This window comes from Crinia signifera, chromosome 6 (genome assembly GCF_055691185.1).
Source record: "Crinia signifera chromosome 6, ASM5569118v1, whole genome shotgun sequence".
NCBI classification, from domain to species: Eukaryota; Metazoa; Chordata; class Amphibia; order Anura; family Myobatrachidae; genus Crinia; species Crinia signifera.
This window is the reverse complement of record NC_139222.1, coordinates 99,620,312-99,764,490: the sequence shown is the minus strand read 5'-3', so window position 1 is coordinate 99,764,490 and position 144,179 is coordinate 99,620,312. Positions and strand designations below refer to the sequence as shown.

Below are 144,179 nucleotides of genomic sequence, written 5' to 3'. Positions count from 1 at the left end.
ACACATTCGGGTACTTATGTAGTATCTGGGCGTCCGATTTAGAAATCGGATCGCATCGCATCGCATGCGACCAAATCGTATGCGATGCGATGGTCAAGATTTTTCCATAGGATTCAATGTTAAAATGGTCTGAGTCCATTTTAACATATAATTCAATGGGAAAAAGGGGTCCTTTTCCTTTCCCCACTATCCAAGTGGGCATGGAGTTGGATATAAACCTGTGGCGAGCGTAGTGAGCCACGCTTCGGGCTCGGTGGCTCGCTGCGCTCGCCACGCTATATAAAATCAACTCTATGCCCACTTGGATAGTGGGGAAATGAACAGGACCTTCTTAACATTGAATCCTATGCAAAATCGCATCGAATCACATCGCATCGCATCTGATTGTATGCCTTAAGGTAAGGCATACAATCACAAAATCGGACGCCCAGATACTACATAAGTACCCACATTCGCCGTAGAACATGTCGAATCAGCCTCATTGAATACTGCCCAAAATATTAACTCTCAATATCACAATCAAATATCAACCTAAAAATGAGGTAATATCAATACCCTTGTTTAGACCCTCTGGATACATTGTGTTTAAATTATATATCCAATAGGATTCCCTTTTTAGGAGTAATTCATCACGGTTCCCTCCTCTAATAGCTAATTTAACCTGTTCAATCCCCATAAATCTCATCCTGGTGGGATCATTATTTTGACAGATAGAAAAATGGTGTGGAACACTGTGATTACCCATCTTTTTTTTTATATTTCTATAGTGTTCTAGAATGCGAATTTTCAACAACCTCTTAGTTTGTCCAACATACATTTTTTCACATGGACAAACTAACAAATATACTACATAATTTGTTGTACAAATAATTAACTCTTTTATTTCACATTCCTTTCCATTTCTATCTGTCACTGTTTTCTTGCCTCATAATCCATGGGCACATATCTTAATTTATTACAACAGAAAAACCCTTTTAGAGGTAGCCTGTTGGGAAATAAACTCAAAGGTATCTGCTCTGATGTTTCTATCAATAGTAAGCTTGGTGCCAGTCTATTCTTTAGCGTACTGGCTCTCTTGAATATAACTTCTGGACGTTTTCCAATAGATCACTGCAGAACTGGATCCATTTTCAAAATGGTCCAGTGCTTAGTTAATATTCTTTTAATACTCTGACTATGGGTATTAAACTGTGTCACAAACGGGCAGAAAATAGGTTTTTTCGTAATGGTATCCTGTTTTTTATATTGTATCAGTTGTTTCCTATCAAGTCTTTTACATTTTTCTTTTGCAGACAGTATCAGGTTCAAAGGATATCCTTTTTCAAGAAAACGTGAAATGTACGTATCTGCTTGTTCTTCAAATATCTCTAACGTACTACAATTACGTCGCAGTCGTACTAACTGAGAGGAAATTGAATCTACCATACTCTCAGTTAGTACAACTGCGACGTAATTGTAGTCCGATATCTGCACTATGAAGCGCCCATTTTTTCTACTTACATAGATCTTTACCTGTTGGATTCGGGTGCCGAACGAGGGGCTTAGAACGGAGCAGCCGGGTTTCATCACACCTGATTGCAATACACGGAGCCGTGAAAACAGCTGATTGGTATTTTTAGGACTTGTAGTTCCACGGATATTTATATACCTACAATTATCCTCACATTGACTTTCTATTAAGACGCACAATGTTTATATATATATATATATATATATATATATATATATATATATATATATATAGAGATCCTTGTTTTGTTCGGCACTCCGGACGAAAGGTATTCCAAGTAATTGATGAAAACAGATGGGTACCCCTTGCCAACACTATGGACACCATCTGATGGTGTCCATTTGATTATGTCTACATAAACTACTTTTGCTTTCACCTAAATCCGTGGAGTGCCGCCTTATTCCCCTCCAGCCATAGTGTTGGCAAGGGGTACCCGTCTGTATATACTGTATATATATATATATATATATATATATATATATATATATATGTGTGTGTATATATATATATGCATATATATATATATATATATATAAAAATATATATATACATACATATCATGAGTTGGTGCTGTACATCTATGTTACGTATCCACGGGATTCCTTCTGTTCATTGCTTGTACTGTAAACCCAGAAAGAAAGGCCTAATTTTGTTGTTTATCACAAGTCTCCAATTTTGCTGGATTTCAATTAAATCTTTTTTCAATTACACTGACGTCAAAGAGTTTAGATGTGTATTCTTCCCCCATCTTGGGACAATTAAAGGCTGTTTTCTATTAAAATGGAAATGTATGCAATATGGATAATTATTACAAGGCAAGATGCTTACAGTTTGCGCCGCTCTGTGGGTAAATTTCACACCTCATTAGTAAAGAGATGCGGCACAAGACTCTAAGCCGGACAGCTCCACCGTCTCAGTAGTGCTTTTCAATTATAGAGGTAAACTGTTATACGCTTACATATATATTATTGGACAATTTCAATTATAACACCACATCTTCATTTCTATTAACAATTTCACTGCTGTTACCAAAATTGGGACAGGTCTGAATCACTGTATTTGGAATTTAAGGCTATTGTAATCTTTTACAGACTACTTTGTTTCTTGATTGAACTTTACATTTATGGTGCATTGTTTGTGTAGCTGGTGACTACTGTTATGGCGTGTAGCTGGAAACTTCAGTTATGACCTGGGCATTTAATGCCCAATTAATAATATAGTATATATATAAGAAAGTTATCAGGGTACAGAATTGTACATAAGAGGTGCTTAGGATACTCATCGACGATTTCTGTTCAAATCTCCATTAGGCTAAAAAAGAAATCCGCGATTAGTGCAACCTGCTGGCTAACCGTGGGCCGCTGTGGGCTCTAAATGAATACCCCAAAGAGAGCATTTAGCCAGGCGCTAATAAACTGCAGCTGATTGATTCATAGTTGCCAACTTAATGTCTGTTCTCTTCGGAGAGCAGCCAAGATGGCTCAGCCAGGGTCAGTGGTGGAGACAAGGGTTTGGGTGCGGGAGGTGATACAGCTGGAGGTGTGGCTATGATGACATAATTCAACAATAATCATATCATTGTCCACAAACTAGCCATTTCCAGAGATGCAGAGAAACCAAGAGACTTACCTACCATTCCAGGGGGACCAGGAGGGTCACCCGATTTTAGGTATTTTATGAAACAAAATCATTCTTTGAAATGTAACTTTTGATCAGAATGTTGTTGTAAGTAAAGAAAGAGTAAAGATAAAAAGAACATAAAATTAATAAGTTTTCATAATTTTTTTTTTTTACTTTTGACTCTCATGGTGCCGCCAACAGTTGGGATTCCGACAGATACAAATAAACAATAAAAGGCACAAGACATAGGATATCATAGGATAAAGGTCTTGCACAGTGGTGTCAGCTCTGATTGGTGGTGATACAATATGTCATTCAATCAGTTGCACCACAACAGACCAGAGCTATTTAATATAAAAGAGGCGAAGGACAGTAGATAACAATAGCCAATACCATACACCCATAAATATTATTCTTCATAAACTTACATAAAATTCTGAGATAGGCAGCATGCTGAGCAGTCGAATACCCAATACTACAGAAAAAATGCATTGAAAAGTACATAAACCATGGTCTTATACAGTAAATCCAAGGCAGTGCAAATATATGATTAAGACCAGTAGCTACAAGATGGGGGTGCAGGTACTATTTACCTGGTATTGCTGGATGGCCCAGTGTGGACCTGGGTCTGCTGCCATGAACCCCTTAGATAAAATCTTGTTCTGGTTATTGGAGCCCTGCTCCATGGGTGGCACCATCTTCCCAGTGACACCTTCATTAAGGTGGGGTTGTACATTGAAAGTCTTTGCTCTCTAGCGCACTTGCATCACCTTATCAAATCACTGGGAAGTTGGCATAGGTCAAGGAGGAGGGATCCACTTACCAGCTCACGCATGGTAGGATGCAGTGATCCACCATACCTCCTACAAATTTGATCCACGCTCCACTAGACATTTTTTGTGAAGGACATGGACACAAACCCTAGGACACAAGGGTTTGCGGAGGCAACACCATTCACAAAATGAAGGATTGTCTATGAGGAAGATATCATTGTTGTACTTAGTGCAGGCGATGGCTGTGAAACTTCTTAAGGTGCCCATACACACACCGATTTTACGGCAGTTTTGTGCTAAATCGCATCACATCTCATTGCATGTGTTGTGCATGCAATTTGTGTGCGATGCGATCAAAAGACAGTACAATACTTTTGTGCAGCACATACTGTGCAGCACATACTTTTTGTACTGTGCGATGAGATGCCGCAGGAGCACACATCTCATCACATAGCATCGCACCGGTAAAATCAGTGCGTGTATGGGCACCTTTAGATTTCACCTCCATACATTTATGTAAGGTGCTGGAAAGTGGGTATTGGTGGCAATGTGGGGTGGGGGGAGCGATATGTTTGTACAGTGCTCTGTAACAGTGGTAATATTGGGTAACGTTGCAGGTCTCAGGAGCTAAGAGGAGAACGGCCGTACTCCTTCATGTTGCTCATACACATTGGCATGCTGTTCATGTTCAGATACATTATTGGTGGCCATCTTGATAAGGGACTGAAACATTTGCTGGGAATTGTGCTGTTGTGCCCTCTACTTCTAACAACTATCAGTGGGGATGTATCCAATCTTATAAAGAGTATAAGAGAAGAAGGTGGCAATTGTAACCAAATTGGTTGACTTACGTCTCAGCAATTACTCTATCCACTCTAGCTATTTACCTGTGATTGCATAGAATGCAACTGAAGCCAGCTTGGCTATTTGTAACAATATGCAACCATTGCAGCTGATCTGTCCCCTAACGTTTTCAGTAGAGATGAGGGGTTTGGTTCCTAGAGAACCGACCCCCCCCCCCCCCTCCCCAAACTTACCTGATCCGAGGCAGACTCGCGATCGGCTTACTCCTTCATACCATTTTCCAGAATGAGGCAGAACCCCATCATCCTGCTCGTGAGACCTGGACCCTGTATAAGTCCCAGCGATCGGCGCAATTTTCATTCTAGCTGTGATTAGACAACACGGACTTAATGATATAATGATAACCATGCAGTTCTGCTGTTCGGTGGCACCAGTCACTAGGTGAAACAATACTTAACAGGGGGAAGTGTCCTTTAACAATGTCAGATTACACCAGAAGCAATGGAAAATGCAGCATTGGATATATTTAAAGGAAGCTTTCAGAACTTCAATTCTTCACTTCTTTTTAAGCTTAGAATTACAACAGATATAAAGCCAACAGCTTCCATTGTAATTGATGAGATGTACAGTACTTGTGAGACATTCGCCATTTTCTCCTGTAGGTGCTGTAGTAGGTACAACTGTAGTGATGCCCATGTACAAAGTGTGTAGGAGCCATCTCTTGACTGACACACAGCACTGTTTGCACACAGATATCCAGGGGCTGTTTGTATAGTGGAGTTTTTCATATAAATTGTACCATTGTTGATGCACGTGTGAAATCCTGCTTGTGGGTGTCTATTGGAACAGCAATGGGTGCTGCCAAGACAAATTACATGGTCACTTAACCCTTTCTATGCCTGAGTTTTGACAAAAATTATATATACATATAGTGGCAGATGCTCAATTAGTTTAGTAATAATATTCAGGTGCATGAAAGGGAGGGGTAATACTGGTTTAGTAAGAAAATACCTGGGGCCAAATGTAATAGGGTGAGAGTTTCAGAAAGTGAGAGATTTTGGGAGAATTTTCCCATGTTTTTTAAAGCAGCAATCAATTACACTGCAAAACCAGGTTGATTTTGCCATGTAATTGATTGCTGCTTTAAAAAACATGGGAAAACTCTCCCAAAATCTCTCACTTTCTGAAACTCTCACCCTATTACATTTGGCCCCTGGTTTCCCCCAGCTCACTGAATGGTATTAGTAACCAGTCTTGAACACTACATGATAATAGAATTCAGAGATATTGGTTACATATATTTGCACAAATGTATGATTTAAGCCTGCAAGCCGCCACCAAGGCTTCTCTATATAGTGGGGGTCCCTAGCACTATATCTAGGTGCAGGATGTGGCATCCTAAAAAACAGTATAAGCTTAAAAAGGCCAGAGCAGCAGATCAGTGAAAATACTATAGTGTTATTAAAAAAATTGTATTTTCACTGGTGTGCTGCTCTTGCCTTTCTAGCTTATACTATACTACTTTTTTAGGGTGCCGCACCCTGCACCTAGATACAGCGATAGGGACCAATAATATACAGAGAAGCCCTGACGACAGCTTGGAGGTTTAAATCATACATGTAACCAATGTCTTTTAATTCTAATATCATGTAGTGTTCAAGACCAATACCATTCAGTGAGCTGAGGGAAACCAGGTATTTTTTACTTACCCAATATTATAGACACCAATGGTACTTAGAATTATTTTTTGAACTTGCTGTTACTTCAATTAGATGTTGTAATGATGAATAGGCCCCAAAGACCTAAGTTAAAACTGGCTGAGCATCAAATAGCTTATGGGGGGGAGGGGGGTATTTTAGAATGCACACCCTATATACATAAGGTGCCAGTCACCCCAGGGCAGCACACAAGTGAAAAACTAAGCTAAAAGTATATTAATAAGAAAGTAGCAGAAGCTAGAGGTTAAAAAGTGAAGTGCTAGAAAGTATAATATATTAGTGGAAAATAAATAGTGCTAAATAAATGTTAGGGTGTGCCACCCTGAAAGCAACTCAGCCACACCAACCCAAGGGGAGCCGTGCCCCAAATCCATCCCCAAGACTAGCATTTCATGTCAATTTTAGGTTTTACCTACATTGTGCCTACATTTTGCAGTCTGTGGCTTACAGGGACCAATCTGGTCAAATAATATTCAAATCAGGTGGGTGGGGTGCTACTCTAAGTTGAAGGAGTCCCAACCTTCAGGTGTACAGGTGTACACAATATTAGCTTATGGGGGGGGGAAGGGTTCTTACAATGCACACCCTATATACATGAGGTGCTATCATGCTGGGACTTGTAGTTCTACAAAGAAAAATACATGGTGCAGATGCACACTACATATTATTAATCAATAATAGAGGTTCTTGGTATATTAATTGGCCAATAAATATTTGCCCACCAACCAGCTTCACGGTGACCTAATTTCTGGTGGGTCTCTAATACTAAGTTTGAATCTGGGGCGCGGAACCCCAAAAAGGTTGGCATAGGGCAGTCACCCCAGGGCAGCACACAAGTGAAAAACTAAGCTAATGGTGTATTAATAAGAAAGAAGCAGAAGCTAGAGGTTAAAAAGTGAAGTGCTAGAAAGTATAATATATTAGTGGAAAATAAATATTGCTAAATAATTGTTAGGTTGTGCCACCCTAAGCCACACCAACCCAAGGGGAGCCGCGCCCCAAATCCATCCCCAAGACTAGAAATGAATGTCAATTTTAGGTCTTACCTGCATTGTTCCTCCAGTTTGCAGTCTGCGGCTACCAGGGACCAAGCTGGGCAAATATTTCTTGGCCAATTAATATACCAAGAACCTCTATTATTGATTAATATTATGGAGTGTGCATCTGCACCATGTATTTTTCTGAGCATCAAATAGACATAAAGCCATATAAGAGCCCTATGCTTTTGTGGCACTTGGTATAAGCAGTGGAAAATACTAGTGTAGTGTATTAGTCATAGGGGTTTGGTCTTCTTTGATCTTGTGCTAAGTTTATCCTATATTAACCTAGGTCAGGTGATCCCCTTTTCTTGCCATCTTTGGAAGCCCTCCTGCCGCCCTTCAAATACTTTTCATTGGTTTGATTTTTCAATTTATTGTTGGCTATTTAAAGCCAGATGGGTGGAAAGTCGCTATCAGCCAGCAGTCAAAGCAGTATATAAGCGGTCATTGTGGGGCACCCCCTTTTGGAAGGACGGCGGATGTGTCCTTCCCTTGTGGGTGATCAAAGGGTGTTCCCATGCGGGAGCATCCATTGTTTGCCAGAGTAAAGGGTGGAGGGTACCGCACAGTGCAGGTTATGTGGTAGGAGGCAGTGGTGAGCCCCTCCTCAATTTTTGGGCTAATATCTAGAGGACTGGACTGGCGTTTGGTAGAGCCTTTTTCTTGCCATCCTCCCACTCTTAGTTAAACAGGTCACCAAATTAATAAATACTTGTTGACCTTTTAAATCTAGCAGTTAGTGTCCGTGTGGTTTTAAATTGTCTGTGTGATTATTTGGTGTACGAGTCTTTATTTCTTAGTGTTAAGCTAGTATTTGATAAGAAGCATGTCACAATAAGATAAGGGACACCTTATAACTAATAAAGGTAGCACATTCTAATGAAAAGTTGAACATAATCTATATGGTTTATAGTGGATAGCAGAGACGGATTAAGCCTTTGGGGGGCCCATGGTAATTTAGAAAGGGGGCCCCCTCCTACTTGTCATTACTGGCTGCAAACTGCACGGGAGAATAATACACTGTCAAAACACAGAGTAATGGCAGTATAAACTTGGTCAATGGTCAACTACGGGGGTGGGGGGGGTATTTAATAAAACATATATAAAATACCACATGAAAAGCCTGTGTTTGTTCCTCTGTACCTTACTCTGTAGGAGCTCTGACAGGCTCAGCGCTGCCTCTGATTAAAAACCCTCCCATGGTAAGGCAGCTGCTGCTACTATCCTTCATGGGCCTGAAAAACATATGATGATCTCCACCAAGCAGAGCTCAGCACATGCCTCTCAGCCTCTGACCTCTTGTGCAAAGTCTTATGGGACTTAGTCAACTCAAAGTAATGAATTGCACACTTGTGCAGTCAGTGTGCCTTGACTCCTGATGCCCAGCACCATTAATTATTGTCACATTGGCAGATAGGTGAAGCCGCAGCACTACCCCACTCCCATGCACAAAACCATTAGTTAAAAAAATATATATATTTTTTTAAATACATGCCAACTACAGAGGGCCCATAGATAGAGGGGGGCCCAGGGGTACTGAACCCTTGTGCCCCCATTATAATCCGGCCCTGGTGGATAGACATTGTAATACAGAACAGCAGGGCCACTACGAGTAACCCCCGTCCCTCACGCACCGGCACCCCGCCTCCTTCCCAATTACTATTACTTACCAGAGATGGCGGCGGCGCAGACTCAGGGTTCGGAGCACTCACTGCACAGTGCAGCCTGCAGAGCGCCGAGCCCCTCTGTATCCTAGGATCGGCACTCCTCAGACTGCACTGTGTATTGTGCGCGCCTGCCCGCCGGCGCTGGGTGGGGGGATTTGTGCAGTTGCAGGGGGGGTGGGGGTGGTGGTGCCATGCCACTGTGGGCAGCTGCCCTGGCCCCTCCAGTTAGTTTATTATTAGACTTTTTACACACACATGAATACTACTCCTCTTAGGGGTGCATTCAATGGTCAATGATGAACCCCCACATTGCAGAAATAACAGTATATTGAATAACCCACTTCATTTAGAAGTATCTGGGAGTGACATATCTATATCTACAGTATATCATATACTGGCAGTGTATGCACTTTGCTATTCACACTGTGTTGCAAACAGGAAAAGATTGCATAAGTATTGTTCCTAAGGGCATGTCTACACAAGAACGTCGCATTCCAAACAGCCATGGCAATAGCATTATATGAAGACACATTTAGGGCTATTGTATGCCAACTATGATGTTCACAGTGACAGCAATGATGATAATATATGACTCAGAAGAGACTGAGAGATATCATCTCTGAGTCATTTATTGTGTTGTGGACCAGAATGACATAGGTGACATGGAATAATGGATATCTATGACTTTCTGTTTTCCTAGCTGAGGTGAGTTCCATTTTGCAACACACTTTAAAATGGCACTTGTGTGGGCAAGACCCCAGCCAAATTACACTGTCCAGACTACACTGAGCACCACTCTGGCTGCATGGGGCTGCATTCACCCCAGACTCATGCACAGGAACTGGTTACAGACAAAAGAACAAGCAAAACAAACATGTTTTTATAGAATCTATTGACCAAGCACCATTTTGTGTGTTGTAGGATTTATCAACAGTTATCAGGTTGAAATGAATATCAAAATTTTCGACATCCACCCTGCCCAACAGGGATCCTGTGGACAGGATGGATTGGGAACTAAAAGTGGCCCTTTAAAAATTTAAAGATACATCACGTAGGTGGCACCAAATACAATGTGGGCAAAACCAACAACAAAATAGGCAGAATTAATGCATAACTGTGTGGAAGGCATATGTTTTAATATGCTTGGCAGTCTAGTAACCTCCAGGTTGTTAAGCTGCTGTGACAAACCACAAACCTCCACATTTCACATAATACTCCGCCTCCCCCCACTGAGACTGAGCATGGACCACAAGACCTCCATCAAACAGACATACAATTCATTATCACAATCCCCCCCGAATATCACAAATATTCCCACCCCTCCCCGAGTGGAGCACAAAAACACCCCAAAAAAGTTACACCCCTAGATAGCACGCACTCATGTCTGTTTAACTGATGTCACATTGGATAGAGATGGGCCGCCGCCTCATATGACTATTTGCCGTTTCAGGTACTCTGTGAACCAGATTGTTTGTGTGGAAGATAAAGGGGGGATGCTCTAACATCCACTCCCCCTTACCACCGCACATCGCCGGCTACCGCAGACCTAATTATCGCATATGCTCCAACATATGCGATAATTATGGCAAAGGACAGCTCTTGCGTTAAGAGCTGTCCTTTGTGATCTTGCCGGCGATGTGCTGTGGGTCCCGGCGGCTCCCCCTCCCTCACTTACCCGGGCTGCTACTGCTGCATGCGTGTGGGCTCTCCTCCTCCTCCCTTCACAGTTGGGGGAGGGGGTGTCATCGCGAGGCGTCGGGGGTCCGTTCGGGTCGGCGTGGGTGCGTTAAGATGCCCATAGGCTTCTATGGGGTATTGCCAGCTTTTTCTGGCGATACCCCCCACAGCGAAAACCCGCTGTGTGGTTCTTGCTGCATATTAAAATGCGGTAAAAACCCTGTTATTCCTGCTTTAGAGAATCTCCCCCAAGAGGTGGACGGTGCTACTACTCTGGGCAGAGTCACTGTCTGCAGGTGGACTCATAGGTTTGTAAGGGATACTCCCTGTAAGATCTATGGCCAATCCGCCCCGTTATGTCAACATTCTTCATGTCTTCGCAAATGATATGTCGACATGATGTACTGCCAACACACTGCCCCTGATGGTCTGGTGGACACTTACCTTTTTTCTAGCAGCTGCAGTGTCTTCTTCTGGGTCCCGGTGCTTCTGTGTTCTAAGTAAATCCTCTAAGTTTCAAGTTCTGTTGTTGTGAACATGTCAACATTCAGAATACGTTCACAGTCTGCCTGTCAACAGTCTTGATCCATGTTGATATTCTAATGTCAACATTATGGTATTTACATTATGGATGTCTATATGGTTACTGCCGACCATGTGGCCAGATAACGATGATGTAATATGTTTTCTGCCTCAAAACATGACTTATGTAACTGACCCCTTATACTGCAATGTACAAAACAGTAAACCAAACAGTTTTCTAGCAAGAATAAAACGCTACAAAATAGGGTCATTTAAACGTTGAAAGTCCAAATATTGGGGCCCGATTCAGACGCACCCCTGCAGATGCAGGCGTGTCCATGCCTGCTTGGGGTGGGCGGCTGACATCACATGATGTCAACGCCCACCCGAGCCGAATTCGGCCATCTCCGGCCAGGATAAAAGTCAGTTTAGATTTCTTTTTTCTGCTAAGGGGAAATATTAATTTGATGATGAGTGACCATCAAATTATTTTTCGCCCGTGTGGCCGCATGCGAATTCACACAGCCTAGCAAAAATGCCTGAATAAGGCCCATTATGTCTAATGTATCAAATCATTTGATATTTAAACATCAGTTGACATTAAGGGGGTATTCAATTCGGCGTCACAACAGTCGGACTAGCTCGACAGCCGTGACCTGGTCCCATTCTTGGCTGGCTCAACGTCACTTCAATGACTTCGTTGACGCTTCAATGTCCCTCCTGACGAGCGCCAAAAAAGGGGCATGGCCGCGTGATGCGGGCGTAAATCGTCTAGCTGCGGCCGGGAGCTTGACAATTCCTGGCCGTTCTCGGCGCAACGTGCCCGACTGCTTGTAAAGTCCGGTCCGTACTGCCGAGATCCCTGTTCAATGCTGTCGGGAAAGACAGCATTGAATAGGCCTCCGCTGATATTTCCCCCGGAATAGCGGCTAGAGATGGAACACTCCCCTATGTCTCATTTTTGCTATATTAACCCTTTGAGTACCAAGCAAACATTTTTATTTATTATAATGACCTGTAATGTTTATGATATACAGGAAATATCTTTTTTTACACAACATTTTTTTTTTATTTGGAGTTATTTAACAAATATGAGGGATGCTGGCATTTTTAGCATGTATTTTGAATATCTCTCATAGAGATGTTGGCACTCAAAGGGTTAATGCCCCCATGTTCCGTGGTGGGGTGTTACTAATTCTCAACAGTGACCTTACAAGTGTCAAACATATTGTATATTTTAGCACAATTGCCACGAAACAGTTCCTTTGGATTACTATAGAAGCTCCAGGACATACACTTTATAATGTCAAGTCACACCAATCCCAAATAACATGCAGTCATTTTATCCACTTTACTGTAATTGGAAATCCCTTGGGAACATGGTTTAGATTACACACAATTAATATCAAAAGCTCTCTGTACACTCTATGCTGCAGTACACACAGTAATTATTTGCAGATCGTCTATGTGTGGTTGTGCTCATTATAACATTTGCTCCAGCATATTGTATATCCAGCTGCAGAGATCACTTCAGAGTGCTTATACCAGGGCTTGACAAATGTTTTAAAAATCTAGGAGCCAGGATGAAAATGTAGGAGCCAAACAAGCTTAGGGTGCCCATACACTGTGCGATTGGCACTGGGTGGATGAGAGAACAGGAGAGCGAAAAAGGGACGGGAAGAGAACGAAACAGAGGAAAGATGGGGTGGGGAGAGGGGTGAGGTGACAGCGCACGGGGGGGGGGTGATACAGGGTGAGGTGCAGGGGCTGGCTGGCAACTTTTAGCCTGGGGGGCAAGTCCAGAGCACCGGCCCATAAGTAAAGGTGCGTACACACGGGGACAATTATTGCAAATATCGCAGGAAATATGGTTGCTGAGCGACCATATTGCCAGCGATGGGAGTGTGCACTGGCTATAAATCGTCGGGTGCGCACTCCCGTTTTCTGCCCGCAGCTGATTTCCACTGCCGGGCTCTTTTTTGTCTGCGACCAGAGATGGTCGCAGATGAAAACGGGACACTGAGCAATATATTGCTAGCAATATATTGACAGCGATCATATTGCCCCGTGTGTACGCCCTCAACAGTGCATCGTTAAATTGAGGTTTTTCATTTTAAAAATATTTATTAACAAAAAAAAATCAATAATAGGACCCCACAGGCTGCTCCCCCTGTATAATATCAGGACACCACAGGCTGCTCCCCCTGTATAATATCAGGACACCACAGGCTACTCCCCCGTCTTATAATTATAACAAGACATCACAGGCTGCTCCCCTGTATAATAATAGGACCCCACAGGCTGCTCCCCCTGTATAATATCAGGACACCACAGGCTGCTCCCCCTGTATAATATCAGGACACCACAGGCTGCTCCCCCTGTCTTATAATTATAACAAGACACCACAGGCTGCTCCCCTGTATAATAATAGGACCCCACAGGCTGCTTCCCCTGTATAATATCAGGACACCACAGGCTACTCCCCCTGTCTTATAATTATAACAAGACACCACAGGCTGCTCCCCTGTATAATAATAGGACCCCACAGGCTGCTTCCCCTGTATAATATCAGGACACCACAGGCTACTCCCCCTGTCTTATAATTATAACAAGACACCACAGGCTGCTCCCCTGTATAATAATAGGACCCCCACAGGCTTCTTCCCCTGTATAATATCAGGACACCACAGGCTACTCCTCCTGTCTTATAATTATAACAAGACACCACAGGCTGCTCCCCTGTATAATAATAGGACCCCCACAGGCTGCTCCCCCTGTATAATATCAGGACACCACAGGCTACTCCCCCTGTCTTATAATAATAACAGGACCCCACAGGCTGCTCCACCTGTAATAATAACAGGACACAACAAGCTGCACCCCCTGTATAATAATTACCGGACCCCCACAGGTGGCACCCCTGTATAATAATAATGGGACCCCTACAGGCTGCTCCCCCTGTACAATAATAATGGGACCCCCACAGGCTGCTCCCCCTGTGAAATAATTACCGGACCCCCACAGGTTGCTCCCCCTGTATAATAATTAAGGGACCCCCACATGTTGCTCCCCCTGTATAAAAATGAAGGGACCCCCACAGGTTGCTCCCCCTGTATAATAATTAAGGGACCCCAAAGGCTGCTTCCCCTTATAATAATAACAGGACCCCCACAGGCTGCTCTCCCCTGTATAATAACTGGACCTCACAGGCTGCTCTGCCTGTACAGTCCCTCTTACCTGATCTTAAAGCTGGACCTAAGCGGGCTGCAGGCAGCACGGGGAAAGTACAGTAGATGTGGAAGAACGCACAGGCAGGCCGGAAGTAAATTAAAACACACGGAGTCTCTGTCTCCGACTGGTCTCCAGAAACATGGCCGCCGGCCTCCTGCACTAGACATGTCCTCAGTGCAGGAGGCCGGCGGCCATGTTTCTGGAGACCAGTCAGAGACTGGTCACAGCCCCGTGGCTGCAGTAGCAGCCAAAGAAATATGGCAGCCCGCACACAAATTGTTTGAGCGGCCCGGGGGGCACATTACCACAAGCAGCTAAATAGATAATGGGAGTCATTACCATTTCTATAAACCTAGTTCTCACCTGTGTCTGTCCCTTATCTCTGTGCTGAATAACTGAATTACAGAGAAAAGCAACACCAAGGCCAAAATAAAACAAGCCCAATACAAGCTACTAAAAAAATTCTAAGCCCAAAAACAAGCAACAAGCAACCATCAAAAAAAAATAAGCAACTCACGAAAAAAACAAGCCCAAATCCGCTTGTTTTGAGCTGACTTGGCAACTATGAGCTCAGCCTCTGAGCTCCTCCGGCTCCACACCGCACCTTCCCCTTCCTGTTGTTGTCAGACTCGCTCCCACAAGCAGGCTGCAGCATCCGGTCCCAGCTGCTGCAGTCTGCAGATCTAGGCAGGAGACCTGCGAGATGATGACATCATCTCGCGAGAGTCTCTCTGCACGGAAGCTCCGCAGCGGTGGAATGCCGCTGCCTGCACAACACACTACACACAGTGCAGTGTGTGATAGTAAGAAGCCCCCCGCTCACCACGGCCTCTCCTTTGATGTACCGCCGCCCACGCTCCAAGTCCCGCCTCCCGCTACAAGGAACCCGCGCAACGCACCACTTGGAGATAAAAAAACAAACAAACTGTTTTTTATGTGTTCTCGGGCCCCGGGCCCTCTGATAGGCCCGGGCCCAGGTAAAATGTACCCCCCCCCCCTCTCGGCGGCCATGAGTACAGTATGTAAGAAAGGATTTATAAATCTAAAAATTCACTATGGTTAGTGACTATAAGAGTGTAATTCCTTGGAAATGACAGTGACTCCCTATTACATACTTCCCAAAATGTACAAATCCGGCGGCGTTACTCTCATGCGCAGCAGAGTCATGCACTCCTGAAAAGGGGACACTGTCTCACAAAAACGGGTCATGGCTTTGTGGGGATGCCGCAATCAAGAGCTACACCCCATTTCATCACTATGGGGGTATGGTTAGCACTCTGAGAGCAGCCAGCCATTCCCCCCTCTGTCCATACGCACAGTGTCTATTCACCGCTGCTGTGCTAAGCACCGCTGCTCTGCTACGCAATAGCGAGTGACAGGGGGTCTCCCGACTGCTTCACCTCAACGGGACACTGCTACCCGCAGGTGGGTTGAAGGATAGTCTCAAAAAATTGTGACTAGCCTGTAAAAATCAGGACAGTTTGGAGGTATGCTATTACAATATGAGAGGACAAAGTAAATATTAATAGTTCTTAACATGAAACCCCTGGCTAATTGAATTCCCCCTATAGAATGCAAAGCTATATATGTGTTTTTTTATACCCCTTTCACACCAGCCAAAGTTTCACGGTTTGGCCCCGGGAACAACCCGCGAATAGCGCTGGTGTGAAAGGTTCACGGGCCAAATTTGTGGGAACATTTGGCCAGGTTACTGGCTGGTGTGAAAGCTACTCACCCGGGCAGCAGGGTCCAAGCAGCTGGTCGTGGGTAGCGGGTGGCGGGCCGTGGGGTCCAGCTAGCGGCGGCCCCTCTCCCCCCCTCACACCAGAAAATGCAGGGACTAGGCTGGGGTGAAAGGGGCCAAGCCAGGAATATCCCTGCTTGTTACCTGGACTGTATTCCCGGGTAAGTCCATGCATTTTCTGGTGTGAGAGCGGTATTAATTTGCTAATCTTTGTAGGGCAGGTTTAGACAGCTCACCACTCAGCCTGCTGAGGAAATAAAAATACCAGTATAAGAATTTTGGGTGAGATTTAATAGGATGAGAGATTCAGAAAGTGAGAGATTTGGGAAGAAATCTCCAGTTTTTTTTGAAGCGGCAATCATTTACCCTGCAAATGCCAGTGACGTGCGGTGAGGTTTGTGGTTGGTGAGGCACTGGCTTGGCGGAGCCAGTGCCGCCAGGCTCTGTGGGGAGCATTATGTTCAGGATGTTTCTGCACTGGCAGGCAGGTGCAGTAGCTGCCCCCTGCATAAGCAGCAGAGACCTGCCAGAGCAGCTGCTGCCTGTCAGCGCAGAAACAACCTGGACCCAGCGCTCGCCACAGACCCATCATCACTGGCTCCACCAAGCCACCATGGGGTCTGCTCACATACCTTTTCACTTTAAAAAACAAAACAAAAAAAAACATGCAGCCAAATGTACTAACTAGCCTCTTAGGGGACAGACTTGTGTGTTTGTGTTGTGACAGAGGTGTGTATGTGTGTAAAGTGACAGGTATGTACGGTTTCTGTGTGTTTGTGTAAAATAAGTATATTTTTAAATGAAGTATACAGTATTGGCCCAATGTACTGGCCTCTGAGTTCACTGGCTGTGTGGGGTGCTGGCTGAACTGAGTTTTTTTTTAAAAGGGCAATCATTTACAATGCATGGTTTTGCCTTGTAAATGTCTGCCTCTTTAAAAGAACATCTGAGTTCAGCCAGCACCCCACACAGCCAGTGAACTCAGAGGCCAGTACATTGGGCCAATATACTTAATTTAAAAAAACACACAGAAACAGTACACACCTGTCACATTACACAAACACACACCTGTCACTTTACACAAATACAGATACACACCTCTGTCACAACAACACAAACACACGTCTGTCTGTCCCTTAACACAAATAAACACCTCCTGTATGCCACTTTATGCCACTTTATAAAAAACACAGCCCCCACCCGCCAAATTACCGTTTAGCCAGGCACCGCGGATACCCAGGCAGCAGTGACTGCAGCGTCCCGGGACAGGCATGCAGACCTAGAACAATAGCGCCGGGTGGGAGGGAGAAGAGACCCCGGACAGTAAGGGGAGCAGACTGTGCCGGTTCCTGGTGGCCAGATAAGCGGGAGCTGACGGCTGAGCGGCTCGGCACAGCTCCGCCCCCCACCCCCGGCAACAGGGCCGGACTGGGACCAAAAATAGGACCTGGCATTTTGAGCACTCAGGCCCACCTGATTGTGCTTCATGACGCCATATGCAAATTAAGGTGCTGTCCGCTCAGCACAGTGATGCTCAGGAAGCCGTGCTCACTGCTGCTGAGCAGGAGCGTAACTAGAAAATTGTGGGCCCCATAGCTTCTAGAGACCCAGCCCAGTCTCTGTATTCTGTGACTTCCCTGTCACTCTGTCTCTCTTTGCTGGGAATCCTCTGGATCTCTCCCCTCTGTCATCTCTCTCTCTCTCTCTCTCTCTCTCTCTCTCTCTCTCTCTCTCCCAGCAGCAGTTTATCTCTCTCTCCCAGCAGCAGTCTCTCTCTCCCTCCCAGCAGCAGTCTCTCTCTCTCCCAGCAGCAGTCTCTCTCCCTCCCAGCAGCAGTCTCTCTCTCTCTCCCTCCCAGCAGCAGTCTCTCTCTCTCCCTCCCAGCAGCAGTTTATCTCTCTCTCCCAGCAGCAGTCTCTCTCTCCCTCCCAGCAGCAGTCTCTCTCTCTCCCAGCAGCAGTATCTCTCCCTCCCTGCAGCAGTCTCTCTCTCTCCCTCCAAGCAGCAGTATCTCTCTCCCTCCCAGCAGCAGTCTCTCTCCCTCCCAGCAGCAGTCTCTCTCTCTCTCCCTCCCAGCAGCAGTCTCTCTCTCTCTCCCTCCCAGCAGCAGTCTCTCTCTCCCAGCAGCAGTCTCTCTCCCTCCCAGCAACAGTCTTTCTCTCTCTCTCTCTCCCTCCCAGCAGCAGTCTCTCTCTCCCTCCCAGCAGCAGTCTCTCTCAATCTCTCCCAGCAGCAGGCTCTCTCTCCCTCTCTCAGCAGCAGTCTAACTCTCTGTGTCCAGACTCCCCTATCACTCTCTGACTGTCTCTCCGTTCCTGCACTCCCCCAGCTCTCTGTTAGCATCTCTTTCCTATCCCCTCCAACTATCTCTGACTGTCTCTATAGTGTGGCAGGCTGCACTGTCTTTCCTGTGTGTCTCCATGCTCCTATATCTCTCTCACCTCCATTCCCTTTGCCAGCACACGCACGCAGATGACACTTCCTGAATCATACTATGCTCCTGCATGCTGCTGTCTCCGTCCAGCCTCTGTTAAGCCACTGGGCAGATGGCTTACCTTGTGATAGTAGTAAGTCGATGCAGTGCAGCGATTAGCACATCAAGGAAATCGGCAATTCAAGTCAGCAGACGAGCTGTGCAGGGGGTGCACGGCTCGTCCACCTTAAAAACTAAACTGTGCTACAGTATAAGCGGCACCTCACCTATAGAAGTGCCATTGTTCAGGGACGCGCTTTCTGCCTTTATGAAAGCTTCCCCTGTCACTGAGACACCACTGTGTCCAATCACTTCTGCCAGTGACAGGGGTGTGCTTTCATATAGGCAGAAAAGCACGTCCCTGTCACCGAGGCACCGCTATAGGTGCCGCCTATACACATTTTTTAAATGAGCTTTTACAGCTCAGTTCTCAGCCCTGCCCACTGCCCGCCCCTGTGTCTGTAACTTTAATATAGACAGCGGGAGGCATCGCTCTTGATGCCTCCTTAGCTAATTAAAAAAAAAAAAAAAAGTAAAAATGATTCTAATAATACAAAGCATATACTTATGACACATAATATGTGTCATAAGTATTTTCTTTGTATTGTATTATTATATTAAACATAAATGACAGGGGAGGCTCCGCCTCCCCTGCCTCCCCTGACTGCACGTCCCTGGCAAATGCATACTGGTTTTGCAGTGTAAATGATTGCCGCTTTAAAAAAACTGGAGATTTCTTACCAAATCTCTCACTTTCTGAATCTCTCATCCTATTAAATCTCACCCTCTATGTCTATTTAATGAATACATAGTATACAGTAATAAATAGTATTTACAGAATAGCTGGAGGTTGGTTACCTAAATTTGTTCCCTGTAAAGAATTGCAAGACATTGCCCCATCTTACAAGCAATTGGCCGATACATATATTTTGCAGCATTAAACTTACCATCGACAATCTTTATGCCCCAACACTTTAATAAATTTATCTAATCTTATCTAATCTTAACACTAAAATAACGAGACAGACACAAGTGCTGGCGTTTCAATATGAATGTCAAATTTATTGATTGACAACTATTTATATTGATTCTATAAAAGAGGGTGGCGGCCCTAAAGAACGGTCATAGAGAAAAGAGGGGTAAGCTGACATAACACAATTCACACATCGTTGGTGTTCAACTCTCCCACGCAACCCACCCGTGCGGATGGTGTAGCCCATCCCCTGTCCAAGGGGCATGGGCTAGTAGCGTATCAATGACGGGAGAGCGCACCCCACTATCCTCATATCACTTCCATTTGAACAAGGACCGTTCTTTACTGCCGCCAAGAAAAGATAGAAAAATAGGGAGGGAGGGTGGGGAAAACCGGGCCAGAGAGGCAGATCACCTGACTTCCTGGCTATTCCTAACTACAGGAACTCCTCCCCTGCTCCCTAATTGGCTAATGCTTTATCATCATAGCCCCTAGCAAACCACAACCTAAAGTGCAGGCATCTCAGAATCCTTCGGTAGTTTATGTCACCTCCAGCTTAATCAGCCCTCGGTTTTCTTTCATACACCGACTCAAAACCACTTAAGTTCCTGCACATAAATTCAAGAGCATCAAACTGTTTCCCTGTAATTGTTCCAGTGATTGGGTCCGGGAAGAAGCCTGTTTTTTTATTTTGAATATATATCTGGTATGAGAGATAAGAGCCCAGATTGCACATGGGAGATGATTGCATGGTCTACTGTTTCTATGTATCAACAAACATCTAGCATCTACAAATTACAAATGAGATACACAGATTTCTATATAGAATATTCAGCACGACTTAGTCACATGCAGAGCACCCACTTATCACAGACGAAGCTGAGCTTCCTGGCACAGATACGTCTGTGGTGCCTGTAATACTGCTTATGTTTGCTCCAATTAGCACTGAATAACAAAAGCACGCCAGCAACAGCGACACCTTTACAGTGACGTCTCTGCCGAGCTGTCAGAGGCTGAGCTGTGCGAACGAAGCATTAGCTGCTGTGTCATGTCTCATCTGCAACAAACACAGAAACTCAACTCTGAGGCTTAATTATTAATAAGGGCAAAACGCAAGATCTAGCTCACCTTCAACAATGCCACTGAATCCCAAAACGACTGGAGTCATTATCTAAATAGTGAAAGATTTATATATATGGCGTGAACATTTTGTTGTGGTTTGAATGAAAAATAAAATGTTTGAGAGTTTTTCCTTCATACCGCCTACTCAACGTAAGGCAAACATAACTGAAGCAGCTATTTTCTGACCAAACTGACCAATGGATGTGTTCATGCAGAAAAGAAAATCAGGTTGGCCAATGATCTTGAATGCTGCAATTAAGCTGACCCTGGATTGGCTGACATAAATCTTGCTGGACAGTACTGCAATATTGCATCTTGTGTATTATGACCAGTGCCGCAACAAAGCTGTTTTGTGCCCTGAGGTAGCCCTGTTACAAATAACTTAATGTTATGATGTCACACCTAGAGGTCTTGATTGCCACACCATAAGGTAAATCAACTCAATAAAAATACCTTAATCATACAATTATTTATCTTTATTTACTAACAGTTTATTATATAGGGCACACATTTTCCGCAGCACTTTGCAGAGAATATTTGAACATTCACATCAGTCCCTGCCCCAGTGGAGCTTACAATATATATTCCCTGCCACATGAACACGCACACACAGACATTCTAGGGTTAATTTTTGTTGAAAGCCAATTAACCAACCAGTATATTTTTGGATTGTGGGAGGAAACCGGAGTACCCGCAGGAAACCCACGCAAGTACGGGAGAATATACAAACTCCGCACAGTTAGGGCAATGGTGGGGATCTAAACCATGACCTCACAAATCTACAGTAATTGAGCACAAAATATAAATATAATTATCTATCTGACCATAAATACTGTAACAATAAGTGCATCAATGTTAATAATAATAATAATAATTTTTATTTATATAGTGCTTTTCTCCCATAGGACTCAACACTTAAAATACATCAAAAACATAAACAATTTTTGCCGCTCTTAGGTAGTAAGACAATACGATAAAATAATTTAAAAGAGAACAAATATGATCTACATGAATATAATAAATTTAATACACATAGTTATATTAGAATAGAATAAAAGCTTCTACATATGTAATAGGTACCAGTATAGATCTAATACAGTTAGATGCAACAAATTCATCCAATATGTTAGAAAGTTTCAATTGTAGTATATAAATATAAGGCGTTACGCTCAACCTTCTTTTGGCATAAAGGGGAATGTCTCACCTCAGAGGATATTCGCCAAATAATTTGTATTTGTATATTCACTCACATATCCGACATGTCAATGGTCAGTCCTTATTTATAATACAAACCAACATAGTCTCAACCAGATAATTTCTGGATCAGCAGCCTCTCACGGGGCCAGATCATGTATCCAGTCTTGAACAGTGATAAAATGGAGAGTGAAAAACCAACAGCCAATCGGCTCATAACTGTCATTTTCCAAACCTAGCTTGTAACATGGCAGTTAGTAGTTGATTGGTTGGTGGTTTATCATTTTCCATTTTGGCCCACACTATCCAGTGGGCAGCAGCAGGGACATACACTGACTAAATTTTTTGTGGCAGTGGATAGATCTTTAGTTCCAGGTGGTAATTATAGTTTCAGTGCAGTGCAATGAATATACACCCAGACCTGGCACTTAGCGGCATGTCACAGTGGTTCGTTCACAGGGAAGCCAGTTCTGCCACTATTGCGTGGCAGCCAGCAATCACCTTAGCCAGGCAACAACCCATTGGATACGTTGAGTCTAATGGCGCTGAACCAAAGCAGAATGATATACCCCACCGGGTAAATGATCTCTGTTGATCATTTAGCAGGCCAGCATTTGGCCTAAGTTGGTGAACAATATTGTGAGCTGTGAGGTGGTCAAAACTGACTCTAAATCAATGGTATTAAGGTTTAAATACTGTAGGAACAATAAAGGCACAAATTATGTGATTTTAGCTTTTTGTAAATCAATTAAAAAAAAAAATTCAAATCCAAAATCAAAACATGGGGGGCGGTTTTGTCAAATCCGGATCCAAAACCAAAACCTGATGATGAATTAGTACTAAAAAAAGCAAAAATAGACCGGAACACATCTCATCGTTGACCTCCACAAACATCTCTGAGTAGGGTGGACCATCGATCGGTGAAAACTTTGACGGTTCCACTATCAATAGGTTTACACCAATGGCCAGGAGAAGGTAAAGTGGGGCCATCCAGACCTCCTTCAAAGCTTATTAGAAGTGTTTGTTATGGGGGGGGACTATGGACTCCCATTGATATGCAATACTACATAAAGCTGGATAGTCTTCTGGCTTGAGTTGATTAAATAAAAATATATAGAACTTATCAAACTGGCCAAAAGCCTATTCATACAGTCTTCCCTTAAATGCTTTTAATTAATCCTATATAATAAAATAAGGATGTTATTTGTGGGTTGAGTTAAAAATAAACAGAGTGGTGCATTGTTAGAAAGAAAAGGGGGGGGGGGGGACTGGGAGAACGTAAAAAAAACCTAGAATTAATGTTGACAATAGTTTCAGTGTAATGTGTAGGACTTTACTGTCCACAGGCAACTACAATATGTCACAATCTGGTAATATGTTTCGGTGCGGCTTTCTTGCATCTGTATGCACTTATAAATAACTAGGTGACATCACGACAAAGACTCACTATCCAATCTGTCCCCACGATTAAAAACACTTTAATGGACCAGCTTTTGTATCAAATCAGCGTGGCAGTGCCCTTTGAAGTTAAAACCAGTTGTAAATTCCTTGAAGTGAGTCTGACTTCCTCTTGTTTTAGCATGTTAACAAGAGTTGGAAGACTGACAGACCTTACAAGAAGACACAGCTGGGTGCTCCCCGAATATGTCCTTTTAATGAAAAGCAGGACATGAAACTCTCCTGGGCTTTCTGCTGTTTACAAACCCAACAGGAAGAACCCACTGCTCAGTGATGCTGGGATTTCTGCAGAAGGCAGTTGGTATTAATTAAGAAAGGAAATGCCACAATTATTTAAATGTCTTATGTAGTCATAACCCATACCCCTTAAACAGAGGGTATAAGTAGTATAAGGAGAGCACTGTGCTAATGGACATATGGTTTATAGAAACATTAAGGAGTAATGTGCAGTGCTTAAATCTCGCACAAGTGCACCTGTTTGGTCTTCATTTGCATACATGTGCGCTACACGGTTGCAATTTTTAGAAGTGTTTCAGTGCGGTCACCATTTGTGATAGGATTCTGCATGCTACAAGATGTAGAAAAAAACCTCTTCGGAGTCCTGTCTGCAGTCCTTTGTGAGCCACACTCTCAATTACAACTTTTACATCTCTTTAATATTATGTGATGGAACCCTATTGAAATAAATAATAAGGGGCCAATGCAGAAATGCACTCATATTGTATATAATAATTACCCTTGAACTGATTTCACAGAACCAATGTCGGACTGAAGCATGAAGGTACCACCAGAGAATCCACAGAGGGTAAGGCCAAACACCATACAGGGATTTGACCAGCCAGGCAATGAACAATGCCTCTTTACAAAAGGAAGAAACGGGTGTATTGTGACAACCCATTTTTATTTGCAGTAGGGAAAACTTTTGTGTAGTATCCATCTATGAAACAAACCAAACACCCAAGTTCATTCATGATACTGCACCAACGAGTTACTGACCCTCAAAGTAAGGGGTTGGGGCCAGTTGGGGATTTCTGGACACAATTGTGGGCCAGCCCATCCCTGCGCATAACTAAATTCACCTGTATGCTAAATTGTCCACGTCTATGCAAGCGCGCCACACTAAGCTTTCCTTGTCTGTCTAGGAAAAGCAAAAGCACCACGGAGACTAAGCAAGTCTCCAAGGGCGCACGCAGTGAACACCTGAACATGCGCATAAGTGATTATGCGCATGCGCAGATCTTGAACATTCGCAACGTGGCGGGTGAACTAGAATCACCCCCCATGTGCACTGCAGGTTGGACAAATGTAATATGTGCAGTGCACATGGTTTTGCTGAAGTCTGAATTAGGCCCAATGCACTTACTGTACAAATGAAACTTTGCTACTAAAGTGATTTGTTCATTATTACTAAATGTAAAATCTAGACAGATGGGAATCTACTGAGAGGAAACTCCCAAGCTCACAACCTTACTCAGAACTGAGTCACAGCCATGGTGCATTTATCATATACAGATTAGTAGCTTCAGAACTAACAACAATGCATACCTCTTAACAGTCCCGATTACCGCGGGAATGTTCCGGTTTTCGGCGACGAGGGGGGGGGGGGGGGCGGCTGTTGGGAGTCCCCCTGTCAGCTGCCGAGCAGCGGGGAGTAAACGCTGTGCGCATGCGTCTATTCCCGCAGCTAGGGGGCTGGGGGCATGGCTAGAGGCTCAAAGAGCCTCTGGGTCATGCCCCCATAGTGTCAAAACAGGGGCGTGGCCTCGCGGGAGAGCCATGAGTATAGGCCACGCCCCTTTAATTAGGCCATCTGTCCTTCTCCGGCTCTTTGTGAAGCCCTGTACACACACATCGATTTTCTTTTGATTCTATGTTAGATTCAATTTTCTATTAGATCTTTCCATTAGATCTTTCCATTCGATTTGGCATTAGTTCTGTACTTTTGCATTAGATATCGAATTTGATATACATTCATGGTCCATTGTACACATTCGATTTACTACATCAAATTCCATATTTCCTTGCTGCACAGTAGATTTTTTTGTTCGATTTTGTGAAAACGGGAGCTCGCATGAAATCGAATGTAGATTGAAAGTGACACAAAAACCATTCAATTTAGTTTAGGATTCGATTTTGCTTCTATAAGCAAAATCTAATCGAAAATCGGGAAAATCGATGCGTGTGTACAGGGCTTAAGTTGGGAGGTATGACAATGTTTTTTTCCACTAACAATAACTAATTTTTCCTTACTGACAGGAGCAAGTTTGTCCCTTTAAACACTTATTTGCCAGTTATGGTAGTTAGAAATTGACAGGCTATCAGAAAGCATAGTGACTATTGTGATTTTGACCTTGATGTCTAAGTATGCAGGGCATTAACCAGGCTAATTTATGGAAAGGGTTATGTATATAGCACCACAAAATGCCTGCTGCACCTAACATTGGGGAACGTTTAGCATGCCGGTGATTGGGATACTGGTGGTCGAAATCCCAGTTCTGGAATTCCGACCTCACTGGAGGTGGCATATAGTCAGTGGTATACACACCTAAGGTCGACATGCATTGAGTCGACCACTGAAGGTCTTAAGTCGACACATGAAAAGGTCGACATGACTGTAGTTAAACCGGTTCATTATGTTGACACAATCATTAGGTTGACATAGAGGAGGTCAACAGTCAAAAGGTTGACACAGGATTTTCACAGGTTTTCTGACATTTACCACTAGGGCATGGAGGGAGAATAGAATAGTGTGCAGAGCGCAGCGAGCCATACGAGGGGACGCAGTGCACTGAGACGGTGTCCATGACGACTGTGTAGACATTCGGGACAAAAAACCATGATAAACCCATGTTGACCCTTTTGACCGTCAACCTGCCTCATGTTGACCTAACGCTTGTGTCGACCTAACATCCCTGTTGACCTACAGCCATGCCAACATTTTCTTGTGTCGACCAAAGGCCATGTCGACCTTCAGTGGTCAGCCCAATGCATTTTGACCTTCCTGCGGTTGACCCAATGACCCATACCCCTGGAGATGTTGACACCAGAATCATGACAGCTGTCATCTTCATTTTGAGTTACCATATATACTTGAGTATAAGCCTACTTTTTCAGAAACATTTTTATGCTGAAAAAGGTGGTCCCACTTGAGTCAATACATTTTCCCAGTTTTTTTGTTGTAAAATTAGGTGCCTCGGCTTATATTCGGGTCGACTTATACTCAAGTATATACGGTATACTCTGAAATAGAACATCCACAGCAAAGATGCATCAATCATCTTCATTAACTCCCAATGTTGCTCCCAGCTTATGTAGATAACAAAACTAATGCTGGGTACACACCAAAACGATTTGGGCACAATCCCATCAATCTGGATCCATTTCATACCAATTGGATGCAGATTGGATGCAGATTGGGTCAAAATAATTTGGTTAGATCCAAATTGGATCCGATTCCGATCCTACCTGCTGCAGGTAGGATCTGTATAAGATCCATTCATCTGAATACAGATGAGATCAGATTGGGATCGGATCGTAAGCAAATCGTATGCAAATCGTATTGCACAATTTGCAAACAATTTGCATCCAATCCAAATCGTTTTGGTGTGTACCCAGCATTACATCTGAATATGGATCCGCACAGCCCCATTCATCCACATGAACTGGTTTCCACCCACCACAAGGTTATGTGCAGCTCGTAAATCTGGACACAATTTGTTTTTATGGTGTGCAAATGCATTTACGTACATCTAGAAATGTGGACCAATGTGTACTCATTCTTTATTAAATCACCATTATCTTTCTAAGTGTATTATCTTGCTCATCTCATTTAAGGATGTGGCTGCTGGGAACAGAATACCATGAAAAACTATCTGAACAAGAGACGTCAGAGGATTAAATGATTTCAATTGAATCAGTTTACAAGCAGTGATGTGGGATCGGGTTAGTGGTTAGTATTGAGAAGTAACTGGAGGACTCTTAATCGAATGTTATGGTGCAGGGAATAGGAGGCGCTGTATGTTCTGAAGACAAGTCCAGTGCTTAGCAGCAGATTGTATTTTCTTAGTCTATGGATGTGACACATTGACAGATTATATGATAATTGCAAATCACAACTTCAAATAAGCACTGTATAAAGATATAAAGCTATATTTGTGAGCCAAACAGGAATTAGACAGCTCAGTTTATAGAATAATAGGGCTAATGCAGCAGCGCAGGCAGAAAGGTGAAAAAGCACAATCACACATTTTTCTCACTTCTGAACGGGATACGGTCATTTGGTCTACAGCATGTTGATCGTCAAGCATTGGGTCGACACTATTAGATCGACATGGTTCTAGGTCGACATGGGTTTAGGTCGACATTGGTTTAGGTCGACATGGGTTTAGGTTGACAGGTCATTAGGTCAACACAAGCATTTGGTCGACAGTCAAAAGGTCAACATGGGGTTTTTCACTGGGTTTTTTTTAGCCTACAGGCGGTATTTCATTCCCTACCATCCACTAGGGCGTGGTGGGAGAATAAAATAGTGTGCCGAGTGCAGCGAGGGGATGCAGTGCACGTCAAACTGTGTCCATGTCGACTCAGTCGACATTCGGGTGAAAAAACTGTGAAAAACCCCATGTTGACTTTTAGACTGTCAACCTAGACACTGTTGACCTAATGCTTGTGTCGACCTAATGACCTGTCGACCTAAACCCATGTCAACCTTGCCACATGTCGACCTAGAACCATGTCGACCTCTTCCCATGTTGACCTAGTGGTGTTGACCAACATGCTTGTCAACCAACATGCTGTAGACCAAATGATCCCAACCCCATCTGCACATGCACAGTACCTGAAGTGTGCATGCGCGATGCTCAATGTACAGTGTGATGGGGGAGCAACGCAGTGTTTGGTATGGGCATTCCAGACAATGCAGTCGTGTCCAGACTGTTTTCTGGGTGGCTGCGTGACATGAATTGCGATCACATTGCCCTGTGCTGGGCGGCCCCCAGTATGCGAACGACTGCAGTTGCAATTTTGCTATCTTAGCTACTGCTACTGAATCAGTCCCAATATTATGCAGATATTTTGCTTTTCACATGATCTGCTCTAGTGCGCAGATATTGCTTGCAGAGCAGTAGCTTTTGGATGCAAGGTCCATTTTGACAAACTTTTTTTAAAACGACCAAAGGGTCTGATATAAAGCTCAATAATTGGTGCCCAATTATCTAAGCAAACATCAGGGCAAGCTGCAACTTGCAGGCAAAATGGTTGTGTAATAAAGTGGTTTCCAAATATTATATAAAGTACATTCATTAGCAATCTGGAAATGAAAAAGAAATCCAATTAATGGAAACTGCAACCTAAAGAAAAAAAACACTTATCCGGTCACAATCTGTGCCACCATATCAGAGGAATATGGAAATAGACACAATAACTTGTATAACCCTTTTCCATTACCGCTAAAACCTGGGTTATTGCAGTGATGACCAGGGTCGCGGCTCAGTGGAAAAGTATTAGGGCCAGATGTATCAAGCTTCAAAAAGTGATAAAGTGGAGAGTGATAAACAACCAGACAATCAGCTCCTACCTGCCATTTTTGAAACCCAGCCTGTAACATGGCAGGTAGGAGCTGATTGGCTGGCTGTTTATCACTCTCCATTTATCACTTTTGAAGCTTGATACATCTGGCCCTAATACTTTTCCACTGAGCCGCGACCCTGGTCATCACTGCAATAACCCAGGTTTTAGCGGTAATGGAAAAGGGTTATACAAGTTATACAATCCGGTTTCAGTGCACCGGGAATCCATCTCAGCCCGTTTGCAGGGTTGGATCCTGAGAACGACCCAGATTAAGGGGTGGTGTAAAAGAGTAAACCCTGTCTGACACGGCTCCCGTTTACAGCATGGGGAGATCCTCAGTGGGGGCTGCAGTGCCACTCTTACATGAGCCACGTGTTTGTGCCGCACACTTGTGTGGCTTAGCATAGTTATCCAGGTACCTCGGTGCAACCTTTTGCCCTAAAAACAATATTGTGAGGTGTTCAGAATAGACTGGAAATGAGTGGAAATTAATGTTATTGAGGTTAATATAGCGTAGGAGCAAAAAAAAAAAAAATTATGTGATTTTAGCCGTTTTTATGCTTTTTTAAAAAAAAAAATCAGAACCCATAACCAAAAAAATCCAAATACAAAACGTTTAGGGGGTGTTTTGGAAAAAACCCATTAGAACCCAAAACCTCAAGGTAATCAGAAACCAAAACACAAAACATGAAAAGACAAAAAGTGGCCATTGCACATCCCTACTTTAGATATACATAAATTTACAAAAAATTTTGAACACAGGCACAAACCACTGGGGCAGGGACTGATGTGAGTGTTCAAATATTCTCTGTAAAGCACTGCAGAATATGTGTGCGCTATATAAGAAACGGTTAATAAATAAAGTAAATGAAACCAGAAATAGTTTACATAAAAACATACATTTTATGGATTATAAATTTATACCCAACTCACTGTTATAAAAAGTACATCTAATAGGTCACTCCACTCCAGTGTGTAATTTAATAATGTTGATAATTGTTAATCAGTGCTTGATTTGTGATAGTAATTAATAGGGTGATTAGGTGCTCAAATCTTAAGAACTGAATAACAATTATAAGCGTTATTAAATATAATGCTGGAGTGTGTGTAGTGACCAATCATATTAACTTTTTATAATGGCGGTTTTGGCATAACTTCATTATGAATGAAATTTATGTTTTTATTGTAAACCATTTCTGTTAGTGTGGTTTGGACAATAGATTGTTTTCACTTCTGAATACTATAATTCTATGCTTAAAAGGAAGAATTTTGATAGATTATTAAATCCCATTTAAAAAATATATTTTGTTAATTTTATTCATTCACTATTCTATATATATTCATCATAATATTTGGTACTTGTGTAGTTTCACGGCGTCCGATATATTAGATGCGATATCGGCCGATATATCGGTGCGATCCGAAGCAATTTTTGACCTGTTCATAACCCGACTATCCACTACGTATGGAGTTGATTGTATATAGTGTGGCGAGCACAGTAATCCACATCCCCTCTCTGCACTCACCACACTATATAAAATCAACTCCATGCTTAGTGGATAGTGGGGTTATGAAAAGGTTAAAAAAATTGCTTCTGATCGCATTGATATATCAGCCGATATGGCATTCGATATATCGGCCGATATGGCATCCGATATATCGGCCGATATCACATCCGATATATCGGGCGCTGTGAAACTACACAAGTACCCAATATTTTCTTTATCTCACACATTTTCTTTGTGTCTATTTGCTTTTTGTAGTTAAGGCTGTTTTATGGCTAGTGTCAAATTTTTGTAGCCTAAAACAGAGGTTCCCAAACTTTTTTGACTCACGGCACCCTAGAGCAGTGGTTCCCAACCCTGGTCCTCAAGTACCCCCAACAGTACATGTTTTGCAGGTCTCCACACAGAATCACAAGTGCTATAATTAGCTCCACCTGTGGATCTTTTCAAATGTGCCTGAATAATAAGTGCACCTGCCGGGTGACCTGGAAAACGTGCACTGTTGGGGGTACTTGAGGACCAGGGTTGGAAACCACTGCCCTAGAGAATCAGAATATTTTCCAGGGCACCCCTAGGCCAAAGTTTGTTACCAAGAATAAAAAAATTTTTTAAATGAAATAAGTTGTGCTTAAATGTCATCCTTAGGTCCAGTTATGTGGTGAGGACGATTCACTTCTGTTTCCCCACATATTTTATAATTGGAAGCTCCAAGCACTGATTTTGCTTGTTTCGTTGGCCTTAAATAACTTGAATTGGTTCTGGACCATCAACCTGAGGCACCCCTGCAAGTGCTCCAAGGCACCCCAGGGAGCCTAGGCGCGCAGTTTGAGAACCACTGGCCTAAAACCTTTCCTTGCATTTTCAGTTCAAATTAAAAGGTTAATGGCGGGATGCTCTAAAATAAAAATGCGGTAAAATCCCTGTTATCTGGGTTTTTACCGCATTTATGTATGCTCTAATGCCCCTCAGTCGGGGCAGCGATGCGGAGGGTATCGGCAGCTTTTGTTGGTGATACCCTATAGAAGCCTATGGGCTTCTATCCACTGCGCTGAGTGAGGGTTCCGTCATGGGTTCCTTCCAGCATGCCCTGCAGCTGGGCTGTCACTCTGCGCTCCCAGATCTCAGACCCAGAAGGCCAGAGCCGCAGCACAAGGGACAGCTCTTATCGGAAGAGCTGTCCTTTTCATTAATAATCTCATATGTTAGAGCATATGCGATTATTAAGAATGTGGTACCCGGCGGAGAGGGGCGATGTAGGTCGGCAGATGTTAGAACATCCCGCCCTAAATGGGATTTTTCAGTTGCTCAGTGAAGTTTGCTGAAGCCGTTGCAAGCAGAAGATCAGCACCAGAACCCGCACCTCCAAACAAATGAACACCAACATCGCAGATGATGGAGCTACATGTATGCATCGAAGTCTGTGATATTAGACTACTGTATTAAGCGTTAATGTGCTCATCCGCACACCACCATTAATTATTTATTTATTTATTACGTTTTTAATACAGCAAGTTCCATTTTGCTTTACAATTGGCAATAGGGTTGAACAAACTAAATGGATTGTAATGTGCATGTGGGAGGCCAAACAGCGACAAAAATAAGCTATTCGGTTTTTGCAATCCCCTCGCAACTTGACTGACAGGAATCTGGTGTTTAGGGGCGATAACCTGCCGTTTTCTTTGAAAGTCAGAAAAAATGCAGGCATGCCCAGCCATTTTCAGGGAAGGTGAGTGATGTAATCTTCGGCCTCGATCAGTCTGTCTCTGTCACAGACTCGTGGAAGGGTCAGACTTACACACACTTGCACAAATACACAGACAGGTAAAATCATTAGATGGATGCGAATGGATTTTCAGACCAGCGATCCTTTCACAAGCCATTCAATGGGGTGAGATTTCACTCTGTCTTGGCGGCTGCTAACTAATCACAGTCCTCTGCAAACCCTCACAGCAGTGGTCAGGTCCGACATAGGCCTATTGTCACCAAGGAGCTACTTACAATCATCAAGGGAGGATGGCAACATCAAATTTCATGCTGTATTTTAGAAAGAGGTCTGCATGACTTCTGTATATAAATCTTCCATTTGTGTGTATTATCACGGCGCACAGCATTGTCAGTGTAGCCTAGCTTAATAAGCGTAGTGTCCCCCATAGTCAGCGTAGTGTCCCTGTCAGGCAGCGTAGTCACCATACTGTCCCCGCGAGCTGCAGCTCTGTCCCCGGCGTCCCTGGCAAGCCTAGTGAGCGCCTCACACCGGGCCAGTAACCACCAGATCCCCTGCGCTGGCGGACGCCGGCGGAGAGGCGATCAGGCGGGTGCTGGCAGAGAAGCGCTCCATCTGCCTGAGACACACGAGCGTCTCATACGCTTATGCGTCTCAGTCATATTTGCGGCAGGGTACGGCAACCCTGCCCGTGTCCGCTTCAGGGAGATGAACAGGGTTAGGGGTTCGGTAGCCCAAGTGCGTCTCCTGCACAAAGGGGTGGTGCATTTCAAAGTCCACTATCTATGCCAGCCCAAAGCGTGGCGAGCGCAGCAAGCCCTGCGAGGGGAGGTGGTACGCATCCTCCCGACCTGTTCATACCCCCACTATCCACGTTGACGTGGAGTTAATTTTATAAAGTGTGGTGAGCACAGCAAGCCACGAGCCCTGCTTCAGGCTCGGTGGCTCGCTGCACTTGCCACACTTTATAACATCAACTCCACGCTGACATGGATAGTGGGGGTATGAATAGGATGGGAGGACGCGTACCGCTGCGCTGACGTGGATAGTGGGGGTGTTTCAGGAACACATTTACACCTGTCATGTCAGGCAGGTTAAAATGGTCAATGGTTCCCACACAATGTAATAAGCGTTGACTGACTACGCTAACTATGTAAGCTCCGGCTAGCTGCGAACATACTGACTACGGGAACACGACGCTGATACTAACAGGGACGCTGACTACGCTAACTACGCTGGCCGCGGGAACACAACGCTAACTACGTAACAGGCGCTGTGATAATACACAAGTACCAAATCGTCTTCATTTATGATAAAGTAAAATCAGGTGATAAAATATCTCATCATGGCTAGTAATGTGGGTCTCTGTGCAACATGGGGATGTTTGTTGCACTATAGATACTTTCCTTAGGATCCTTGCTTGTAAAAATTTGGGGCCAGAGATTCCCTCTTCTCCATATAATACTGCAAAACAAGTACATATTTACCATGCTGACATTCAGAATGTTGACACAGTAATGTTGAATATTTTGGAATGTCCTTTTCAGCATGCTGACATGTCCATAGTGTTGCCTTTTGACATTAAGACCATGCTGACATTCTGGTGCCAACATTCTGAACACTGACACCCTCCTGTAATACCAGCTACTATAATACCTTTAACTTGAAACCTAGTGAAAGGGAAATAAAGGCTGTAAACAGCCTGACAGATGACTTGGTAAACAATAACTACAATTGGTTCATATAAGTGGGACATGAATAATAGAACAAGGAGTACTAACACCTGTCTACACTGCTCTGCAAAGATTAAAATTAAAGAGTCAATATAAATGGTAGTAATGTCAGCAGGTAGAGAATTTCGAGAACTGTGACATTAATTATGTACAAACTCAAAGCCAAAATTACTGTTTTTCCTAGGGGCATTAGCAATTACTTTATTAATATCTTATCAGAAAAAAAGTACAGAGATATTTGCTGGCTTTGTGAGACTAAGTTCCACGCCAAGCTGGGGATGCTGGAGGAGTATATGAAGTTTTGGCCAAGAAATATATTATATAACATTTACAAATAAATAGTACACAGTGTCAGCATGTTCTGGAGATAAACCATATCCTATATTGTAGATTTGTAGTGGGCGATTAAACGTTACAAGCAGTCTTAGTAGGTAGGTAGTTTGTACCTGCTGTGCTGCATTTTGACTCATTCTCTTGCTGCCTTACATGACTTTTTAAGCACTATTATAACCCAGTATAATGTACAGATTGTGACTTTACTTATGTTTAGTAAGGTTTACTCACCATGGGCCAGATGCACTAAGCTTGAAAATTGATAAAATGGAGAGGGTACTTGTGTATTATCCCGGCGCCCACTAAGTTATTTGCTTAGTGGGGTATTCTGCATAGGAAAATCGCATCGCACGGGCCATTTTAATTGGAGCTGAATTAGCCGAATTAGTAATGCCGAATTCAGTCCCTCAGTTCAGAGTAAAAACTCCGGACGCTCACCCAACAACAGAGCGTAGCTAATCCCCGAGTAGGTTGGACATAGGGTAGGGGACATAAATGACCGCATTCAACCAACAGGAATCATACCAGCACAGAACCATCAGGGCAGGAGTTGAGGGTGAATGTATTTCCTGTAGCTTGCTGAGCACCATCACCGTAGGGTCTTAATCTCGGGCCACCCAGACGCGCCAGCGGACGTAGCAGAGACTATGCGGAACGACTGGGTGCCAAACTCACGAAGCGAGAGCCCCAGACCGGACAGGCACCGCCACAACATCCAACCAAACTGATATCTGGTAAGCGGAGAGCCATCGTAGTGAAGGAGCCAGGAGACATCCGAAGATGGCCTGACCACGCATAGCTACTAAACTACATAAACTAGTAATACAGTAGATGACTTGAAAAAATGTGTAAAAAAAAAAAAAAAAAAATAGAAAACATAACATATCAAGGGCAGAGAAACAAGCACTGGAGAGTAAAGAAAAATGAGTCCATAACGATCAAGCCCTCTGATAAGGGGGGGGGGGGGATGGTCATTATCCAGATTATAACAATAAAATAAAAATATTGCTTACAGATAAATTAACGTATAACAATCTAAAGAAAAATCCCACAGAAGATATAAAAAGAAAATTATATGCCTTTATTTAAAAACATCATAAAAATGGAGCATTAACTGATAAAGAAAAAGACTATTTAAAAATAGAGGGCACTATATTACCGGTCTATATGGATTACCAAAAATCCACAAAAACTAAAAAGACCCACCTCTAAGGCCAATAGTAGCAGGAGTGGGGTCTCTGACCTCAAATCTATCAGAAATGATAGACAAATATTTACAGCCAATAGTGTGTAAAGGTAGAGGACACTATGTATATTATTAATAAATTAATACTGTAAAATGGCAAAGGGTAACATTTTAGTGTCGGCAGATGTGTCCTCACTATACATGATAATACAGCATAAAGACGGTTTGGCAGCAATAGAAAGAGTCCTAATCAGAGAGAATTTTGAAGAAAATCTGAAAACCTTCATATTAGAAGGCATACAATTTATATTAGAAATAATTATTTTCAGAGATACATCGATGATGTCATTATGATATGGAGGGGGGGAGGGAAGTCTTACAAACAGTTCTAAATAACAACAATATGGGAATAGTTTTAACATTTGAATGTATACAGTACATTTTCTGGATTTAACAGTATATATATATATATATATATATATATATATATATATAGAGGATGACAATATTTTAACAAGAACGTATTATAAACCTACGGACAGTAATTCTTATATTAATAAAGAGAGTAATCACCACCCACAGTGGTTGAAAAATGTACCCGGGAGTCAATTCCGTAGGATAAAACGGAATTGTACACAAGAAATTATATATAGAGAACAGGCCAAAAAAATGAAAAATTAATTTTTGGTGAAAGGATATGCTGAAACTGACCTACTTTGGTAGAGGTGAATAAAATAAGAGATACACTGTTAGTAAATAAGAGGAGAAAAGAAAAGAAAGATGGAAGTCTGGCTTTCATTACAACATATAATAGTGATTATAAGCAAATAAAAAAAGTGTTAAATAAACATCGGAGTCTACTAAAATCTGACCCAATTCTGAAAGAATCTATCCAAGATAAAGCAGACATAATTTATAAAAGAGCATCCAACATTAAGAACTGGGTGCCGTAGTACCAAAAACAGCCATGCAAACAAGAGTTAAAACCAAAGGCTTTTTCCAATGTGGAATGTGTGCTGGCTGTAAACAATGTAAAAGTACAGATGGCAACAAAAAAGAAACATTTGTGTCGACCGTTACTGGGAAAGAATACAAAATTGATCATTTTGTTACATGTAACAGCTATGATGTTATTTACTTAATTCAGTGTACATGCGACAAACAGTATGTTGGGAGAACTTGCTGACAATTTAAAATCAGGTTAAGGGAACATCTCAACAATATAAAAAAGGGGTTGAAACCCACTGTATGTCAGCACATTTTAAAACTGATCATAAGTGCTCTACGAACAGTATAGTGAGTTTTAAAATGATTGATCTGATTAAAGGCAATTGGAGAAAAGATGATAAAAAAAAAGTGATCTGGCTCACGCAGAAATGCGATGGATTTATGAGCTAGACACACTACATCCGAAATGGTTAAATGGCAAATTTGAAGTCAAGTGGTTTTTGTGAACGTACCTCCCATTTTTCCTGTTTTTTTCTTTTGTTTTATTATTTTTCATTTTTCCTTCTCTATATTACATTGCCATTTTTCTATAAAAGTTTGTATTGTGAACATACTGTTTGGTTGCAAGAGAAATAAATCATAGGTTTTTAGCAGCAAACTTTCCCATAAACAGACTTAGAGGGTGATTTTTCATGTTTTTGAGATGTAGATACCACTTTAAGAAAACCCAGGGAGATGTATAAGGTATAGGCCACCAGGGAACAGGTGAATCGGACTTCCTGGAGAGGTATAAATAATTGAGGGCTACGATCTCCAGCTGCACCTTGAGAAAGACCTATCCTAGGTAGAAACGCATTGGTGAGCGGTTGGAGACCGGAGCCTGTAAGAGGAAGCCACCGCACACAAGGGGAACAGTGCCGGAGCCGACGAGCGTGAGTGTATGACATCCACGGCACCGGGCGGCTTTTAAAATCTTAAAGCCTCACTAAAGTCTTCTGGAGCGCCACGGCTGTTATATAACATCTTGGCCGTGACCCCACCGTACTGCAGGCGCTAGCAGGAAATCGGATGGGAGGGTGATACGTGCATTGAACATCTGAAACGCTGTACACCTAGTTCGGAGACACCAGTGCTTTCTTCCCCCTCAGTCCCAACATACGGGGAAAATCTGAAGGATAGCTGCAGTGGCAGTGCGGCGTCCAGAAGAGGAGTACTAATGTGAAAGTGGATTATATAACATCTGAGGAATGGAAGGATAATATCACGTCCCCAGGAGGTCCGGTGAGTTAAAAGAGATTTTTTCTTGTTGAAAGGAACTGGTTTTTTTAAATTTATGTGTATTTTTTATATTTATTGAATTTTTTTTACCTTTTTTCTGATCTGTCGGTTGGTGGAGAAATAAACTTTTATTTTTAAGAATATTGTGGAGACTGTATATCCGGAGAAAAAAAATCCATATTGGGAACAGTTTATATTTTTTTTCCTGCATACACTACTAGAAGTCTATTACATACAGTATAACACCAAGCTCTGCAGTTAACCCTTAGATATACTATTTATGCTGTCTATGATATAAGCAGTAATTGACAAAATGCTTGAAATACACTACAAGCGTGTGTGTGAGTGAAAAAGACTGAAAATCAAGAAGGGGACACAGCCATTCACCCAAACTTTTCAGGAAAAAAGAAGAAGATTCCTCCTTTTCCTGCTTTGATATCCCAGCTAACTCTGCCATCCTCTGCTTCCTTATAGGATATCTGAGTCACATACTTCCCAAGGTACACACAGCCTTGGATGTTTAACCCTCTCATGCCTATTGCAGCCATTACGTTATTCTTTGTAAGGCTTAGTACATCTTACCCTGTTTCTTAAAGGCAGCTGTGCATATATTTATTTTCTAATTGCATTTACCATTTTGTTTTCTTCTAACTCCTGACCAATGCTAATAAAGTTCTGTGATAAATGTACATCTTTGTTATATCACGCTGCTATGTTTCCATACCTCCCTACTGTTCTAATTGCAGCGGGATACATTTGTAGACTGTCCTGCTGTCCCTCCCGCAGGTTGCTATGTCCCACAGGCGGGTGGGGGGGGGATGACAGTTGGGGGAGACGATGATCACTGAATAGATGCCGTGCACGTTCTCTATTCAGCGTACACCCCCAAATTGATGAAAGCAGATGTGGAATTGCTTGGATCCACTCCCTCCACAAATGACTCCACCCCCTGCATCTGTGGTCCAGCTCATCTTAAATTTGGAAGGTACTGTACGTATTTCTGTGAAAGTCTATCCAATGTCTCAACAACTCAGATCAAGGAACTGTTGTTACCAATATTCTTATAAAGTCAATAATATTTAATTTACAGATTATTTTATTTTATACATTGCTAACAGGGAATATGTAATAAGCCTTGGAGAGCAACGTTTACCTGTCTGCTATGCTGCAAACATACGCAGCCTAGGGAACAGGTCTGAATCGGGCCCAAAGTACCAACCAATCAGCTCCTATCTGTCACGTTACACGTATATGTTTGAAAAATTGCAGTGGTTACCTTCTATCACTCGCCACTTTATCTCTCTTCAAAGCTCATTACATCTACCCCTTTTATTTTCTATATCAAAAAGTGTTCTGAAAGTAATGGGGAAAGTAATTTAATTATGATACACAGCAGTGGTTCTTAAATTCGGTCCTCAGGACCCCCCAACAGTTCACATTTTCTAGGTGCACTCATCATTCAATGACAAATTTTAAAAGATCCACAGGTGGCGCTAATTACTGCACTTGTGATTCTGTGGGGAGACCTAGAAAACGTGAACTGTTGGGGGGGCTCCTGAGGACCGAGGTTGAGAACCACTGGTATACAGTAACTTATGTTGTTCTCAGAATATAGTGAACAAATTATGACCCTTCAGCTTTTCACCCCACAATAAGGAAATACATTGAGAGCTATAGAAATGCATACCTTTCAACTGTCCCTCTTTCCACGGGAACGTCCCACAGCAGGAGCATTTGGGATTCCCCCCAATCTGAAGATAATAGACGTTGTGCGCATGCGCACAGCATCTATTCAGGGCTGCTGAGGGACGGAAAATGCGGGGCGTGGTCTTGGGAAGTGTCATCCGCAAGGCCATGCCCCCTTTTCTGAGACCACCCCCCCTTTTCGGGTGCGCGCGGATTTCCTGTTTCTGAGAGGCTACAAGTTGGGAGGTATGGAAATTATACGACTAGTTATAATACAAAGATGATAATAATATATGTACATAATTGTTTAAACTTTGAGTTCTGAACAGTGTAATGGATTTTAAAAGTACTTTACACTTAAAGCCTTGTCATTTTATTATGATCACAGATCTTCTAAGATCTATATAGATTACAGATTTTTAACCCATATATGACTTGCAAGTTAATGGCCTTAGTAAATGGAATTTATCATTTTCATTGCCACAGCTTTTATATTTAATAGCAATGCAAAATGATTTAACTGCTTTCTATAATAAAATAAAATGTATTTCTAATTAATTACAGTAAACCATTTAAGAATTGTATTAAGTTAAAGCAGATTTTCACATTTGCTTGCTCAAGACTTGTAGCACAACTTAGTAAGCATGTGCCATTACTTAGAATCTTTCGGCTAAGATGGCTGGGTGAGGCCTTGAGCATAGATATGACATGGATTGGGTAAGCTGGGCAGCGCCCGAGGTATACAACATGCTGATAGAGGGATCCTAGGCAGGTTGAGCAGACACAGAACACAGAGGGTATAGGACTTGCCATTCAGGCTGTGCATACTGTATGCATCACTACCCAGTTCCCTGCAGTCACATTTAATCCACTCTGTTCCTGCTAGGATGCTCCTACTTGTCACAGCTCATACGCATCTCCCAGCGGGCATATTACTGCCTTATATATTTATCTATGTGACTTCTCTCTAGCCTCAATTCTCATTTCCTTTACTACGCCTGCATGAGCTGAGGAAAAATGGCACAGAAAAATCAATGAATTCTGATGCACTGTTTTATTTAAATGATCCTCTGGAATTGCTGATTTGAACAAGGGGTCCCAGTTGAAGGACATGCTACTCTGAACTTATCAGTTGTAGGGTGACTGGAGAGACAATGGGAATGTACGTTACCCTGCACCTTTGCTGCAGCTAAGGCAGGGGCCACTGTTAAGGTGCTGCACAGCAGATATACATGTGTGCAGTGTACGTGGTACAGTATGGCCCTTATTCAGATCTGATCGCAGAACAAATTTGTTCTCAAAATGGGCAAAACCATATGCACTGCAGGTGGGGCAAATGTAACATGTGAAAGAGAGAGGGATAGTTAGATTTGTGTGTTATTTTGTTTCTGTGCAGGGTAAATACGGGCTGCATTATTTTTACACTTCAATTTAGATTTCAGTTTCAACACACCCCACCCAAATGTAACTCTCTCTGCACGTTACATCTGCCCCACCTGCAGTGCACATGGTTTCACCCATTTTGAGAACACATTTGTACTGCAATCAGATCTGAATAAGGGCCAATGTGCAGACCATCTCTAGGTATGCCTAATTCATACAGTATATCTAATTCATAGATGTACATAAATCCAATGTTTATGCACATCTTCGCTGGTTTTATATCTGCACATGCATACAATCCACACTGCTTATGGGCATATCTGGGGCTGTAATGTCACTCGCAGGTATCCAAATGCTGCAGCATGATTGACACACTGCTGGCATTTGGGGATGATGATGAAGCAGCAACAGGATCTGGGGTGTACTGAACTCAATGGCTACGTCCTCCTTGATGCATCTTCACTGTCCCTGGCTGCATGATTTAACCATATATATTAATCAGATGTCCGATGGTCACACATTTGGTTAAACACTGCGTTCTTCATTTACTTAGCGAATAAGAGAGGTTATAGATGGGTGTTTTTTTCCTCCTGCGGCTTTTGCATATTTTCACGCCACCTCTGCGTACAAAGACATAGGGGTGGTGCCGTTAGCATCTACCTTTGAATCAGACCCTAAGTAAAGTTTTGTTCCATAAGTTTGTAAAAGGGATATAAATCCCACCAGGGAATCCAGGTACGTACCATAGGTACTTAATCAAAATACAGTGATTAAAAATATGTTATTACTTATTCAAAAAAATGTTTGAAAAAATAATGTATTAAGGGTTAAAAAACATATTATAATGTGTACTATGGTTATAAATGTCAATTTAATAATATTTGCAGAACCTTTTTTTTTTTTTTTTTTTTTTTATGTCTTTATCTTCACAATGTAATATCATCTTTGTAAAACACTGACAGTCATACTGACATTTTGGAGGACAACTTACAGTAGATCATTTCTATATGGAATTAGAATTAAGAGAACCATCCTATCACAGTTCTACCACTGTCACATTAAATGGTCCATAAACTGGGCAGAGATATCTCAGATCTGGGACTCCAGCTGTTGGGTCCGCCTATTTGTTGATCTTAGGGCTGTAGGTGGCCCCTTTCACTACATAATGAAGCTGCCAAGAGTCTGTTCTCTTTTATTAAGCATGGAGAATGTCCTGAGGGAAACATGGTAATACTGATAGGGGAATAACTGAAGTTAGTTGGCTGATAAAATGAGGCTTTGCTGCATACAGTGGGCTATGAAGAGTACTGGGCTCTATGTTAGGTTGGAGAGGGGTTGTCCTGTTCTAGGGGAAACATGTTATATTGCAGCCTAGAGCTGGTTTGCACTATGGTGGGGGGACCTTACTTTGTGTGACCCTTTGCTGTAGTGAAGGCAAACCTTGCTTTGAAAAACATAAAACATGTGGCATTCCCTCACTTTATCACCTCAATTTTTCCACATAAAAATATGGATCAGTTTCTGAAAGCCAGTGTAGATGGGCTACACTATCATGTATTTAGGAGGGACATATCTTCTGCTTGTTTTGGATGCCAGGCCTTCTTGATCCTCTGGCATTGGAATGTCAGGGTAAAGCAGAATATATCTTAAGCACCATACACACTAGACGATGGGTTCTACCTCCAGTAATGTTAATGATATCGGCGGTAAGCCTGGGCAATGGCTGCATGGTGCTTTACCCATACTGGCAATTCTCGGGATTGCCACTGATCATTGCTGGGCAGCGCTGCTGAGTTGATCGCTGAACTCAGCAGGCTTCAGCACCCCTGGCTCCCTCTCCTCCGCCGCACCTCCTCCTCTCCCCGCCCCCCTGGCTGTTGTATGACAGCCTATGGTGCCGGCTACTGACACACCAGATGCCGGGGGCAGGGCTGAGTTGTCGGGGGCAGGGCTGGGCAGTGGCTGACATAGTGTTCAGCTGCACTGCCCGACCCAGACCAGCCGACAGCGTGGTAGTTTTTTTTTTAGGTAGCGCTCCCCATAATAAACCCAGCACTACCTTAAAAAAAAAAAAAAAAACACCACTAAAGGGGTTAATACTGAGTAAGTAAAAAATCATTGTTTCCCCCAGCTCATTGAATGGTATTAGTAACCAGTCTTGAATACTAAATGATAATAGAATTCAGAGATATTGGTTACATGTATTTACACAAATGTCAAGCCATTGTCAAGGCTTCTCTGTATACTTGGGGTCCCTAGTGCTATATCTAGGTGCAGGGTGTGAAACCAATATCTCTAAATTCTATTATCATGTAGTGTTCAATACTGGTTACTAATACCATTCAGTGAGCTGTGCGAAACAATGTCTTTTTTACTTACTCACCCCTCCCTCTCATGCACCTGAATGGTATTACTGAACTTATGCTGCTTTCAGACCGCAAAACTGGCTTTGACCAGGTATTTTAAAATATTTCTAAAAACGGGTCTGCCAGCTAAAACCCCTTTCACTGCATGTCTTTAAACGGTATTTCAGTGCAGTTTTTGTCCTTAAACGGTATTTCAATGCAGTTTTTGTTCCTTCACAACACTGAACCCGTTTTAACCCATAGAAATCAGTGGATGAAAAAAAAGGGTGTGAAATTGGTTGGACCCTGCTTTATTACCGTTTAGAAATACCAGTTCAATAGAACCGGTAAATTCACTCTGCACCTTTCATACTGCACGAATTACTGTTTTAAAACGGTAAAAAAAACTGCAAAATAACGGGTAAAAAGTGCAGTCTGAAAGGGACATAATTGAGCATCTACCACTATATATTTATATATCTGAACATACAGATTTAGATTCTGTTTTCCTCCTCTGCAACCTTTATGAATGCAAGCATGTTACTGGTAGGGCTATTTCAGAGAACCTGCTAAGTCAGTATATTAGAGATGGAATGTTTTAGTTACGTAACATTCCCGGAAATCCAGTCTTTTCAGCAGAACACTCATTGTACTTACTCCTTACTGAAAGGCAGAGTCTGGTGAATCATCCTGTGATCTCAAATGAATAATTACGTACTGAGGCCTACTATGGCCAGGGGACCTCCTTACACTTTGGTGCAACGAGGAGCCAATGAGTTAATGACATGATTGGCAGCTAATTATTCTGCAGTCAATAGTGCAACCTGTGAGGCAAAAAAGGAACTGTAATAAAATGAGTTGTTACTTTAAAAATGCAAGATGTTCTGCAAAACCAAAACTAGGAGATTCTGCCTCTACATTTGGTTTATGTGGTTTAAGAGGTGAAACTTATTTTCAGTCACAGAATCAAATACATTTTTCTGTATCTTATGTTCCAAAACATTGCTCAACTACATGCACATCGGCTGTCCGAAAATCCCTATGGGGCATGCCTTACACAGAGTATGGGTGAGACGATATCAGAATTGTAGTGGGAAAATAATGGGTGTTTCATGGCGGTGACTGGAAGTTGGCCAGAAATGTCTTTTAAATGTAATTTTGGCCCTTTCCGTCCCATGTGTGAAGCTGCAATGAGACTGTTAGATGGAGCTTGCTGGACAAGTTCATTTTCCAGCAGTTCCAGGTCTGCCAGCTGAGTTTGTCAGTGATTTCTGGGTTTTAGAGCCCGGACTAACCTCTTTCCTCTGAATACCATTCCTTGATTTTTTTCTCAATGAGTCCAATTCCTTCCAAAACATTGGTGATGTCATAGATACGCCTCTTCTGTCTCACAGCCAAAGTGTCTGCAGCTGCCTTCAGGTCCAGGACTACGTGTGCATCTGGCCCACTCCTCATACTCGTGTCTGTTCCACATACTGTATGTACCTTTACTACTTATGAATTACCCTGTCTGTATATTATTCTCTTCAATTTTGTTTCTTTTTTCCACATGTCTCGATACTGTATCTGATTCCGTTACTTTGTCTTTTATCTGCTCCTACCATTCACTTTCCTCTTTTTCCCCTTCCCTGCTTCAACCCTCTTAACACCATCCCATGCTCTTATTCTTGATCTTATTGGTAGAACCATAGTAGATGGCTGCCAATCAGAAAGGGGTATAGTAGTCATCATTGCACTATTTGCTTTATATTGTCTTGCAGACATATATATTTCCCAGAAAATGTACCTGTAGCTTGGGACGTCAGTCCTTTAGGACATTAGGGGTCTATTATATGAAAGGTCTAGTTATAAAGGGTCAGCTTTAAATTATTAGCAGCGTTATACCGGAGTTAAACCAAAGGAAACCAGAAGGCAAACAACACACCAACATTACTGCTGAAGGACTGCATTAAAACCACAAAACTCTGGAACATCATGTGGCCTCAACTTACCTTTGCCATGAGAACACCTGGGCCAGGCCCACCACCCCTACAGCTGAGAACTCCAGGACTACCCCCAGCCCTACTCCTCATGGTGAGCATGGAGCTGGGAAGGGAAGCACCAGGGCCAGCCTATGTAGCAACACTTCCCCCATCAGTCCCTTCTAAAGGTGTCAGTCCCCTGCAAATGTGTTTTCATGTCTCCCCCCCCCCCCCTGCAGCATATATCTACCCCACCATGTGCTATTCCTGTAAGGTGTACCTTCGCAGATTGCACACCCTGCCAGCGCTGACCTATGCAGTGCACCAAGCTGATTGCCTCAGATGGCATCTCTGCGGGCAGGATGTGGGTCACGTGGATGTTTCAGTGCAGGGTTTATCATACTACTATACAAGTATTTGCTTTCCAATATATGCATTGGGTCCTTGTATGGCTCGCCTCCTACAGTGTAACCTTCGTAGTGCGCCCACCATGGCTGCCTCATCTGGTGCACTTGTGGATGGGATGAAAAATACATGGACCTGAGTCTACACTGAAATCACCCATTTTGGGTAATCACTTTTATGGGTAATCTATTCCACCCAGGGTAATCCTACGCAGAGCGCCTAAAATGGCTGCCCAACCTGGTACCTTGTCAGGGTGGAGTACACAACTCATGGAAGTTATTATCCAAAATGCTCCACCAATCCTGCATTATGCTTACTGTGTGCTCAAGGGTCTCTTTTGTCTGTGACTTGTCTGTTACTGTACCACCAACATCCTCTGTATTATGTGCATTGTTTTTTTAATGTCTGTAAAGCGCCTTGAGTCCTGTTGGAGAAAGTGCGCTACATAAATTAAACTTACTTCCTGCTTCTTGTTATGTATCTGTTCTGCTCATAAAGGTACATAGCTTCTGTGTTTGCTCTAAACTGGGAATGGTGTCACATATACAAATATCCTGTAATGGGTGGAAAGGTTCTGATTAAAAGAAGACATTCCATTTCCTTTATTTAAATACCAGGGGCCAGATCATACTTGCCTACTTTCAATTTCACCTCTCCGGGAGAAGCCCGGAGAGGCAACACGTTAGGGGGGCGGGAGCAAGGCAGATATCACTTGGCCCCGCCCCATGCCAGAAAACTCTGTGATTCGCGGGCCGCGGAGTGGGGGCGGGGCTTAAAGGCCGCAAAATGACGCAATTGCGTCATTTTAGCCCCGCCCCCTCTCCGCAGACCCGCGATTTCAGGTAATTAAACCAGCGGGCAAGGGGGGAGCAGGGGCTATCTCCAGAAAGCGGGAGACTTGCCCACCTTCCCAGGAGACCGGGAGAAAGACCCGATTTCCAGGAGGCTCCCAGCCATTCCGGGAGGGTAGGCAAGCCTGGGCCAGATGCACTATCAATGGTAGCCTCTATTGGTAGTAATACTGGTGTAGCCTATTAAACAAGTAAAATGGCAGTAGGGTAAAGTGGAGTAAGATGCACCAGGGGGTAAGCTGATCCTTATCGTGTATCCTGGCAACTGAATACTGTTGTTGTCATGCATGTGACCATAAATTCAGTATACTTACAGAATTTCTATCTGCCTGTGACATAGGAAAACCCACGGTAAATGGGAATTTTTTTGTCACAAGAAATAATTTTTTCTTGTCTTATCAAATGGAAAAGCCACTATCATCATATTAAAACCATCCATGATTAAGAAACATTACAATGTGATATCCATCCCATGTCTGTGTGGTAAAATGTGCCAGTTTAAAATTGAGGACGATGAAGTGAATGCAACATTTCTTGTTTGCATTCAAGGAAAATTATGTGACATTCATTTTGCCTTCAAATGGAGAGATGTAGTTAACCATGGAGAGAGATAAAGTGCCTGATTCAGACCTGTTTGCTAAACTACATATGTTCACAGCCTAGTGAACAGGTAAACGCCGCTAGCCACCCTCTGGCTGACCGAATGCAGGGGATCGGTATGATTACACATCCCCTCGTATGTGGACGCATGGTAAAAAATTATTATATTTTCCTGTTTGCAAATAAAAGTCAGTATACACAGATTTTTATTTCTGACGGAGATGGCCTAAATCAGGGCATGAGCTGATGTCATGTGACGCCCATTCCCCTGCTTCCACCCCCTTCCCTCCCTTCACAAAGCATAGGCCTCAGCGAGTGTGATATATATGCCTATGCATACCTGCCGACTCTTTAAAACTCCTCTCCGGGAGAAACCCAGAGAGGAGTGAAAGGGGGATGGGACGAGGCTACCTTTTGGGGGCGGGGCTGATGTCACCAAGCCCCCACAACAGGCAGCTGCATTAATTAGCTTGTCCGTGGATTGGAGGAGGGGCTAAAATGATGTGATTTGCGTCATTTTAGCCCCTCCCCGTGAACGCGCAAAATTCAGAATTTCAGACTGCTTGGAAGGGAGGAAGGGCTGTGGCGATAATGCAGGAGACTTGCCCACCTGCCCAGGGGGCTGGGAGGGGGACCCGATTTGCTAGACGCTCCCGGCCATTCTGGGAGGGTAGGGAAGTATGCGCCTATGGCGTTCCCACACCTTAATGAAATAAAGGACTGTAAAAGGTACTTTATTTCATGGGCATTCATTGTAATACATAACCATTCCCCCTTTGCTGAATTCTGTACTTACTCATTGATGGTGGTCCTTTGTCTTTCTGTACTTCTATGAGGAAATACACTCCACAAGGAAAAATAAATGGTTATTATTATTTATTATTATTATTGTAATTATTTTTATTATTATATTTATTATTAATAACTATTATAATACCAATAATGTATTATGTGCTCTTATTATTCAGTTGTTTTGCTATATTTTTTTTTTGGTACTTGTGTAGTTTCACGGCGCCAGAATGGCGCCATGCTACTTCCGGGTTCTACGCTCGCCACAAACTATGTAAAATAAAGTAACTTAACTTCATGCCAACATGGATAGTTCATATCTCCACTATCCATGTTGGCATGGAGTTGATTTTAAATAGCACGGTGAGCGTAGCGAGCCACCGAGCCCGCAGCGTGGGTGAGCGAATCGAGCCCCGCAAGGGGACTCAGACGCACAGCGCCATTTTTTTTTATTTAATTATCCAGTTTCGCTGCCCAGTGTTTTAGTTTAGCTTTTCCCCTTTCATATTGTTGCAAACATTTGGTTTGATTTTCTGCAGCTATAGCCTAACACAAATGGGAACAAACAAATCATAAAGAATCAAAACAAAAATCAAATATTTGCCCAGAAAAAGCCTCTTTCTTTTGAAGTTTCTAAAAAAAAAAAGATAAATATTTTATTTCCATTTTCTTAAAAGGATGAGAAGTTCTGAGAATGAGAACATGCCTCTGTTACAACATTTGGAACCTGGAAGCAGAGGCATATTTTTTAGCTAGATGCAGATTTCATCTAATACTATCATAGTCAAGGACTGATTTACAGTCCCATATTCATAGTCATACACTGCTGCCAACAATTTAGCATTGTTGAGAGCAGTGGTTGCTATAGGCAACATCCCATCTCAGTAAATTGACCCCAAAGTGCACATCCCAGTCCTTGCGCAAAGTGACAAAATATGCGAAATTGGTAGCAGCAGGGCTTTATTTGCTAAGATGGGAGCTCTATTGAAGACAGGACGTTGCCCATAGCTACTAATCAGAATCTACGCCTTATTTATTTAGCACCTTCTTGAAGATAAAAATTAACATCTTCAATAGAAATCCCATCTTAGCAAATAAAGCCCTGTGGTTCATTGTAATCTGCTCGCTCCCCAGCAAATTGCGCATGTGCAGGGCTGCTGTGTGGCGCCATTGGTGACTTGCATAGTCGCTGAGACGTTCGCACAGGGGGGGGGGCAGATCGAGGCGGGCAGGGGGCACTTGCATACCCACAAAAATGCTCTGCGCACCCTGGAAAACATTGGGTGTCCCCATGCGAACACAGCTGCCTATCCCATTCATGGAATGCAAAATATAAATTCACAAAGCGGCGGGGATGTGCGAGCGAACCATGGCTGGGGGGCGGGCGGTCATTCACGAGTTGGCTCGCTAAGCAGTGAAGTTACAGTGCTTAGCGAGTCAACCATAATCATTTATTGGTTACAAACATCCATGGGTACAAATAAGAACCATAATCTGTCTTTAAAATATCAGAACATAAGATACAACAAAGGATAAGCTATTATAAACCTAGGTTGAACTAGATGGACGGATATATATACACAACAATATTTCTAATATTGTGCTATAGTTTAACTGTGGTCGCTTCTAACACTGAGTTCTCTACTAGTAGGAACTCCCAAAAAACACCAAAAACCAATAGTGTTTTCTTAGTGCCCAATACACTTAATAAAATGAATTGTCTCTCATATAAAGATACATTTGTTCATGTAAAAAATATTTATTAAAATTCCACTAAAATTCAAACATTTCATTACACGGCTCCTTGGGGCTGAAGTAATTCACAGTGTTTAACAGTTGTTTGCAATCACAATTGTGGCAGTTACCCAACGCATTTCGTTTCATTTCATCAAGAAACTTCATCAGGGAAAATGATTGGTCTCTCACTGTAGAATATAACAAAAAGTGCCATGATAATACAACAAGATTATTCATACAAAATTATAACAAATTATAGATGGAAAAAACAGATGGAAGTAGGAGAAAGAACAAGACATTGTGATTCATTTCTTATAATGGAATCTCTAGGTGATTTTTTCAAAAGGGTGTTACTTTAGATTTCTTTTAAATTTCTAAATATTTTGAAGGAAGACAGAATTGAGGGAATTTATATATATATATTTATATATATATATATATATATATATATATATATATATTATCTCTGTTTTCAGAAGTTAACTGACTGAATTCGGGTACATACCTTTCAACAGATTTTTAATAAGATGAAAGTTATAATCATCCTTGATTTGGGGCCTGGGCCACAAGGGTCCAATTAAGGGCACTCACCAAACTTGAAGATAAAAAAAAGCTTTTTATTTACATTACATTTCAAAAAAGTGGTCAGCTTACATAAAGGTAAGCTATTTGGTTTACATTTTGGCTACAAATGGCCTTTATCAGGACACAGCAGCATGTACAATAATTTAGCTCCAGAGACCAAGGTGTTGGCTGAAACGTCAACCAAATAGCTTACCTGAATGTAAGCTGACCACTTTTTTTTCAACAACAATATCTCTAAAATTGCGCTAAATGATACTTATGGTCACTTCCAACACTGAGTCCCCTACTAGCAGGAACCCCAAAAGAACATCAAATACCAGTAGTGTATTCTTAGCGCCCAATATGCTTATTAAGATTATCAATCTCTCATGCAACATACATTTTTTCTTCATGTAAAATATTTATTTAAAAGTCTAATAAAAATCAACAATTCTTTACTCGGCTCCTTGTGGCTGGAGTAATTCACGGTGTTTAACAGTTGTTTTGCAATCATAGTTTGTGTTAGTTAACCAACATGTTTCGTTTCATCAAGATACTTCTTCAGGGGAAACAATTGACCTACGATTGTAGAATACAACAAAAAGTGCCATAATTATATTATTAGTCATGCAAAATTTGATTTAAAATTAAAGATGAATAAAGGAGGAAAAAATTCAAGAGAAATGTTTAATGGAACTAGGGAAAAAGAGGAAAATAAACCTTATAATTCATTCAGCTGTGAGGAAATCTAATTTTAAATGAACATATAGGACTATTGATTTGAATAGAGAACTATGTTCGTTATTTATATATATATATATATTTCATCTTTATCTTTGTTATTCCAAAATATACCTAGCTAAATTCGGGTACATGCCTTTAAATCAATTTTTAATAGAATGACAGTTATAGTCCTCCTTGTGTCTCAGTTGGAGTTTTATAGACTTAAATTAGGCTCAGTCCTAAGAAATTATTGTCACATGAGAGCCACATAGATATCAAATAGATATTGAAAGTTCATATATAATTACTAAGGAGACATTTTCTACCAGTGGGGACATCAATAAGAAAACTTGTTTTCTTTTTTTCTGAATTAGAGTGATTAATACTTCTTTAAACGACAGTTTTTTTTTAAATTATTATTATTTAATGTTCTCTTGATATGGCAGGCCTAAAAGAATACCTGGGATATTAGTGATAATATTTTTAACTTCCGTTAATTATAACCAAAATGAATGGACTAAATGTACATACCTTCAAGAAGAGGGAGGGTTTTAAAACCTCATAATAACAAGTGGACAAGTAGACTATTCCTCTCCTTACCAAATTGTCTACTTGTCCACTTGTTAGCATGAGGCTTTAAAACCCTCCCTCTTTTTGAAGGTATGTACATTTAGTCCATTAATTTTGGTTATAATTAACAGAAGTTAAGAATATTATCACTAATATCCCAGGTATTCTTCTAGGCCTGCCATATCAGGAGAACATTAAATAATAAAAAAAAGCTGTTGTTTAAAGAAGTATTAAACACTCTACTTCAGAAAAAAACAAGTTTTCTTATTGATGTCCCCACTGGGAGGTAATGTCTCCTTATGCCTCCAGTGGTTGCTGATCCTCCCTGTCACCGCCCCCGTGGCTGATCAGGGAGGATCAGGGCCACTCACGGAGGATCAGGGCCCCTCTGGGAGGTTCGGCCGTTTGTGTGTTAGGGCGTGCAAATACAGGAATGCGCAAACAGACGAACAGCTGAGCGCCCGAACACCCGAGCACTCCCGAGCCCCCCCAAAGTGACCCCAAAGTTCTCCAAGCTGCCAAAAAGAGCCAAAGCCGGCAGCATCAGGCCCATGGAAGCAGGGTCTGCTGTAGAAGGCAGCGACTGCCCCTTCTGTGGTGAATATTTCTTGGGCAGGACAAACCTGCCCTGGTAGGTTTGTCCTGCCCCAGAAAAAAACAGCACTCAAAAGGGTAAAGGGTCATGCCAAGTGCCATGTGCTGAGCAGGAGAGAGAGGCAACTGCAGCAACACACAGCCCACACCACCTGCAATGGTTTTTACAGGGGTGTAGCCACACCCCGTCCTGCTGGCCACACCCCTTCCATTGGTCACCCCCTTTTTACTGGGGCCCAGCATCACCTTAAGTAGCCCTGGTTGTATTCAGAAAGTCATAAGCTTTACAACAACATATCACAATGCATGAAAACAACAGAAATGGCATGGACCCTTATGACAGCACCCTTAAGGGGTCGTTCGATTAAACTCATCTTCGAACTTAGATTTTCCCTTAACAAAATAAGGTAGTGAGCAAACTTTGAAGAAGATTACTTAAAGCGTTCGAGAGTTATCGTGGAACAATCAAACACACACCCACACACATAAACATTATTCAATTATAGTTAAATATATACCAAAAATGCTACTACAACATACCTTCCAACTTTTTTATACTCTGGGGTGGGACGTTTGTGGGGGCATGTGCACAGCATCTATTAGGAGCTGCTCACCGGGTGACAGGGCCTGGGAGGGACGCGGGAACGTCCCCAAAAACCAGGACATTCCCACGGAAAGCAGGAGAGTTGGGAGGTATGTTCTTTGTCCCCAAAAATATAATTTTCATGGTGATAATTTGAAACCAAAACTTTATTTCCAGCTACACCAGACAGAATGTGAAAAAAAAATCTTGCCAATGAGAGGTTATACAGAGATTAAAGGAAATGCCATCCCTGTTAGTCATTTCTACTTGCTTGTAGTAATACCGTGAATAACTCGATGGTGTCTGCAGGTTGGGGTGGTTCGGGGCACTGCACGCAATGAAAGTTCTGCACAAAATGACTTTGCCTTCTCTTCAGCATTAATGCATTTCTCTGACATTATCTCATCAACACTGCTCAGATTCTGTTCCGCCTCCCTCTTGCCGTCAATTTCAACAAACCCAGAGCTGCAGATAGTTGTCTCTTTGTGTTTTTCATTCATATCTGTGGAGCTGAAACCTTAAAATAACTTGAAGGCAGTGACAAGGAGGGTCCGCAGTACATTGAGCATGTGGATTGATAGGTTTTGATATTTTTCCCTTTGTTCGGGGGGTAGAGGAACATGTCAGTGTTCAGCTGGGGGAGATGCCACATACATCTTCCTTTCTCCTTCACGCTGAGCCAGGTGCTGTCATCCTCATGACTAGAGCCGGACGGACTCACAAATTATTGGGAAACGTGCCACTCAGTCAGCATACAAAGTATTTTAGGTTCTTTTCATTTGAAAAATAAACTTTGCCTGCAATAATGCACTATGAGCAAAACAAACATTCTTATATATGAAGTTGATTGTAGTATGCTACGCAAAATGTGCCTTGTAGTGAATACTTGGCACTTTAGCACAAAACTATAAAATTCCCATTGGGCCATACGCACAGGTGTACACAAACGGCACCAACGTTGCTTTTGTGCATGAAAATCGGTGTTTTTAACACAACATCTAACTAAGTAAACAAACTGCTCTTTTAATCATAACATCTTGAGGCTAATATTTAAGTCTGGAACTTATATATTGTCCTGGCTGATAAATCGTCCGACCTGTCGGTTAGTTTTAAAAATTTGAGATTGTCTTGGTTTTGGATTTAATTCATCATCCTGTTTTGTATTCAGCAAAACCATTTACGTGTTTCAGTTCCGATTCGGTTTTTGGTTCCGTAAAAATAATAGATCTAAAACAAATTGCTAATCATTGCTATAAAATTGATAAAAACAGCTAAAATTCTCTCCTTTTTGCAATCCAAAACCTGATGAACAAATTTAAAATCCAAATTCCAAAGGTGTCAAGATCTGAACTGGGACTCTGTTCAGATTGGATTTCCTTGGGAGATCGGACCAGTTTCAAAAAAGGATCAGTAATAGTAATAAGGGCCAGATCAGATCTGACCACTGAGATGTGTCTTTTCTGGGAGACCAGCGATCAGGTAAACACCACCCTGCCGACCGAACTCCCACCACCCATGTGCAAGAATGCAAATGCGATCATAGCTGTGCACATGAGGGGAAAACCACTCAAAATAACTCACCATTGAATGTTTTTTTCCTATGGACACAGTGCTGATTGAGCCAGGACTTACTAAGCGCTGCGTTTGCAGTGGGGAGAAGGAAGCCAACGGTCGGGGAGCATTTTCATGGAAACTCCCAGAAAAAGTGCGGTTACCGCCCTAACAATCCGGTGTCATTGGATAATCGTAGTCATTGCATAATTGCCCATGCTGCAAATTTGTGCCGTTTGATCATGTCTGAATCAGGCGCCAAGTCCTGCAACCAGGGTACAGAATAAGAAAACTATGCTACTGCGAGACATCTAGCGTACAGAACAGGTCATGTCCTACTGTGTCCCCACATAGGCCCTTATTCTGATCGGTGCGGCCGGATCCGAATATGCGGCCAGGACCGTGCGTGCGAAACCCCGCCTTCCATAGGGATCGCCAACTCCGTCCGTACGCGGTAAGAAGCTGGCTGAACGGACCGCACGTGTATTTTACACGGAATACGCCTCCTCCATCTCAGGGAACCTCCCCCAACATTCGATGGTCGCAGACCATCGAATGCAGGACCGAGTGCTCCACCAGCTCCCGCAACCTCAGACCACACGGACATTTTTCCGTGCAAAAGCAGGGATCTGGGCGGGCAGCTGACATCCGGCGATGGCATATGCCCGCCCCCTACACATGCGTCACGGCCACATTACCATACGTACGCCCAGCGTTTGCATGGGAACGCCCATGAAACGCGGGGTGTATGCATATGGTAATGAGCCCAAATAGCCCTTCACGCCCCTCTCCACCCCCTGTTCGGAGTGTTCACATTTCATGCGGGATTTGGCCGTACGCCCCGCTCGCACATGCGCAGAGACGCCTCTGCACATGCGCAGACACAAAACATCGGCGGGATGAACGCACGCGGACATTACCGCACCAACCAGAATAAGGGCCATAGAGAATAAGGTCAGTCACATATCTATAATAGGTTTAAGTGTACAGAGGCAGGGGGGGGGGGGGGGGCATACAAAGCACTCCTCGCACCCACATAATACCTTATCTTGTAGCCATCACCAAAGAAATCACTAGAAAATGGCAGCAGTGTAATTTTCCCAGTGATCACCAGGAAATTGAGGCTGCCACCATTTTCCCAGAAATATGTTCATGTGAGGTACAGCTGAACACAGTGACATATTCTGACATTCTTCACAGCGCATGCACAAACGCAAGGGGGTGGGGGGGGGTGTGACTGCATATAATTTGCACATGAGAGAAAATATTACATTTGACACCATTTGGGTCTGTTTACAAAAACATTGGGCTCACATTATCCAAAATAAAAGTATGGAACAATTGTATATAAATACGACAATTCGTATTCGTATTCATGTCACATTCGTATTTATGAATACGAATGTATACACCATCGAAAGAACGTGACTAGGAATTACCATTCATTCGATTGGTGATTGCTAATTTACTAAGCGGCCATATGTAGTATACGGCCACTAATTAGCGGGATACGGCCATTATTGCCAGTAAAATATGCCTACAAAATACACTTTGGCAGAAGCCCGCATGGAACAGTATAAATAAATCATTTAAAAAACAAGGCCGCTAAATATGTGCATGGTTAGTTGCTAAACATCGCTCCCCTGTGCAAACACGCAGGTGAGAGAAGCAATTGGAATGAGGGCCAAAGAGCATTGCCAGAGAGAGAGACATTTTATGCGGATGTATCTTTGAAATGTTGTCCCTACAAATTATTGACTGTTACCCCTCATAAACAGGGTTTGCAAAAGAGGTGCCTGCATCTTAGCCTGCATTAAAACAAAAAAATTCTCAAACCAAGACTATGGCAGCGCTCCAACCACATCTAGAAACTACTATAAGCCCTAAGAATCACATTGGGATATTTGGTTCTTTGCCATAAAATATTCAGAAGCGGGGGGCTTGTAATGACGGATGATAGAGAAAGACCATTGAGTGCTTACATTTTAGATTATTCAACATGTACCAAATATCACTATGTTACACACATACTTTAGGTCTAAAAAGCAAATAAAAATCTAGAGGCTTAAAAGAAGAGAGTTATTGCAAGGATTAGCGTACGTATATAAGATGTCAGACAATATCTGTAATTAAAGTAGAGTGCTGTCTATTTACTTCTCCTGTGTATAGATGGCAATACTTTACCTCAGCAAGTCCTTTGTTGAATAACTCAGACGAAAGATGGGATAGGGACACAATCTTTGTAAATACTGTAAAGTTCAACAATGTCTGTAACACAGGCAAGAAGCGAATGGGCAGAATTTGAGGAGCAGTAGGGAAGGCGTAACCTGTTTCCTACTGTCATTAAACTGTATGACATTAAAAATGTGTACAGACAATACATTGGGCAGTATTCAATGAGCATTTTGGTGATGTGCAGCGAATCCTGTTTAGGATTCGCTGCACATTCGCCACTGCTCGCCACGTTCCGGAGCCTCGCCGGCTCCAGTATTCAATGAGTCAGGGGCTCGCTGCCCCTGACCGTCGAATTTTAACTCCTGCGGCGGATGCCGCAGGGAGCCTGAGGACGGCTGCAGGCAGGGAGATGGAAGTCTCCCTGCCTGCCCCAGAACGTTTGTGGGGGGGAGGTGGGCTCCCCGGGTGCCAGGCAGCACAGGCTGCCCCCTGAGGGTGCCAGCAGGGGACCGGGTATATTCACTACACCCGATCATGCATATGTAATGATCGGGTGAAGTGAATATATGAATATCTAATGAGCGGCTTACAGCACATGAATAAAAATAGCATGCCCCTCCTCAGAATAAAATTCCTGATTTTTGACACCAATTGTAAAAAATAAAACACTTTATTTTAAAAGTTCACATTTCACTTCACCATAAAAAGATAGCGATTGCTACTCGGTGAATCATGGCGAAAAAAACCTTGAAATGTATTCGCCATCTGGTCATTGAATAGGGTGATTCACCGTTTTAGTCAAAAATTCGCCTTACAGCACAAAATCGCCATAAAAACCTGGCGAATCAGCCTCATTGAATACCGCCCAGTGTCTAGATAATAATGTCCCAGCTACATAGGGGGACATTTACCAAAATGGATTCGTAGAAAAAAGGTGTATTCGTAGGGAGAAATACACCTTTTTTTTACGAATTTGTATTTTCGGGATTTACAATCCCAAAAATACAACAATTCGTAGTCCTAAAGATGGAACATTCGTATTTGTAGTTACAAATACGAATGCCCTACACCATCGATAGGATACGACAGAAATCACCATTCAAAAGAATGGTGGTTTCTGATTTACTAAGCAGCCGTACTGACAATACGGCTGCTTAGTGGTGTGAAACACCCACGCAAATACGACAGGAAAATAGAACACCATTTTCCTGTTCTATTTGCGTTTTAGCCTGCACGGATCAGTCAGATCCGTGCAGGCTACAGTGTAAAAAAATAGAAAAAATAAATAAATTAAAAAAAAAAACGGCGTGGGGTCCCCCCCACAGCCATAACCAGCACCAGGCTGAAGGAGCCGGGGCCGGTAATTAAAAATCAGGGAGCCCGACAAATAGGGGTTCCCCGATTTTTAACAACCAGCCCCAGGCTCCAGGTCCGGGGCTGGTTCCCAAAATACGGGGGACAAAATGAGTAGGGGTCCCCCGTATTTTAAGAACCAGCCCCAGGCACAACCAGCCGGCAGGGTAATGTCACAGCCGGGGGACACTTATAATATAAGGTCCCGCGGCCAAAACATTCTCCCTACCGACCAGTCAGCCTGGCCAGGGGCCCTGGGGGAGTGGGGACCCCCCCAATGAAGGGGTCCCCCCCCTCCAGGACTTACCTGACCAGGCTGAAGCCTGGTGCTGTCCTCGATGCCCCTGGGCGGTGGGCATCGAGCTGATAAATGTTGTAAAAAATAGATAAACCATTGTTTTTTACTGTGGCACTACAAGTGCCAGCAAGCCTCCCCAGCAAGCTGGGACTTGGAGAACCACAAGTCCCAGCCTGCTGGGCATTAAAGGGCCCGCTGGCACTTGTAGTTCTACAGTTAAAAAAATAGTGCACAAAACACACTGACACACTTTTAAAATAAAACTTTATTACACACAAAGCCCACACATACTGATACTTACCTATCTTCTTCCCATAGGTCGCCCTGATGTCCTGTGTCGGCGTCTTCTGGTCCTGTGTCGTCTTCTTCCTCCATGTCGACGTCGCTGTCGGCGATGGTGTCCCCGTCCGGATCCGAAGAAATCCATTTGGGAAGCTGTGGAAGGAAACCATACTCACCTGTCCCAGCGCGACGTAGTCCAGGTAAGGGTCTTTGCAAAAAAATAAACCGAAAACCCCGAAACCAAACCGGACACGACGGAGACGCACGGTGTGTTTGTTTACATCGTGCGGCTCCGCCTCCCGAATGCCGCTATTGGCCGCTAGGCCGCAAGGCGGCCAATAGCGGCATTCGGGAGGCGGAGCCGCACGATGTAAACACACCGTGCGTCTCCGTCGTGTCCGGTTTGGTTTCGGGGTTTTCGGTTTATTTTTTTGCAAAGACCCTTACCTGGACTACGTCGCGCTGGGACAGGTGAGTATGGTTTCCTTCCACAGCTTCCCAAATGGATTTCTTCGGATCCGGACGGGGACACCATCGCCGACAGCGACGTCGACATGGAGGAAGAAGACGACACAGGACCAGAAGACGCCGACACAGGACATCAGGGCGACCTATGGGAAGAAGATAGGTAAGTATCAGTATGTGTGGGCTTTGTGTGTAATAAAGTTTTATTTTAAAAGTGTGTCAGTGTGTTTTGTGCACTATTTTTTTAACTGTAGAACTACAAGTGCCAGCGGGCCCTTTAATGCCCAGCAGGCTGGGACTTGTGGTTCTCCAAGTCCCAGCTTGCTGGGGAGGCTTGCTGGCACTTGTAGTGCCACAGTAAAAAACAATGGTTTATCTATTTTTTACAACATTTATCAGCTCGATGCCCACCGCCCAGGGGCATCGAGGACAGCACCAGGCTTCAGCCTGGTCAGGTAAGTCCTGGAGGGGGGGGACCCCTTTATTGGGGGGGTCCCCACTCCCCCAGGGCCCCTGGCCAGGCTGACTGGTCGGTAGGGAGAATGTTTTGGCCGCGGGACCTTATATTATAAGTGTCCCCCGGCTGTGACATTACCCTGCTGGCTTGTTTGGTCTGGGGCTGGTTCTTGAAATACGGGGGACCCCTAGTCATTTTGTCCCCCGTATTTTGGGAACCAGCCCCGGACCTGGAGCCTGGGGCTGGTTGTTAAAAATCGGGGAACCCCTATTTGTCGGGTTCCCTGATTTTTAATTACCGGCCCCGGCTCCTTCAGCCTGGTGCTGGTTACAGCTGTGGGGGGGACCCCACGCCGGTTTTTTTTATTTATTTATTTATTTTTCTATTTTTTTTACACACTGCAGCCTGCACGGATCTGACTTGATCCGTGCAGACTGCTAGAAATAATTCGTATTAGCGGCCGTATATACGGCCGCTAATACGAATCATTACACCATCGGAGGGTTACAAAGCAGTCGTATCTGACTGCTTTGTAAATCCCCCTCCGGAACACGACTTTGCATACGACTTAAACAGTCGTATGCAGTCGTAGGGAAACAACCAATACGAAAAACTAGGTTTTTCATATTGGTAAATTTCCCCCATAATAGCAGAAAGAGGACTTTTATGAGTGAGTGGAGAGAGCTAAAGTACCATCCAATAAGCTTCTACCTACCATTTTACAGGCTGTGTTTGTAGGAGCTAATTGGTTGATTTCTTATATCTCTATAATTTTTCTCACTCCATGGTTTGATATAATTTTCCCTTTTTAGCTTCATTAACTAAAGTTCTAGGACTTATATTATTTCCATATATTTATTGAAAGGAGCATGAAGTAGTACAGAAAGCATAACACTGGGGGATTTATAAAAAGACAGTATATTTTATTTATTAAATGTCATGGGAAGACAATACAGGAGCATATGGAAAGCAACGACAAAGAAAACAACGTATAGTATTAGCAAAAGGTTATAAGAGAAGAACACGCAAAGAGTTGCACAAAAGATGACACATATTTGTGGATTTAGGGGGTGACTTTTGGAATTTGGCCCTTTCTGATGGTTTGGGGACTGCGCATGGTCTTTTATGCGCATGTGCAGGTCCCCTTTGCTTACAGCTTTCGCAGGAATTGGGGCGGGAAGGACAGCCTGGTCAGGTAAGTCCTGGAGGGGGGGGACCCCTTTATTGGGGGGGTCCCCACTCCCCCAGGGCCCCTGGCCAGGCTGACTGGTCGGTAGGGAGAATGTTTTGGCCGCGGGACCTTATATTATAAGTGTCCCCCGGCCAGAGCCAGATTAAGGTCTAAATGGGCCTGGAGCTGAAAATGATCAAGGGCCTATTATGTGCAATAATAGGGGTTGTGGCCAGCACCTAATAATGTGGGGGGTGTGACCAGTGTTCTGGTTGGGTGGTCTGCGTATGGGTGTGTCTCTATTTGTGTAAATACTTTCAACTAATTATATATGCCTGGAAAAGGCAGGGGGCTGGCATAAGAAAAATGCAGGGAGATATATTGGCGGGTGCACTCCAAAGGTGCACCCGCAGGACGCCGATGTCCTAAGATACTTGCGGTGTGAGGCGGCACTCCAGTCATAAAAAAATACTGAAAACCGAAACTTGGTAGACAATATGTCAGCACCTTTTATGTGGTCACCTAAGTTTACCACACCATATACCCCTTATACAAATCATGCAACACAATAGTAACCCCTTATACCAGGCATTCCCAACCACGGTCCTCAAGGCACACCAACAGTGCAGGTTTTAGCGATATCCCGGCTTTAGCACAGATGGTTTAATCAGAAACACTCAGATACTAATTAAGTCACCTGTGCTCAAGCCTGGATATCTACAAAACCTGCACTGTTGGTGTGCCTTGAGGACCGTGGTTGGGAATGCCTGCCTTATACTGTACTTGCTTCTTACACATTATGCCCCATTTAATGAGACAAAATTCACACCGATTGAGCAAAAATTCACACTATGGCACACAGATTGAGTCAAAATTCACACTATGGCACACAGATTAAGGCAAAATTCACATTTTGCCACATGGATTGAGCCAAAATACACACTATACCAGGCATGTCCAAACAGTGGCCCTCCAGCTGTTGTGAAACTACACGTCCCAGCAAGCCTTGACATAGTTTTAGCATTTCCTAATTGCAAAACTGTGGCAATGCATGATGGGACTTGTAGTTTCACAGCTGGAGGGCCATAGTTTGGACATGCCTGCACTATACCAAACAGATTGAGCAATAATGCACAATATGCTTCATAAATAGGGGCATTGCGCGCCAAAGGCGCACATTAAAAATTTACACCATAATGCCCATTACATGTTAAGCCTCACACCATAATCTCCATTACGTATTATGCCAAACACCGTAATGCCTAGTATAAATTATGCTACATAAGTGTTGCTTACCTACATGTTCATTGCCAGGGGTTCCATGTTCATTGCCAGGGGTTCCATGCTCATTGCCAGGGGTTCCATGCTTGTTGCCATGTGGGAATTACATGCTCATTGCCAAGGGGGAATACATGCTCTCGGTAACTGGGGGACAGTCACCGCCGGGCAGAAATGACAGCCGTTAACAGCCGGGCAGAGAGCAGGGGGCTGGCCGGCTGTATTCAGAGCACTGCATGTCCTGGCTATTTGAAATAATACCCCTTTCATACCAGAAAATGCAGGGAATATGGTCCCAGGATCATGCAGGGACATTCTCGGACTGGCCCCTTTTACACCAGCCTAGTCCCTGCATTTTCTGGTGTGAGGGGGAGAGAAAACCACCCCCGCCCCCCCTTAAACAACCAGCTATATCTTCAGAACCAACTAACCCATTTACATGTAGCCTTCGAATGATTTTGGTCCCGTGAAACTGGGCCGTTTGGTTCCAGAGAAATCTGTCCTCAAACAACATGAAACAACAGCCATGAAATTACATTTCAGAAATGAAAAAAAGAAAAATAGTTTTACCTGCAATATCTCTAGAACCAATGAACCCATATGGACCAGGTATCAGATTGAAGGCCCAACGATTTGGGTTCGACTGAGATCAACCTCGAGTTTCTGTGATGCTGTAGGGGGAACTGGCAGCCGTTGGAACTGGGTGGAGGTCGGAATTAGCGGGTCCAATGTTATGCTATGGGGAAAACGTTCCAGGTTTGCCTGGCGGTATCTCCGGTTCCCGGGGGGCTAGCGATGCGGGGCTGGTATCGTTGGAAAGCCCTGACCCTCAGCTACAAAATGGGCCTATTTGGAGAGTGGGCCTGGAGCTATAGCTCCATCAGGCCCATTGTTAATCCGGCTCTGCCCCCGGCTGTGACATTACCCTGCTGGCTTGTTTGGTCTGGGGCTGGTTCTTGAAATACGGGGGACCCCTAGTCATTTTGTCCCCCGTATTTTGGGAACCAGCCCCGGACCTGGAGCCTGGGGCTGGTTGTTAAAAATCGGGGAACCCCTATTTGTCGGGTTCCCTGATTTTTAATTACCGGCCCCGGCTCCTTCAGCCTGGTGCTGGTTACAGCTGTGGGGGGGACCCCACGCCGGTTTTTTTTATTTATTTATTTATTTTTCTATTTTTTTTACACACTGCAGCCTGCACGGATCTGACTTGATCCGTGCAGACTGCTAGAAATAATTCGTATTAGCGGCCGTATATACGGCCGCTAATACGAATCATTACACCATCGGAGGGTTACAAAGCAGTCGTATCTGACTGCTTTGTAAATCCCCCTCCGGAACACGACTTTGCATACGACTTAAACAGTCGTATGCAGTCGTAGGGAAACAACCAATACGAAAAACTAGGTTTTTCATATTGGTAAATTTCCCCCATAATAGCAGAAAGAGGACTTTTATGAGTGAGTGGAGAGAGCTAAAGTACCATCCAATAAGCTTCTACCTACCATTTTACAGGCTGTGTTTGTAGGAGCTAATTGGTTGATTTCTTATATCTCTATAATTTTTCTCACTCCATGGTTTGATATAATTTTCCCTTTTTAGCTTCATTAACTAAAGTTCTAGGACTTATATTATTTCCATATATTTATTGAAAGGAGCATGAAGTAGTACAGAAAGCATAACACTGGGGGATTTATAAAAAGACAGTATATTTTATTTATTAAATGTCATGGGAAGACAATACAGGAGCATATGGAAAGCAACGACAAAGAAAACAACGTATAGTATTAGCAAAAGGTTATAAGAGAAGAACACGCAAAGAGTTGCACAAAAGATGACACATATTTGTGGATTTAGGGGGTGACTTTTGGAATTTGGCCCTTTCTGATGGTTTGGGGACTGCGCATGGTCTTTTATGCGCATGTGCAGGTCCCCTTTGCTTACAGCTTTCGCAGGAATTGGGGCGGGAAGGGGGTAGATGGCGGCGGGTTGGGTGTCGCCTTTGGGAATGCGGGCCAGACAAAGTGTGCCAGGGCGGGAGGCTGACATCATATGACATCTGATGCCCTGATTCTCTAGGGTGCCATAATTTAAAAAGTTTGGGAACCCACTGCCTTAATGTATTGATTACATTGGTATTTGTGTGTACAAAAATTCAATTCCTCGTATAAAGGTTTCCAGGTAGGTAGAAAAGTTGCTGCATCAATACTGGTGTTTGTTTGATGTAAGGGGCGCTCTGCATCCAGGGAAAACCCATACACTTTTTCTCCAACACAGCATTACAAATCTCGGGCTATTTGAGCTTTAAAACCATCAGCAATTAGTCGCACATCGACGACAATTTGCAGCGAGTTTAAAGTCACCAGTAAAACCACAATTCATGAAATTTGTATCCTAATGCGCAACTAATTGCAGCAAGGCATACAATTACACAAGTTTATTTTATATGGTGTGGGTATTTTACCTATATAGTTTTAATAGTTCATTTATAACTAAGATGCCTTTAATTTTGAATACATTTTTATGTGAGACTCGGAGGACCTTTTATGATGGCTGTTCTGTCATAGAGACAAAGCCAAGTTCTTTATCCTGCTGCCAAGGTTTACAGGAAATGGCCTAGAAATTACCATCTGGGTCCTTGGTCAAATTCCCAGTGGGCATTGGTTGACATCTATATCTAACTGTCTTTTCGACTTGTGTGACAGCAACAGAGGTCTCCGAAGTCACAAAAACCCTAGGGGAAGCCCCTTTTAATGCTCCATATATGACTAACTAACTAATTTAATTAAAGCAGACCTTGCATCCTATGCCTTATGGGAGATGATACCAAGACAGCCTTTGGCTTAAACAAAAACTGGTACCACACTAGCTGATGTCCGATATGGACATCATCAGCTCAAGGCGACCCTATAAGATTGACCTATCACTGCTAGGATTGGGGTGCACAGGATCTGTCACACATGCCAGCATCTCTCTGTGTTATTCCCAAATAAACCCAGCACAAGAGCACATTAACATCTTGTCTGCCAGTGATGTCCCTATGAAATGGGATTATTTATTCTATTTGTACGGCTGAAAATATAATTCTCCATCAAAGTAAATAAAAGCAACAAATTATATTTTTAACGCTGACATGTCCTTCTTCTTAAAAAGTTTACAGTTAAAATAGAATGTAAAAGTTATTTCTGGCTTTGGAAATTGATAACTTTTTGTTCTGCTTGTATTATGAGCAGTAGCGGTTGTGTCATTTGTAATTATTGAAGTTTAACTAAATATTGCGCCAAAAAAAAAGAACAGTCGCTGTGTACGATGCTGGCATTTTTAGCAGATATGTTGAGGTTCTCTCACAGCAATGTTGGCACTGAAAGGGTTAAATACGGCTGGCTCGATTTACTGTCAGCTGAATTCGGCTGTTTTTAACGAATGTCAATTTCAGCTGAATGAGTACACCATCGAGAGAACTCAATATATGGCCATGAGATATGCTGTGGTCCGCTCATTTACTAACATTTGAAAAAATGTATGGAAAATGCAACATATTGTGATGAAGCCTCCACAGATCAGTGAGATACGTTCATGTTTCTCTGTGTAAAATATAGAAAAATAAATAATAATATTTTAAAAATGGTGTGGGGTCCCCCTCACAAGGGAAACCAGCCCCAGGTACTTTGAGACGATCCTGGTTGCAGAGATACAGGGCGGGGGCAAGGAATTGATGGGGTCCCCTTTTATTTCTGAAACCAGCACCAGGTTCTTGAACCAGTTCTGGTTACAAAAATAGAGGGGGGACAAAAGAATGGGGTTTCCCCATATTTTTATAATGAGTACCAGGCTCCAACAGCCAGTGGTGTCATGCCACAACCAAGGGAAACTTTTTATACAAGTTCCCTCGGCCAAAATGTGATTACAGTGGCTATTCATCCCTGGCTGGTTCCCTGGAGGAGGGTGGACCTCCCAACAAAGGGGTCCCCCCCCCCTCCAGAGTATCCACTGTGCCCCAGGGCGGTGGGCGCCGGACTGATGGAAATGAAAGTGTCAAAATAAAATGTGAAAATAAGGTATTGGTTTTTGTAGTAGAACTACAAGCCCCACAAAGCCTTCCCCGCATGCTGGAACTTGGAGAACAGGTCCCAGTATACGTGGCAGTAATGAGCCTGCTGGGACTTGAAGTCCCACTACAGCACCAATACCCAAAGAACTGACCTACACACATAATAAAGTATACTTTTATTTACAGCTTACCGAGTCAACCAGAATGAAGGCCATAATGCCCCCATGGTGCTGCTTATACATATAATACCCATGGTGCCCTTTACACATATAATAGAGGGTACAAACGGTGACATTTCCACAATTTTTCTATTCAATTTTGTTTATAGAAGCAAAATCAAAATCAAATGCTTTAAGCAGCATTCAATGCAGTTGCTTGTTTAGACAAAATAAAATAAAAAATAGTCTTGCCAGGCATGACTATATAGTAAAAATCTAATGGAATCAAATGCCAGATCGAATCAAACGGCATATCGAATCGAAATAAAATCGAATTCCGCTTGTGTGGACGCTGCCAGCAGGTTTTGGTGTGGCTCTTTGCTGTCACCCCACTGAAGTGTGATACCCAGGTGTGGCCCACACCCCCCGCATCCCCCTAGTGACGACACTGCTTAGGGCCCCATGATGTTTTTGTCTGACTCTGCCTAGCTGAGCAGCATATCCTCATGTCACTGATGACTTCAGGCCTCCACAAAGGTTTGCTCAATGCTTTCCGCAGCGTAACGGAATGTCAGGCTTGCCTTCATGGGGCCAGCCTACAGTATGTAGAATTGTAAATATTGGTTCTGAGACTTTAGAATGTTGTTACAATAGTATTGTAGATTGAATCTGTGACAAAAGCAGATATGGGTATACCTGACATTGCTTCCCATTAGGAAGTGCTGCGTCTGTTGGTCCTCCTGTGTTACAGACCCATTTCAGCAAAAGTACAGGGCAGCTGAAGAGGGCCCCAGATGCTGGGGGAGACATCTTTCATTATTTTTCATAGGCTTTCCATATAGTGCTATTGTGGTTTATCATATAATGAACACGATAGCAATATATTATGTTGATGCTATACATTATATGGAATATATAAATATACATATATAAATCAACAGAAGTTTAACTGTCCTATGTGCCTGCTTGTCTTAAAATATATGGAGAATTATGCTTTTATATATTGTACTTACAGTATTTCTAATCTGCACATTAGAATAGCCAAGATAACGATGTCCCCATTTACCATGTCGCCAGCAAACATGTTCACTTGCCCCAGTGGAATTAACTGTCCTGTTTCGGACACCTGGGACCTGCGTCTGTCCACTACATCCCATCTGGGATCCTGGCTAGTGTACACATGAAAAATGAATCTCCGTCCGAGCAAAAAAAACTACCAAACAATATCCAAATGCAACATACACAGTCCTGCACAGTCAGGCAGAAAAATTACAGTTTGGTGTTAAAATTGTATATTGCAAAATGACCTCAGTATGGCACATTAACAATCATAAGGAGTGATTTACTGACAGACAGCGGAATCCACTTCTGTGCATTGCATGGGTGCATTCGATTGGCTTACACATCACAAAACTGAACATAATAGCTTTTACTTGAAGTCAATGCTTGAAACTCCCCGTAGGTGGTGCGGTGCAGATAAGTGGCATATAAAAGAAGAGGCAAATTTTGAGAGGGTACACAGCTTCTTCCTCAGTTCTCCTGCAGTAGTCGAGGCACTTTACACATTATAGGCTATATCTATGTTGGGAATATACATAAAGCAGGTATACAAAGCCAGCATAATAAATGCAGATATGAAATCATCATGTATCTACAATACAGGCGGGATCATTGTTTAGTAGGTTTACCCTGTAATATGGACTTTGGGAACTGCAGGACATTATGAGAATTTGGTTATTACATATTACAATATGGTATAATGTGAACTGGGGGCAGTACTATAGAAATTGATCAACAACAGCAGAAAGAGGTGTAGCTAGAAGAATTGCTCAGGGAGTCCCTTCTAAATGTTACTATTGTGCGCACATAGTGAGAAAGGTAAGACAGTAGGAGCAAGTAAGGTTTGCTAAAAAGAGTGATCTACGTGGAAAATTGAGTTGGTGTGAGGATTGAACTTGAGTTAATAGTGTATGTGGGATGAAAGAGGGTGTACTATACTATGACATTTGGAGTAATGTTGTCTTGCTCTCCTATTTTTTTATAGAGACTGACAGACGTTTGTCACTTAGGTCTCCCTCAGACCGTGGTTTGGTGGATGTGACAAATTGACCAAGTGCCCAAGATAAAATTATAGGTAAATTTATTAAACAACAAAGTAAAAAACATAAATAAAATACATGAGATTGTTCTTAACCCTAAAGGTAGTTGGAGCCAGCAAGGATGGTAATAGGCAGGGATGCAGTCCGGAAGTTCACCCTGCCTGGCTTTAAATAGCTTACCACTGGGAAGGTCCACTGGTACAAGCTGTGTCAGTTACTCCCAACGCGTTTCGAGTAGGGATGAGCGGGTTCGGATCCTAGAGATCCGAACCCCCCCGAACTAACCTAATCCAAAGCCGGATCCGAGGAGTTTGCCGGGTCCCGCCATCTTTCCGAGTCCAAAACGTCATCATTCCTTGTCGGAGTCTCGCAAGACCGAATCTCTATAAAAGTCCCAGCTCCGGCGCAATCTTCATTCGACAAGTGGAAGTCAGACAGCACGGATGTGTCCGTGCTGTCTGCAGAAAGGAAACGCTATGGGGAACAAAATAACACTATATGGGGACAAACTAAGGGAGGGCAAACTAATGGGGGAACAAATAGAGGCTGCATAAATTAATGGGGGCTGCTCAAGGGGGACAACTATAGATCGGGAATCTAAAGGTACAACTACTAAGGGGATACTAATGGTGCAGGAACTTTTGTGCATCTACTAAGGGTGAACTACTGAGAGGTAAACTATACTACATGGAAAATTATTGAGGGTCAACTATTAAGGGGGCATTACTAAGGCTACTACTAAGGGGGGCTGTTATTTGGGACTACTGTGGGGGACATCTAAGGGGCTCTCTAAAAAAATATATATATATTTTTTTACTACAGGGCTTCCCCAAATTAGTCCAGCTGTGCTGCCCAGTGTCCCGTATCAGTCCAGGGGAGCTGCCCACATTTTTTTATTGAAATTAAAAAAGGTGTTGTTTTTTTTAACCTGCAATAGGTGTTAAGTGTGCCATATCAGTCCAGCTGTGCTGCCTAGTGTCCCGTATCAGTCCAGGGGTGCCCGCATATGTGCCATATAATTCCATGGGTGCCCCCATGTGTCCCGTATCAGTCCAGGGATACCCCCATATGTCCCGTATCAGACCAGGGGTGCCCGCATGTGTGCCATATAATTCCAGGGGTGCCCCCATGTGTGCCATATAACTTCAGGCAAGGGCGTAACTACCATAGGTGCAGGGGGTGCAGCTGCTATGGGGCCCAGAGCTGAGAGGGGCCCACTTTGCCTGTCAAAGTGTCATGTGCTATATACTTTTTTCAGCATTAGTTGATGAATATGGGCCCTAACAAACTTTTGCTATGGAGCCCACATGTATCTAGTTACGCCACTGACTTCAGGGGTGCCCCCATGTGTCCCATATCAGACCAGGGGTGCCCGCATGTGTCCCATATCAGTCCAGGGGTGCCCTCATGTGTCCCGTATCAGTCCAGGTGTGCCGTATAATTCCATGTGTGCTGTATCATTTCAGGGGTGCCTGCATGTGTGACGCATAATTCCTGGGGTGAGCCAAGTGTGTCATAATTCATGGGTTGCTGCCAAGTCTTCTGTATAATTCATGGGGTGCTGCTAAGTGTGCTGTATCAGTCCGGGGGTGATGCTAAGTGTTCTGTATCAGTCCAGGGGTGATCCTAAGTGTTCAGTATCAGTCCAGGGGTGCCACCCACTTGTGTCGCTTATCATAGTCATCCAGCTACCTTGGTGCAACCTTTTGCCCTAAAAACAATATTGTGAGGTGTGAGGTGTTCTGAATAGACTGGAAATGAGTGGAAATTAATGTTATTGAGGATAATAATAGCGTAGGAGCAAAAAAAAAAAAATCAGCACCCAAAACCTTGAGGGGTGTTTTGGCAAAACCTATTAGAACCCAAAACCTGAAGGTAATCAGAACCCAAAACCCAAAACGCGCTTGGGTTAAGCATATTGATATCCTTACAAAAAAATAAGGATCAAATATGGTTTGAGGTAACATGTTTAAAAAAGGGGCAGACTAGATGGGCCAAGTGGTTCTTATCTGCCGTCAAATTCTATGTTTCTATGGTTCTAGGAAAGGTGGCCGGTGCACAAAGCTTCGAGCATGGTGTACTACTTTGAAGCAGGCTTTCGGGGCTTTAGGTCAACATGCATTAGATTGATAGTCAATAGGTCGAGCACTACTGGTCAACATGCATTAGGTCGACATGGGCGAAAGGTCAACACAGAAAAGTGAGGATACACTGTACAACAGTTTGATGATATGCTTACACCTGCATATTGACACCAAAAACGTGAAAAGTTCACGTGTCGACCATTTCCGATGCCGTCATCCAAATGAATGGAATCCCAACAGGGTTCAGATAAGTATACTTACCTTCCCCCTGCAGCCTAACTCTAACCCTCCCCACTAATGCCTAACTGTAACACCCATAACCAGCTGCCAGAACCTTACCCCTCAGCCCCACTGCCTAAACCTCCATTCTAAGTGGCTAACCTTCCCTCCCCGCAGCCTAACCCTAATTCCCCTGCTAGTGCCTAAACCACTAGGGGGGGGGGGGGGTAATGATATGCCTATGTGTAGCTCTGACCGGTTGAAGTGCTTTTAGGGACTCACGTCCACTGCTGAAAGCACCAACAATGGGCATGTGAGCATCAGAACTGGTCCATAGAGCAATTGAAGAAGTTATCCTGGTCTGATATCATAATTTCTTTAAAAGCATGTGGATGGCCAGGTTTGTGTGCGTCTTTTACCTGGGGACGAACAGGCTCCACGAAGCACTATAAGAAGTAGGCAAGCCAACAGAGTTACTTTGACAAGAACCACCTATCAAAGCAGTTTCTGAGCCATGGAGGCCCCACCTTGCAACTTACAGGATTTGGTGCCAGATACCAAAGGACACCTTCAGAGGTCTTGTGGAGTCCATGGGGGGAATTCAATTGTGGACAAAAGGGAGGAATTGCCATTCCTGCGGCCGATTTGCAACCCAATTTGCACATTACCCTATTGAGTAATGAACACTTTTGAGAGAGATCGTGCTGACATATAGCACAGCGGGTGTCACACAATTTCAGCCGAGTGAATCCCTTCACCCACAGAGTTGTTTTGGCAAGGGAACAACAAAATATTAAGCTTGGGGTTTTAATAACTTGGTGATGGATGTACATATATTCATAGGAGAAGCCAGTGTGTAAGGGACAAAATGTGTCAATGGCCAGCTGACAACAGGGCTTTGCTACACCTTACAGCATATCAGGTTCTATCTGTTTACTCAACAGGTCAGGCTCCCATATAGAGCATGTTAAACAGGTTTTTGTCTATTAATGTATAGAAAATAAAAATAAGATGAAGCCTTTTTTTTTTTTAAATGTTTTGACCAGTTATACAGACCACTGCCACTCACTAACTAGAAGTTAATTCAGTACTACCGTGTTTCCCCGATAAGACACTGTCTTATTTTTTTTCACAAAAAAAAGCACCATAGTGCTTATTTTCGGGGTAGGGCTTATTTCTCATCCCCAGTGCTCCTTAATAAACATGCCCCAGTGCTCCTGCCCCAGTTCTCCTTAATAACGGTAAGCATGCCCCAGTACTCCTTAATAAACATACCCAAGTACTCTGTTAAATAAGGGTAATCCATCACAGACACCAGAAGTTTCCAGCTCTTCCAGCTTTTCTTTGCTGCGCCACAGCTCCGTGCCGTCCTGCAGCCGCATGATGTGCACAGTGACGCCACGCGCAGCCCGCAGTGCATCACTGGGATCGGGAGTAGAAGCGGCTTCAGTAGTAGCCAGTGTTCTATGTACACCGAGGAGGTGAGGGGGGTTAGGTGTGGTGACTGGGGGATCAGCGGGGGTTAGCGGGGGTAGAATTTATTGTCTGAACGGCAGATATGGAAATTTAACTAGGGCTTATTTTTGGGGTAGGGCTTATTTTGGACCAGTGTCCAAAAAAGGGTAGGGCTTAATTTCGGAGTAGGTCTTATTATCTGGGAAACACGGTCTGACGCTTTTCGTTTCTAATTTTCAGAGCCCTGCGATTAGACAGCAGCCCCCCCACCAGAGTGAAATCCTGCCCTGTGCAAAACTGTTAATGGCTTGCAAAAATATCACAGATCGGGGAATAGCTGGAAATCCATTTGCATAATCTAATAATTTTTCAAGTCTGTGCAGTCTGTGCGTAACCCAGGACCTACTCCGCCAAAGCAAAAGAAAAAGGCTGGTCGGGGACGGAGCTGATGTCACACACCCTCCCTGAAAACATTTGGGCACGCCTGGGTTATTCCTGACACTCTCAGATACTTTCAATCAGAATAAGGGGGTTAGTGCGAATTGTGGCCTGGCCGCCACCCAATTGCAAGGGAGATTCCCTTGCAGGGCCTGCGAATGGATGTTACACAGTAACATCCATTCACAGCCTAGGGGATCTATCCACATCATTTGATGGTCGGCAACCATCGAATGATGGCGAAGGTGCACGCATTGAAAAGTGACTCTCAAGTCACATACAGTTGTGCCCATAAGTTTACATACCCTAGCAGAATTTTGGATTTTCTGGCTATTTGTCAGAGAATATGAATGGATAACTCACAAACTTTTCTTTCACTCATGGTTAGTTGTTGGGTGAAGCCATTTATTGTCAAACAACTGTGTTTACAAACTACCCAAATGACCTTGATCAAAAGTTTACATACTCTGGAGATTTTGGCCTGATAACATGCACACAAGTCGACACAAACGGGTTTGAATGGCTACTAAAGGTAACCATCCTCACCTGTGATCTGTTTGCTTGTAATCAGTGTGTGTGTATAAAAGGTCAGTGAGTTTCTGGTCTCCTGAAAGACCCTTACATCTTTCATCCAGTGCTGCACTGAAGTCTCTGGATTCTGAGTCATGGGGAAAGCAAAAGAACTGTCAAAGGATCTGCGGGAAACGGTAATTGAACTGTATAATACAGGAAAGGGATATAAAAAGATATCCAAGCAATTGAGAATGCCAATCAGCAGTGTTCAAACTCTAATTACGAAGTGGAAATTGAGGGATTCTGTGAAAACAAAATCACGGACAGGTAGACCAACAAAAATTTCAGCCACAACTGCCAGGAAAATTGTTCTATTCTGAGGAAACCGTGTTAAATGGAGAAATGCATTAACAACAAAAGAAGCAATACCTGCAAGCACTTTGATTCAAGAGGTATTTCTCCTAAACCCACCTGGTTTTTATATCGCCACTGGCGGGGGCTGTCCACCTTGTTTGTGAAAATAGGACACCAGCTGGACGTTATACCGGCGTCCAATCCAGACCTTTACGAGTGGGGACTGATTGGGCTGGAGGCTCCTGGAAGCACAAGTGTCCGGACGCTATATTGAGGATTTCCGCGGTGACAGCTGGTCACACCATCGATTTGTCCCAGATTTGTCCCAGATATTTCATCCGAGTATCCCTGAAGTGCCTGGCCATCGGCACTAGTGAGGTGCTTACCTTCCACCGACAAGGCTTGTCCGGAGACTATTACAGTCAAATTTGCAGCCGTATACCGGGCATTGGAATCTGCCTTTTATCTAACTACCAGCTGCAATGGTCTGTTATACATCACAGCAAATATATCAGCTGTAATTTCACAAACAGGAATTCTTAAACTGCCAAGGTGATCATCTTGCACATGGATGGTAAGTGGGGTAAGACCAAGGAGACTTAATTGTGGTATAACCAATATACATTCACAAATACTTGGACTATACCCCCTGCGAATAACAATAGGAGCTACTGTATATTACCGCTGAAATAATGAACAACTATATTTCAATTCTTTAAATGGTTGATAATGCAGCAGAAGTCTAATTAGATCATCTATAATTGTTTGAGTTTAGATATATTTAATCGTTATATATTGTGTTTATCATTAGCTAATTATCAATTAATTGTATCTTTTTAATTGAGATTTATTAATAAATGAATATTATGATTTTTAATAAATTAATATGTTTACTTATCAACACAGTGCATTCTCCTTACTACCCATGTCTTGATGAACAGATCCCTGTGAGGAAAAAGAGGAACATGTGAGGTTCCAAAGATACTGTAGATAGATAGAGAGGCCGAAGGATCTTTCAGAGTATGAGATTTTAGGACACATTTTTCAAGCATATCTTCAGTTTGATACACAGTCTGAAAGCCAAAGTTCAATTCAAAACGTAAACATGAGTGTTCCATGTAGTTACATCTCAATGATCAGTTCTCAGTCGATCCAAGACACCCAGTCATTCAGCTGAATGTAGCAGCCAATCACTGCCTCCCAGCAGGTATAAAAGGGACAGTTCATGAAGCCTCAAACTGCCAGTGCAATGATGTCCGCAGTTTAGCTGTGTGTCTTCAGTAAGCTCCAGCAGAATAATTTCCTACTCAGAGACTCCAGTACAGATTTCCATCCTGCTACACCACCTGGCTCCAGTCCGTTCAGTCCGATACTCTCAGCATCGGTACCGGTTTGATAACCTGCCACCAGTTCCAGGCTGATATATGTGTTCACAGTTCTAGGTCAATGCCAGCATTTCTGATATTCCTAATCTCTGGAACACTGAAGATGAAACAGGCTTCCATGACATGGAAACACACATTGGGCTTTATTCTGGTTGATTTGCTCGGATGTGATTTTGCATCCTTACGAGTCAACCAGATCCCGCCTTGCGAATCATGGTATGCCGGCCCAACATTTGCAAGGTGCATGCGTTCGCACGGCATGCGAATGGATATTTTACATAAACATCCATTCGCAGCCTGCGGGGGAAACACCCACAAAATTCTTGGGTCGTGAACGAACGCAGCCCTGCGAATGGACCTGAATAAGGTCCATTGTCCCCACCTTCAAGAAAATACAAAAAAAACTACCTATATGCAAATAAGGTCAAGGTAACTGTGTTCTGGAACCACACAGGTTTTGTTTGGCCGATAAGGAGAGCCGTTATGCCCAGCGTGAATGTCTCGCCTTATCAGCTCCCCCGCCACCCCGCACATGCGCACTCGCAGCCCCCCCCCCCAGCCGGCTTTCCGGGCATGCTCGAGATCTCGCTAAAACCACGAGATCTCCAGCGCAGCCCAAGCCAGAAGCAGGGCTAGCGTTGTCCCCACAGTGGGGGATAGGACAACGCTAGCCCTGAGCTGGCGAAGGGGCTGGGGCGAATTAATGCATTGAGGGCTGTTAATACATCGCCCTGGCCGCTAATCACTGGGGGGGATTGCAGGGGACTGCTCCGCCGAGCGTAACTCGGCGGGCTGTCACTAGCGCACGTAAGGTCCGCTAGTGATACATTAGGATAAATGTAATCCCCCCCATTTAACCAGTGTTAAGTGCAATTCTGCACTTAACGCTGGTTCATACATCTGCCCCAAATTTGGTTGCTGAGAATAGGAATCATATTGCTGTTTGATGATGGCAGGCCACACTCAGTAAATCACACTCATGTTACAGCGATACCATTGTGAGGTACTGAACAATCCTTCTACAGCCCTGACCTGGTGCAGAGTGATTTAGATTTCTCCCAGGGGCATTACGGACGGTGTAATGGTTACTGCCTCACAGTACTGAGGTCATGGGTTTATTCCCACCATGACCCTAACTGTGCAGAGTTTGTATAGTCTATCCGTGCTTGCCTGGGTTTTCTCCGGGTACTCCGGTTTCCTCCCACAATCCAAAAATATACAGGTAGGTCAATTGGCTTCCAACAAAAAATTAACCCTAGAATGTCTGTCTGTGTGTGTACATGTGGTAGGGAATATAGATTGTAAGCCACACTGAATATGTGTGTGCTATATAAGAAACTGATATTAAATAAATAAAATAAATTGAAGCCCCAATTGAAGGCAATTCCCAACTGACTGTGAAGTTCAGCAAGCTGTCATGTCATGTCCTGGCTTCAGGCATTAGGCACTGATTTATTCTATGTCATGATGCCTTGGTGTACCGTTGGAAAAAATGCTTAAACAAGTATGGGACTATGTGAAAAAATAATCTGTACTAAAACCATACTACTGATTATACCTATATTTCTACAAGTTGAATAAACCTACATAATGAGAGGCAGGGCCGGACTGGGACCAAAAATCGGCCCTGGCATTTTGAGCACACAGGCCCACCTGCTGCACGTCAAAAAGGAGTGTGGCCTAATGGAAAGAAGGCGTGGCATCACAAAGGGGCATGGTATTACACATTATACACATTATATACCACTTACACAAGTAATACACATAGTAGCCTTTCCAAATTGTTTATACCTCCATATTATTTATTTTTTTATTTATTAACAGTTTCTTATATAGCGCAGCATATTCCGTTGCGCTTTACAAAGGAGACAGTGATACAACAAACAGGGTATTTACAGACAGTCAAAATGTAGGAGGGCCCTGCTCGCAAGCTTACAATCATATCTGCAGTATCCACTAACCCTTACCCTCCTCAAAACCCTCCCTCACTATTACACCTCTCACAATGACCCCTTTCACAACACCCCATCGTCATTACCACCCTCACATCAGCCAGCACCCTTACTCACTGGACCCCCTAACCCTCCTCACTGGACCCCTCACCTTTACCCTCCTCAGAATACCCCACTCCTCCTCCCCTCAGCAGTGCGTCAGCACCCTCTTACAAACTGACCTGATGCTGTCTTGCAGGGTTTGATGTGAAGTGCTGGCTGGCTGATGTGCTCGGGCTGGCCTGGCTGTTGTGTTGACTGTGGTCCCTCCCTGCTGCTCCAATATTTCAGTCTGTGCAGCACAGGCAGGCATGTCTTTGAGAGAGGATTGGGCGGGTCGGGTGTGTCGCGTGACTTACACTGCACCCGCAATGCCCTACTGGGGAACGGAATCCGTGAGCGCCAGGGCTGGATTTTGTGGGTCCTGGCTGCCATATATATATATATATATATATATATATATATATATATATATATATATATATATATATATATATATATACTCTTACCTTTTTCACCCTTGTGTATACCAGATGCTCTTCCACTTTTTCCCACTTCCTGTCTTTCTTTTTCTGATGTTGTTTTAAACCAGTTTTACTTGGTATATTATATAACATTGTCTGCTAGCAGTAATTAAAGCAAATGAGATCATCAAACTATATTTAAAATGTTCTATATAGTAATTGCCACTGCTTTCTGAATACCTACCATATGCCACAGTTAATAAAGAGATTTAAGTTGAGCTGATACATCATAACTGTGATTGCGTTATTTATAAAAGGTATGTGATTTTTTTTTTACATATTGTGATCATCTCTAGACTAATTAACTAGGTATATGGGGGCAATGGTTCAGTGTGTAGGTGCTTAATCAGGATTCAAACAGGGCATTTCATGTAATTAAATGAAAGTAATGCCTTACTTCCAGCAAAAATTAAATGAAAACAACAAACATCCTCATCCCCAGTCAGGGCTCTAACTCACTTCTTGGCCCTCACTATACTTGGGCAGCTAGTCTGCAAACAAAGGGCAGTATTGCCTCACCAAGGGCTATCTAATAAGCTGTGCATGCCATGCTCTCCCCTTGTGACTCCTCTGCCTGGGTGGACACTGCATGTGGAAGGTAGAGAAAGCGAGAACGCTGCAGTGGAGCCATGGGTAAAAGGGCATCAAGGAAAATGTTCAAAGGCAGAGGCGAAGCTACTATTGTTGCAGCTGGTGCAGTGCATCGGGGTCCCTCATGACTAAGCCTATTGTTGCCCCTGACACCCACTTCCTGTCACCCACTGTTTTTCCCTGTCATGCTTGGCCTCCCCCGGCCTCTCCCTGCCACCCACTGCCATGTTGCATATTGTGAACTTGGGTTGGGGTAGAGGAGGGGGGCCAAAATTATATTTTTTCACCTGGGCCAACCACTCACAAGTTCTTCCACTGTCCAAGGGCCTATTATGAGAGGCAGAGGGGGAGTGACCAGTGCAGTGTGGGTGTGGCCAGTGCAGTGTAGACAGCCCCAATATATCCCTAAATATGTAAAAGCACAAAGATTGCATTTTCTGTGTGGAAAATAGAAATATAATGTAACATTTATGATTAATGGCCAACTGTGTGTCCAATTGGTGGCTGATGATCATTCTGCTATTATGATGACATGACTATTTTTATGTGGAGGCCTGAAGCTGTAGCTCTACCTGCCCCATTGATAATCTGGCCATGCCAGTAACTAACGCTATGGAAGTCCTGGTGATTAGGAGAAATATACAGCATCCAGTTCAGTTGACTCTACCCTCGATCCCCGGTAGAGTCAACTGGTATACAGTATATTGCATGCGGTCCTTTTACATGCGATATACATTATTTATTGCAAGCGATCCCAGCCAAGCCTCCCTGGCTCGGAAGCTATCCAACAGATTGCTTCTGCAGCTGGTGCAACTTACAGGCACTACGACACCGTAAAGTCACACAGAGCCGCTGTGACCCAAAAGATGGCAGGCCTGCATCTAGCTTTGCAGTCAAGGGGCTACTCCTGCCATGCGAACACTTTGCATAATAGCGATGCATTTGCTAAATCTAGTGGATGCTTATTGGGCAGGGACCTTGCATTCAGGGCAGCCTTGCCTTGTGCTGGGTGGGCCCCTGAATGCTGCCAAGGAGAGTTATTGTTTTGCAAATCCTTGCAAAACTACAACTGATGCTGAATCAGGCCCATTATGCATTATTCCCAATGCCCTCCCCACTGGATCTGTGACTGACCTTATCCCACAGATGTATGTGCTTACTTATGACATAGATGCATTTCAGCAATAACTTCTATTCAGTGGGGCGTATTCAATTTGTGATGATATTTCCCGACATATGAAATAGCGACACTCATCTATACGATTCTACCATTACCGACAGCATTGAAGGCTTTCAGATCTTTTAGGGGGGTATTCATTGTTTAGGTCACGGCGGGAACATGCAGGCGGGATTCAATGTCCCGCCTGCCGGGGAGCAAGAAGGGGGTGTGGCCGCGAGTTGTGGCCGGGAAGAGGGGAGCTGCAGCCGGCAGCTCATCAATTCCCGGCTATTGTCGGTAGAACGAGTCTGACAGCTTGTGAAGTCAGGCTCGTTCTGCCGAGAAACACTGCTCAATGCTGTCGGGGAAGACAGCATTGAAAAGGGCCCGGCGACCATCTCCCCCGTGGGGAGATAGTCGCTGGCGATTGAATACGGGGGGTATTAAAGTCGGTTCTGTTTTGTCATCCGGGATTGAATACCCCCCCCCCCCCCCAGTGTTGCAAAATGGTGCTTGAAAAGTATACCTTTATAAGTACAGGTTGAGTATCCCGTATCCAAAATGCTCGGGACCAGGAGAATTTTGGATAACGGATTATTCCGTATTTTGGAATATTTTAATATTTCAATGATGTGTTTTGAAGTATCTTGCATTTATGCTGTATAAATACATAAAATAAACACAAATATATTTTATTACCACATAAAATACACACAAATATATTTTATTTGTTCAAAAAACAAGGTTTCAAAACATGAAACAAAATTTGTGTACTATCTCAGATATTGAATTTGAATGCCAAGCAATCATTTTCTTGTACATATATAGTGCCAGTTAGTTACATATCATGTCCTCAGTAGTGCTGTTACATATGTCCCCAGTGAGTTTTTAGCTAAACAAATTTTTTTTTCCACTTTCTGGAAAGTATGGTTTTCGGAATAATTTGGATAACGGATATTCGGATACGGGATACTCAACCTGTAACACTAAATTTAGATTAGGGAAGTGGGTCCCATTTGGAACAGTAGGGATGTCTCCAGCACTTATACTAGCATCATAATATCTTTTTACTCCAGGTGAAATGAGATTCAGGGTTAAACACAAGCAGATGCTGGGGTGGGACACCGTTCCTGTGACTGTGCAGGTATTATTACGGTATGTGACTCATTCTGTTATGGGAAGGGCTGACTTTAGCATCAGACAGAGTCTGTATTGGCAGGTTCTGACCTCTCTCGCTCTATTGTAACTTACCTGTGACTAAATAGCTTGTGTCACCAGTGATTTATTTTCCTTTCATTTATGTGTCATAGACTCCCACCAGGGAACTTCTATTTGTTTTCTTCTCCTCACTTTGTTATAGAACCAGAGGTCACACATTCTGGGGCCTATTTATGTAACAAAGACTTTAACTCTGCAATTTAACATAATTTTAGGTAAGCAATACCCCAAATACAGTATACAGTACAGCAGGGGCTGGGCTGGCAACTTCTAGACCAGAGGGCAACACAAGCAAGTGGCCCACCACACACACAAATATATACATTTATGTGTGTGCGCATATATATATATATATATATATATATTATATATACATACACATACACATATTAGCATTCGGAGCCTTAAGGTTACATTTAATTGATATTAAGAATAGTTCAACACGGCCTGCCTTACCTCTCCTCAGGCTGTGTCACACTGCGCTGGATGAAAGGGAAGACCCTCCATGTCCATGCACTGATATTCAATGGATCCCACCTCCTTCTTCATGCAGCCTGCGTGCCAGCCAGTCACTGTGCCACAGGCTGCATGTGCATATACAATTGATCAGATGTTGCCCGGCATCATCAGACTTCCAGTGCCGTAGTCTCTGCACCCACTGAGGCATCAGCAGATGCAACATCTACTAGTGTGGAGGTGCTGCAGCACGGTGGATCAGATCAGGGGCAGATATTTAATCTGGACGGGGGGGGTATGTAGCTCACTCCCATATGCGTGCATAGGGCAAAGCGCAGCGGTTTCAGGTTTAAAAGTATTGCCTCCTGTGCTCACGGCCGCCTGGCAGCCAATCAGGAGGGGCTGCTCCATATTGGCTGCCGGTCCATGCATTTCAATTAGCTAGCGGCCGAATCATTTACATTTAAGTTGCTGCCGCCGCCCAGTGCTGCTACACGTCTGCCAGCTGTGCCCGGGTGTCCTTGCTGAAATTTATTTGGCTGGTGGCCCTGGACTGGTTGTGGAGGTGGGCTTGCAGAGCCAGGGCACACGGCAATGAAAAGACCTACAGCCATGAACACTACTAGTACTATTCATTATTTGTACTAGTAATGTCAGCGGCTGTGGTCCTTTACTTTGCCGTGGATCTCTCTCTCCCCTTCCCCTCTGTAACAGCCACAGGGGACCAAGAACAATCGGCGCGGCCGGGTAACAAAGTGGCCAGGTAGCATCCTCTCTCTCTCGGCTATCATACACAAGCAGGCCAGGCCCAGAATCCTGAAATGCATACCGGCCTGGGGGGCTGGTGGCACCCTGCCCCCCGGCCCAGCCTGCCACTGCAGTACAGTTTTTACATTCAGTAATGTAGGGTAGCTGTGTTCATTGTATTATCTATGCTCCATTGGGTGACTAGAGTGGAGCTTATGCTGACAGCTGCAGCAATAATAGTGAAGCAATTCAATATGCTCTACCTGGATTTTATAAAGTCTAACCTCTCACATGTATACTCTCTATCGCACAGATATTACCTCCAGGGTCAGTGCTAAGATGTTCAGCGCCCCCTGCAAGCTATAAATTTGCACCATCCCATATGCCAGAAGTTACACAGTAGTCTACTTACACATAATGCTCACAGTAGTAGCGCCGCTTACAAACATAATAGTCACAATAGAAGCACCACTTATGCACATAATGCCCACAGGAGTAGTGCTGCTTATGCAGATAATGCCCACAAGAGTAATGTCACTTACACACATAGGGTGGGATGTTCTAACATCCGCAGCACTCTAATGCCCCCCTCCGCCAGGCTTCGCATTGTTAATGATCGTATATGCTCTAACATATGCGATCATTAACGCAAGGAACAGCTCTTGCGATAAGAGCTGTCCCTTGCGATGCGGTCAAAGCGCTGGACTTCCGGGTCTGAGACCCGTGAGTCCATCCGCGTAAGCGCAGAGCGCCGGAGCTGGCCGCAGGGCATGCTGGGAGGGATCCTTGATGGATCCCTCACACAGCGCTGTGGTAAGAAGCCCATACGCTTCTGCAGGGAATTGCCAGCTTTCTTCCGCAGCGCTGACACTGCGGAGGGGCAATAGAGACTACAGAAATGCAGTAAAAACCCTGAAATGTGGTTTTTACCGCATTTCTGCTTTGGAGAATCCCGCCTATAATGTCCACAGTTAAACATTGTTTATGCACATAATGCCCACAGGAGTACTACCGCTTACGCACATAATGCCCACAGGAGTAGCAGTGCTCACGCACATAATCCACACAGGAGTAGCGCACAAAATGCCCACAGGAGTAGTACCGCTTTAGCACATATTGCCCACAGGATTAGAACTGCGTACGCACCTAATGTCCATAGGAATAGTGCCGCTTACACAGATAATGCCCACAGGAGTAGCATACATAATGACCAAAGGAGCAGTGGTACGTACATACATAATGCCCAGAGGAATTGTACCACTTACAAACATAATGCATACAGAAGTAGCGCACATAAAGACCACAGCAGTGGTACCGCTTACACACATAGGGGGTTATTCTGGTTTAATCAGTTTCCATTGGGGACTGATTTTGAGCGTCTGCGCATGCACATTTATGCGCATGTGCAGACGCTTGGTGTGAGAGAGGGGGGTGAACTGCCTGTTCGCCGTCCCGCTTGGACCTACAGTGCGGACAGGTGGGGGTGTGGCGGCTCCAGGGGGCAGACTCCACCCCATGGTAGGTGTAAAAGATCAATCTAGAAATGTGTCCAATTTTCCTTATGCTTCAATCAACCACGGAAGCATACTCCTGTGACACTCCACAAGATCTGGATGCATTTGCACTTGTGTAGGTTTCAGAATTAGGCCTACAAAACTACCTAGATACTAATGATAAGCAAATCGAAAAACTGTTTCTCCTCCCCTGAGCTCTACCCATAGGCACAGATTCTGTGGGTGCTCAAGGGCCCGAGCACCCACGGAAATTAATGAGCACCCACAGGCCCAAGTCCCACTGATGGGCTGCCGTATTAACTTGCGGCTGGAGCATCCGCATCGCCAGACCCACCACCTGGGAAACAGTATACCGGGACAGCGGGATGAGTGTATTCCGTCTGCGGAGTAATACGCAGATGTGGGGCGGGCTAGCCTGGGCGTGCTGTGCGGCGCTGGTTTCTGACATCAGACCCTGGCATAGCACAGACTGACTGAGTATCTCAGCAGAGGCCCATCCGCCAGTGTCCTACCACACTCCCCCTCCCTCGTCACCAGCACTGGTACTGTGGGGACATTTATGTTCTTGCACTGTGCGGGCATTTATGTATTTGGTACTTTGGGGGCTTTTATGTATTTGGCACTGTGGGGGAATTTTGTACCTGGCACTGTGGGGGGGGGGGGGGGGGGATTTATGTACCTGGCACTGCTGCCTTAATTTGAATATTGGAGACAACTGTGCTGCATAATATAAATTGGTATTATTTTATGGCCAAGCCCCTTCCTCATGAAGCCACTTCCCTATATTTTTTGCTTGAGCACCCATCAGAAAAAACATAAATCGGCACCTATGGCTCTACCCCCTTCCCATGCTCTCTTCTTTAGGTTTCCTTTATCTGTTCAAATAAGTTCCTTCAGTTAGGGTGAACCGTGTTTTTGCCATTTTTAAAAAAAAATTGCCCCGTGGATGCCTACACAGACCGAAAAGGACACAATATACAAGGAGTGGTATAATTTTATGTTCACAGGTAATCTTTTGGAATTTCTACTGGACAAGGGGACCAAACCTATGGGATCACGACAGGTATTATGGATGTGTGAAGTATGTAATAAATGTATACTTTATTTTAGAGATGTGCACCGGCCACTTTTCGGGTTTTGGGTTTTGGGTTCTGATTACCTTGAGGTTTTGGGTTCTAATGGGTTTTGCCAAAACACCTCCTAAGTGTTTTGTGTTTGGATTTCTTGGGTTTTGGGTTCTGATTTTTTTGTTAAAAAAGCATAAAAACTGCTAAAATCGCAGAATTATTTTGCTCCTACGCTATATTAACCTCAATAACATTCATTTCCACTCATTTACAGTCTATTCTGAACAGCTCACACCTTACAATATTGTTTTTAGGGCAAAAGGTTGCACCGAGGTAGCTGGATAACTATGATAAGCCACACAAGTGTGCGGCACAAACACTAGACTGATATGGCACACTTAGCATACCCTCTAGGCTCATACTGCACACCTAGAATTACCCCTAGACTGATATGGCAAAGGTAGCATCACCCCTGGACTGATACGGCACATTTAGCATCACCCCTGGACTGATATGGCACACTTAGCATCCCCCCTAGTCTGATACGGCACACCTAGCATCACCCCTGTACTGATATGGCACGCTTAGCATCACCCCTGGACTAATACAGCACCCCATGAATTATACGGCAGACTTGGCTTACCCCAGGAATTATACGTTACAGATGGTGGCACCCCTGACCTGATATAGCACACATGGAATTATACGGCACAGATGGCGGCACCCCTGGACTGTTACGGCACACATGGCAGCAGGCATGGAATTATACGGCAGACAAATTCCTGCAGTAAAAATAAAAATGTGTATTCTTTTAATTATAAAAAAGAGCAGCACACCTTACTTAGCAACACCCCATGAATTATACAGCACTCTTGGCTCACCCCTGGACTACAGCGCATTTAACAGCCCTTGCAGTAAAAAAAAAAAAAAAAACCTTAATTTTATTTTCATTAAAAAAAAGGGCAGCTCCCCTGGTCTGATATGGGACACATGGGGCACCCCTGGAATTATACGGCACACACGCGGGCACCCCAGGACTGATACAGGACACATGGGGGCACCCCTGGACAAATACAGCACACATGTGGGCACCCCTGGATGGATACAGCACACATGTGGGCACCCCTGGACTGATAGTACTGGTAGCCAGTGGAAACAGCAGATTGGAATTATATACTGCAATAAATACTGGTAGCCAGTGGCAACAGACTGGAATTATATACTGCGATAAATACTGGTAGCCAGTGGAAACAGCAGACTGGATTTTTATATACTGTGATAAATAATACTGGTAGCCAGCGGCAACAGCAGACTGGAATTATATACTGCGATAAATACTGGTAGCCAGTGGCAACAGCAGACTAGAATTATATACTGCAATAAATAAAATACTGGTAGCCACTGCCAGTGGCAACAGCAAACTGGAATTATATACTGTGATAGGTACTGGTAGCCAGGGGCAACAGCACACTGGAATTATATACTGCAATAGGTACTGGTAGGCACTAGCCAGTGGCAACAGCAGAGAGCAGACTGCAGCAGACACTAGGCAGTGCAGGGCAGGCAGCAGGGGCGTAACTATAGCACAGCAGCCCCCGCCACCACGGGGGGGGGGGCGCCAGGGGCTGCGGTGCTATAGTTAAACCCCCCCTCAATCCCCCGCAGACTTACCTATCGCGCTGGTCCCGGCGGCTCCATTCTTCTGCTGAGGACCACCACAAAATGGCTGCCCCCATATACCACACAGTTCTCTGAAACTGTCTGCTGTATGGGGGAGGCCATTTTCTGGTGGTCCTCAGCAGAAGAACGGAGCCGCCGGGACCAGCGCGATAGGTAAGTCTGCTGGGGGTTGAGGGGGGGTTTAACTATAGCACTGCAGCCCCCGGCGCCCCCTACGGGCTCAAGGTAGGTAAGTATCAGTGTGTGTGTGTTATGTGTGTATTAAACTTTTATTTTTCAGGGTGTCAGTGTGTTTTGTTTAACTATTTTTTGTACTGTAGAACTACAAGTGCCAGCGGGCCCTTTAATGCCCCGCATGCTGGGACTTGTGGTTCTCCAAGTCCCAGCATGCGGGGTAGGCTTGCTGGGACTCATAGTTCTACAGTAGAAAACAATAGTTTTTCTTCTATTTTTTACACTGTGGATCAGCCCGATGCCCACCGCCCAGGGGCATCGGGGACAGCCCCGGACTTTCAGCATGGGCTGGTAAGTCCTGGAGGGGGGGGACCCCTTCATTGGGGGGGTCCCCACTTCCCCAGGACCCCTGCCCATGCTGACCAGCCAGGGGGATAATGCTTTGGCCGCGGGACCTTATATAATAAGTGTCCCCCGGCTGTGGCATTACCCTGCTGGCTGGTTGGGTCTGGTGCTGGTTCTTAAAATACGGGGGACCCCTAGTCATTTTGTCCCCCGTATTTCGGGAACCAGCGCCGGACCTTGAGCCTGGTGCTGGTTTCATTAAATCAAGGGGACCCCTATTTGTCGGGGACCCTGATTTTATGTCACCAGCACCGGCTTAATGAGCCCAGGGCTGGTTATGCTGGTTTTTTCTTATTTTAATTTGCGATTTCCTGCAAACGTGCGATTTTCAGACATGAAAATCGCACATTTTCAGGACTAAACACATCGCACCTATTCGCAGTATTTGGCCCGTTTTTCGCATCTCATTAAATATGCGAAAAACGGGCCAATCTTGCGATTTTCAAAAGTGCGAAGTGGTGCGATAAAAAAAATGCGGATTTATCACAATCCATAGAATGTCACCCTATGTTTGAATCATCTGCTTCCTAACTAATGTCCTGTCACTGACAAATACATATGACTAACAACTACACATGCTTTTAATATGTGCTTTTCTAAACATCGTGTGAGACTCTTACACATCTAAATCGTCACATATACTATAAAACATGATTGAATACAAACACAAAAGAAAAAAAAATTAAGTTATAGCAAATCCAATTAAATACAGACATCTTGTTCCCTGCTGCAGTTAAAAATGATATCTCAATTCGGAAATCAAAAAGACACCATAACCTTTTATAATATAATGGCCACAGCTAGTGGGACTTATCCGTTAGCAACTGCTCTCAGCCCTCTTGCATTCCTTAGGAGACATAGCTCTTGATAGTTTGTGACCATGTCTGAACCTCAACCTGTCACAATTATAGTAGTGGGCAAAATGATGGAAACATTTTTTGATAAAGGTGTATACTTTATGTTTGATGGTAAATACAGTACATCCCGTGGAAGGCCCGGTACAGGCTCCCTGGGTCACAGGTCTCCTAGTGCATTTTGCCGTGATGTCCTACCGATCCCAACTTTACCCATGCACGTAAGTACTCCCAGGCCCCGCACTCTGAAAAGGGAAACCCACCGCAGATCAGATATTTATCCAATCCACGGTGGCAGAGCTGCGGTCCTTACTAAGCAGATCTGCCAGTATTGCTCGGGCCAATTGATAATATGCGGGGCCGGTTGCTGTAGTTCTAGGATTTGCATTAGGTTGTGGAACGCAAACAGGAAGCAGATGTCTGCTCTGGCTCTTTTCCCTACTTTCACCATTCTCCAGCAATCTCTACTAGTTTTGCAGGACGCTCCCCTCACTGTTTGTCTATAGCCGGGATTGCACCACTAGTCAGGCAGCCGGTGGTGACATTACTCTGTCCTTGCTTCAGTGCAGCTTGTTCTGCATCTCTTACGTTCTAAAAACAACCAGCAAGGGCAGCAACTGGCAAAATTACTCAAGATCGTGGAAATGTTAAGCTAGAAAATGGACAGGTAGCACTGTGACATGATCCCGGCTGTACCATTTATACAATAATGTGCTTAGAGAATAATTGCCTAAATCTCCCTTCCCACCACAACATACATAATCTACCCTACACCCCCAGCCCTAGTAAAATACAGTGCCCTTCCCCACCCCTAGTGACATACAGTGCCCATCCTACCTCCCCATCCCTAGTGACATACAGTGCCCATCCTACCCCTCCCTCTCTTGTGACAGATAGTGCCAACCCTACCCCTCCATCCTTAGTGACATACAGTGCCAACCCTACCCCTCCTTCCCTAGTGACATACAGTGCCCACCCTACCCCTCCTTCCCTAGTGACATACAGTGCCCACCCTTCCCCTCCTTTCCTAGTGACATACAGTGCCCACCCTACCCCTCCTTCCCTAGTGACATACAGTGCCCACCCTACCCCTCCATCCTTAGTGACATACAGTGTCCATTCTACCTCCCCATTCCTAGCGACATTCAGTGCCCATCCTACCTCCCCCTCCCTTCTGACATATACCGCAGCATTTTACAGAGAATATTTAAACATTCACATCAGTCCCTGCCCCAAATACAATACCTGGTCCTCCTGGCTGATACCACCCCGGCAACATCATCTACTGCAGTGACACACACACACATTAGGGCCACCCTGTCTTAAGTACCAGTGAGCCCCTCAAAGCCTTAAACCAGCTCTGGGTTACGTCACCCATACCATGCACACACTGGGGGATTACTTCACCCATACCACATGCCTGCCAGGATAGAGGAGTTAAGCCATTTATATTGCACCTGTACAAGGTATAGAGGGGCTACATCACCTGTACTGCGCATGTATTAGGGGTAGAGGGATTACTTAACCCATACTGCACATGCACCAAGTATAGGGTGGGGTGTTCTAACATCCGCAGCCCCCTTCCGTTGCCCATCGTCGACATAATTATCGCATATGCTCTAACATATGCGATAATTATGGCAAAGGACAGCTCTTGCGTTAAGAGCTGTCCTTTGCGGTGAGCCAGAGGGTCCTGACGGCCCCCCCCCCCTTCCTTACCCGGCTTGTGGTGCTGCTTCTGTGGGGGTCTGGCTCTCCTCCTCCTCCCGGCACCCAAAAGAGGATTACAGTGTAGGAGGAGGAGGTCACAGGTCCGGGCAGCACAGCTGAGGGGGGGGGGGGGGGCAGTACGGGTGTGTGGAGGTGCGGCACTCTGGACAAAAAACATCCCACTCGTGGAGACGTTCAACAACGTTTCAGTTCAGTTTAAATGTTGAATGATTCCACAAGTGGGACTTTTTTGTCCAAAGTGCCGCACCTCCACGCACCCTATTTATTTACTAGTGAGGGCACCGGAATCGCTGCATTTGATCGTTGGGAGTGCCGGACCAGCTACAATTTTATATATATATACAGTGGCGTAACTAGCTTTTGGGCGCCCCCCCGCCGTTAAAGGGAGGGCGCCCACCCACGCACCCCGCCGCACCACCCACCCACGCACCAACCCCCGCCCGCCCCGCCGCACCAACCCTCGCCCGCCCCGCCGCAGCAACCCCCGCCTCGCCTCCCATTCAATCCCCCCCAGTCTTACCTGGCTACGCTCAGTACGCGCTGGTCCCAGCTACCTTCTTCTGCTATGAGGACCACCACAAAATGTCTGCCCCCATGCAGCAGACAGTTTCAGAGAACTATCTGCTACATGGGGGCGGACATTTTGTTGTGGTCCTCATAGCAGAAGAAGGGAGCCGGGACCAGCGCGTACTGAAGACTGACAGGTAAGACTGTGGGGGATGGCGGCGGGGCAGCGGGGTGTAACTATAGCACTGCAGCCCCCGGCTCCCGCACATGCACAGCGCCCCCCCCCCCCCCCCCCCGCGGTCACGGGGGCTGCGGTGCTATAGTTACGCCCCTGTGTATATATATATATATATATATATATATATATATATAAATAAATACTAATGCTATTAATTTTCCACAACAGCTCTCACTAATTTCTACATTTACCTCTCCTGACTCTGCTGTTTCCCACCTCTACCAGACTCTTGAAACAGCCCTTGATGAAGTGGCTCCAGCTTCCCATTACACCCCACGTAGGCTTAGATGCCAACCGTGGCACTCCAAAACAACAAGACAACTACGAAATCAGTCACATAAAGTAGAACCCCAATGGTGTAAATCTCATAGTATGACTGATTTCCTCACATATAAGACTAGCTACCACTCCTACTGCGATGCTTTGGACACTGCCAAACAAACATACTACCAATCTCTTATCTCTTCTCATGCCACCAACCCTAAGGGACACGGACATGGGGAACATATTTACTGAGCTGTGCAGTACCCAGGCAGCCATTCAGCGGCGCCACATGGTGATTGCACAGCCAGATAGGTAGCCAGTAACAGTACAGATATATATATACACACACACACATACTAGATGTACTCTAATGAGGGACAAAGCCATGGGGAACATATAATTACTGAGCTGTGCAGCACCCAGGCAGCCATTTAGCGGCGCCACATGGTGATTGCACCAGTCAGCACCGTACATATAGAACACATTAGAACAGTACAAGGTACACATAACTAGACATAACACAATTCTTAGTACACAATACAGCTGAGCTATAAGGAAGTGAACGAGAATAGATGCAGGTATAGATTGTAGGTGAGTAAGAGAGCTGTAATTGAAATACAAGAAGAGTGCTGTGAGAACAGGAGGGAAGAGGAGAGACGGCCCTGCTCGTGAGAGCTTACATTCTAGAGGGAAGGGTAAGACAGACAGGAGTGACACAGAAGGGGTAGCAGTGAGCATAAATAGACTGTTAGGCTGAAAGATGGTTGGATGTTATGCGGGAGGGTGGAAAGATGATCAGTTCAGTCCTAGACATTTTAAGTCTAAAAAAGCGTTGAATCATCCAAGACAGTGGAAGTGCATTACAGGTGGAGGCTTTAGAAGAACACCTGGGCATTCCGGGAATCCCGATTCTACTCGCATATAAAGCTATTAACCATACTGCACCAGCATATATCTCTTTACTTATCACAAAATATCTCCTATCTCGACCACTCCGCTCTGCACAAGATCTGCGTCTCTCTTCTGCATGGATCACTAGCTCCAATTCACTATTACAGGACTTTCATTGGGCTGCTCCCATCCTATGGAATGCCCTTCCACGCACAATAAGACTCTCCAATAGTCTCCAAACTTTCAAGTGTTCCCTGAAAACTCCCCTCTTCAGGCAAGCCTATCATATTTAAGTTCTACACGCATAACCCTCTGAGGCACTTATGTATTATATAGCTTCCCTTCTGGACCTGTAACTTGGTGGGACTGCTATGCTATTACTGGTGCCTGTCCTTGTGTTTTCCTCCTATATCCGTATAGATTGTAAACTTGCAGCAGGGCCCTCCTACCTCCTACCTCCAAGTCTACCCAAAGTTGTGGCCTGACTGACGCAACTTTGGAGCGGAGGAGAGAGGAGAATCGATCCCGATAGCTGTGCCGCGTGTTGAAGCCGTCCCTGCAGCCGGGGAACTGTGAGTTCATTGATCGGGTCCCTCTCTGCCCGCATTGTATGCCGATTGCCAGGGTGGAATTCATGTTATGCCAGGTGGTTTTATAGGTCCATCGCTGAGGAATTGCTTGGTACGCATGACGTACTTTAAATTCATTTAAATAAATCAAATGATGCTGCACTATTGGGCGCCCTTTTCTTCTATTTGTTTGTATATATATATATATATATATATATATATATATATATATATATATATATATATATATATATATGCAGGGTATTTGGGCGGCACTCTACGGATTTTACCAAGAAATCAGACACCTGGACACAGGTACGTTCAGTTCAACGTTTCAATCCTTTCGGATTTTTATCTTGATAAAAATCCGAAAGGATTGAAACGTTGAACTGAACGTACCTGTGTCCAGGTGTCTGATTTCTTGGTAAAATCCGTAGAGTGCCGCCCAAATACCCTGCATATCGTTGGTGGAGAATTTCCCTACCTGGGAAGGCACCAGGGTGAGTTACTTTGTTTCATGTGGAGTGCCGACCCGACGACAGATATATATATATATATATATATATATACACACACACACACACAGTAAATACTGCTAGCACATGCATGGTGATGTACCAGATAAATAACAGCAATGTACTGTAGAAAATACACCACAGTCTTATACAGTATAAGGTAACATATTTATAATGCATACCTCCCAGCTCTCCCGTTCTTAGTGGGACAGCCCTGTAATTTTGGGACTGTACCACTGTCCCACCCCTGGGCAGCAGTGTCCTACAGTGGTTGGGCAGTTGGGAGCCCCCTGACACTCACTGCTCTGCTTAGCAGAGCACTGCAGGGGTTGCTTGTAGCATTCCCACTAGCCCACAACACCTTTCCGAGGCCATGCCCCCTTTTGGGAGCATGCAGGCGCGGGAATCCCGCTTCATCAGTTTTTAAAGTTGGGAGGTATGAGAGTTTATAATTGAAGTGGAGAGCTTGGAACCTGATTCCAAGAGGAGGTAGTAAGCCCTCAGGCAGTGGGGCCAACCAAGGGTTTCCCCTGTACCCCTGTGGGACACGATGCTCTGGTTCTGCCACAATGTGTAATACATTTAGTGGCAGGATAGCTGTATAAAAAATGTGAAACCCAGACTTCGGTAAACATGTAAGTGTGGTTTTATGTAAATGGATTTAAGGAGTGTATTGGGGAATTAAGGGCGGTAATGTGAAGCTTTGTCTAGAGCACCTGGAAACCGCGCACCACCCCTGGCGTACGGATATCACTTAATAACATTTATATTAGATCTTTATTAAATATAAAGGCAGGCAGCTGAATCTCTCTGTAAACTTTACCTTTCATTTTCTTTTTTTCATTTTTGCTAAATCTCATTCTCTGATTATTGCACTACCTGCAGAGATTGGCACGCTCTCTGTATATACTGTCATTTATTTGTTTTATGCTGCAAACATTGAAAAAGTTCTAAGCTAAGAGACCCCGCCTTTGGCTCCTGCCTAGTGTCTAACATATTATTCCCATCATTGCAGCTAATGCGCCAGTCTGAATGTTATTACCCTGTGACTAAGACATCAGTCAGTGCTGGGCTCGGAGATGCTGTTCTCTGCGGCCTAACAAGCTCTCTGTGGCTTTTTCACACAACAGCATTATGGAGTACAAGTGACAATAAGGCGCTGTCATGTCAGAGCTCCAACTGTATTGTTCCACTAATCCCTGGTTCTATTTACTTCCCCGAAGACGCAGTTTTGGTTGGATTGGTGTAATCTATTGCCCTGAGGACAGGCTCATAATCTGAAAAGGATACTATACTTTCTATTAATGTAACTGCAGTGTGAGCATTATAGTACACACATGGAATAACACGTCATCTGCACCTTTATGCAGTACTGTAGGAGGTATTTCACTGATACATTTCTTATTCCAAGAGACAAATGATCTGCAATCTACCATACATCTTGGTAATTTGACCCTTTACAGACGTAGCTATGTTCATCGTGGCTATATTGCCGCTGCTAATTCCTGTTCGTCTCACCAGCCACCCGGAGTGCTAGGCTGCACCGGACTGCCGACTAATGTATTTTCAAGTAAAGGGTGCAACTTCGACTCACACCACGCATGTTGCACCCACTGACGCTGGCTCTACCTGTATAGAAGATTTTTCACCTATCTCAGGATGCTTAAACAAACAAAAAATATACATGAAGGTAATATGTGGAGGATCCAGTCCAGGTTTTAGAGCAGCAGAAAAGCTGATGTGATCAGGGTTGGGCTGATTTGCAGCACCTGTGCTTTCCTGATATAAGTGTTTCCAGGGTAGAGGGTCAGGGTTCCTGATGGTGGAATAGCTGCCCAGGTGATAGGTCGGGGGTCATTGGAACATACTGAGGAGTTTGTGCTATGCTGTGATATCTGTATGCTGCATTGCTGTTACCATCCTGGCCTATGCTGTTTACCTGCTACAAAATAAAGACCAAGGCTTCATCTTATTCAGTATATGTGATTCCTTGTCACAATATACTACTTTGAATATATCACTAAAGGAGAAACAAGCAAGTAATGTTTAATTTCAATTAATACTGGAATAGCAGCCATAGGGGTAACCATTAAGAAATCTGGTGGCCCAACTCGGCTCTAGTGACAACAACCTACAGTAATTTTCCTGCATTGGGAAAGTGGGAGATAGACATGGGATGTACAGTGACAGATGATGAAAGGCATGCAGTATTTCAGGTTAATTGTGGCAGCTCTAAATGCATATCACATATTGAACAGCAGTTCAAACTCATACATAGGCTTTATATGACTCCGGATTTGCTCCATAGGATATGTCCAGATCTATCGAGAGCATGCTGGCGAGACTGTCAGGGAATAGGGTCGATCTATCATATATTTTGGGCATGCCCATCGTTGACCAATTTATGGAAACAGTTGTTTCAATTAATATCTTCTATTTCACAATGTATAATTCACCCACACCCAAAAATAGCCATTCTACATTTATTCCCACAAAACATCCGCCTTCAGACGTAAATTTTATCCACTACTAAATGACTTCTGGCATGCAACTGGCGTACCACCGCATTTCCTCAATTGACAGAAATAGTGAATGCAGTCCACTCCAACTATAAATTGGAAACAACAGAATATCCCTATAGCATATCTTCCTCGTCATCCCCTATGAAAAAATGGATCCCTTGGGCGAATTATAAATTATCACTTGGTGCAGTGTAGATCCCACCAAATCTCTGGAGGACCCCCTCTGTGACATCCTAGAGCTATTTGCTTTTATAAATGCAGGTACTGGAGATTTAGTTATGTTTACGATTGAATTGATTGTTTTAATTGCTCTATCACCAGATATGTACCAACTATGTATCCCCCATTGCTCTATTACTTCACCGAAATCTGCAAAAAAATCCTAGTATACGAGAGTATACATGGCCAATAAAGTTGATTCTGATTCCACACATTATGTCACATGTCATAATGGGACACTCTAATGCCCACTACACATTATGGGACACACTGTAATGCCAACTACACAATATGGGACACTCTGTAATGCCCACTACACATTATGACATAAGTGTCGCTTATCTACATGCTTGTTGCCCAGGATGGGAAAGGCAAACTCATCCCTCCTGTCTCTCCATATTTGCAGTTCTCCAACTGCCTTTACGCTGAGAGGGTGCTTAGCCAGCAGGAAGAAGCTGGCTGACAGCCGCTTTCCACAGAGTTCTGGCATGTCAGCGCAGAGGAGGTGCAGGGGGCATCTGGAAGAGCGGCGTGTCAACGTGGCACAGCATGGGGGGACTGGACGCTGCTGGAAGAGCCGACACGCCGCTCGAAGCAGACAAGTTGAGCAACCTATCAGCAGTGGCGGGGGGGACGATATGCTGCTGGAAGAGTCCTGGCAATGAGCAATAATCGCTGGCAATGAGCATTAAACAACGAGCACTGACCCATTGGTTTTATGCAGCAGCTGGATTGTAAGACGCAGTCACGGACCCCGAATGGGAGAGAGATACCACAATCACTGCCTGTGCGCACCGTGGTGTCCGGTCTACAAAGTGACTATTTGCTGCCCGCCCTGCTCGGAATTCAAAAACATATAAAAATGAAAATACAGGTTGCATCATTACTATTAGTGGGCAATCTGGCCACGCTCTGAGCCCTGGGATTTAAAGGTTGTAGTCAGACAGAAACCACATGTCACATGATTGCTGGCACTGGCACAGAGCTCTTATCCCATGTCAGATGCAGCCATCATCCATACTATTGACCTCACTGCAGCTTAGTCACCAGTTACTGTCACACATGGGCCCATGCTGCTGCATCTCTCCCCTTTCCCGCGCACCAGCTCCCTGCCTGCATCTCAGCCCGGCTGCCCTTCCCCCCACTTCAGACGCATGGTGGGCAGCGGCGTTATGATGACACCTGTACAGCATCAAAACTGGGAGGAAGTTGTTGAGGCACCCAGCAACCGGGTCCAGCGGTGGCATATTGGTCCTTGGCAGCTGCAGGCTGCATCTGCTGCACCTTGTCCCCCTGGCACCCCTGCCCTAACCCTTCACTAGTCCCGGCCCGCCAGAGCATATTTAATAGTAAAAAAATATATATATATATGTATAAACACATAAAATACACACAAATATATTTTATTACCACATAAAATACACACAAATATATTTTATTTGTTCAAAAAACAAGGTTTCAAAAACATGAAACAAAATTTGTGTACTATCTCAGATATTGAATTTGAATGCCAAGCAATCATTTTCTTGCACATATATAGTGCCAGTTACATATCATGTCACCAGTAGTGCTGTTACACATGTCCCCAGTGAGTTTTTAGGTAAAAAAAGATTTTTTATTCACTTTCTGGAATGTATGGTTTTCGGAATAATTCGGATAACGGATACTCAGATACGGGATACTCAACCTGTATATATATATATATATATATATATATATATATATATATATATATATATATATATATATATATATATATATATATATATAGAGAGAGAGAGAGAGAGAGAGAGAGAGAGAGAGAGAGAGAGAGAGAGAGAGAGAGAGAGATGTAGGGGGGGATGGCGGCACTCGCAATGAATCACACAAGGCAGGGTTAAACCAACGTTTCGTGGCTATCGATGCCACTTTATCAAGGTGCCAATATATATATAAATTACAAAACGGGGGCACGTGCCTGGGTGCCCTCTCACTAAATCCGCCCAAGTTAGACTATAAATCATCTGATCCAGTAGATCGAACTAACATATTATGCACATCGGTTAGTGTGTATGGAATATTGCATTTTAATGTGTGCTAATCAGAATATATTATGAATGATAAAATGCTTCTGGATGTGGCCACTGAACAATAAAGCACTTTATTATTCAGACTGATGTAATGATACATTGGGACGGCCGATGTATCATTACCCTCCGCTGCCACCACCGCGCTCGGGGTCCCCTCCAGCTGCCACCGCATGTCCTAGGCCCCGGCCACCGGTCCCCGTCACGGGGCCGGTGCATGCGCAGTAGCTTCTTTGGTAATGCACACGTGCTGGCCCCCAGTCTCTATGGCAGTGGTTCCCAAACTGTATGCCTAGGCACCCGGGGGTGCCTCAGGATGTTTGCAAGGGTAAACAAAAATCTTAACTCTGCACATACTTCTCTCTTTTCAGGTATTTAACTTGTACAGATACTGTAAAATTAGGTCTGTCTCCTAATCATTAGCTAAGTATAGCTGAATATCACAATGTAATTTCCTTTTTAAAAAACGTTCTATGATCAATTGGATAATTGTTTTAATTATGTAAATGTACACTTCCTGTATGTGGGTATTTAAACCCAACCCCTATACCAAGTGCTATACCTTTGATAAAGTCGTAAGGCTACCACGAAACATGTTAGGCAGCACTTGCTAACTCCAAACTTGGACTCTGAAGGATCTCTGAATACTGCCATCTCCACCCCCTGTTGGCCTTTGGATCCCTTATTTTGCCTCCCCAATTTCGGATTGCATCCATCTTCAGCATTGGGACCTTTATACCAACTCCACTGTGGACCTACAATTTCCGCACAATCGTGAGGACATTTCCTGAATGCAGGAATTCGATCATCCTCCAGCGTGAGACCAACCACTGTGGATTACAACTATCGCATATTGTGAGGACCCCACACCAAATCTGGGTATAAGATCTTCCTCCAGCGACATCATTTGCATCCCAGGACGGCATTATCTTTCCACCATCTTCCAAAGGCCTATATCCATTGGATCCAGGAGCACATTCTCCATATTGGACAATCCCAGCAGCATTTCAGAGACATAAGTATACCTTCCTTGTCCCTCATATACATATCAATTGTCATTGTTGTTGTTTTTATAACCATATTATCTTTTTTAATAAATCTATTGTAATATCCAATTGATCAGTTTCTTAGCGCTCCACCATCTTTTTGCACTTTACCCCCCATACAGAGGGCTGACACCCCTCTAGTTGGAGCAGCTTGACACTACACCCCATAAGGCGCCTGTTCCTACTCTGAGTACCCCCATCTCGAGTACACACTCCCCCTTTTTATATTTGCAAGGGTGCTTTGGGTTGGGGGTCCACAACCAAAACAAATTATTTACACTCAAAGTGATAGGCAAAACCAATGCTGGTGGCTGCCAATCATAAAAGGTATGGACAATTACATCCACAGCTATGTTTCTTACCACATAACCAGGGGCGTAACTAGATATTTGTAGGATCCATAGCAAAATGCTTTGTACTAACTAATGGTGCAAAATGTATATAGCATACATAGCTAACACACTAAAGATGGGCCCTCTTCACCCCTGGGCCCCATAGCAGCTGCACCCCTTGCACCTATGGTAGTTACGCCCTTGCACATTACTGAACATGAGGGTTACAGTTAAGCACAAATTTACTTAAGTGTGTTAGCTAAAGATGGGCCCTCTTCACCTCTGGGCCCCATAGCAGCTGCACCCCTTGCACCTATGGTATTTACACCCTTGCACATTACTGAACATGAGGGTTACAGTTAAGCACAAATCTACTTTATTTTGCTAGTGAGAGGACCCGGGCAGGGGGCCCTAGCCTGCTCTTCGGGTCCTGCTAAAACCCACACCTCCTTGCGGGGGTTCTTGGTGAAAACCCCCCCAGCGTGTTAGATTCTGTGCCTCTGTTCTGGGTTATGCCAACCTCTTCCACTAGTTTTCCGTATCCTAGCAGTATATCAAATATATAGCAAAAGCAGTACATCAAGCTTGCAAAACAACACATTCCGAGTACTAAACCAGCCAGGAACTCTTGCTCTCCGGCAGATGCACAAAAATACATATTCACGACAGTGTTATTGGAGTGATACAGGTGTGTTGCTGAAAATGATTGTGTACAGAGATGAGTTACTCACATTAAAGGCCATACTGAGCCGGATGATTTGGGCATAGCATTGGGCTGGTGCAGGTTTCAACTGTGCGACCGATGGAGGCCTACAAAGATGCAGAGCACATGATGTCAGTGGACATCTCAATGCTGCACAGATATACACCAGGGAAGACATTATAGCAGCATTAGCATAAAGTTGCAGATATAATAACTGCAGCAAAAGACACAAGAAAGGGAAAGGAACAACTGGCTCTGACTCAGGCCCTATGAAGAGGGAGTATCCAACTCCTCTCAACATACCCCACCTCCATTAGGGCAGCTTCCAAAAATTTCTTGGCCAGCTTTTTTTCTCCCAAACTGCCCCTAGATCTGTATATTATTAGTCATATAGAAAAGATATAGAAAAAATGCATCTGGCATCCATCTGAAGGGATGAGTAGTGAGACCATTCAAATCTTTATATGCGATAGCTATGCATCTCCTCTAGTGACATCCAAAGCTCCTCATAGCTGTTTATGATCAATGACTGACCCGCCTCCTCCTAATTTGCCATAGACCCTCCTATCATCTGCGGCATTATCAAATCTGTACAGAAATATATCCAACAGTCCAGTGTATTTGCTTAGTGTCATGATCACTGCTGAAGTAGAAGCCAGGACATTTGGTCCCTAGGAGAAGACAATGGAGATCACCAAAGGATGACCAGAGCTGCTAACAGCAATGACAGTTTAACTGGGTCCTTGGTGTGAGGACATATTAAAATAATAAGGCGCCAATTGAATTATAATGATTGACATTTAACCTTAACTCTATATTACACCTAGAAATAAATCGCACGGTCACATCTTATCACTAAAAATAATGACATGGACAACAACTGCATAAGTTAAAAGGTCATGGATATTTATTAAATGGTATGACACTATTTGTAAAGTGATGGCTAGGAAAGCGCTTGGATACTAGCTCCGGTCAAAAGATGTTAATAATGGCAGCGACTATAATGCCCCAACTTATAACATGGGCGATGAAACGCCCCCATCTAAAGGTACAGCCTGCAGTGTGATGGCGAGGACACTTCCAGGAAGTGGCCAACGTCTCCCCACGGAGGCAGTACTCACCAGCCATCCAGTCAAAGGGGGCAACACCGCACAGCAACCACCTGTACCTCAAAATGACCATTGGTCAAGTGCACCTTCCCGCCGATTTTAACTAAGGATTTCAAAGAACCAATTAGGTGATGGCTAACAGGCCAGGTAGCAATCGAGAGAGCAAGGGAAGGGAGGGTGGGATTCCAGACTCAAAGAGGAAGCAGCATCAGCTGACTCCTCCTAATATACCCCTGCACAAGCTTACCACCCCTTGGATAACTAATTGGCTGATCCACCTATTAATCACACACCCAAGCCTCTATGGGTAATCTAACCACAAAACTTTACTGAGACAGTCACAAAATTCACAGGCTCTTAAATGCACTCAAACCTATGCAGCCCTCTCTTAATCTAGATACAGATTTTCATTTAATGGTGCTGATTGGTTGGATATTATTCCTGTCTCATGCCATTTACAAATCAACTTGAATTTTTTCTATTAATGGATTACGTTATACACTATAAAGCATAAATACGGTTAGATCCAGAGCACAATGGTAAAGCCACATTAACATTTTTTTTAGCAACAAATAACTCGTGCCGAGACCCCGCTGATAAAAGAGAACATGCTCAGCACAATGCTGTTTCTGAAAACTTATAGAAAATAGGAGCATAATAAAATTGACTGTAAATGCGCCCAGTGACCTTTACAGAAATCTGCAGCATTTCTCTGAAACAATATCACCTTTTGCTGAAACACTGCTGTTTGATCAAAACAAAACCAAAAAACACATTGGTCTGCTAGTAATAAAAAGCCATCTTTCATATCAGATTGATCAGATCTCTTTAATATATCTTCAAATATTTTAAGAGATTAGAACTTCACAAAATATGTGCTGTGAAAGATTTTGCCTTTTTTTCTCAGCAGAGTCCATTTACCCAGAGTATTTGTTCTCCTATAATAACAGCAGTTAGTGTTTCACCCCCTTGTGTTTGTATTCCTCTGAGTACAGTACATCATTTGGCATAGGCACACAACACTGTTTGCGCTCTGCTTCTGTGCATTGACTCAGGAAATTGTTCTTTTATATGGAATCAATAAGCAAACTGCCTCTTGAGCGGCCATCAAATAAAAAAAAAAAATAGCAAATCAGGCCTGTTGAGGCAAGCTTAGCATCTGCTCTCTCATTCCTGAGTGCTGTAAGTGCATTGCGTATTTTCATAGTTAGGTAAACTCTTCTTAAAATCCTGCAGGATGGGGATGAGTTGTACACTCCTTGTTTCATTGCTATGAAAGCAATGTACGCTGCATGTTATACTTATTGAACATATTAACTATTAGTAGATTGTTAATGCTTCATTGGGGGGAAAAAACTGGATTGCAGTTTACATATTCCCCATACTCAAACCTAGTATACATGGTTGCCAAGTGGGGCAGTAACTGATTACCCAGCTTAGTCATGTCTGAGGGACACGGCAGGGGTCTGGGCTCACCCATGTAAGCAGAGAAACATCCCCTCAGCACACACCATGCATTGCCACGCCCCCTTTAGCACAAGGGCCCACCAAATATCGGGTGTGGTATGGCGGACCGACAGGGGGATCCCGACGGTCAGTATCCCGACTGTGGGTGCTCCAACAGGGGGGCAAGCGCAAAGAAGCCCCTTGCGGGCTCGCTGGACCCCCACAAGGGAGAATAGCCCCTGCCGGTCTGGATCCCGCCTGTTGGAGCACCGGCAGTTGGGATACTGACCGCCGGGATCCCCCCTGTAGGGCACTCATCCGGCACCCCAAATACTTTGGTGGCTCTGTACAGAACATTATGGTTGTCTATTGAAGGTTTAACCATCGATAGTCAATATAGAAAACCATTGATGGTTAAACTATTGATAGTTTGGGCCAAATGTGGGCATATTAAAGTTGACATAGACATGTATGCACAATACAACACAGCGATATTCTTCTTACCATCAGTCATCTCCCATTGATGTTAAAATCATTGATCCCCCGGAAGGAAACAATTGATGGTTGATGAATCATAGGCGCTCGATGACACTTACCTATAGCACATCCCTTGTATGATATCACAAGCACTGAACAAGGGCAACTGGAGAAGGGGGAATCATGACAGATGATATAATCCCTATTTGCAGGTAGAAAATCCTGATGATGGAACATGGAATGTGACCTAATCATATAAAAGATCTGATTAGACAAACCACAAAAAAAGTTGAGTTTATTGTTAAATGTAAGGTTCCCTAATTTTCTATTATTTCTGTTCTTCATTCTAATATGCCATTAGTGCCAATAGTGTATTACTAAAAGAAAAGAACGCCAAAGATTATTAAGACATATAAATTCAAATATTTAATACCTGCATGCTGCACTGTAGATGAAACCAGCGTATCATGGGAGTGGACTGCAGCCTGGGAACAAGCCCATCTATCCTAAAACAGCTGCAAATACTGAGCCTTTTATGTGTATTATTTATATGTTTGAATAAAAATGTGAGTTAATTCAGTGATGCACTATAACTATTAATGCTTTCCTTGTTCATTTTTTTGGGATGTCACTGGGATAATCTGGGAAGAAGGATCACAGTTTAGCTGAGAGGACCAAAATTTTGCTACCTGCTTGTATCTTTTCACCTTGCTGTAAGCATGTGTCTAAGGAGGTATGCTTCCATAATAGGAATTCTTTATTTCCCGGTGTGTGATGTAACTGCACATCTTGCAGTGTGGGGATTTGGGTGATATCCCTTCCATTGATTTTAACGGTCTGGGAGTGCACAATTATATCTAGTGTCACAGAATTGGTTATTCCATTCCATTTACCTGGCTCATGATATTGTTCTGTTCAGTTCAGCTTTGCTAATGTGACTGCTCCATGCTGCTAATCAGTCCTGTGTAGCTCTGAGCATTGCTGACTGATTGAAGGACCTGTGTGAAATTTGAATGCAGCCTGCAGCAAAGATCTCAAGTAACCCTTCAGTGCCCTGTTTCCAGGTGGAAAACCTGTTTAGTTCTGCCTGAGATCTCCTGTATGGATTTTAGTTGGAGGTTGCCTTCTGCAACGTCGTATTCAGACGCCTGCTACCGGTTGCTCCTGTTTAACGTTGTTCCTGCCCAGCTTCCAAGCTGCATTTGTAACCCTGTTCCTGTTCGGCTTCCAAGCCGTATCAGTAACCTGATGCTGCCTGGCTTCCAAGCTCCATCCAGCAATCCAGTGCTATTTGGACACCAACTGCTGCCCGGCAATACAGCGGTATTCAGATGCCAGCCGATGCCAGGCTTTCCAGCCGCTTACCAGAAACTTCCCAGCTGCTCACCAAACACTTGGACCTATGGACAGTGTCTATTATTGCTCTAATCCTGGGGTAGCCAACCCTAGTCCTCGAGAGCTACCAACAGTGCATGTTTTGCAGGTCTCCTCACAGAATCACAAGTGAGCTAATTAGCTCCATCTGTGGATCTTTTAAAATGTGTCGGTGATTAATGAGTGCAGCTGTGCAGCAGCTAGGTTGTCTGGACAATGTGCACTGTTGGTAGCTCTCGAGGGCTAGGGTTGGCTACCACTGCTCTAATCCATCCAGCCAGGAGTGGTAACTATTTTCCATCAACTCACTAAGTTTGGGCGTAATAGGAACGGACTCTCCCTCTTACTTGCTGCTAAATTGTGGATGGGCCTAATGCTAATTGATATGTTTTTAACATGATATATTTTTAGATTATGTGTATTTTCTCTATTTGATTGTATTATTAAATTCACTTGTACAGATCATCCAATTTTAATTACTATTTTATTACCCAGAGCACTGCTACTCTTCTCTATTTTTTCTTACTCACCAAACACTGCCTGACTCCCTAGCCACTGTTGCATCCTGTTTCCCAGCCGCTATCTGGAACCATGGACTGTTACCCAGTCGCTGACTGCTACATCTCTGCTGTTCTGCTCCTGGTGACTTTGCCATCCTGTCATTTTCAGCTAACCTGCCGCCAACTGGCATCTGGAGTCTCCACTGCCTAGCTTCTGCTTTACCTTGAGTAGACCTATCACTAAGTCACTGTCTACATGTTTATTTGAGTTTCCTGCCCAGTAGGGAATTCCAAGATTCAGTTCTAGTTTATGCCAATTAGGCCTCTTTAGGTTCCAGTTCCTGTCATTGCCAAGGAGGCACATTCATGTTGTTCTGGCGTTCATAGATTTAATATACCCCAGAGACATTCTGGCATTCCTGGATCCTGCTGTATTCAAGCCATTCTGACAACCCCGGATTCTGATGCACCTATCTCCCATGACTATCAGTCCCAGCATATAGGGGTAGATGTATAAAGCAGTGAAAAGTAAGTATACTGTAAGTGATAAAGTGCCTGGTACTTTATCACTGGCCAATTAGCTCCTGGCTGTTAAGTTACAGGCTGTGTTTAAAAAGAAACAGTTAGGAGTTGATTGGCCGGTGATAAAGTACCAGGCACTATGGGGGCTATTCTGGTTCACTCCTTCTGGGAAATTCCTTCTTAGATGGACAAAACCATGTTCACTGCAGGGGGGCAGATGTAAAATGTGCAGAGAGAATTAGATTTGGGTGAGTTATTTTGTTTCTGTGCAGGGGTAAATACTGACTGCTTTATTTTTACACTGCAATATAGATCTCACTTTGAAGTAAAACCCCACCCAAATCTAACTCTCTCTGCACAAGTAACATATACCCTACCTGCAGTGCACATGGTTTTATCCATCTAAGAAGGAATTTGCCAGAAGGAGTGAACCAGAATAACCCCCTTTTATCACTTCTCCCTTATCACTGCTTCATACATCTACCCCATAAAGTCTGCAAGCAGCCTATACTTATTTGTTGTCTCAGGACTTTTCACAGCCAATAAAGGTCACGACTGGGTTCACAAAAACCAGCAGTCCCGCAGAACCTGACATCCAGAAGATAATACGCCTACAGCAGGGGTGCTTCAAGGGCGGAAGAGGCCCATATGCAGCCTCCTCTGGTGCCCCCTCTATCCTAACAGCAGCATCCCAACCCCAAGTGCAATAGAATCTAATCACTAGAGCGCTCAGACTCTATTGCGCATGTGCAGGCATGCGAAAAAAATGGTGCAGCGCTGTTGCCTTTGTCACGAGAATCCGGAGGGTAAGTATTAAAAAATGGGTGCAGTGTGCACGGTGTGGGCCTCCCTGGGACTCAGGGGCCTGTGTGCATTTTTCTACATGTATACTAGTGAGTGTCCCATTTGAGAAGGATCACAGGTCAATAACACAAAACAGACTTTGTTTTGAGAATTTATTCTGGGACATTAGAAACACCTAAGCCCTATTGTTGTTTTACTCTTTTTACCAAATATCATAGGTGCTCAGCTCCTATTGGTAAATTATATAATGCTGTAGAATGATAAAAAAAACCTTCTGCATTACAATGTTTCATGATCCACTGTCTGAGAAACACCTACTTACCTTCGAAGTGTTTCACTAGGCTTGCTTTAAGACATTCTCCTGAGAGCTTCCGCGGTCACTCCGCAGGCATCCCAGAGTCTGGACGTTGCCTTCTGTGGATAGCTAGCGGTACTCGCTCTGTCATCCTGATGCATACACCTACACTGCCAATGTTCCTCCTTGACAGCGCTCCATTGTGCATTCTGTGTCCCTTGGGCTCTCCAGTACTCCTACTGTTTCACATAGTGCAGAATCTCCATCCTGCTGCACCACCTTACTCCATCCAGCACCCATACTGGGACTTCTCTTTGGTCCCAGCCAAAGCCTAACTCCTGTTGTATCTGCTATCATCGGTTACATTTGGTCACCATCGCATTATTATCACTCACCATCCATCACTGCTTACTTCCATTTGCTACCTGCTCATCGACCCAGTACCAGTGCCACCAGTACCCAGTACCACCAATATCTACCAGTCCTCATTGAGAGAGTCAACCTTGATATCAGCCACCAATGGTGTGCCAACATTGTTAACTGTCATTGGTGGACCTTTCCCATGTCTGTGTTAATGGGATTAGGCCAAACTATTCATACTCATTGTGTCCCTCATTGTCTCCAAAACATCATGGATGTTCAACATCGGTCAAACCTTCGAACCGCATCTCCTCGGTTCCAGACTCCTGTTCTCCAGATTATCCAGCGTTGTTTCTCCTGCTCCTGTTGTCTCCAGTGTCCTCTGGTCCCAGTCCAGCACGCCTACCTTTAGTTCCAGACGATTCTCTGATTCCGTGTTCCATATACTTTCCTCAATCACGCCTTCAGACTCCAAACTCTCTCTCCAAAATTGTGAAGTTTATTAAAGAACCAAGCTTCCATTTTGTTTCAGCCCCAGACCAGAGTCACCTTTCAGATGTGACAGGATGGAAAAGTTTTGCCTCCAGTGTTCCAATGTTTTTCCCTACCCTGGTTTCCACAGCCCTAAAGAGTCATTTGAGGGGAATTCAATAATGGGTGAATTATTTTGCTCAGCAAAATCACTATGGCCACAGTCGCACTTTATGGCCCGATCTCATACAAAAATTCACTACCCTGTAGGGCATTTGTCCAGGGAGGTGTAGATACCTACATTTTAGTGGCTTTTAATAGCTATTTTCATCATGACAGAAATAGATAAAAAGCGCATTATACCGCTAGCATTACTCTCCAGTGAGAGTACCCAGCTAAGCATCTTTTACCTCTTATATGTGGAAATGAAAAATGTACGTTATTGTGCTAATTCCTATTTTAATAAATGTAAGCTTACTCATTTTCTACCCAATTTCTGAGTAATTGTTACACAGCACAGTTTGTGGAAACACTTTTGTTTTCTTAAAAAAAAAAAAAAAACAATGTTTGTGCCACTAATCTGACCTGTATCCAGGGCCGAGTAATGTCTGTAAGTGGATTTTATTAAGCTATGATTCTCTTGCTCACTGAGTTCTCCATTAACCCATTTAGCAAAATAAACAGTTCAGCAGGTAAGGAAGGAGTTAAGACGCAGTGTCTACAATGTTATTGTACGCCCATGCAGGAAGTAGATGACACAACTTATGATGAAGCGTTTTGGAAAGATATAAAGGAAGTTTTTAATGATAAGCCCAGGTGCGCACAGAGGTATATTTATTAGATATGTACATTAAGCACAGACAAATTTGCTGACAGAACAATTTTCTCGTAATTTGCTGCTCTCTAGAATTATCTGACAGTTTGGGCGGGATGTTATAACATCCGCGGCCCCCCTTCGCCGGACATCGCATTTTTAATAACGGCATATGCTATAACATATGCCGTTATTCATGCAAGGGACAGCTCTTGCGGTAAGAGCTGTCCCTTGCGATGCGGTGCCGGCACTGGACTTCCGGGTCTATGACCCGGGAGTCCATCTGCGCATGCGCAGACCCCGGCGCCGGCCGCAGGGCACGCTGGGAGGGATCCGTGACGGATCCCTCAAACAGCGCTGCGGTAAGAAGCCCATAGGCTTCTGCAGGGATTCGCCAGCTTTAGCTGGCGATTCCCTCCGCAGCGCTGACACTGCGGAGGCGCCATATAGCATATAGAAATGCGGTAGAAACCCCGAAAACGGGGTTTTTACCGCATTTCTGCTATATAGCATCCCGCCCCCTATCCTCAAAGTGAAGTTCATCAGACTGGGCTTTCCCACAATGCACCAACTGCCTTATTATTCTAAAAGGCACCTATAGACTTGCCTTTGTCTCGCACAGTTCTGTTACCACAATACAAAATTACATTATTTCAAACCTTAGTGCTTCCAAGTAGCAGAATTATGGGAGCTTCATGTCCTGAACTTCAGCTATGCAAAAGATCTTCACCTTGTAGTGATTCTGAATTATTGATCAAAAGTAATACATTACATAAATTACAGATGTATTAAATAGAAAGTGTGGGAATCCAAAATGTTCCTTGCGTCAATCTGGAAAATTTAATAAAGTTACTTTGTCTCCCGTGGAATGCAAAGCATCCATAATGTGATTTTCTGAGACCTTTTTAATATAAGCTTGTGTAAAATACATAGGGTGACATTCTATGGAGTGAGATAAATGCGCATGTTTTTATATCGCACCACATCGCCGCTATTCGCCCTTTTTAAAATCGCATTTTTTGGTAATAATTCGCATATTTAATGAGATGCGCTTTGAAAGCTGAAAAGTGCAAAGTGGTGCGATTTGCGGCGAAGTGGTGCGAATTTAAGTCACAAAAAAGTGTGATTTATTACGCCGGTCATGTCCGAGTTTTGGACCATCCGGAGTGCGATTTACAAAACTGTCTCTGCATGACTAAGAACCCCCTAACCTTTTGGCCCACCTCTATCCCCTCCATTATGCATCACACCCCCTATATAAAGGGGCACTGGCGCCATTTCACTCTTTGATAGGAAGTAAGGAGCATGGAGAGGAGCAGTGGCAGTGTGAGCAGAGGAAGAGGTGTTGGTGGCAGAGTGAGGAGTGGCAGAGGGAGCAGTGGCAGAGGGAGCAGTGGCAGAGTGAGAAGTGGCAGAGGGAGCAGTGGCAGCAGCCAGCCAAGTGGGAGAGCCAGCAGTGTGGCAGGCAGCAAGGCCAGCCCCAGACCAGGCCCTGGCCGTCCAGCCCCAGCAGGAGGAGGTGGAGGATCCGCTGGCATCCCCATCCTATAGCCAAGACCTTGACCATACCCCACAGCAGCTGCAGGAGGGCCACATGTCAGAGGTGGAGGAAGATGGAGGTGTGGAGGAGGAAGACACTGGCATGGAGGAGGAGGGGTACATGGCTGGAGTAGAAAATGAGGAGGAGGAGGTAGAAGCTGGCCGCACAAAAAGTGTCCGAAAGGTCAGATTTTCCTACGAGGAAAATGCTGCGCTTGTCCGGGCTATCATGCCTGTGTTTGACCGGTTACTTGGGAAAACTCACCCCAAGACCACTGCACTGCGGAAAAGGGCTATGTGGAAGGACATCACCCAGGCGGTGAACGCTGTAAGTAAGCACAAGCGCCTGGTCAGAAATGTCAAGAAGAGATTCAATGACATCAAAAGGCAGCTGAAAAGTAAAATGGCCATGGAGTTGGAGGAGGCCACCAAGACTGGCGGAGAAAGCCCCACCACTGTCTGCTACACGTCCTATGAGGTCAAGTTGAAGCGAATCATACCCCCTGAGGTCCTGCCTGGCATGCACATCGCGGATACCGATAGGCCGCAAACGCCATCCAGAGCTGGTAAGTGTGACCACATGCAATCTTAAACATACATGGCAATGTTTTCAAACTGTAATGTTCACTTGAATTGTTATGCTAAGTAAAGTGCTGCTGTGGAACTACATAGCCCAGCAAGGTCATGCACAATAAATTGCCTGCTCCTACTTTCAAATTGCTCATAGTGCTGGGCCTTGTAGTTCCACAACTGCTGATATTGATCAACACTGTAACATTCTTTCTAGCAGCCTAACATGTATGTGGCCAAAAACACATAGGTGTACTGGTGGTTTAGCTGCCATGGCTACATACCACAGATTATCCAACAGTTGTAATGTGTCCAATAGTTTAATAATACTCTAACAAAATAATCAGGTAAAAAACAGATGTCAAATAATGTGGGGACTAAATAATGTAGTCCTTAACCAAAGGAAGTATTGTCCATTAATGTCATTTCAATGCATGTTTGCCGTAAATGCTTATCCATTGCAAGGTACATAATGGCTGCCCATCTTTCCTTTCACAGATTGTCCATCCCGAAGTGCTCACGCATCCAAGACAAGAAGGCCCGTTGCTGCAGAATCTGTGGAAGCAGGTAAATTAACAAAAAACAGGCCATTACACATACAGTACTCACACCCATGTCACATCAACAATATGTCACACTACATTCATCTCCTGCTGCTACATTGCAACGGAAATGAATGTCACTTCCCCACCCCGTCGGAGTATTAGGACCCATGGTTGCCTGGGTGCAGGTTCAAGAAGTGGTGTAGGGTGGCCTGATGGTGGGAGAAGATAGGTCATATTTTTGATACTTTTGTAATTTGCATCTAATATGCAATACATCTTGTTACACCCCCCGACAGTTTTAATGTTTTACTGACAAAAATGCAGATTGCTTCTGACATAGTATACTGCAGTAAAAATGTCTAACCGCATACCATTTTGTCAGTGTATTATTTATGAACCAATTGTTGTGTGAATTATGACATAGTGTAATGGTATATGACAATGGGATTGCTGTAAAGTAGTGTTGGGTAACTCCTGGCCCGTCAAAGGTTGTGGAACTACATATTCCAGCAAGCTCTGACACTCATGGTTTGGACTATAATGGTTATAGTGTGTCACGGCATGCTGGCACGTGTAGTTCCACAACACCAGTGAGCCATGTTTTACAGCAAACTTCATTCATACATGTATCAAATGTACTTACAAGCTTGATACCAGCAAGGGATAGGTCAGCACCCAGGAAAGCCTGCAACAACACTCAGGATTTTGAGGTGAGCATTGGAAACAACCTGCACGTTCAGGGAGTGCCGCCCACGCCCAGGGCAGCCGAGAGGATTTCCGGGCCCCCGTAAAAATTTTGGGGCGTGGCCTAAGTGTGGGAGGTGTGGGCACCTCCCGTACTTAGGCTACGCCCCCAAAATGTTTTAAGGAGGGTGAAAGAAAACTCTAAAAACTGTAATCTCAGCAGCAGCACACATGCACAGCACATGCTGTAGAAGTGTGTGCTGCTGTTGCTACCCGGGAGGGACGGAGGGGGAAGGGAGGGGTCGGACGAGGGCCCCTGCGGGGCCCCCCCAGCAGGCCTGGGCCCGGGTAATTTGTACCCGCTCCCCCCCCCTCTCGGCTGCCCTGCCCACGCCTATTGACGTAGACGTGGCCCCGCACGTGCGGTGCCCTAATCCCAATGTGTGTGCAGTCTATAGCTCCCAGCACATGAGGGAATGCTGAGAGTCTATAGAAAGCCAACTTGTGGTCTTGCCACTCCAACTCAGAACTGGGGAATCTGATGTATGTGCGCCACAACTTCTTTAAAGCAAGTAACACTTGAGTAAAATGCTTAGAGAAAGTGGCCTGTGATACCCCCAAGGACCATGAGGTCACAGACTGAGTGGAGCCTGTGGCCAAATAGTAGAGGGCACACATTAATTTGTGCAGCCCAGACACTGCATAGTTGCCTCCCCAAAAGGGTCCAAATCATCTCTCACCTGCTCATATAAGTCCAACAGGTTAATGCGGTTCAGCCTAAACATCCCCACAACCTGTTGATCCGAGAGGGAGTCCAGGTACAGCCGAGCACGATACATATGTGGGGTACGCAGTAGTCGGGGGGCTACCTGGATCTGGCGCGCAGCTTCCTCCCTCCTGCACAGCTCCTCCAAATGGGCCACATCACAAATAAGCAACTCCAAACCACTCTGCAAAATCTCCATGTCTCAAACCCTCACAGGTGTCCTTAATGATGTTGGGGTTTATGTAGGGGTGTTTCTGAGTGAAAATGAGGGCACCTGTGCTGAAATTAACCATGTGTGCACTTGACCAAAGTGAGTTCTGGGCCAAATTGCCAAACAGAACCTGGTCTGAAATGAGTGCGATTATTAGACACCTAAAAAGTGCGATTTGTGAAAACGCATTGCATTAAATAAGCGATTTGTATACTTTTCTGTACGAAAACATCTGGATGCGATATAAATGCGAATTTATCACGCACTTTTGGTCCGCATGCGTTAACGCACATAATAGGCGATTTGACGGAAAAATGCAATGAAGCCATTTTGTTTACTAATTAACGCCAAAAAACAGAAATCTCATCCCATAGAATGTCACCCATAGTTTTCTTATACACTGTATCACCTTTTACCTGACCTACAGTATCTACTCGATACTCCTCCAGCCACTGCTAGCACTCATTGGGAGCTCATGCATACCTACCTACCCTCCCGGTAAAGTCGGGATGCTCTCTAAAATCTAGAGTCCTTCCAAGCCCCCTGTAGGGAGTCCCCACATTGGCCCTAATCCACACACTCCCTTTGGCCACCCACTTACATAACACAAGTAGGCAGACCGAGAGAGACCCAAAGATGCATTTCATGCTGAATTGCCTCATCAAAGTCCCTCCCCTCTACACAGAGACAGTTTTTATAGAGCCATGAATATTTTAATGGATGTCCATGTCCCCGATCCGCCTATCTACCTGCCAGCCACACCCCCCACTACACCAAGCAAGAAACAAAGTCAGCAAGTACTTCTCACTGTCCATCAGCAAATCAATGTAGCATGATAGGCTAATAGATGCTAGCATAAAAGCATATTTCTTAGGGCTAGATTTACTAAAGCTTAAAGGGAAAAGTGGTTGTGTTGCCTGTAGCAACCAATAAGATTCTTGGTATATTTTATCAAGCACGCCTTTATATATATTTTTTTCTGGTAGAAGCCTGCAGAAAAGATGCAGGTGGGTGGACATGTGGTTGGTTGTTGGATTAATTGCATCATTAGTTCCCTCATGAAAAATTTGTCGCAATCGTTTCTTATTTGCATAAGGACAGGGCCAACATAATGATTTTCATAGAAATGCATTCCTAGGCCACACCCCTCCTAGAGGACCCTGGGCTTCCCTGCATGACCTAGGGATGGGTGGGATGCGGTAGAGCTGCCAACTCGCTCAGAGCTGTGCGGACTACAGGCAAGTATTGTGCGGACTACAGGCAAGTATTATTCAAGAATATTATAAGAATCTGATTCACTTTTAATATTTAAAAACATTTATAAATCTTCCCTTTAATTCTTTATGAAATGGAAACAGTAGTTTTATTTTTGTATTTGTTTCTATCTGGGTTGTAAATTTAGGATTAATTATAAACATTTCCTTTTTCCTTCTATGCACAGAAGAAGCAGGAAGTGTCACACATTCCCCGTACTTGGCACGTGGTTCTGTACTACAAACAGTGATTATTAAGATTGCAAATACTCAAAGGGCACAAAGGGTCTGATTCAGATCTGTATGCTAGACTGCATATACTCGCAGCCTTGTGAACAAGTAAGCGCCACCCTGGCAAAACTTGGGCAAGTGTATTTGGTTTCTAATTACAGACTTGATAAAAACCTACCCTCAAGGTTATACTTCTCCTCCCTAAGATGTGAGCCCCCCATTTATAGCTGAGTTTGACCTGTATAACACCTGATGGGCTGTCATTATTTGTCTGATAAAAGAGATGATACTTTCTTTTCTATCACTCACACAAGTCTTACACCAGGATTGACCAAGTTTGTTTCTGTAAGTGGATACCCCATTATTCCAAGTTGATCAAAATTCATAGGTCAGTGCTCTCTACCGCCCTAGATCATGGTGCCTCCCTGAATACAACTTGACGAATCATGAAATATGATAAGAATATGATATCTTTCCCTACAAACTCAAACGGTTTCCCCTGCCAGCTCTTCTTGTTGGTGCATCCTGAAGTTTGTACTTAGAGGTACTTCAATTTAGAAGGAAGCTCAAATGAAAACCTGTTCTGCAAAACGCCAGCTGACTTGGAGTCCACCCATTGATCATTAGAATTTCAAAACCAATCACATCTGTTTAGGACACTTCATAAAGATAGTAACTCCAGAAGCTTTGTCTGCAACGTATTTAGTCTGATCTTACCCATCTATGTCATAAATGTTGCACCACTGGGTAAATCAAGTCGGTAAAAGAATCAAATGTCCTTATGACTGCATTAGTATTAGATTCTTCAACCCTTTAGTATTGCTATCTCATTCTCTGCTTACTATGCATACTTGTACAATTTGTGAGATGACCAACCATCTGGGAGTTCCATTTTCTCCTTTCCTGATGCCATCCTTGGACCAGAAAAGTCTGACTGACCTGAATGGCCTCATGTCTCTAGAGTATCTGCAGATGATATCAAACATTTACTTAAGAGGAAGGACCCATTCTCTCATGACTATATAAATTATATTTATGGTACTCTTTACCTAGAAGGGCGCCCATCGCGGGCATCGCATGTACCAAAAAATCGCATGCGATGCGACCGACGCGATTACCGCGACTTCCCATAGGGAACAATGTTAAATGTCCCAATTGACCCGATTTTTCCATAGGGAACAATGTTAAAAGGCCCACTGAAGTGTGAAATGGCCCCCCCAATTGTTAACGCCACCCCACGATCAACGTCAACCCGAAGCGTGGCGAGCGCAGCTAGCCCGCGAGGGGCGGCGGTACGCGTCCTCCGACCTTTTCATACCCCCACTATCCACGTCGGCGTGGAGTTAAGAATAGAAAGTGTGGCGAGCGCAGCGAGCCACCGAGCCCGAAGCATGGCGAGCGGACGCGGACACCTGTGAAGCCCGCGAGGGGACGCGGATACCTGTGAAGGTATCCGCGTCCCCTCGCGGGGCTCGCTGCACTCACCACGCTTCGGGCTCGGTGGCTCACTGCGCTCGCCACACTTTCTATTCCCAACTCAACGCCGACGTGGATAGTGGGGGTATGAAAAGGTCGTAGGACGCGTACCGCCGCCCCTCGCGGGCTCGCTGCGCTCGTCACGCTTCGGGTTGACGTTGATCGTGGGGTGGCGTTAACAATTGGGGGGCCCATTTCACACTTCAGGGTGCCTATTTGGCCTCTGTGGGCCATTTAACATTGTTCCCTATGGAAAATCGGGTCAATTGGGACATTTAACATTGTTCCCTATGGGAAATCGCGGTAATCTCGTCGGTCACATCGAATGCGATTTTTTGGTCGCGATGCGATGCGACCGACGCGATTTTTTTTTCCTTACGATGCCCACGATCAAAATCGTGGGCGCCCTTTTAGGTAAAGAGTACCATATTTATTTCTTAGGCCTTAGTTTGGTACAATTTAACAAAGCCACTAAAATGGAATGTTTCTGTGGAAGCAGCTGATGCTCAGATCATAATGATGCCATGTCTGGGTAAGCTGAAAACACTCATGAATCTGGTAGATTGGATGTCAAACTCACATACAGAGTTATTACTTCTCCCTCTCTCTCTCTCTAGGTATGTAAAAGTCATTGTTACACTGCATTGAGGGCACGTGAGCCAGCTGCTCTTCATATATGGCTTCCAGAGGAATATTTTGAGTTCCAGTTCTGTTTTACACTATGGCAATAAAGCTAGAATTTATAGGATTACGGACATTTTTTCTATCCTTCCATTTTCTCGGGGCCTGATTATGGCTAGTGGAGGCTCTGGGCCAAATAAGTTGTGAGAGTCCCCCAACCAATAAAAACCTGTTTCCATTGTTAAGGGGAACCGGAGAAAAAGAGAAAGTGAGGGGCACAAGAGAGACAGAGCAGATGTCAGGGAGAGAGAGAGAGAGAGAGAGAGAGAGAGAGAGAGAGGAGAGAGAGGAGCAAGGGAGAGGTAGTGGGGAGAACAATAGAGAGATGGTGTCAGGGAAAGAGAGATAGATGAGCGAGAAAGTAAAAGATAGAGAATGAGTCAGGGAGAGAGCGAGAGAGAGAGGGGGAAGGAGGAGCAAGAGAGAGAGAGTCGGGTGTCAGGAAGAGTGACAGAGGGGGGAGCAAGCGAGAGAGAGACTAACTGCTACAGCATAAGGTCTCTGCTGGGGCAGAAACTTTATTGCAATACTCAAACATACCCACTCACTGTAGTGATGGAGACAAAGCTGTCATCTAGCCTGACGATATCACTAGCATACCTTAGTATGCTCATAAAGTACAACATGATCGTTCCATCATTCACAAACATTGTTATACTATACAAAGAATATAGGCAGAGCATTTGTTCCAATGTTGGAAATAATGTCCATGACTCCTCGATAATGCTCTTTACCTTGAGGCTGCTAAGCTTTGCAAACTGAGTTATTTTCCACCCCTTCCCACCTTTCCACCATTGAAACGTAGGTAAACCTAGATACAGTTGAAAGTATCTCAACACAACCTTGACTCGAAACATGTTGGCAGCATCTTGTACTTACATAGATACGAGTCTAATACATTTGGGGTAACTTCTGCCAGTGATACATTTGCGGTAGAGCAGGGAGGATCTGGTGCAGCCCAATTCTTCATTTGTATGCTTCTTTTCAGGAGCAGCCACGGTTATGTCCACACTACATGTGGAAGAGATCTACTGACAACCAAGAATAGGGACTTACTCATACTTATATGTTAGTTGGGCGCCCACTATAGTTAGTACGGTCATACCCCCACTATCCATGTCGGCATTGAGTTGACTTTATATAGTGTGGCGAGCGCAGTGAGCCACCGTGCCTGAAGCGTAGCGAGCCCCGCGAGGGGATGCGGAAAACTAAGCAAATAGCTTAGTGGGCGCCCAACCAGGGGCGGATTGGGATGTAAAACCAGCCCGGGAAATTTATGGAAGCAGCCCTGGGGGCGGGGTCTGATGGGGGGTGGAGTCTGTCAAGAGGGGGCGGATCTCAACTAATAGAAACTGATTCAGAGTTGCATGCAGTTGCGGCCTTCCTTGTATTTTTTGATGCAGTTGCATATGCAACTATTCACCAGGGTTGCCAGAATCAAAAGCAATAGGCCCTGGTACTCTGCAATAGAAAAATTGGTGTAATAAAAAACCCTGTAGGGGTGGTTTATATACCCGCCACTACATTATGGACCCCTCTATACCCACCACTACACTACTGACTCCTCTATAACCACCACTATTTTACTGACCCTCCTATACCCACCACTACATTACTGACCCCTCTATACCCATCACTACACTACTGATCCCTCTATACCCACCACTACACTACTGACTCCTCTATAACCACCACTACACTACTGACCCCCCTATACCCACCACTACATTACTGACCTCTCTATACCCACTACTACTGACTCCTCTATACCCACCACTACATTACTGACCCCCCCTTATACCCACCATTACATTATTGACCCCTCTATACCCGCCACTACACTACTAACCCCTCTATACCCGCCACTACATTACTGACCCCCCCTATACCCACGACTACACTACTGACCCCTCTATACCCGCCACTACATTACTGATCCCTCTATACCCACCACAACATTACTGACCCCCCCCCCCATACCCACCACTACACTACTGACCCCTCTATACCCGCCACTACATTACTGACCCCCCCCCCCTATACCAACCATTACACTACTGACCCCTCTATACCTGCCACTACATTACTGATCCCTCTATACCAGTGGTTCCCAACCTGGGGTACTAGTACCCCTGGGGGTACTCTGCAGACCAGTTGGGGGTACTTGAAAATAATATTGGTAATGGCGGAAGATGAAAAAAAGTATTTTGATAGCAGAAGAAGACCCACTGCTATGGAGAAGAACCATGTTGTGTCACTTATGGTTCTGTCTTCAGCATCTCATTGTGCTTTTGCCTGACCAGCAATCCAATGGGAGCTACCCATGCTGCCCTCAAACATCAGCGATCATCTGCCCTGCACTGACACAGGTGGAAGAAGCAGCGGCATTAATCCTACAGGTGTTAGTGGGAACCCTGGAGACAATACACAACCAGCGGCCAGACAGGGAAGGGCACGATTCCTGTCCGCTACTCCTTAATATAAGGACATGCATAAGGATACGCATACCGCTCACTTCCACTCCACTCATAAGTACTGTCTATATTTTAAATTGAGAGGAGAGGGTACTCATCAATGAAAATCCTAATGAAGGGGTAAGTGAGAGAAAAAAGGTTGGGAACCACTGCTCTATACCCACCACAACATTACTACCCCCCCCCCCCATACCCACCACTACACTACTGACCCCTCTATACCCACAACTACATTACTGATCCCTCTATACCCACCACTACACTACTGACCCCTGGCAACAGGACAGCAAAGCAGCGTTAAGGTGCGTACACACGTACAGATTTTCTGTCTGATCTATCTGGTGGGAACAAAAACCTGTAAATGTATGGGAGCAACTGACAATAGAAATTTCCACCCAAATGCAGGAAAAAAATATATGCTTTGATAAATTTATTGTATCAGAACGATTAAACAATTTGTCTGACTGATCACTGTCTGTTTTCAAGTGTTTGGGAACAATTTTTTGATTGTCATATGCTCTATACATTTCCAGGTTTTTGTTCCCACCAGATAGATCAGACAGATAAATCTGTACGTGTGTACGCACCTTTAGGGAGGCATGGTCTGGACAATGCAAGCATGTCAGTAGCGTTTTCGGACATCTGCCTGACATCCCACACAGCCACAGCGATCCAGAAAATGCCGTCCCTGCACAAGCCTTTGCAGCCAGGCTCTGCAGGCAGAGGATTACCTTTGAGATGCGATCACATCGCATTTCTAAGATGTTATCACATTTCTGCAGGGCGGGACCTTGCATGCCTTGCTCTGTGCTGGGCAGCCCTCAGCATGTGAGAGAAAGCAGTTGCAGTTTTGCTTTTAAAGCATAACTGCACACACTACACTATTGCCAACATCCTGCACCCCCCTCCCCACACACTACAGCCGCTACTCTGCACCTGCTCTCCACATACACTACACCAGGGGTGGCTGGACTTTTGTAACCCGGGATCTACTTTTTGTACACTTACTTTCCGGTGATCTACCAGCATTTCCCCATGTGCAAAAAATATTCCCTTTCCAGGGCAATACTCCCCTTACACATTATGCCACACAGAACAGGGCAAAATTTGCATTAGGACGCACTGTATGAGGCAAAGTTCATATTAGGACAAAGGTTTTGAGTCAAAATTTAACATTATGGCACAATCTGACACGTGGAATGAGCCGAAATTCACATTCTAACACAGGGAATGTGCCCGAAATTCACATTCTGACTCAGGGAATGTTCCCGAAATTCACATATATGTGACAGTGCAGAGACAGTATTATACATAATGTAAAAAGTGATAGGCCAGGGGCTGAGCATATCAGACAAACTACCAAAGAAGAAAACTATGCCCACCAACCTTACACTGGGGGACACACATGCTGTGACCAACCTACCTGCTACCTAACCTTCTGGTGACAAAAATAAAACCCCATTCCCTGGGGCAGTAGACCCTCGTGACTGCTGCTACCCCTTTTTTTATAGACATTATGGGGACCATAAAACAACATCCCATTTAGCTGGGATGAAGAGACCCTGTTCCTCTCTCCCCCCAACCCCACCATAACTGCCTTAAGCACATGTTCAGGCTGCCTCTCAATATTCCAGCCCCACCATACCAAGCATCTTTGAAAAAAGCACCTTTTAAAAAAACTCACTCACTCTCAATTTTTCTTGTCGAGTAGTCTGAGATTCCAGCCACCGCTGCCACACTGCCTCCAGCCGCTGCTGTTGCTCTGCCTCCAGCCGTCGCTCTGCCTCCAGCCACCGCTCTGCCTTCATGCCTCCACATCTCTGCCTCCCCGCCTCCGCCGCACAGCTTACGCGGCCGCGCCTGTTCAAAGTGCCTCAGTCCTGCACTGCGCCATGCGTGGGTGCGTGGTGAAGTCACCCGTGCACCCGCGCAATGGACTACTGGGAATGCTGAAGCCAGGAGAGGCTTCTGAAGAAAGTTTTCCGGGCTCAGCTGCGCTGCCACAGCGGGCTGTCCCTGAAAATTTCTGAGCATACCACTAATATAGAATAGGTGTGCGCCAGTGGTGTCCAGGTGTGTACCACTGGCGCAGCACTTCTGGAGCCCCCCAACCCCAAATCCCTCCAGTCCCCCCATCACCTTTGCTCCGGCAATCGGTGCGCCGGAGCTCCCCTGCCCTGACCCGCCCGCCGGCCGCCACTCATTTTACAGTGATGTCGGCGGCAGGCTCGGATATGGTCGGCGCGGCTCGGGAGCACTCAGGCACCCGAGTCCTCCTGAGCCGCCGCGAACATCCCCCAGCCTGCCGCCGACGTCACTGCAGTGCTGAATGTGACAGGCGGCTTAGGCAGGGGAGAGAGCGGCAGCAGGTAAGCTCCGGCATACTAACGCCAGAGCGGAGGTGAGGGGGGGATTCCAGCTTTCTGTGGTGGGTTTTGCTGGGGCAGGACAAACCTGCCCTGGTAGGTTTGTCCTTCCCCAGCAAAACCCACCACTCAAGGGGTTAATATGCCACCCTCCCAGAACATACTATACCACCCCCCATCAAACATTACTCTGTGACACCCCCACATTACTCTGTGACACTTCCCCCCCTCCAATACATTACTCTGTGACACTTCCCCCCTTCCCCACATTACTCTGACACTTTCTCCCTCATCCACATTACTCTGTGACACCCCCCCCCCACATTACTCTGTGACACTCCCCCCCCCTTCCCCACATTACTGTGACAATCTCCCCCCCCCCCCACACATTACTCTGTGACACTCCCCCTCCCCCACATTACTCTGACACTTTCTCCCTCATCAAACATTACTCTGTGACACCCCCTCCCCTTCCCCACATTACTCTGACACTTTCTCCCTCATCAAACATTACTCTGTGACACCCCCCCCACATTACTCTGTGACACCTCCCCCCCCACATTACTCTGACACTTCCCTTCCCCACATTACTCTGTGACAATATCCCCCCCCCCCACACACACACACACATTACTCTGTGACACTCCCCCCCTTCCCCACATTACTCTGACACTTTCTCCCTCGTCGTCCACATTACTCTGTGACACCCCCCCCCACATTACTCTGTGACACTCCCCCCCCCCCTTCCCCACATTACTCTGTGACAATCTCTCCCCCCCCCACATTACTCTGTGACACTTCCCCCTCCTTCCCCACATTACTGCGACACTTCCCCTCCCCCACATAACTCTGGGACATTTCCCCCCCTCCACCCACATTCCTCAGTGACACTCTTCCCCTTCCCTCCCCAGCAGTATTTACCAGATACTTGGCTGGCTGCCACTGCCTGCCAGTGCTGCTGCTCCGCTGCCCTGTCACTTCTGCCAGGCTCCTCCAGTGTGCTGTGCAGCCATCACGTGACTTCCCTTTAGTTTTACCATTTCCGGAAACAACTCGCAAAGGAGTGACAGGGGAAGGAGCATTGGTTCCCTCCCACTGATGGGAGGGGAGGGCCGTGCTGCTGTTGTCAGACGATTCTATCCTCCAGCATTGACAGCGCAGCTGAGCAGGGAGGACACAGGAGATCACACTGCCAGCCCCTGCCGCTGCAGCCTGTCAGTTAGAATGTGTGACAGGCGCAGCAGCTGCAGCACCACACACATACAAAGGCTCCTGCTATCGGGCAGAGGTGGCGGTGCTTCTATCGTGCGCACGCCTATGACTGCGCAGCGCTAGTCTGCCACACCAAATAAAGTACCGCGGGAGGAGCTGCTTGTGGCCGCGCATGCGCAGCAGCCCTCCCGCGGCCATTTTAAGTTTGATCGAGCCGGGGCTGGCCGCGGCCATCTTTAATATGGGCACAGTGCTGCGGCCGCCTGCCGCAGCTGCTAACCGCGTAGATGGCGGTCCGCGGCCCAGCCAGGGTGGGTGAGCGGCCGCACACTAGCTTAAATGAGCCGGCCCACCGGGAAATTACCCGGTTTCCCGGCAGGCCAATCCGCCCCTGCGCCCAACTAACATATAAGTACCACTTACTCTTAGTGATCCGAATTAGCCCCAACCCCTTAATCCATGCATTTGCAATATTGGGAAATTTTCTCCTGAAATGAACTAATTCAAGACTTCTTTTTAAGGGAAGTTGCAATTAACCATTGTGGTGATCAGTAGCATCTTGATCATAGGTGGGAAAACAGAGGTTGGTTATTCTGCAAAACTTAAGTAGTGAACACATGAATTTATGCTACAATGTAATTTGGGATGCAAATATATGAGAATACTGTATATAAAGTGCAAAAAAAATAAATGTATATTGTTCTTTAACCAAAGATGGTTCTTTTCATCTGTTGTCTGTGTGCCGAATTTTACCTCCTGCATCTGCATATGTGCTCTTCTCTTTTGAAACCTTTACGGGTGGAGACAACTCTTTACTTAATTTGATCCTGATGTGATGGAGACCGAGCTAAAGCTAGGACACTGAACTAAGGTAATACAGGTATGAGTATGATGAAAACTCACACATTTTGTAGCAATGAGCTGAATCTGGATGTGTCTTCACATTAGACATGTGGGGCACGTGCCTAGGGGTGGCACATGTTTGGGGGTGGCACTTGGGTGCTTGTGATAGTACTGTCAGCCTTAAATGTACCAGCAACTGCAAAATATCCACTGCACTGTACCATATTCCACCTTGAATACAGTGTGAATGGATAGGACATGCAGATGTAAACTGTCCTATTTAGTAAATATGTATACACAATTAAAAATGGCAGTTAGTGGCTTTGTATAAATCCATTAAATCCATTAAATTGTCTATTAACAAATGAGGGCTTATAAGTAATCAATAAATATAATATAATTTGTGGGACGGCCATTGTTCCTAGGGGCACCCTCACCCTAACCCCCCCCCCCCTCCTTCCTGCTCTCCAATTCTGCATTGTTTACTATAGAAGTAGGAACTGGGGAACAGTGGGTCCTGATAAAAGGATTATGTTTGTGGCAGTTATGCTTCAGTCAAAGTTATGTTTTTGACTGAATCAAATGTTTGAAACAGGAAATCCATGTATTAATGTCAGTTAGCGTTAACTATAATGAGTGAAGGACCCTAAATCTGGAACTGAAGCTAATCTTCATGTTACTTCTGATGTGCAATTATGAACAGAGCCTTAACCACTTATTGTCTAGAGGGTTTTTGCTTTTTCCTCATCAGACCACTTTTATATTTTAAAACTTAATTTATGAGGGGTTTAATGTTGCTTTCACAAAAATTAAACAAAATGTTATCAATGCAATTTTTGAATATAGGGTTTTTGAGAAAGGTGTGATAAGTTAACCATCTGAACCAAACCAAAGCAGTATGGTCTAACTCAGGGTAATACAGCAATTTATGTACAATTCCGACCTTGGAACTTAACTATTTTGTGCAAAAATACAGCGTTAGAGGTGGACACCGTGTACTAATCATTTTTGCCTGTGACAAATTTACTACTTATGATTTATTCATGCATATATTTAAAGTTTAGTGATGGTTCTCTTTTTTAGATTTGTGTAATAAGTTCCATTTTAGTCCACTCACTTTACCTATCACACATCAACCTTAAAAGTGTGCCCCAAAAACCCTTACTGTTCTGCCTTTGTCCTCTCTGGGACACCCCCCCCCCCCTTTATCCGTTAGCTTTATTGCTGAACAATTTTGGGAGCACCACCAACCCAGCACCTCCGCGGTACTAGAGCCCAATTGGGTCTTATGTTGGTTTTACTCGATTATAATATATTACTTTGATTAATTCAGAGCCTGTGACAATCCTTTCCCTCCCATACTAACTCAAACTATTTTGCTATGGGACCCCGTCAGACAATAAAAATGATTACAGGGCCACAGCAAGTTACCGCATAATAGCTGCAACATGTGTGATTAGCAGAACGCACATATGTAGGAGCATTGCAGAGTCACAAAACAATTGAAGTGACTGTCAATGTGACAGGGATGCAGTAGGCTTTGGGGGATGGAAGAGGGAGGGAGTGGGTATTTAATGATGTCTCGGTATATCAACATCAACTAGGATGCCGGCTCCGGAATCCTGACGGCCAGGATGCCAAATGTAAGTGTACCAGGGCAAGTTAGAATTAGATCATGGAAGGGGAGTGGGTTTATAGGTTTAGGCAGTAGGGTGGACATAGGGTTAGGCTGCGGAGGGGGTGGTGGTTAGGGTTAGGCTACAAGTCAATAATGGAAGGTTCGTTTAAAATGTCAATTCTCCCAAAACTAATGTACCTGTTTCGCTCAATACCATATTTGATCCCCCAGAAAGTTATCAGCAGGATACACTCCATAATACTAAAATATATATGGAAAAAGAAGCCCCCAAGAATAGCTTATACACGGATTACTAAACTGCGGAAATCTGGCGGTCTAGGTGTTCCAGATTTGAATAAATACCAACTTGCTTGCCTAGCTGCCCAAATAAGTGATTGGTCCCTGCCTCAGGGTACGAAACAATGGGTGGACTTAGAGAGACTGCTATTCCCCTCTATCCCCCTAACGGACCTACTGTGGATCCCAACTCAACAGAGACCCCTCTCATGCAATACCCCTCGAGCCATCTCAGATTCACTGAAAGCATGGGATGAGCTTGTACTCTCATCTAAGTTACTGGTAAACTCTCCTTACAGGCGCTCTCACATATAATCCCAGATTTGAATTTGGCCTCCTGGCTATCCCTAGGCATTGACTCTATTACTGACATAGTATATGGCACATTAATCACCTCTTTTACTTCACTACAATCTCAATTTAAACTCCACTCCTATGAACTCTTTACATACACTTGTGTAGTACATTGGATAAATAGCTCCATACGATCCACTGGGCCGATAACTCTCCCCCCACCTAATATTTTGGCCAAAATATCCTCTGGAAATTGCAGGGGCTCTTAAAATTCTGGTACGCTATAATACAAACAGACCCTATGAATAGCAAATCATCCTCACAACTGAAATGGGAAGCTGATCTGAAATGCTCATTCACCCAGAAACAATGGGAATCAATCTTCACCTCATCACATACCATGTCCAAATGTACTAATCACACGGAAATGCATTTCAAATTGTTACATGGGGCGAGATGTACTAAGCTTGAAAAGTGATAAAATGAAGAGTGATAAACAGCCATCCAATCAGCTCCTTCCTGTCTTTTTTCAAACACAGCCTGTGATATGGCAGACAGGAGCTAATTGGCTGGCTGGCTGTTTATCACTCTCCATTTTATCACATTTTAAGCTTGGTACATCTGGCCCCATGTCTTTATTTCACACTGGTTAAATTGCACAAGATTTGGCCCACAATATCCAATCAATGTTGTGGCCAGTTGGGAGATATTTTCCATGTGTTTTGGTCCTTCCCTAAGATCCTTCAGCTCTGGAAAAATGTTTTCGCCTTAGCAGCGAAAGTTTTACACCACTCGATCACACTATCCCCTGAACTAGCACTGCTCCATATATACCCGAATAATTTACCCACCACTTGCCACTATGTATAAGGCCATATTCTAATAGCCACCAGAGCTGCAATAGCCCAAAACTGGAAAACTCCCTCCCCTATCTCTCGCCAAAATCATTAAGAAGATCCAGCATGCTTTTCAGATGGAAACCATAGGACTACCATACTCTCTTAGGGCCACCTCTCCCCTAACCAAATGGTCTAGCTGGCAAGACTACTCCACCTCAAGTGAGGGAGCTAACCTTCTGCTGGAGATTTATTGATACTGTGCGATTGTGACTTAGGAGGTTATTCTGGTTGGTTCGTAAATTTCCGAATTAACCCTTACATCATGTGAAGTGCTATTCATTCATTGTTACCAAATTGTGCTGTTATTGCTGAATGTAAAAGTGACATGTATATTTATATTAGTGATACCAAGTTCTGTCCATTGCTTGCAGTGTAAATGTGTGTAAAAAATGCAGCCGTGCTTTCAGCATATATTTGTGTGTTTAGTAATGGTCCATTTAGGCTGCAATGGTTCCAATTGAAGCAATGAAAAGAGTGTAATTAATGAGTAATGAGTAGAGGAGTGGATTGTATTGTGTTCAGCTGACTGTGGTTCAGGTGCGGCCGCACAAATTGGGCGATCCGAATGCCTAGCGCATGACCGAGTGGTGTCCGCTAAGTGAAACTTGCTTATGAAGACCACATATTTCCTGGCTGTTGGTTCGTTTGCAGTTGGTGTTCTGTCCGAATGCACGCCTACCAGAATTAGTGCACTCCCTCGTGTACGCCCATGTTTACGCCCAGTTTAGCCCACTTTGAAACTACGCCCCTGTGTACTTCCGAATGACGCCCATATTACACCCATATTTCCCGAGTGAATGCGGTGCACATTTCTGTACGGTATTAGTGAGAACAAGTACGGAGACCGTGCGTGGCACATGCGCATAGCACTGCCCACGCATGCGCAGACGGCTACAAAACGCCATCCGAAAGAATTCGAAAATTTACGCATCGACCAGAATAAGGCCCTTAATGCTCTTATTTCCGTGTTATTTAAGAATGTCATCTTGATGTATAATTTTTACTATGATGCTATGTACCTTGACTTTCCCCTTCTCATGTCCCCTCACCCCTCCCCATTTATCTCTGTTTTCTGTACACCTTCCCCTTCCGTGGTTATCGAAACAAAATTCTTAATAAAAAACTATTGAAAGTAATAATGGAGGGTTAGGCACTTGGAGGGGATAGGGTTAGGCTGTGGGGTGGGGGTGTTAGGTTTAGGCAGTGGGAACGGGAGTTAGGCAATAGCGGGAAGGCTGCTGGGAGGGAGGGTTGGGGGCAGGGGAAAGGTAAGTATACTTACCTGACCCTGGTCAGAACTTCTGCCATTGGGTTGCGAGCATCAGTATTATGACCACTGGAATCCCAACTGGGTGCCCTAAATTGTCACTAAACACAAGCAATAGTTTATATGTCCTCTGACAAAACGTTGACCTTCCAAGTACAGACCACTCATGGTTAGAGGAAACATAATTAATGAGCTGTTAGCTACTGTTATTAATTGAAAATAAATGATTTATGAATAAATTATAATTATTTTGAATTATTTATGAAAATTAAAGGAGGAATTTAGGGACTAGGTAAAAAAATCGGAATTCTGGACCGGATTACTCCTCAAATCTTAGCCCCTCAGATGGGGTCAGATGGTTTTTACCCAATCCCAGGAACTGGTGTAAGTACTGTATGTGCTGGTGGACTTGTGTGGGAGATATTTGAAAATCAGGGAATGGCCTAAAGCAGTCAGAATGTGTATATGACACAGAATGTATCTGTGATAAATGTGTGCTCAAATCAAATGTTGAGAAACTTATCCTAAATAAAAACTTAGTCGTACACAGTGGTTGCATCATACAGAAGCATAAAAAGTGATGTCACAGTATGTATAACATGATTCAATTTTCACTTTTGCGTACAGTATAAGCATATCTCCCAATATTGGAGGTCTTAGAAATGGTTTGGAGGAATGGTTTTAACATAACATATTTGTAAAACTCTTTGAAAAATATAGGAATTGGATGTACTCCGAAACCACAAAAAGATGCTGCATGGAAAAAGCAAGTGAAACGTTCGCCTGGGTCTGAGACAGTGTCTTAAGGAACAGAGGAAATGCAGGATTTATATACAGTGGTTTCCAAATGCAATCCCCACTCTGCAGAACATTGGAGCAAGTGCAAGAGTCTAGGGGAGTAGTAGAAGAACTTTGCTCCGACCTTGGAAATCAATGTTTACATTGGTTTTTTTTTAAATCGGATACTATACATGCATTAATAATATAAATAATATAAATAAAATAAGTGCTCAGGAAAAGGTTAAAAATCCCATAAACCCAAATTCACAATAAAACTAGTATGAGACAGAACTGCACTTTCTACGCACACACAGGCCCTTATTCTGGTTTACTCGCAAAAGCAAATTCCTTCTGAAATAGACAAAACCATGTCAGGTGTAAAATGTGAGAGAGTTAGGTTTGGGTGGTGTTTTACTTCAATGTGAGATCTATATTGCAGTGTCAAAATAAAGCAGTCAGTAATTTCCCTGCACAGAAACAAAATAGCTTCGCCAAATCTAAATCTCTCTGCACATGTTACATCCCCCCCCCCCCATGGAATGCACATGTTTTTGACAATATGAGAAGGAATTTGCTTTTGCAAGTGAAACAGAATAAGGACCACATTCTCCTTTCTCGTGGTAAGGCTTCTGTCTCTTCTTCCTGGTAGCTACTCTCAGGTCCAGTGCACTGATTGAGGACTCAGATCATACAACAATCTTAGTAGGCACTGCTACCACTGGGAATATGCAACAGCTCTGCTCTGTCCCTTAAACTGCATATTGCAGCAACATCTCTAGTAATTATTTTATACAGTATTGTATCCAATAGGATCTTTAGTGAAATCAGGCACTAGATTGAACCATTCACAAATTGGGAGGCATGTAGGACCGTAAATCATTACAAGGTTGGAGCTGAGATGCATAATGCATTTTTGTTTATACTTTCTATCCAATGAAGCTGTGACCTAGTTTTGCTATAATCAAGTGTCTCTGTTTATTGGAACAGGTAACATTGCTTAAAGGGCCACTCAGCAACTGAAGTTTCAAACAACAATGAAAACTTTTGTTTTATGTTTGTAGTTCTAGTAGGTTCATTATTATTTCTGACATTCACTAGGTTCAAGTAGATACATCATTTTCTATCAAACTCTTTGCCAAGACATTGTTATAAAAGGACAAACATTTTTTCCAATGAAGCAAATATCACATAGCTTCAGGCGTGAACATTTAGTGAATTGACATCTCGTCATTGCGTGTTTCACTCAAAAGAGTGTATTGTACAAGTGGATATTGTACACACAGTTCCCATTTACAATGGACACCACTAATAATAGGATTTAAGGGGATTAAACCAGCTTTATTTATACGTTTCAGTCATAAATCAAAAGAAAAGCTTAAAACAGTGCTGTAATAAAATACGTTAAAACTCAAGATCATTACAGGAAATTCAGATTCATCAGATACGGTTACAGTGCTTGTGGATTACTCTGTCTGACTTCCATGCATGTTCTGAGCCTGTCGCTTTTGTTCTAAGACTGAAATAGTTCTGTGAGAAATATTATCGTGGAGATTATTATTCTATGGGCGTATAATCTACCGAATGCAAACGGTTAGTGATGTCACTGAGATAAGAGCACGTCAGCCATTTTGTGCAATAAAGTAATATTCAAGCACCTGCTCTAGTGGCATCGCTGGTTGACAGTGAAAATGTAGGCAGCAATCTACATAACAATACAAACAGTACAGACTTTCTGAAGGTAGGTCTGATTTCTGTAGGCCAAAAAGAACTAAAAGCATGTTGGTGTTCTTATAAATGGGTCTCAAGATCTATGTATGATGACTTCATACAGTGGCTTTGGATTTAGGGGGAAATTTAGCTTGGAGAGAGATAGGTTGATACTTTATCTCTCTCTCTCTCTACAAAAGGGAATACTGTATAAATGAATGAATGTCCCAATACCAAATATTTTTAAAAACAATACTTCCACTCTTCAAACTTCATAAAAACATCATTAAATAGAAAGGGTTCTCCCCGAAAGAGAACCCAGTCAAGAAAACCATGGATTATAAAATGTATATAACTGGGGTATCAGTGTCAGATTGCTATACAGTAACTTCTAGTCATCATGATTTTGGTTTGAGATGTTTCACATCATCATGGCCCTGTCCTGACCTACAGTACAAGATGTGGGGAGATCTGGAAGAAATCTTGGATCTTCTTGGAGTATACCCAGTTTTGTGTCTCTTGGGGCCTTATTTTGGTTCATTCTTTCTGACAAAATCCTTCTTAGATGGACAAAACCATGTGCACTGCAGGGGGGGCAGATGTAACATGTGCAGAGAGAATTAGATTTGGGTGAGTAATTTTGTTTCTGTGCAGGGTAAATACTGGCTGCTTTATTTTTACACTGCAATATAGATCTCACTTTGAAGTAAAACCCCACCCAAATCTAATTTTCTCTGCACAAGTAACACCTGCCCCACCTGCAGTGCACATGGTTTTGCCCATCTAAGAAGGATTTTGTCAGAAAGAATGAACCAAAATAAGGCCCTTGGAGACTAAGAAATGTATGATATTGCTTCTTGGATAATGTTCTGACATTAAAGTTAAAGTGACTAAAGTCAGTATAGCTCAGTAACCAGTGTCAGATTGGTACAAAATAATATAAGCGTGCAGCACACTTGGGTAATGTTCTCATATGGCAAAATCAACAACAGTAGAACTGTTTGCAAAATCCTTTTCTAATGGGTAAAATCATGTGCACTGCAGGTGGGGCAGATGTAACATGTATAGAGAGAGTTAGATTTAGGTGAGGTGTGTTTAAGCTGAAATGTTAATTGCAGTGTAAAATATATCAGCCAGTATTTACCCTGCACAGAAACAAAATAACTCACCAAAATGTAACTCTCTCTGCACATCTTACATCTGCCCCACCTGCAGTGAACATGGTTTTGTCCATCTGAGGAACATTTTACATTTGCGATCAACTCTGAATCAGGCCCTTGATTAGCCCAACGGTACTTGCTTCCCCAGCTGCTGGCAATGTTATCAAGCCCTGCCAATGCACCATCACAGATATATGCCACCTTGTGTATCTATTTACCCAGCACAATCAGTGCATGATTGCAACGTGTGAGAATCATTGTATCTTTTTACCGTGATGTCTAAGTATAAAACCTGATCTGCCATGTGCTACTCCCTCCTATTTTGCCGTCACGAGACAATAAGCGCATGAAGTAATGGTTAACTTAAGGAGCCACATTTACTCTCATCTAGAAATGATCTTTTGGGCTCAATAATAATGGAGGTTTTTGGCACACTGTCATTTTGTGGGAGTTGGCGCAGGATGTAAAACAATTGAAGTGATACATAAATCCTCAGCAAACTGATAGTACGGCATACACCCATTTGAAAAATGTAAGTCAACAGTAAATCCTGTCTTTTAATATGCACTGTGTGTTGCTTCATGCTACAGCTTGCCCTAATCCCACTCGCTTGCTCTCAGCCTTTCCAGCAAAGGGAAGAAGGGGGGGGGGGGGGGGGGAGACGACGACAAGGGTTTTAGTGCTTCATTTTTATTTATTTTTTTGGACTGAGTTAAACTTTCTATGAAGTCGTTGTATCTAGTTAACTTAGTTTGATTGAGTAACAATTTTTTTAACCAACCTTGTAGAAAGGTGTCCAATATTTGCCCTAGTCTTTACTCTTTGCCATTTCTGTGTGATGTATAAATATGGGGGGTATTAAAGAGTAAATCAACACTTACATCATCTGCTTTAAAAAAGAATAGAGATTTTATGAATGCATAATTGGAATCTTACAGTTTTATCCACCGGATTCCAGTATTGGCTAGTCAGAATCCACGTCTTGGAAAAATCAACATTGTTCCAGTGCTAGCTATGGGGCCATAGATTTTGGAACTCTGGAATTGGTTTTAATGCCTGAAATTGGCAAATAAAATTCAGTTTGCACTTTTCCAAATGGACCTCTCAATGGAATAGCCGCAGCTGTAGATATATTACTGGGAGCTAACCTAGACCATGTTAGCAAACTTTTCATGTACCCCTTCAGGGAAATTTCCAGAGGGAAGATACAGGTCATTATTGAGGGGAATGAGGTGCTTTGTGTCATTTGGCCGCACATTAAATTGAGAATTGTTTTATTGCACTCCTTGTTGCACACATGTCAGTAAAACATTTGGGTGACCATCAGACATGCTGGGAGAATAGAAATAGAAAGTTTGATACTGACATTTCTCCCCTTTTAGAGAGATGCATGTAGCCACTGTATAAGATCTTTGGACTTTGCATCATAAGAACCGCCTCTTTATGGAATGCTATGGATCACATACTGTAGTGTGGGCTCTCTCTATTTCCTATTTCACCAGAATGTGGGCGGGATGGGGCAGGGTGAACTACTCTAGTGTGAGTCCATGGGAACTTTACAACGACATTTAAGACAAGTAGGCAAGTTCACATATAGCCTACTTGATGTGCATATGTGATTGAGAATTGACTTTATAAATGATTTCATGATCTACCATAGGCATTTACTGCTAATCTAGTCATCCATGGCCACAAACAGGACCACTGAGAGCCTACATGGACCTGGACACTGGCAAGGCACCACCAAATGAGAGGCATGGCAATGTCCCCCTTAGCATCTGCCTGGGCCAATGCAGGCCCCTCCAATCAACTTCGGCCTGACTACTTAATACCCATTCCACACCTTCCTAGTTATCTTCCTACAGATCTCCCCACTAAAATCGAAACCCCTTTATTGTATTGAGACTTCATTCTCTCTTTATCCATGTTGTGCCCAGTATCAAAGGCCATAGATAATCCTATAGGCCAGGGGTGGCCAAACCGGTCCTCGAGATCTACCAACGGTCCACGTTTTCCAGGTCACCTAGCTGGTGCACAGCTGTAGTCATTACTAACTGTCACATTTTAAAACATGCTGCATTCATTCCTACTATAGATCCACAGGTTGCCTGGAAAACATGCACCGTTGGTAGATCTTGAGGACAGGTTTGGCCACCCCTGCTATAGGCAATTGTTTTTGACAGTGCAAGACAGCACAGTATATTTCTGGAGATAACTGTGCCGATCTAAGGAGAAGCAGTAATTGTGTTACTGAAGTCTACAGTACATGTGACAGTGGATATCTTATGATGTGAGTAGGGGAATTGTGGAAAGCAGGGAGCCACAGACAGAAGATAAATAATGGAAGGCACAGAGTGCTCCAACAGCACAGAGTAATGATATCAGGCTCAGGTCATATGGTATATGAAACATTGGATCTTTTATCATTTGCCTACATTCCACTTCTGTAGACAACAAAACCTGTATTGTTTAATTCATGAATTTATTAAAAGTTTTTTTAGATCTATATTTGGACTTTGTTTTGCTATAGTGCTTCTTTATATATTTATTTTACCAGAATTTTGAGACAATCGGTATATTAATAACTTATTTAAAATGTGTCATGTCATAAGGAATTTCTTTAACTATAATGCAAGACCCTAAACAGATTTACTTGTATTTATTGTAATCTAAATTCTATTAAGTGTGCAAGATAATATTCTTTGGTATTGTTAGGCGCCGTACCTGGCGTCACCGCCGTCCAGGTCCCTCGGCAGCGTCTGCGCTGCTAGGACGGCGGCCATCTTCCGACGCGCGTCATCAGGAAGCTTCAGGGACGTTGCTAGGCAACGCCCCGAACTTCCGCTCCGGCTGTCTCTGCAGGGGGAAGAATCTGCAGGGCGGACAGGATGTGATGTCGCCACAGGGGGCGGCTAATTCAAATATAAGCCGGCGTCTTTCTCACACAGACGCCGGTTATAGCGTTCTTTCAGCCTGTTGCTGAGATCGTGTTCCCGGTCCTGGGTCCTGTTGGAGAATCCCTGTTTGTTCCCCGCCTGGTCTGCCTGGTCTGGTTTGGTCCTGCCGTGTCTGAGATTCTTATAGAGTGCCCTGCTGTGAGAGTTATCATCCTCAGAAGTCGGAGGGGCTTGTCTGTGACACCGTCATCTCTCCAGATAAGTCAGGGGTCACCCTGTGTTTCCCTCCTGCTATTTGGCACATTTCTTTATTGTACATCTCATTAAGCATTGTTGCTATTTTCTTATATTACATCTTTCAAGCATTGTTGCCATTTTTGATATCTTCTTCTAAGCATTGTTGCTATTTCTTTATATAACATCTATCAAGCATTGTTGCCATTTTTATATCTTCTTCTGAGCATTGTTGCTATTTCTTTATATTACATCTCTCAAGCATTGTTGCCATTTTTATATCTTCTTCTGAGCATTGTTGCTATATCTTTATATTACACCTCTTGGGTATTGTTGCTAGTTATCCTGTGATCCATCATTACGCATGGTTGCTCCCTATAAGGGTTACCCCCTAGCTTTATCACCCCCCGGGGAATCTGGGGACCCCTATCTTAGTGTCAGGTCAGTTAGTTGTCCCCTTGCTCTCCTCTGGCCTTGGTGGGCGTGTTGTCACTCTCAAGACCAGGTGGCATCGGGGTTGGAGCTGGACTAACCAGCTCCTTCGGACGCGGCTATTATTGGCGAAGCCTAGTTCCGCACACGTCTGCCAACTCCAGCTCGAGGCAACGGAGGTAGGGCAAGGTAGGAGGTCCCCATTCCCTTACATTATAACCGGCCATATTAGGATCCCCAGCTGTCCTGGAGGATCTTCCTTGAGCTCAGTTATTGTACTAGGGTTTTTGTCTTTACACCCATCATGGATTCCACGGCAGGGAATCCAGCGCACGTACTCTCTGACCAGGTCCGTCTCCTCACACAGCAGATGGTAGAATTGTCCCTGCGAGTGGAGACACAGGAGGAGGTTAGAAGAGTAGTCCCTGTTATTCCCCAATCTGTAAAAGAGCCTAAGATGAATTTATCCGACCGCTTTTCTGGCGACCGGAAGTTATTCTTCAATTTTAGGGAGAGCTGTAAATTGTATTTCCGTCACCGGCCCGCTTCCTCCGGCTCCGAGACTCAGAAGGTTGGGTTGGTAGTCTCCCTACTCCAAGGGGATCCACAGACATGGGCCTTTGGATTAGGGGCAGATAGCCCTGAGCTCAGTACTGTGGATGCATTTTTTACAGCTATGGGGGTGCTGTATGATGATCCCGATAAGGCAGCCTCCGCTGAGGTTCACATCAGGGCCTTAAGACAAGGTCGCCGTACTGCAGAGGCCTATTGCTCCGAATTCCGTCGCTACGCTGGGGATACCACTTGGAATGATCCTGCACTGCGGAGCCAATTCCGTCAAGGATTTCCTGGTTCAGTATCCGGCGGCAGCTTCTCTAGATGACTTGATACAGTTGGTGGTACGCATCGACAGACGCATCAGAGAGAGGCGTTCGGAGCGAGAGTTGCCTTCCTATCCTCTTGCCGATGCAGGAGGAGAGATGGTGGGCGGGTCTGAAGAACCAATGCAGATTGGTGCATCTCGCTTATCAAACCAGGAGAAGGCACATCGACGTTCCTTAGGCTTGTGTTTGTATTGTGGGGGTAAGGGGCACCTTGTTGGCACATGCCCAGAACGTCCGGGAAACGCCAGGGCCTAGGGGTTAGGGGAGGAATCCTCTTAGGCCAGTCCCGCTTGTCTCCCAATAATTCTCTTTAATTACTAGTATGTTTAGGTCTAGGGGTTCAATGGTGGGAATCCCAGGCTTTTGTGGATAGTGGAGCAGCCGGAACCTTCATCGATTATCAGTTGGTTCAGGATCTTGCCATTCCATTAGTCCCACTACCTTCCGAGTTATCTGTTTTTGGCTTGGATGGTAGTCTTCTTCCCAAGGGACTGATCTCCCATCGCACCGTGCCGTTAGACCTAAGCATAGGTTCCACCCATTCTGAGAAATTAGAATTTTTTGTTATTCATAGTCCTTTAGCTCCTGTGGTGCTTGGCTTGCCTTGGTTAAAATTACACAACCCCCATTTCGATTGGCAGACTGGGGAACTGCTGCGGTGGGGTGGGTCATGCGCTGACTCATGTCTACACCTCCCTGTCAGGGTCTCAAGTTTCGCCAATCCTCTGCTTCCTGCTCCTTATGTTTCTTTTGCTGATGTATTCTCCAAAAAGGAGGCAGAGACTTTACCACCCCATTGGCCATATGACTGTGCCATCAGTCTACTCCCTCAGGCTAAGTTACCCAAGGGTCGTTTGTACTCCTTGTCCTTACCCGAAGCTAAGGCGATGGAGGAGTATATAGCCGACAACTTAAAGAAGGGCTTTATTCGTCCCTCAAAGTCTCCTGTAGGGGCGGGTTTTTTTTTTGTTGGCAAGAAAGATGGGACCTTACGTCCATGTATCGATTACAGACAGCTTAACTTGATTTCTGTTAAAAACTCTTACCCGTTGCCTTTGATCTCCGTGTTGTTTGGTCAATTGCGCTCTGCTACTTTTTTTTCAAAGATAGATCTCCGAGGTGCTTATAATTTGATCAGAATCAAAAGCAGGGGATGAGTGGAAGACCGCTTTTAACACTCACACTGGTCATTATGAATATCTCGTAATGCCCTTTGGGTTGGCCAATGCCCCTGCGGTCTTTCAAGACTTCATTAATGACGTCCTCCGGGATTTTTTGGGGATTTTTGTGGTCGTTTATCTGGACGACATCTTGATTTTTTCTTCTTCTTTAGAACAACATAGTGTACATGTTAAAAAGGTTTTACAGAGACTCAGAGAGAACTGTCTCTATGCTAAACTCGAAAAATGCGAGTTTGAGGTCCATAGTATTTCCTTCCTTGGCTATGTTATTTCCCCCGGAGGGCTTCTGTATGGATCCTGCCAAGGTTCAGGCTATCATGGATTGGGTGCAGCCCACTACTCTGAAAGCAGTCCAGAGGTTTCTGGGATTCGCGAATTACTATCGCAGGTTCATCCCTGCGTTCTCAGATATTGTTGCGCCCATCGTTGCACTCACTAAGAAGGGTGCAGATCCTGCTCTCTGGTCTACAGAGGCCCGTAATTCTTTTCGCCATCTCAAAGAGGCATTTATTTCAGCTCGTATCTTACGTCATCCTGATCCTGACCGCCCGTTTATTTTAGAGGTAGATGCCTCTGAGATTGGCATTGGGGCTGTACTGTCGCAGGTAGATCCCAAGGATGGTCTTTTACATCCCTGTTCCTTTCATTCTCGTAAATTCTCTTCCGCGGAGTGCAATTACGATGTGGGGAACAGGGAACTCCTGGCCATAAAGTGTGCTCTGGAGGAGTGGAGGCACTGGTTGGAGGGAGCCAAATTTCAGGTGACCATTTTTACTGATCATAAAAACCTCTCTTATCTACAGGATGCTAAGAGGCTTAATGCCCGTCAGGCGAGGTGGGCGTTATTCTTTGCTCGATTCAATTTTCGTATTACCTTTAGACCGGGTTCCAGAAACATCAAGGCAGACGCCTTGTCTAGGAGTTTTTTGGGTCTTCAGGACAGGAAATCTGCGCTTGAGACCATTATTCCATCTTCTCGGATTTATGTTGGTATCGCTCAAACACTCTTGGATAAAGTCTTACGGGCACAATCGGAGGCACCCAACCTCACCCCATCGGGGAGATTGTTTATTCCCGTCAGACTCCGAGGAAAAGTTCTTGTTGAGTTTCATGCAGCCAAGACTGCAGGTCATCCTGGTTTTGCTAAGACGTTGGATTTAATCTCTCGTTCGGTATGGTGGCCATCAATGAGGGGGGATGTGGAATCCTTTGTCAAATCCTGCGAGGTCTGTGCCAGAAACAAGTCCCTCTGCACCCCTCCCACGGGTCAACTTCTTCCTTTATCTTGTCCGGTAAAACCATGGACCCATATCTCCATGGATTTTATTGTTGATTTGCCCTCTTCCTCCGGTCATGATACCATCTGGGTAGTAGTGGACCGCTTCAGCAAAATGGCGCATTTTGTTCCCCTGGTCGGTCTTCCCTTCGCCCAGAAATTGACTGCATTATTTTTGCTGCATGTCTTTCGCCTCCATTATCTCCCTATGGATATTGTCTCGGATAGGGGTGTACAGTTTGTTGCCAGGTTTTGGAAGTTCCTCTGTACAGCTTTGGGCATCAACCTCAGTCCATCTTCTGGGTATCATCCCCAGTCGAATGGACAGACTGAAAGAGTCAATCAAACCCTCGAGCAATTTTTAAGATGTTACGCTTCCAAGTGCCAGAATAATTGGTCGGAGGATCTGCCTTTCGCGGAGTTTGCATATAATAATGCATGGCATTCAGCTTCGAAGATGTCTCCATTTTTCTGTAATTCTGGTCAACACCCCAGAGCCAATTCTTTTGATCCCGGATCTTCTGGGGGTGGTTCTTGGTTGTCACAGTAAAGGAAAGGGCCATTTGGAGCAAGGTTCATAAAGCTCTTCTTGCTTCATCGGCATCTGCCAAACAGTTCTCCGATCGGCACAGGAGGCCCTTTCCATTTAGAGTAGGAGACTGGGTTTTGCTTTCAACCCGGAACATTAAAATTCGCCAGATCCCTCAGAAACTTGGTCCTTGCTTTATTGGTCCATTTAAAATTATCAGTCAAATCAACCCAGTGGCTTTCAGGCTCCAACTGCCCCGGACCATGAAAATTCACAATACCTTTCATTGCTCCCTTTTCAAGCAGGCTTCTCAGCCCAGGCGCCAGAGACCCGCACCTGTCCTTGTCCAAGGTCGCAAGGAGTTTGTGATAGAAAGGATTCTTGATTCCAAGGTAACTCGCAATCAGCTCAGATTTCTGGTGCACTGGAAAGGATATGGCCCGGAGGAGAGATCCTGGATTCCGGACAACGAGCTCCACGCTCCTTCTCTTAAGAAGAAATTTTTTGAAGAATTTCCCCTTAAACCCAGGGTTGGGGGTCCCTTGACCCCTCCTCAAGGGGTGGGTACTGTTAGGTGCCGTACCTGGCGTCGCCGCCATTCAGGTCCCTCGGCAGCGTCTGCGCTGCTAGGACGGCGGCCATCTTCCGACGCGCGTCATCGGGAAGCTTCAGGGACGTTGCTAGGCAACGCCCCGAACTTCCACTCCGGCCGTCTCTGCAGGGGGAAGACTCTGCAGGGCGGACAGGATGTGATGTCGCCACAGGGGGCGGCTAATTCAAATATAAGCCGGCGTCTTTCTCACACAGACGCCGGTTATAGCGTTCTTTCAGCCTGTTGCTGAGATCGTGTTCCTGGTCCTGGGTCCTGTTGGAGAATCCCTGTTTGTTCCCCGCCTGGTCTGCCTGGTCTGGTTTGGTCCTGCCGTGTCTGAGATTCTTATAGAGTGCCCTGCTGTGAGAGTTATCATCCTCAGAAGTCGGAGGGGCTTGTCTGTGACACCGTCATCTCTCCAGATAAGTCAGGGGTCACCCTGTGTTTCCCTCCTGCTATTTGGCACATTTCTTTATTGTACATCTCATTAAGCATTGTTGCTATTTTCTTATATTACATCTTTCAAGCATTGTTGCCATTTTTGATATCTTCTTCTAAGCATTGTTGCTATTTCTTTATATAACATCTCTCAAGCATTGTTGCCATTTTTATATCTTCTTCTGAGCATTGTTGCTATTTCTTTATATTACATCTCTCAAGCATTGTTGCCATTTTTATATCTTCTTCTGAGCATTGTTGCTATATCTTTATATTACACCTCTTGGGTATTGTTGCTAGTTATCCTGTGATCCATCATTACGCATGGTTGCTCCCTATAAGGGTTACCCCCTAGCTTCATCACCCCCCAGGGAATCTGGGGACCCCTATTTTAGTGTCAGGTCAGTTAGTTGTCCCCTTGCTCTCCTCTGGCCTTGGTGGGCGTGTTGTCACTCTCAAGACCAGGTGGCATCGGGGTTGGAGCTGGACTAACCAGCTCCTTCGGACGCGGCTATTATTGGCGAAGCCTAGTTCCGCACACGTCCGCCAACTCCAGCTCGAGGCAACGGAGGTAGGGCAAGGTAGGAGGTCCCCATTCCCTTACAGGTATAAGCGGAGGCTCAGGCATTTCTTGAAACAGAAGATCCATGTTAAGGCACATGCCACTATGTTCCAGACATTGCTTCATAATCCTTAATTTGAGAGAGGTGTAGCATTCTATACATTGACAGCGTGGAAGGAGGTTTGTATTGGGTGCATGAGTGAACCCTAACCGACCTCTTTATAATAGGCAGTTGATAAAAATTAGTTCCTTAACCCCAGCTCATTTGCATAGTTTCAAGTGTAACATTATAATAGTTGATCACTTTTTTCGTCCATGGACTGGTATAATTCCACGGATGTCTTCTTGGGTCAAATGCCTTTTTACAGGAATGCAATTTGTTTATTATAAGTGACTGAGGGGTAGATTTATTAAGCTCGATGAAGTAATAAACTGTCTGGTTTTTATCACCGGCCAATCAGCTCCTACCTGTCATTTTTCAAACCAAGCCTGTAACTTCACAGGTAGGAGCTGATTGGCGGGTGATAAAAACCAGACAGTTTATCACTTCACCGATCTTAATAAAATCTGCCCCTTATTGATGATTTAAACAATAAAAACATAACAAATGGGTTGTCTTAGCTGTAGCATTTTCCCGACTTACCTTGATTGGCTAGCGGTGCTATCGGAGCCTTATTCAATAAGACCTATATTAGTGTACATCAAGGATTAATTGTGGGTTCCTTCCCATCTCATGGGTGCTGTAAGAGTCAGGCGCTTGATGTGGACCTGTTTTATTTATTTTGTAGTTGCCCTTGGAGAAAGACATTTGGCAATAGGTAAATAGAGTATTCGCCGAGGACTCGCACACCACAGTGCGGGCGGGGGGGATGTGGGATGCACCCATGGGAACACCCAGCATTTCATGGGCGTTCACATGAAAACACTGAGCGTTCTCATGGTAATGCCCCGATGATGCGGGTACCAGGGGTGGGCAGCTGACATCACTGGATGTCAGCTGCCTGTCCTCGTACAGGAAACACAAATCTAAGACACTGGAGAGTGTCTTAGTTTTGCGTGTACATGATACATAATTCAATGGTCAGCCAACCATCGAATGATGTGGTCCCCACCCCCTATGCTGCAAATGGATGTTTATTTAAAACATCCATTTGCAGGCATGCGGGCAAATTCACTTTGCGAAGGGGGGGGGTGGGCGGCAATGCGAGTGGTGGGCGGGCTTAAAAAGACACGCAGAATTAGGTCCTTAAGGTGGGAATTCTTTTCCAATGCAGTAATGGGATTCTTGCTGAGACTATTGTTCCCTTTAGCTGCTATTTTCAGCGATAGCTTTCATACTGCAATAAGTGGCCACGTGAAATCATATTCAAAATGCATGTAGCCATAGGCATCATTGTGCTTTATAACCCATGCAGGGAAATGCCACTGATTATTCCATTTCAATGTATATGTTACCGGCAATGTGTGAAACTTCGGCAATGTATAGAATCCCTAGGCATTGTATCGAATGCTGTAGGTTTTTAGGCAAAGTTTGAAATTTGGGTTTTTGGCCCATTCCTTAAAAACTTTGCCAAGGTACTACATAACAATACCCAGGCATTGTAAAGAATGACAAGTACAGAATGCCTAGAACATGTGTTTAATAATGATCACTTCATACTTTACTGACCGCTTTTTTGGTATTATATACATTGCCGTCTTTCACACATTGTCGGTAACATATACATCTCAGGTTTTTTTTTTCTCCCCAAAAATGTAACAGCTGTATAATGTAGGTTAGGTGAAATCAGGGGGAGATTGCTAAACCTTTCAGGGAGAAAGAAGATGGCTTTTATATCAGGGAGTCTCCTGCAGAATGCAGGAGGGTAGGTAATGATTGCCAATTCACCTGCCACTGTCGCAAGCCTATACACACACATTTTTTAAAAGGAGTGGTGAGAACACTAAACATCAGCTTACCTCTAGAAAATTGGGATGAGCGCCTCTGGTTCCTGCTGATTTTTCCAACCAAAGTTTATTAACGTTCTGTATTTGAAACATATATACCTGTGCCTTTTGGATTTCCAGTTTACTGTATTTGTGACCCATTTGCAGATCCTATAACCAGCTAAAACTTGTCTCAGTGCTTGCTTATATAGAGATATAATTCTTTATCTCAGCACTTAACATCCTCTTTTCAAAGTGTTTCCTGATTTTCCAGAAAATCGACATTTCTTTTTTCCTCTTTTAGGTTTGGCCAGAACATTTTCAGCGAAAGCTCTAAAGACACAAGATGTCAGTCAACTCTTATTCAGAACCAAGGCCTGTTCCCTGTGCAAACAATGTGAATATATGTAAAAAGAAATAAGAAAACAGAAAGGATTTATAAAACGTGAACTTCACTACGCTGTTTTGGACATATCCACGGCAACAAGGCAGCTCAGGATTAACCCTTTCCCATCAGCCCTGGCAAACAATTCCCAATGTTTATTTTATGGTAGTAATCAACTAAGACCTATAATTTTCTCCACTGGATATATGGACAAATTTCCGAAATATACATCAGTGCAACCATATAGTTTGGTCTGCTGACTTTAATCAATTACATATTGTACCTCCCAATTTCTAGAATGGGATTCACTGGATTGGCGGTGCACATGAATTGCAACAACCAATCAGCAGTTTAGTAGTGCAAGGTAGATACTGATTGGCTGCTGTGCAAGTATTACACCTAAAGGTACTGTAAATGAGCACTGTAGAGAGCTATGGCGCCATTCTTGCACATACGTTTTTTTTTACTGCGCTGAGACAAATGTTGAAGTATAAACGATCTTTGTTTGGGGTAGGGTACCCATCGCATTAGCTTAGTAAGCAAACTTCAAAGGAGTTTCTTTACTGGAAACATTGGAAATGTCATAAAAAGTCACTTACAAAATGCTGGCTTTTACTAGAGACTTATTTACACACTGATAATAAATGACATCAGTGTGCTTTTCTTACAATCAGTCATTCCTCTATAAATTACAGAGAGAGACAAATACACAGTCTGGCATGAAAACCTCTGCTCAATTATCATGTGATAAACTAGTACCCGGCGCCTATCAAGGATGCACAAAGATAAATTTACATGTATAACAGGAATGATGCTACATCAAATAATTATATGATTAAAGGAAAAGTACTCCATGAAAAAAGTAAATTCTCACTTCAGATGTCCATAAACATACAAGAGGGCCACTTCACTAAAGATGCATTAAAGTGCAATGGTTGCACTGCAACACAGCAATCAATCAGAAATTGCCTTTAGCCTAGCTGATATATTTAGACCAGTGGTTCTCAACCTCGGTCCTCAAGGACCCCCTACAGTTCACATTTTCCAGGTCACCCAGCAGGTGCACAGGTGCACTCATTACTCTGACACATTTTTAAAGATCCACAGGTGGAGCTAATTATTTCACTTGTGAGTCTATGTGGAGAAAACATGCACTGTTAGGTGTACTTGAGGATCTAGGTAACCACTGCATTAGACCATAAAGGTTGTTTACAAAGTTCAAAATAATCTGAGATGGCTCTCCGGGACCCCTGGAAATGTGGGCAAGTCACCCAAAAGACACCTGTGGCAGCCAACAACTTGACGGCGACATGGCCCTCGAATCCCTGACAGGGCAGCTACTTTGCTGAGTGGCATCTGATAAGTCGGCAACTGTTCAGAAACTGGTACCCATATCAGGATTTGTTTTTCAGCAGGATTGTTGCCTTTCACTAGTATTAGTACATACCATCCCTTAATTCAAAACCACCATAATCTGATTACTTGGAACATGGCGCCCACCACACTCTAAACCAGGGGTGGGGAACCTCAGGCCCGGGGGCCGTATGCGGCCACCGTAGCCGGTCTGAGTGGCCCGGCCCCTGGTTTTACCGGTAGTCAAGTATAGGGGAATTCTCAAGAGAGGTCAGTAGTTCCTGTGAGATTCCTCTTAATTAATAGCAGCCGAAGACTGTCAGTCCTATTCCGCGGCAGCCGCCGGAGCGTGGGCGGCTGCAGCTGGACAATCTGTAAGAGAAAATTTTACATATGGCCCCCGAAGGATTTTTTCCCCATGCAAACGGCCCTTGGTACAAAAAAGGTTCCCCATCCCTGCTCTAAACCATCAGAATGCTCCCATTTCTTCTTAGGTAAAGGACATGGGGGGTTATTTTTGTTCACTCCTTCTGGCAAATTCCTTCTTAGATGGACAAAACCATGTGCACTGCAGTGGGGCAGATGTAAAATGTGCAGAGAGAATTAGATTTGGGTGAGTTATTTTGTTTCTGTGCAGGGTAAATACTGGCTGCTTTATTTTTACACTGCAATATAGATCTCACTTTGAAGAGCAATCTTTAATAAAAGAAGCATGATCTCACTTTGAAGGAAAACCTCACCCAAATCTAACTCTCGCTGCACAAGTAACATCTACCCCACCTGCAGTGCACATGGTTTTGTCCATCTAAGAAGGAATTTGCCAGAAGGATTGAACCAAAATAACCCCCATGAACTCTCCTACAGATCATGACTGATGGTCTTCAAAACTCACCATAATTTTAATGATGCCTATATTCTGCTTCAGTTCGCACTCTGAGCAATATCTGGAAATCTCATCTCTGCCATAGGCAAATGAAAGGGTTGTTTTTGGTTGCCCAGGAAGCCCCTCCTCTTGGCAAGTGGCTCAAGTTATGACAACAATAGTAAGGTAATTAATACTAGTGCTGCCACCATATCATTGACTTGCTGCATATTCACCTACCATGCTGTGTGTGCATCTACATCCTCAATCAGTGCACTGGACCAGAGAGTATCTACCAGGAAGAAGAGACAGAAGTCTTAACATGAGGTGGGACAATGTGTGCTTAGAAAGTGCAGTACTAGTTATTTTTTGTTTGTGTATTTACTATAGTATGTTAAATCTTTTCCTGATGACTTAGCTTATATAAATATGTTTGATACAGCCTATCCTGTATAACCATCTAAAGTTAAATATTAATTCTGTATGGAATACAGTATTAATATTTAACAATATAACCTATACTATTAACCATCTATAACAGTGGTTCCCAAACTGTGCGCCTAGGCTCCCTGGGGTGCCTCAGGACACTTGCAGGGGTGCCTCGGGTTGGTCGTCCAGGACCAATCCAAATTATTTATGATCAATTATTTCTGAACAAAACCAGTGCTGGTGGCTGCCAATCATAAATTGTGTACAATCAGAACCAAATCCTGCCCTTTACCACATAACTGAACCTAAGAAGCACATATAAACACAATCTACTTAATTTGATATATATATTTTTGGGGGGCCTAGGGGTGCCTTGGAAAAATTATGATACTCTAGGGTGCCGTGATTAGAGAAAGATTGGGAACCCCTGATCTATAGTGTTAAATGTTAATGCTGTATTCCATACAGTATCCACCATATAAAAAGACCAATTTAATTAATGTCCAGGGCTGTTGCGAGCAGTGGCATAACTTTGGAGGGTGCAGGGGTTGCAACTACTATGGTGCCTGGCCGTTAGGAGGGCCCCAAGGCCCAGCAGGCAACCCTCTGCATTTTTTCTATATTGTTTTATTAAAGTAGTGCCGTGCAGGCAGTAGAGGAAGCATACTAGGAAATAACTGTTTATCGCCCTATGCCCTCCACTTTCCTACTTCTCTCTGATGCTGCTGGGACTCAACATCACAATCAAGTGACCAGCCTCTCTCTACCTGATGCCCTCTCACTTTTACTTTCTTCTC

General features: G+C 44.1%; 1 long non-coding RNA gene across 1 annotated transcript; it reads right to left on the bottom strand.

Moving 5' to 3' along the window:
- Positions 1–49,556: 49,556 nt before the first annotated feature.
- Positions 49,557–102,871, bottom strand: LOC146007024 (uncharacterized). Its single transcript, XR_014444202.1, has 4 exons — positions 102,283–102,871; positions 101,509–101,636; positions 98,386–98,464; positions 49,557–49,745 (listed from the first exon to the last, which is right to left on the bottom strand). It is a non-coding gene; the product is annotated as an uncharacterized LOC146007024 (long non-coding RNA).
- Positions 102,872–144,179: the final 41,308 nt, after the last annotated feature.